Raw genomic sequence first — 144,179 nt, forward strand, 5'->3', positions numbered from 1 at the left:
AACAAGAGCGAGACAGTGCACCAACTAACCATTATACTAGATCTAACTGATCTAATCAAAAGCATGTCTGTGGGCCACTGAACAAAAAAGTCAATGTTTGGATTATGACGTTTTTTCTGAATTTTGAGGCAAACAAATTCAGTTCAATTCAATTTTATTTAAATTATGAACACTTTTCCTGACTTCAATCTCAGAATTATGACTTTTCCCCCTGGAATTAACATTTTTTGTTAGTAATCTGACTTTTTTTTTTTCTTAAAGTATGATTAGGATCAAAGGAAGAAAAAATACTGCCTTTTTTCCCCCCTCAGAGGTGTGATTAAAAAAAAAGACACAAAGAGGAGGAGAGTAGGACCTGACACTGCTATGAAGCTTTGCTCTTTTGCCTCCAGATACTATTGTATGTGTCATGCTGACATGTGTTTATAAGCAGTAGAGTGTTTTTTTGTCTTAATGGAGATGCAGATGACATTTCTTTACAAAGCAGCCTGATTTTTGGGGAGGTTGTGAAATTACAGAATTGTGTAATTATTTTTTATATACAAACATACAGAGTGTTGATTTTTCTGCTGTGGAGATGATCAATCTGGTTAATCTGGGTAAAATGTGCCTCATTTTTCAACAAGCTCTCACAGCTTCAAATATACTCTAAGAAATGGTTGAAAGGACTATTAAGGGGATAAGTCAATGCTTTAAATCTCTGGTATTTCACAGTAAATTCAGCTCAGCGCTTGTGAAAGCTTTGTCCACACAGCTGCAGACTTCTCTCCTGACCCTCGAAGAGGATAACAGAGATGGTTTGGCCTAAAGCCTGACATAAAGCCCCCCATATGTTATGGTTTACACTCAGGGCAGAACGTGCTGTCTCTCAAACTAGTTTCCATTAAGCGCATTCCTTGCAAACAGCCTGATAATGGCACTAGTAGGTCCCAGCTCTCCAGCATTGTGACTCATCACTCAGGTGTGTTTACAGCTTACTCTACCAGAGAAAGAAGCTTCTCTGGAGACAAACTACTACGCCTTGTAAAACATGTTTCGGGCTCCAAGGAAAAGTCATAGCAAGTCTACCGCTTAGGCATTCATCAACCTCAAATGTGACACAGGTGACGACATTTTCAAACACCAACTCGAACAAACACTCAGAAAGACAGGCAAAGGCAAAGAGAGTGAAGCAGAATTTCTGTATGCGAGCTAAGCCGGGGATGTCAGTAGGGTCATTTCATTTCACACAGAGCCATTAATTACATCCCACCTCTGCAATTATATTAGGTTTTCTTTTTTTTTTTGTATTTTGCTTTAGTGCGAGGAGAAATGATGGACATTGGTTGTTTTACAGCCAAAGACATAAACAGCAGCTTACGTAATATGTCTCCTTTTACTCACTAACAGGCAAATTCATTGGCCATTACTCTTGATGGATATCAGTAATGTGATGAGTGCATGGACTCAGTCCTTCTGGTTTTATAGCGATGACCTTAAAACAATAATAAATTGTTTTATTTGCTCCACATTAATCAGATAAAACCTGCGTATCTGCTTTCTAAACCACCACATGCCTCGATGCAGACAGAAGAAGAAGAAGAAACTCAAAAGTACACAGTCAGTTTTTCTGTAATGACAAGAACTGCTATCACTGCTGCTTAATGTTAAAGTCAGACTGGCATAAAGAGCAATATGAGAAAGACGCAATAAAACTAACTCGAGTAGTAAATATCTTTGTTTTATGGTGCTTATATGTCACATTGTATGATTTACTCATGAAAGCAGCTCTCGACTATGCTTAAGGCTCATTTACGTTGTATGAGAAAAATGCAAAAGGAGCCACATTCATAAGTCTCATGTTTTTTTCCTTCTTTTTTCTTTTCAAATAGAGACATGTAAGTGCTACAAGTGGGAATTATTGGAGAAGCAGAAAATAATCGTGTTTTGACTGAGTTAGCAGAGCAGCACAGCAAAGAGAGGCTGACAAAGGAGTCATTTCAAGTGGATTTGGTGAAATGGACCGGTGTCAATAGCTGTCTGTATATTTGTATGTCTTCTCCTCGTACCATGTGCCCACTCTGCTCAAGTGAACACTTGTAGAGCCACTTATTTATCACAACTAGAAAACCTAACAGACAGTAAGATTGTGACCAGAAGAAATTATTATTATTTTTATCTTGATGTTTGCTAGTACCACTTCTCATAGATGATGCTCCACTGTCAAGCGGTTTAGGATAGAATCAGCAATGGTCCCCGATCGGCCTCAACAACAAGAAAGCAAATATGTGTGTATCAAAACAGATTTGTTACACGGTAGCTGCTGAGTGTGTTATTTCTGTGGTAACTTTTTTCCTTCATGACCTTGAAAATACTACACAGAAGTGCTTTTTCATCTTGCTCCTGTATCGGCAGGATGACAAAACTGTTACAAATCACTGCTAGGAATTGATTTTTTTTTTCTTCGCAGCAGCAAAATTATGTATTTATCTTCCTGAAATTTTTGGTACTTTGTTAAGTTTAACTTAACTGTCTGTCTTTGCGATTATAAACATACGTTTATGTTTCAGTGACACGTGGGGCCAACATTTAAAAACAAATGAGACTGCCTCTGATTATTTTAGGACCTCAGTGGGTTACTCAGTGTTATGCAGCACGTGTGATTGCTTTTCTCTCTTGTGTTTTACTACTTACAGCTGTTCTTTTCCCTCCTGAGCTTCTTCTCTGCATTGTCAAACTGGAAATTATGTTTTCTTCATCTGTCTGTTTGGACAGTGATTTTAAACTCTTAGAGTCATCGTAAATGTGTCTGGGGTCATCAGTATTTACAGTCACCCAGCACACCTGGTAGATCTTGGGAATGCAGCATTCCAGCCAATAACTCCTGACCTGCTGTTCACCTTTCGTACACATTTTTTGTGTTTTCTGAACACCACACCCAGCGCATTGTGACTGTCTTCATGTCAGCACTACAGTTACCTGTTTTTTAACAGTTTTCAAACTTTATTGGTAGAGAGAGGGAGTGTTCAGAAACAAACTGACAAGCCTACAGTATGTGCAGACGTTTTGAACCGCCCCTCGTTGCTTTAGTTATGTTAATTACAAGGAGCTAGTCCTTGGATCGTCGATTTTCTGGGAAATTTTTTTTTCCTTCTGTTAAGTCATTTAGACTGACCTATGAATCATTCAAGCATAAAAAAGACACCTAACTCAAGGGATGAACCGGTGCTGTGTCTACACATAATGAGAAGACAACCTAAAGAATTATTTACATTTTAAATTGTACTTTGTTACTAAAAGCTGGTTGCAAAGACAGATGACTTGTTCTCATTTCTTTAGTTGGATATATGAAAAATGTCAAATATAACACATTTTGATGGGCATAAAATTGTATTTTTGCACAAACAAGGTGATTTCCAAAGAGCTATTAACAGAAAGCTTGGCGTATCTTAGCATGGTGTGACAGTCTGTCCTTAATTTGAGGAAAAGTGGAGAACAAAAAAGGTGTTGGCATAAACAATTTAAAAGAAACTATCAGCAGGTGAAATGTATGCCAAAGTCATGTCCTTAAGAAATATCTGGCTAAGACCTGACATAGGAAGCGAGAGATCCCTCTAGCCCTATCTATTGTGCACTGACACCTCATCTCAGTGGAAGGGTGCCTATCCAAAAGCCATTCTGGAAGAAGGGAAATGCCAAATTACACAAGAACTGGACTGAAAATTGGAGTTAACAGTTCTGATGGAGTGATGAAGCCAAATTTGAACATTTTGGTTGTAAAAGTGTAAAAGGGAGGTTAGGGGAGGTACAACGGTGAGTGTTTACAGCCATCTGTAAAATGTGCTGGAAGCTCTGTCATAGTTTGGGCCTGTATTGCAGCCAGTGGTGTTGGCGGTCTTCTCAAAACTGGTTGAGTTATGAAGACAGAAAAGTAGCGTCAGATTTTGATCTAAATGCAATACCATCTGGAAAGCTTCTGATTGGCAACAGCTTCATTTGCCAGGATGACAATGATCCCAAACACACTGCCAATGCAGTTAAAAGCATACCTGGATTGAAAAGCACACAATTGAGCACCATCAGTCATGGATTTGACATTATTAAAGTGGTGTGGGATCATCTTGACTGAGAATAAATGAAGAAACCGCCCACATCTAAAGAAGAGCTTTGAATGTCCTTCGAGAAGCCTGGAGAACTATTCCTGAAGACTACTTAAAGAAAGAAATTTAAGATAGTTCAAGCTGTGTTGAACAATAAAGGTGGCATTAGCAAATATTGACTTCCAGGCTGGTAAGTGTTTTACAAACTCTGTATTAAATAATATTAAATATTAAGTAGTTAGGAAATTTCACGACTGGACTTGTTGCACAGGTGGCATCCTATCACGGTACCAGGCTGGAATCCTCTGAGCTCCTGAGAGTGACCGCTCTTTCACAAATGTATCCGGAAAAAGTCTGCATGCTAAGGTGTTTAATTTTTTAGACCTGTGGTAGAAGTGATTGGAACATCTGAATTCAATGATTTGGATGGGTGAATGAATACTTTTAGCAACATAGTGTACTTTAAAAGATTAACTACACTATTGTTTGACTGACAGGTTGATGTCAGAAGTCATCGGACTACTTAAACAAGTAACTGTTTTTTTCATCTCTGCACTGAAAAGAAGCTGTAGACACAACATGAACTATCTTTACCTATAAGGCTATTTTCCAGCAATGATAAGGCACACTTATTCAACACTAGCACCTCATTATAGTTGTCTCTCTGTACACACACAGAATATAAGCCTGGCTTTAACTCTCTGTAAACTCTGGCTGGTCATATGTGCCGTTTGGGTTGCTTCCTTTTGTTTTAGCAACTGTAAAATGCTCTTGTCTTGTGCTATTTCTCTGTGGGTTGATCACATGCAAGTAGTCATGTGATCCACTGTAAATATCAAGTACTGACTGTAACATCTTTAAGAAGTTCTTAAACAAATCACTGCACCTGACTGAGTATACACTGACACACTGATCAATATTAAAAGTAGTCCTTATTTACAGACCTAGCAATGATGCAAAAACACACAAGAAACACACCTTCTCACCTATCTGATTTTGACAGTACTAATGCAAGAAGGCAGGAAGGAAGTATCACTATTGCGTTTGCTAAGTCAATTTCCTGCGCTCTGGTTCAGTCCATTTCCAGTGTGAGCCGTGCGATCAATCTGCAGCTCTGGACATGATATCATGTTACATTGTGATACTACGTTGAATACAACATGAAGTTGCCATATTGCTGCTGAAGTGTATATTTGGCGGGGTATTTTACAGGCCTGGAGATGCTCAGAGAAAGATTGCTCCGGACTAGAGCATCTCTCCTGTCCTCGGCCCATGATGTCTCACTGTCTTTTATCCTCTCCCTGAGCCTGTGCCACCTCTCACGGGACTCACGGGACCGCAGACCCAGGCAGGCGGCCAGCTGGTGGAGGCTCACTGGGACCACCAGCAGAGACACGAACAGCATAAGGGGCTCAAGGGGGAAGACACTCCATGTAACAACACACTGCGCCTACCATTGCACTTAGTAATCACTTCTAAGGTTTCCATACAGGCTGCTGGCATGATCACTTTTGTGTGTCTGCAGGGATTTTAGCTTTGTGAATAGTTACATCAATCTTTTTGTGCAAACGTGTGTGTGTGGGTGATAATGATGTGCAAGCATATGTCTAGATATACCCAAGATGCCTCTTCTCTCGTATTCTTCAATGTGCAAACTGTGTGTGTGTGTGTGTGTGTGTGTGTGTGTGTGTGTGTGTGTGTGCATACGAGTGTATTACAGGAAAACAGTGACTAATGTCTGCCCTCTTCTCTTCCGTAAGCTGATCTGTCCCTGAGGCGGACAAGAGGGCACCGGATTTTCTCTTCCAAGAGACGCTTTAGAAACGCTGCAAAGACAGAAGCACATGAACCCTTTATTACTGCGCAGGCACACTCAGCACTCATGAACTCAGTGACGCCCATGAGCGGCCGTTCTTGTATGCCGTAAGAGCATCCATCTCCGAGTGCCTTAAGGTCAACTTGGCCTCCATTACCTAAGCCACAGCATCCAAGAGAGATGACCCATGTAGTGCTCAGACAACACAAGCTGAAACTGGTAATGCAGCATTGCTCCCCTCCGTGTAAACATGGAAAAAGTGGCGTTGGGACAAACAAGAAAGCCTACACAGTTCAGGCTGATGATGTCTATACACATTAGGTTATGGTAGGAGTATGAGATCAAAGACACTTTAATTAAAAACTAATTGATGATGCTCTGCATATTTCTTTATTTTCAAATGCATGATTGTCCTTTTTTGTGAATAGGAGGTCAGTAGCAGTCTTTCAGTGCAGTCATATTCTCCATTCAGGGGCACGGAAGGTAACACTTAATTTACCACTATTATAATGGACACAGTATCTGCTGCATACATAATTAATCGATCACTGTTTTCCACATTGATAACACCATGACCCTGGTTCTCATCTCGTCTTTGCTGCTCACAATTACTGTGAAACATGTGACACACTCACAGAGCTTCCGAATCAGAAGTGCATCATATGTGCTTCGTGGTTAGAACCACTGCAATCGGGCCGATAACTCTCAGGATAGTTATCAAGCCAGGCAGGACTTACGCGGTTTATCACAACTCTCATGTGGATACATGAGGGTTTGCAACATGTTAATGTGGTTGTTATTCCGCTACAAGACTCCTTTGAAGAGCTGCAGCTTAGATGGGAAAGTAATTTTTGAATATTGCGCAATAAAACTTCTCAAAAGGTTCTGCAGAGCCACACTTTCCAGCAACAAGCACTCTGCTATAGCCCCTATGAGCCGTTTGGAATAATAAGAAGGCAAGCAATAGTCAAGGGTGAGACATGTTGAACTGCGCCGGCAAAGTGAAGATCTGTTTGCGCTATTTTTAACTCAGAATCTTAATGAAACAACCCCCTAGCACCCACGAGCTCCCCTCTTCTTTCCCACTCAATGAATCCATTCAGTTGAAACACGCTCAGGCAGTAAGATGAAAAATGGTGCTTAGAAATGGCTGTCCAGCTTCAGTGATTAATATTAGAGTGAGAGAAGTGATGATCTATTATTGAACTCCCAGTCTTCACAGCGCAACCAGGATAAAAGTGATAAGCAGTGGTGCCACAGTGTGTAATTACAGATTACTCTCATCATTAGAGCAACCCACTTTGGAATGTATGTTGTAATTAACTTTATTTTAGGTGCAAACTCTTTAAAAAGCCTTTATTCATATCTAACATTGAATCAATTGCTATTTAGATAGATAGATAGATAGATAGATAGATAGATAGATAGATAGATAGATAGATAGATAGATAGATAGATAGATAGATAGATAGATAGATAGATCATACCCATAATACCGAGTCCTCTGCCCCGTGAAGCGAGTGTGGGACAATTGATTTTTGAAATAGGTTAGGTCAGGGAGGTGATGTGTGCACTTTTGTCGCGCAAAGGGAGGGTCGGGGTTGTGCAGACAGATGGTAAACAAATATTTGACAGCAGCCAGCAGCAGCACTGGGCTTCCTCTGTGGTGTGTTTGCAGGGTGAGCGGGCTGAACTATACAGGAGTTGTCTCGGCTCTTCAGTGCCCAGTTCTGCGTCCTCTGAGAGGAAGAGCTGCTGTAATTGGTTTCTCAATGAAGGATCATCAGCAGCTCCCCGGAGGCTTGGTGGACTGTAGCGCAGCGCTGCTCCATCAATCGTCCGTTTCCCGGATTTGAACGCTGCTTTGCTCTTTTCTTCTGAAATAAACAAGTGCGCAGTGAAGGGGACTGTCGGAGCATCATCACCCTGCGCGCTTTAGACGGGGATCTTTTGTGATCTCTTTTTTTCCTCACCCAAACCTGCTGAACGAGTATTGGGAGTTAATCGTTCTGTCCACCTCGGGGAGAATATCGACAAAGTTTAACGCAGATTTTCGCCATGAGTGATCTGGAGGACGACTTTGCCAAGATCCTGCTGCTAAAGGAGGAGAGAATAAGGGACTTGGAGAGGCGGCTTGCCGATCGGGAAGACGAGATTCAAGAACTGAAGAGAAAATTACACAAATGTCAGTCTGTTCTGCCAAGCGCTCAACTTATTGGACCCAGGACCCGCAGGGCGCAGGGCATCTCCGCGGAACCTCAAACGCACCAGGACCTGTCAAGGCAGGCGTTTCGAAAATATGCCAAGTCCGACTGGTAAGACAGTTTACGCAGGCGGTGGTACTTTATTGCTCTGTTATTGCGCCCATGTGTCTGCTTTGTGTCCCGTCTTAAAAGATTTTCTCGGTGTTTTTCTTCTGAGTTGGTTTTTTCTGGTCATAAAAACTATTCATCAGCATTTCGTTACGAGGATGTATAACTCTGTTTCGAGAGGAGAATACATGTGGCGACAAAACCCCCCCCAAAAACTAGAGGCTCAAACACACACGGCTCACTGAGGCTCCTCTGTGCTTTGTCTCCACATAGTGTTTCTGTCTCTTTATGATCTTCTTTTTTTCTAAATGGGAGACTCAGAGTTTTGCCATGAATGGACGAGCACTTCCATTCTTGCGGGCCGGGCCGATGACGCAGCTCCAAGGCAAGCTTTAGAAAGAGCTCCTAATTGATCAGATCCATCATGGCAGCCCCACGGGACACAGACAGGAGGAAGTGCGATGCATTATTGGCTTTTAGTAGCTGGACGCTGAGGACCCGAAGTGCATGTCTGAGGATATTTAATACTCCATTAGAAAACGCTTTGTTTGGCCATATGCTTCCTTCATCACCTTCAGGTGCTCGTTTTAGGTTCACAATCCTTATTTTGAGGGTTTCATCTGAGGTATGATGTCTGTATAGATAAAAGAAACTGCCTTTTTATTTAGTCCTACTCTGCTTAGTTTGGTTTTGCTGTGTTTACTCGAAGAACCAAAAAGTTAGCCAAAGAACTTTTTCTTTTAATTTATTCTCACCTCATTTTCTATCATCAGAACCCCATCAGAATAAATTACTTATTACACTGACATCACACACGCACAAGCAGACATCAGCCTGTTGACTCGCTTAGTGCAAGAGACAATGGGGTTAATAATATTAACATGGCTAGACTATTTCCAATCTTCATTTGCATTAATAAACTGCAGGCAGGAAAGTCCTCATTTGCAGTCATCAACGGATGCTCGCTGTGCTTTCAAAGGCAAACAACCGCAGGGAGAGCTCCCAGACAAACAAACAGAAGACAGCCCAACTTTAGAGGGATGAAAAAGTTGCAAACGAGCTACATTAAAGTTAAAAATAAAGTATCTCCATCAAATTGTCAGCCTTCCAGTGGAAGCATGGCTCGGTCTCAAAGTGATCAAATTATGAGTTTATTTTCAGCTGCTGAGTAACAGTAAGTGCCACAGTAAGGCTGCAGGAGTTGGCAGACGGGAATGTGCCCATGCGCTCTGAGGATAAACCGGAAGTAAACCTAGAAAACGTGCAAAACGCCAGTGACATGACGTCTTTGTGCTCCCGGGGTCTGGAGGAAGGCGCCCATATGAGCTGCTGGGGGTCTCTGACCCCTCTGTGTGCCGCAGAGGGGTCAGAGACGGTGTAACCCCCCCCTCATCCACCACCACACACGCGCACCCCACTGAATCAGAACGTGGCACCAGGCGGCGGCCCGCCCCGCTCCTCAGATTACTGCAGCATGGAGCTCCGGATCCTATTTCTATTGATCCGCATAGGAAAGGGGCTCACTTGAATGGCTAGAGAGGTGAAATTTAAAGCGCAGAGGTGCTTTGAAGGACAGTGGGAGGGCTTTTTGTTGATGGGAAGATGCGGGGCTCCAACACTGAACCTGAAATCTCCGGACGTCTGCAGTTTCAGATGCTATGAAGCAAACTTTGCTGCTTAAGCTCTGTGGTCTGCCCCCATCCCTTAACAAAGATAATATAAACCATGATTTTTTTTAATTAGCTCAGAGAATACTGCGCTACATTGGATTATTTGTATGGTTTTCTTTTGTTGTAGTTCAATAAATGACAGAAAGTTTTGCTGGTTGTTGAGCAGGTCTTCCTCTCATGTTCAACTTTCACAGATTACCTCTGTTGTGCTTTGTAGCTTGCGGTTCAGGTAGTAGAGCAGGAAAAGCAGGGTTCACGGTTCACTCCATGACTTTTCATATCGAGCATCCAGACTATGCTTGGGTCTCGTGCTTTTACAAGGCACGAGACCCAAAGTTGCTCTCCATGGCAGGCAAGCTTAATAGCCAATGTTTAGCAATTTAAGCACAGTCTGAAGAACATTTTTCATGCTGCTATGCAGTTTCAATACATTTTCATTTGATCTGCGTAAACCCCGATTACCCATTAAAAATCACAGACCTACATGTTATTACTTTGAGTGATATTACTAATATCAATTCCTCCGATTGATCATCCCCCAAATCCTACATTTTATTTCTCTCATGATCCAGTATCACTCACTACATGCTGATTTAATGCCCACAATCATCCTCAGCCTGGAGAGCAGTGCCATGCCTCATTCTTGATTGTCTGCGTTGATCCTTTAAGCCGCCACAAGAGGGCAGCTGAGATCTTTTTATTAGACCATCTGTCTCCATTTCGGTTTGTTTACACGGTTTTTGTCGGGAAAAATATGTCTTAAACCACCGCACCAAAAACACCTATCTCTGCAGTCCGAGAAATCTCCCCGCTTTTGTCCTCACTGTCAGCTGGTGACGCTTCATCCTCTCGGCACAGTAATTGCGATTTCAACCTCAGTAAGTCCTCATCCTATCAGATTGTTCTTGGCACTTTATCCTCTTCTGAATTTGTCCAGAGAGCACGAGGCCAAATGCTGTTCGCTGTGCTTCGGATGAGTCATTGGGATAATGTGGACAGGCACCAGCGGCGCTGGGAGTGCACACAACACCAGATTAGATGAGAAACGTGGAGCTGCCGCGAAGGAGTCGTGAGCCTCATTAGCTCTGACATTTTTTGTGTCTCTGCTGCTGCTGTTTGACACTTTTTTTAAAATATGAAATTTGGCAAACTGACTCCATTTTGCAACAAAATTTAATTCAGAAAAGGGTTTGGGGAAAGTTTAATTCTTTACACCCAACACAACATGAAAAACAACATTCAGATTCAAATGAAATATTGAAAACATCTTCCTTCATATTTTTACACCGAGGTTCATTAAGTTTTCCATCACCTTCAACTTCTATTAAGGCTCCTGTGCTCATCTATTTGTTACACGCAGCCTCAGGGTGAGATGCCGAGGTATGATGACATGGTTCTTAGAGCGGTGGCTTCATGCGAGACTCTCTCTCTCTCTCTCTGGAGTGGCAGACTGCACTGTGCTTCAGATTCCTGTAGGCGCCCTTCTCGCCATGCGCTCTCACCGGGTCGCAGCCTGACGCACTCGGGGAGGACGGTCCTCCGCTGTCACAGCACCGTGGGAGGGAGGGAGTGAGCGAGAGAGAGAGGGAGAGAGTAAACTTTGCATGATTGTGGCTGAGACGCTTTCTGTGCTTACCTTGACGATCGCGTGCCACGTTCTTTTTAATCCCCAAACATCTGCTTCTGACAGACAGAATCAGCCACAGCAGAGACAGGGGTTCCTTCCTCTCAAGCTTTTCATGACGAATAAAGTTTGTGAGCCGCGTGGCAGAGCAGAAAGGATAAAGACTCGGCCGCATACCTTGCGATAAACTTCCTGGGAAGTCGCTCATTGTCGCCGATTAAAATGGGCACCTTGCGCGACCTCCAGTACGCGCTCCAGGAGAAGATTGAGGAGCTGCGCCAAAGGGATGCCCTCATCGACGAGCTGGAGCTGGAGCTCGACCAGAAAGACGAGCTTATACAGAGACTACAGAACGAGCTGGACAAATACCGCTCAGTCATCAAACCGGCGACCCAGCAGGTCCACAAGCAGAACGACTTGCAAGAGCAGCAGCGAACGAAGAGGCAGGCAATTTCGGCCGAACCCACTGCCTTCGACATCCAGGATCTTAGCCATGTCACCCTACCGTTCTACCCCAAAAGCCAGCAGTAGGTGTTCAAATTCTACCCACAGTCTTTATATTTAATATGCTCGATATTTTTGCATTCAGTGTTATGCTTCCGTCTGAATTGATTCAGTCTTTGTTACCTTTCCGATTCTTGTGCGTAATGATGCGTGTGGCGCAGCAGGTACTTCACCTGTAGCGCACACTGGGATAATGAGGCAGTGCTCAGTACTCATGCGCGCGCACCAAGAGCCCCCCCCCCCCCCCCCCCCACACACACACACACACACACACACACACACACATAGCGGATGTTCTTGCAATGACACGATATCTTCAACTGTCAAAATGAGACAAATATTAAAACCTCAAGAATCCGTGAAGCTTTCACTAGTGACGCTCATGAGCAGGATTACAAGCAGCATAACGATCAAAAGTTGACTGTACATAAACTTGATCATAGTCAAATATGAGGGAGAATTTGCATGCCGTCCAGGTTTGGGGAACTGGTTGTGGGAGCTCTGTGTAATGTACCAGTGCCTGTTTTATACAAGCTGTGATACTGTGACAGGCAGTCTTAACAGGCTCTCTGTGCATGTTTATCTTATGATTTCTGTCTTTCTCACTCCCTCTGTCTTTCCAAACTCTTACGCAAATACGTCTCTCCTTCTCGACTTGGTCTGAAACAGGAGGTCTGGATCTTAAACGTAGGCTGGCACTAAATTTGCCTTCTGTTGTGAAGTAATCCATCTCTCTGTTGGTTTAAAGGTTGAGCTATTATGAATCAACACTCCCCTGGTTGACAGGGAGAATATTTACCTAACATTGCACATATTGAATTTAATGAAAAGAAAATATTGACCTAAAATGCTTAGCGGGACACTCGAGTTCCCAAAAATAAATAAAAGGGATCATTCCTATGGAAGTGATTGGAATATTACAAGTCCTAGCATTAAGTTATCTTTTTCTATTCTCATATTGATGTTTTAAGCCTAAGAGGAAAAAAGATTACAGCCTTCAGATTTTGCAGTGAGATCAGTCACGTCAGATATGAATGTCATTATTCCACTGACACACAAACAACCTCAACAACAAAGATTTCATCAAAGAAGATTCAAAAAATGAAGGGATTTATTTATCTGAGCAGCAAAAAGCCATTAGTCTTTGTTATACCTGTCAGCTCCCTGGGTTTGTGAAAACACACAAAATGCTTTTTTCTTATGTGTATTTTTTTGTTTGTCTGAGATCCTGAACACTGGTTTGGAAGGTTAGCTGAGGAAAACACCAGAGTGACCAATTATTTTGATAACTGGCACCAGTCTGAGACATTATTTCTATTTTCATTAAGTGATTTTCTTGAGACTCTTGTCAAGACTTTTAGCACTTTACTTCAAAAAGTGGTTGATTACCCTGTGATTTAATATTGGAACAGATTAGAGAGAATCTCCAGTTAAGAAAATATCAATTATGATGGGAAAAGACTATTTCAAGATTTCAAAAGAACGAAAAGATGAGTGGCAGCGGTTTCTTAAATAATTTCTGATGATGATCCTCAAAGGAAAGCTAAAAAATTAACTCATTACAATGAGGCTGTTTGAACTTCCATCAAGCCTCTCTCAGCGACAGCTTCAATTTTCCGTTAAACGTCTGCCACACCTTTTCACACTCCTCATTTGTTAGAGAATGGCATTTTCTCTAATATTGCTCTTCTAATAAGCATAGAGATGAAAAAAATTAATTGAAAAACAGCCAGTGTTGAATGCAAATGACTGGAGTGTGTTTGTTCGCTTGTTCTCTTATTAGTTGAGCACTGTTCTTATCTTACTCAGGCAAAGATGTCCAAACTGGTTGGACATCTTTGCCTGAGTAATTTGGAGAAGTTTATATTTTTCTGTAGAAAAGCAGCTCCTTTACATTGAGTTTTTTGTTGTTGTTTTTTTGTGTATGTTAATTTATACTGTGGGCTAAAACAAGTTCACTAACTCTTTATTTTCCTCTGTTACTGAAATTTACTGATAATACCTGTTAGATCTGGCTAAGTGTTTGTGTTTTTCTTTCATTCTCCCCTCTCTTTATCTTCTTTACAAGGCCCATAGAGCGCTCTTTACTCGTATGCTATCCATTCTTTTCCCTCTTTCTGTCTTTTATTTCTCCTGGCCTCTCCTACTTTTCTGCCATGCCTTTTCTTTTTTTCCTCCTTAAAGAGCATAGTTTCTCCTTTTAAGGAAGACTGAACTTGCTCAGTCTAAACTTGTGTAGTGGATGAAAGAAAATATATCGCTCTCACAAAGGAGACGGAGGCAGATGTTTTCATAAGGGTTGGATTTGGAAGATGTTGCTCAAGAATGGCCACGATCATGTCTGCCCTAAATCTCCTGGGTGTAAATCGAACAGAAATAGGGTCAATGAGGCACATTTCCAGTGGGCTGGAGGTCAGCCTTGGAAAAAAAAAGATTTCCAGCTAGTTCCTGTTGAGCCTTTTTCACACATGTACTGCGGGCCTGGACTTTTGTAGATGGTCGATGTAACTTACATACACTCCAAGTTAAAAGTTTGGACACACCTTCTAATGGTTCTTTATTTTAATGACGATTTATGGTGTAGATTCTCACTGAAGGCATCAAAACTATGAACGAACACATATGCAATTATGTAGCAAACAAAAAAGTGTGAAATAACTCAAAACATGTTTTATATGTTAGATTCTTCAAAATAGCCACCCTTTACTTTGATTACTACTTTGCACGTTCTTGGCATTCTCTCGATGAGCTTCATGAGGTAGTCACCTGAAATGGTTTTCGAACAGTCTTGAAGGAGTTCCTTGAGATGCTGAGAACTTGTTGGCCCTTTTGCCTTTACTCTGAGGTCCATCTCATCCCTAACCATCTCGATTGGGTTTAGGTCAGGTTACTGTGGAGGCCAGGTCATCTGGCGGAGCACTCCATCACTTTCCTTCATCGTCAAATAGCCCTTACACAGCCTGGAGGTGTGTTTGGGGTCACTGTCCTGTTGAAAAATAAATGATGGTCCAACAAAAAGCAAACCGAATGGGATGGCATCTCGCTGCAGGATGCTGTGGTAACCATGCTGGTTCAGTGTGGACTCATCAAACCAAAGCTCAGATTTCCACCTGTCTAATGTCCATTCCTTGTGTTTCTTGGCCCAAACAAATCTCCTCTGCTGTTGCTTTTTCTTAGTCGTGGTTTTCTAGCAGCTATTTGACCATAAAGGCCTGATTCACGCAGTCTCCTCTGAACAGCTGATGTACAGATGTGTCTGCTACTGGAACTTTGTGTGACATTTATCTAGCCTCTCATCTGAGGTGCTGTTAACTTGGTATTTCTGAGACTGTTGACTCAATGAATTTATCCTCAGCAGCAGAGGTGACTCTTGGGCTTCCTTTCCTGGGGCGGTCCTCACATGAGTTTCATCATGGTGCATGATGGTTCTTGCGACTTGGCGACACATTGAAAGTTTTCAGATTGACTGACCTTCAGTTCTTAAAGTAATGATGAACTGTTGCCTGTCTTTACTTAGCTGATTGGTTCTTGCCATACTATGAATTCTAACAGTTGTTAGCTGTGTACTAACCTGACTTCTGCACAACACAACTGATGGTCCCAATCCCATTAAGAAGGAAGGGAATTCCAATAATGAACCCTGACAAGGCTCACCTGTGAAGTGAAAACCATTTCAGGTGACTGCACCATGAAGGTCATTGAGAGAAGGCCAAGGGTTTGCAGCGCTGTCAACAAAGCAGAGAGTGGCTACTTTGAGGAATTTAAAATATAAGACATATTTACAATTATTTCTCATTTTTTGTATGCTACATAATTCCATATACTGTATCTTGCCTCATATATTTATGTCTTCAGCATCTATCTACAATGTAGAAAGTAGTAAATGAGAAAGTGTGTCCAAACTTTTGACTGGTAAGTGCAGTTGTATGTGTGAGTGAAAATGTCAGATTCAGACCTCAAGTGGTCTCTACCAGCTCACAAAGGCCATGTAGCGTCTAATTGCTCCCAGGCGAGAATAGCTCAGGTCATAGTGAAACCACTGTCATTTGTCATATGTCCTGCCACCTGCGCACCCTACTCATGCAGCATCCTCACCTAATACAAAGGAGTGCTGCCAGCTCTGAGAAGCAGATCATCTTCTGTTGCACGCTACACGTGAGCTGGACAATATCCTGGCTCGATTCTCCTAAAATTGTTTAAGTTAGTCTGTGAAAACGCCTCGAGTTAATTATGCATAAAGTGTGCTGTCTTTTCATAAAATGAAATCTATTATGAAGTATCAGTCCAAAAAAACTGTGCTTCACACCATTACTATGCTCCTTTCAAACTAATGAGATCTTCTCTTCCTGCAGACAACTCCCCCCCCAAAAAATTACAACTCAAGGAGCAAGGAGTCAAATCTGAACATAGGTTGTGGAGTGGGAATTAAAAATAAGTGCAACACCTCAATCCTCCCTGTTTAAAATTCCCACAGCAGCATGTTTAGACTCTCAAGGGCAGAAACAACTTCTGGATAATCCAGGTTGCTCAATTAGAGCAGTTCATTTACGATTCAAGTCTATTAAAAAAAACAGTGGATTTGGAAGCTTGTTAGCCCGAAGCCTCTCGCGTTGGTTGGTTGCTCTTGTTATTCTGTAAATGATCTCAAATTTGAGAAGAGATGACACGTATAGGGATCGTGGAACATCTATAGGAATGCACATACATGATCTTTGTCTTTAAGATTATAGAAATCCAGAAGCCACATGTGAGGAAGTTCTTTTGTGTTCTTTCAAAAAACCCCAAAACGTTATTTGGGTTTTCCAGTGAAATATGACACGTAGCTAATGTTGTTCTCTGGTAATTTAGTTTCTCACGTTTATATGCGAGTGTGAAAAGCATCGCTGGTCGGGATCCACAGGCTTCAGACCCTAATTTGGTATTTATGGCCATGAATGAAAGGCACAATTTATTAGAGCCCTGCTAATAATTCAGCTGGTGTAAAAACAGTGCAATAAAATGTGCAGATGTTGGTGAAAGCTCAAATGGTAGCTGCTTCTGAGAAGAGACTGGCATCGCTCTTTTAAGTGTTTTGGCATTTAAAAAAAGAAAAGAAATTTGAAACAGCACCACTGTCTCATCCCAGACTCAATAATGTGTTTGAGGATTTATTAAAGAAGCGTTTGAGTGACCTTAAAAGTTCACCATAAAGAGAAATAAAACACTCATTGTGCAGTGAAACATTGCTTCATATACACATGAATCTGCAGAGGAGGTTTGTAGAGTTTGCTGTTCGAAAATAACAGACAGGTTGAAAAACATAAATCTGAAAGAAGTAAAAAAACAAAAAAGGGCACTGTTGATGTTGTAATTTGAAGTTTTGTTTATGCACTTTTGTTCCTTGGCGAGGACTTTGCTGCAGGCTGGCAGTGGAGAAGAGAAGCCTGCGTGTTGTGGGAGCACTGATTCATAAATGCCTTCAAGGTTATTTGCCCTTTTAGCAATGAGCTCTCCAGGTGATCAACAATGCACTAAGAAATCCGTTTCTGAAAAGGGCACTGAGCACAAAAAGGCAAGAGGCAGTTCCCCAGTGCCTTTGAATACTACTTGCGGGGCATAGTGGGCTGCTTTTAGGGATTTTTTTTATGAATTAGGATATTGGCCTCTCTTCTCAGTGTGAGGGGTCTCTTTAATGGTTTAACCCTGGTACATAACCTCATTCATTTAGCTGCCAGAGAAGCACATACACAGCGTGCAGCTGAGCAAATGGAACTGTGGCGATGCTTCGGTGAATGAGTGATCTTGACTCGTTGTTCGCGGTCAGACTTCTTTCAACGCGTCTTCCTTTCTCAGACAGTCACACTGATGCTTGCTTTCAGGTTTCAGATTTGCTATCACCTGTTGAACAATATCTCTACTCTCCTCTGGCGCTGAATCCACTGCATGCTGCTAGATTTAGAAGATAATTTATCAGGTCTCCTTTCATAATGTCGCCTGCCTCTCCGTTTGCCCTGTGTTTCCTTTCAGCCCACCTGACAAGCACTCTTGCACCTTGACAACCACGCGTTAGCTTTGCACTTTATTACCTTTTCTCCCGACAGTTGCATAGTTAATGCGAAAACTATTCACCTGCGGAATGCCCTAATGACTGCAAACTGAAAGCCGAGTTGGCTTTCAGAAGTAAACCCCTGAATGGAAACAATCTGCATCCATTAGGCATTGATTTTGCTATTTATTGACTTTCCTCAGAATTTTCAGGGGAGGGAGGCGGGTGAGATGGTTTCACCTTGACATCTTTGAATTGAGGATATGTCTTTGAAAAGGCGCTGAGCCGTTAAAGCTAGAATGAAATAGCATTGGAAATAAGAGACATGCTGAACAGTTTTTATTTGAGATGTGCGCCTGCAAAGCCTCTTATTGTGTCTCATTTTGTCATTCTGCAATGAATGAAGTCAGTGCTTGTACAGTGACTGTCTCACATTGCTTGGCTTTGCCTCCAGGTCCAAGGAACTGATAAAGGAGGCCATCTTGGACAATGACTTCATGAAGAACCTGGAGCTGTCGCAGATCCAAGAGATCGTGGACTGCATGTATCCTGTCGAGTACGGGAAGGACAGCTGCATCATTAAGGAGGGCGATGTAGGCTCGCTGGTGTACGTCATGGAAGGTAAACGCACACATGCACGCTGCTAAAACGGGTATTCTTAAAAGATGCAAATCGATCTGACTGTGAAACCACAGGTACAATAATTCTAAAAAGACCGTTATTATAAAACTTTGCCTAATCTATGAAGAAGTGTAAATCTTATAAACCATTATAGCATTCACAGAAGATAAATGAAAGGGACTTATGTTGCATGATTCACTCATGTCACATCAATGTCATTTTGTGTGCTCTGGTGTGCTTGCCGAGTCCGTTTAATTAGGTTCTTTTTAGTAGTACTGACCAGCATGTGGTTCTTTCTTTCTTTCTTTCTTTCTTTCTTTCTTTCGAAACCCGCGATGACAGCAACAGCAACACAGCGTCCACTGTGGCGCTGATGGGATTTGTGAAAGGGCAAGCGATTCAGCGGTGAAACGTTCAAGGAGCCATCATCCTTTACAATAGATTTGACCTCAGGGAAAACAGCCTCAGTTAGTGCCTGCCCAATATAATTCATCCCAATGCAGAGGTAAATCTGGACATTCAAAGGCTGAACTATAGAATGAATATATTAGTATTTAACCGCTCGACTCCTTGTAACTTCACTTTAAAACTCGGCTGAGCAGTGAGAAGCGAGGCAGTAACCAAGAGGCAGTGAGCATGAGTCTTGTGGGCTTGTGCGGAGACTGTGGCATTTAAAGGATAATATTTAACTATGAAGAATGAATCTAGAAAGTTGATTGTTTGCTCTATTGTGGGCCACTGACTTTTATAATTGTGCTAGAGAAACATTTCCCGGATCCCCATTCGGCCAAACATTGTTAAAAATAGATTTGTGGGAAAGGAGGACTAAAATAAGAAGGCGGTATTTCAAAGAAGGAATTATGGAAAAGAATTCAATTATGCCACAAATCTATAATTCTGCTCGTTTGTCTCAAAACTCAGGCAATTGGGATTTGTCATATCAGGAAGAAATACCTCAGCTTTTACAGAAATTTCTTCTGTTTCCACAAATAAAACCCTACTTACTTCGTTCAACCTAAACTAAACTGATTCTCTTTGTATATGATTCTGATAATAGCTGTGTACTGTCCAAAGTCTTATATGGTGACTGGTATTTTTTCACTGATGCCGAGCTTACATAAATGATCGGAGTACTTCCTCTATCCTAGTTCACACCCCCGTCGTGAGAAAAAAAACACACCACTTGTTGCCCTTATCTGTATCTCTGATATGTAAAGAGTCATACAAAACATATGCAAAACCGAACAGTGGACTATACACTGGTGACCAGAGATAACAGTGGTGCTGGGAAAGGGCTGGGTTGCTGTAACAACATTAGGAATTGTATTTTTTCATCTCTCTTACCTTTAATAAAAGAAACTATATGTGTGATAAACCACTGTGGCCTTGCTGAACACAGGTCTACAAAAGTCTGCGGTCACAGTCAGTAGATTTCACTCTGTCCCTGACGAATACTGTGTGCCAAAGGTGTGAGGTCACAAATGAGCAAGTGCCACACTGACTTGATGAATAGGTTCCTCTCGAGCACAACTAAAAAAAAAAAAGAAAGATACAAATCTGTAAGGGGCTTTGTGGGTTCCTCTTTGACAGCGATAGAGGCGAAAGCTGCGATGTAATTGGTAGTAGGGCTTCAGTTCAGCGGTGTCACACTAATATTACATATTATTTAATTAATTAATTCAATTGTTTTGCATTTTTGAATCCTTAGGGTAGGCTCAACATATTTATCTTTAGTGAACTCTCTCTGGCTGCCACTGACTTCTGTTCTGCTCTATGATCTTCTTTCTGTTCCCCTCTCTCGTGTCCCAGCGAGTCCTTTGCCAGCAGCTTTCACCCCGACTGTCCCCGTCCTTGATCTGTTTTGCATAAAAGCAAATGTTGAAACAATATGCTCAAGGGGGACGACTTTGTACCAAGGTCTGTAGAAGCCCGTAACGGTTGGTGACATTTTAATCCACGCTGACGGGATGTCGGTGTCTTATGTCAAACACATAGCTGCATCCACTCAGCGCTGTACGTCATTTTCCTGGAAAATGAAGTGTTCGCCGCTCAGCCAGTTGTGTCATTTATTATTGAAAGTTGGCAGGGTAGTCGTTAATGTTTTGCCACGGGGCTGATATATCCATTATGCATCATATAGGGATATGAGACACAAGTAAACAACTCTTACTCCAATAATAACAAAAATAACAGTGGTAATATGAATGATGCATTTAAACGTCACTCCTAGTTTATAGTTGCTTTAACTATGAGGGCACATAACTTGTTTCCCCTACTAGTTATAGATTGAAATTGCAGACAGTTTCACAGCTTCCCAGCTGAAACAACAACAGGACAGTTATCTATTGTTGCAGATGCACCTGATAATTTGAGATGAGACGAAAATAATAAGAGCTGCAGACACAGAATGAATCCTGGCATTGGCTTGCTGTGATGAGTCTGCCTGCTTAGCAATGGCTGCCTTCATGAATGTTTGTTGTGCTCAGCTCACATCTACTGGGCTCTAATTGACATCGGTTCTCTTTTAAAAACAGTGATTGCAACTGAGACAAAAGCTCGTGTTTCCATGGAGATGGGATAGATTTTTGATTGGCTGTGTCACCCGCAAAGACCCACACAGGTGGATTGTAATGATAATAACTCGCACAATCACGTCCAATTACTATGAAGTATTTACTTGAGAGGGGAAAAAAAGCCATTTAAGTTCTTTCATAGAATTCCTTCATCTTAATCTAATGACTATGCGTTTGCTGCAGTAGGAAGCAGTGTTAAGTAGGTTCTTGCATTGCCGTTTTGTCTGTCTTTTTATTAGGTGGAGACGTGGAAACTTTTAAACAGGTGCAGATCAAGGACTTCAAGTATCGCCTAATGCAAAATGTAACAGAGTCTAGTCTCTAGTTTCCAGAATAGAGATTGAATCATTAAAAGCATTTTATTCCCACATTATCAGATTCTGTCAGATGGTGGGCGAGGTGACGGCCCTCTTTTAAGGGACTAAGAACACTCCAGCGCATGTTTCGTAGTCTAACTTTGATTGAGACTGGGCACAAAAAAGACTTGTGTTGTTTTTGCTTTGTTGTGTAATTTTTGGGGTTAAAATGTGGTTCTGGCATACTGACAAATGATGCTTTTGTGGGGCGTGTCTAAATATAACTCCAATGGGTACTTTACAAGGATTGCTAAAAGACAAGATGAAATCTGCATCACCAAAAACTTTAAAAAAGTGACATTTTGTACAATTTCGAGAATACAATTGTTAAATTAAACAGTTGAATAGTGGGCCACAGCAAAACTAAAGCAAAGACTATTAAGATCACATGACTGGCTTACAATGTGAATATTGATTGCTTCAGCTGCCAGGTGAGGGATTCTTCAAAGTGACATAGTAAATGGTTTTGTGTTGTTCACCAAAGGTCACACATGAATCACGAGAAGTCGCAAACCTGCCAAATCTGAAGGTTACTTGTGGTTTCTAAGATTAAAGATATTTTCAGGGCTGCAAGTAATGATTTTTTTTTTCATTTATTGACTAACCTGTCAGATCTGGTCTCAATCTGTCATTTGGGCCACAAAAGGTGACATAGAGTCCAATCTCACCACTGGTCCAAAAATCTGCTTGCAAAGAATAGCTAAAACAAGACATTAATTATCAAATTTGTTGCAGATCCCTGTTGAACAGGTGCGCTAGTTTAGATATAAGTCTTAACATGGTTACATTTAATGGTTTGGTGCTCAATGGAATGGTAAAGAATTGTGTTTTTCTTCTGTGATTGCACATAATTACTATTTGAATTGAATTACAAACTAGAACAAGTTTCCTCCACTTGGCAGCTTTTATTAAGACAACAAAATATATTCAACCTCTCCTTACTACGTTTCATCTGGCAACTTTGCATTTATATTTGAATTTTACTTAACATTCCTTCTTGGTCTTGCATCTTTCACCCTGTCTGAGAAACAAGCGCATCCAAGGAAAAAAAATGAAAAAAGAGAACGAAGAAACATTGAAACATACGTGGCAAAGAATCTGAATTATGTATTTTTTTCCTCTATCTGTCATCTTTTAGGTACAACTAGATGACTGCCCTTGCTGTATATTTTATTAGTTTTACTGAGTGTTCAGGGATCGCAGACAGAAAAGTGAGGAACGTGAGGGGAGAGGTAACGTTACAGTAGACTCAGCTCCAAACCTGGAGTGCTCATGGTACGCTGACAGCTACTTTGACAAGCTAACATAGTCAAGGCAGCACTTGATGCACCGTGTGCCATTTTATTCAGGTGCACCCAGGATTTGACATTTTCTCTACACAAATACGTTACGCTCCCAATTATTTTATTTGACCTGCTGTTAGGCGAGGCAAGTAGAATATCCTGACAGATCAAGAAAAAAGAATGTGTTTAAGTTTAAGTGGCATACTTGAAAGCCTGAATAAGACAGAAATGAACAATGTGCTGTTTTGAAGCTTATACCGAACCACTTCTGACAGTCACTTCTTTTTTTTTTTCCTGCTTTTACTGAGCTATACCTCAGAATAACAATGAACAGAAATGTTTACTGCTATGGCGAGACACTAGTTTCTCTCTACAGTAGAAGCATCTGATGCTTTATCACTACTTATGACGTGACATTGGAAATCGATCTGTTTGCATGTAGCGTTAATGAAACATTAGCAGCATAGAAAAATGAGAGGCACAGGTTTCTGTCTGCATTTTAATTTTATGGCATATTTTATCCTCCCTTCAGCTTCTACTGACACCTTATCGCCTCTCTGGCACACTAGCTCACATGCTGTGTTTTTGAAACACGACGTGAAAACATATCACTCCAACATCTGTTTTATAACTCGTAAAATCATAGCATCACGTGCACCTGTTAACCTAATAATTGTCTTTATTTAACTATTTAGCTGACTAATTAACCACAAGTCAAAATGATAATAATTGATTGAAGTGCTTTGGCAGGCAAGCAGAAGAAACAGCATGACCAAATTGAAGCAAAATTGGGCTAAAGGTAAGTTAAACTTAAACAAGAGTAATAATAATGAACAACAAGAAAAAGGCCAATTTCTGTTGGACTCTCAATTAATTATTATTGCTGTCTGAAAGTTAGACAGATGTTACGGTTTAGGTGACTTTATGCTGCATGATAGCCAGCGGTCCTCAAAGAGATGCTCTCTGTTCTAACTGACCAATGAGGTAGAGATGAGGGAGATGGACTCCTCTTTCATTTTGAGCAGGGCTTAGAGACGTAATCATCAGGGGCACCTGAGTGTGACTCAGTGTCACAGGTGTGAGAGGACACAAGATCTAGGGCAAATACTTTCAGTATTTCCTCTGCTTTCAGTGCTTTCCCTACAACTGCCAATACCTTCAGTAATGACTAAAGAGGCTACTTCTGGTCTTTTTAATTATTTGCATATTAATGACGTAATGTGAAAATACCAAATGCATTTGGTCACAGAAACACAAGTGCACAAAGCCATTGCACTGCATTGTTGCCTGGCAACTTAAATAATGCAGACTTAAAATTGTTGCCGCTGTTGCTGTCAGTGCATCTTGAGGGAGGGGGGGAGGGGGGGGCAGCTCAGCCAAGTAAAATGTGGAGGCGCACAAATTTTGGTTTGATTGCCCCCTGAGAATACAGCATGAAGCCAATATTTGATGCAACAACTGCTACACTGAAAAGCAGCAAGTTGTAGGTTAATAATCAAACATAACACACTGCCGAGGCTCGTGCACAGCCTGCGTCTTTCAAAACTCAATATTCAACTATTTGTATGTGCACCCTCCTTTTGTAGCATGGCGTGCAATGCAATCACTGACAGGAAACTGAGTTGCACATATGAGCTATCAGCTCTCATGATAACTTTAATGAGGCTCTCAGTGGAGGTTTAATAAGGCATCTGGGGAAAAGGTTAGAGATTTGTACTTGCAATAATGTCCAAAAGAACTGTCAGTCCTGTAGCTTTGTACCTGCACATTTAAACCATCCCCCAAATCCCCCCATCTATCAATACAGGCATAGAAGTAAGTGTAGTCAAGTATGCTGCACGATATATGTGTAATAACAGTATTCTTTGCGACTGCTGTGTTATTATGTATTATTTTGTTTCTTCACTTCACGGATGGCATTGCTCATGCAATAGCGAGGCATGAAAAATCAAGTCCTGTGAAAGAGCTTTCAGAAAAGTATTCCTCTTCCAAACATCATTTTATTCATAATTTAAAAGCTGAGATTTTAATGGTGAATAAAGCAGATTCAAAACTTGCTATACAGCAGCGCAACACTGTAAATGAAAAGCAGTGAAAGGAGAGGGCAAAGAGGCACGAACGTGGGTTTAAAAAACTGCACAGAATTCAGATGGCTTGCTGATTTTTCAGGACGGTGTACAAACATCTATCTACTAACATACAATAGATTAATGATCTGAAATACGTCTATCAAGAAGAATATAACTCTGGCTAATGTGTAATTTATGTGCAAATAGTGCAATTGAGCGTGTTACAGACTAATAATCTCACCTACGCTGAGCTGAGCACCATCTGCCCTGAACACCAAATGAAAATACTCTTTCTCTGGCAAGTGTCTTTTCTCATTTGCCCTCCCTGCATCTAAGTGGTTCCCTTTGTCACTTTCTTTCATTCTCACGTGTTCTCACAGAGACACAGACACACTGCTAAAAGTTATCTATTCAAATGCTCCTACAAGAGACCAGACACATGCACATTTCCCTCTATCACTCCTTCTCACATTTTACCAACTTTGACCCCAATCTGTCCACTTGTCACTACGCCTCTCCCCTTGTCCACAGCTTCTTTTTCCTGTACTGTTTTTTCTCCCTGCTACCCTTCACCCCTTCTGTCCATCTTACCTTATTTTCATTCAACCATTCCCTCTATATTCTTTGTGTTTTTTGTTATCTTTCCGATTAGTCTGTAAAAGCCTTTGTTTTTTTCTCCCTACTTAGAATAGGAATTGATCCTCATTTTAACTCCGCTGAGGCCGATGAATCCAGCTCAGAGAAAGAATTAGTGAATAATTTGTGGATGATCTCTGAGCCTTTATCCCCTTTGTGGCCAACCCCGCTTCGAGTGTTCCTCATCTGGAAAGACGATGAAAGCAGAGTCTGTGTGTGACATAGGAGAAGCAGAGAAGGAACCAGGTGGTACTGACAGAGAGAGGGAGGAAAAAGGGCTTGAAAGCCTCCGATGAGATGAATATTATGCAAGTGCTTGAAATTACATTCATGTTGGGAAAAGGAAGGCAGCGTACTGTAAACTTGTTGCTGTAAAAGGATGTCCATGTTTGAGAGTGCATGGGGAGGTGGTGGTCATCAATAATGGAAGAAGCATGTGGAGCTTTGAATAAAAGTGAGAGCAGAAGTACTGCGATTTAAGCAAAAGTATTACCATCAAGTACTTCAAGTAAGACTTTAATAGTTATTTAAACTTTATTGAGATGGTTATTAACATTTATAAAGTTTGAACGTTTGCCTGCATAATCATGGTTTTCTTATAATTTTACCATCTCAGTCTAAAAGTTCCAAAATGTTGCCATAAAAAGCAAAAACCTTACTTTATTTAATAGCTGTGGCTCTCCTCCACATTGGTAGGCGACATCTGACTAGGATGGGTGCTTCCTAAATGAAGTCTTCAGGGCATGTTCTACTGTGGCAGACCAGGACATGCTGGAGAGATTTTATTTCACATGCCTTGGGTATGCCTCCCAAGGCATGTGAATTCCAGCCATTCAAATAGATAGATGGATGGATGGATGATAGATTGATTGAATAACTGCTACCCCCTTCAGGGCTGTGTCCTGTGCACCTCTGGACTGCTTCTGTCTGGATTGTTTCCTGGAAGCCCTTTTCTGACTAATTGCAGTAGCTGATTTGCCTTTTTACTACAGCTATAAAAGAGCTAACAGAGAGAAATATTAACTTATGTGTCAAACTTTCCCAGACTTGATGTGGAGGTGATAAGATCCAGGTCTCCCACACAGCAAACAGTAGATCAAACAGCATTCTTCAATATGAAAGACTGTTTCGTCCCTGCCTAAAGGAGTGAAATCTGAAGATTACTTGTAGTAGTTGTTGTTGGTGTTTTTTTTTTTGGTATTGCACATTATGAATTTGTCTCCAGGGTAAGCTTGGTGAGCTGTCCAAGGTGTATATGACCCCTCACACTGCAAAAGCGGAGACATGCTCCAGTCTTGTTGCAGCTGTGGATAAAGGTTAAGAAAATTTAATTATAAATTGACAGTGTACAATACTGCTGTAATGTTCTTCGGCTTCTCAGAAAGAATATTTGCTGCAAACCTTACTTGTGGTGCAGATTCTTATTCCATCGCATGTGCTCACTCGCAGTGAAGTTTTTTGGGCCGACAAAGCAATCATCGATTTCCACCCACTTATTCGAGTTGGCTCTCTCCGACTATCTTCACCAACACAGAATTCAGTTTGTAGGAGTTGCAAGTCCAGAGGTAAACCATAAAGAAAGCAATTTAGATTTTTAGACATTTTATGGATGAAATCAATCAACACACCTGTTTTGGATTATTGATATCAGTTCAGTGTTACTGATAGAGCTAATTTTAATCACGTTATATACTTATGGGTAGCAGGATAGGCTGTGTTTGTCGAGGTTCAGAATCAGGTTACAAAATGGGGCACCAGTAATCTGCTCTTCTACAGTGACAGAGTAATCCTTCCATCACCCCGAGACTAACGCATGCATACACATGGGTGTCTGTGTGAGTACACACAGACATCCACACTGAAGTAGTATATAGAAAAAGCACTCACTGGCTGTCAACCATATTGCCACCTGTGGATTGTATCACTCTCTAGTTTGTCATTTTTAACTCACCTACATGAAGAAGCCTGTGAGTTTAGGAAAGGCAGATTCATCAGTCAGTATTGGTGGAGTCAAGGTTTAGAGGACTTAGAGTAAAGGGTTTATTAAAACTTCGGTTCACCGCAAACTTTTTTTTATTGATTCCCCTGAGTTAAAATGTATCTCTTTGTTCTCCTTTTGATCTTTGATTGCTTTTGCCAATTACCCTCTGCCTCGACGTGGGAATTCCCAGTGGTTTTCTGCAAGGTACAAAGCAGTGTTACCAACCAGCTTTGTGTGTATTCTGTCTGTTTGTGAGCTTTAATGTTCTGTACGATAGAAGCAAATAGCAGTTTCTCAAAAAAAAGCCTAGTTTTAAACTTGAATACAAAGCATTTTTGTAGATTATCTAAGATGTTTTCAAAGTATTTTACCAGCCAAGGAGATTAGACAATTCACAGCTCACCAAACGCCATTTAATCTTTTAATAACCAGATAAAAATCTGTTCGTCCACCACTTTGGTCGAGAAAAATCTTAGTAAGTGCCACCCAACAGACAACAGGCACCGTCTAAAAGTGTAAATACAAACAGAATCCAATGATCTGCAAAATATTTTAAACCCCACAATCAACCGATTACATCAAATGCTGGCGAATATGTGGCTGTGATATCAGTAATTTGTTGAAGAAACTCTGACTGGGGTGCAAAAGCCTGTTAAAATTATGTAATAAAAACATAGAATACAAAAAAAAGCACTTTAATTTGTAACATGACTGGATATTAAGAGTAAAAATAGTCTCCTGGAGAGGCTGAGTCTTTACTAGGGACAGAATATGGAGAAATCTCTGTACACAAGGTCCAAAGCTGAAATACAGCACTGAACAGCCATGACCTTCAGGCAGCACTGCAATAAAAACAGAAATGATTTTGAAGTGAAAATCAATGCACGGGCTCTGGAACACTTCTGAAAACTATTGAACACAATCACTGAATCCACCTGATCAACATCCAGAATTCAAGCCACCTTCACTGGCCCTGATCTGCTTTGAGCTGTGGCAGTAATAAACTGGGCTTTGTTCTGCATATTTAAACTGTCTGAAAAATTAGAGAGCGCCTCCAACTTGGCTAACAAGAGGAGCACATGGGAACACAAGAACGAGTTATCCGCACATCTGCAAAGTCACCATTAATGCTGAACAATGGAGTCACATGTGCTCCATCTCCTGTTTGCACAAATTTTAACTGCATTTCTTACTGTAATAAACTGGCCACACAGCAGTCCAGACAGATAAAAGAGGTCTTCATCAGTCATGCAAAACCAAGAAAGACTAGGTTTGCATAGACTGATAAAGACCAAGATTTGCATTCCCTACAGGTTCCAGGTCAGGCAAAAATAAAAGTGGATTTATGTTGTTAACCAGTCACAGTTTAAGAACCGGACATTTAGGTTGATTTCAGAAGTGTGCTGCCAGGCAGGAGAAAAAGAGGAAGACCCTAAAGACGATTCATGGATGTAGTGAAGAAGAACATGTGGAGGTTGGTGTGACAGAGGACGATGCTAAGGATAGGGTGAGATGGAGATGATCTGCTGTGGCAAACAGCTAAAAGAAAAGAAAAGGTGTGTATTACTTATGCAGTTTTCTAACAAAAGAGTTAAACAACAGACGTAGGGAAAGCCTACGTCACAGCCAGGCAGAGTGGAGAAAACTACTTATGTTACACAGGCTGAGTTTTGATCCGACAACTTGTTAATTAACATTAAATTCTGAATAGCAGTGAGCCATGAAATTGATGCCGTTGAGTCAGTTATTTTCTTTCTCTCTCAGTAATGGTGGTCTTTGGATTTGGACATAAATTTTATAACACATAAAGACCTCCATCTGTTATCCATGGCACCAGAAAAATAGGATCACATAAAGCAGCAATGGGAAAACATTTTTTTTCAAGGCTACACTGATTGGTGTCCTCAGATTCTAAATGCTGGCAGAAATTTGTTAAAGGAAGAGACAAGCCCCATGTTCCAACTTTTTTGAAACTTCAGGTGTTTTGCAAAACAGCAAAGTTTATGTCATGGCTGGAATGGCCGGTGTGTTTGAGGAGCGTGGACCCAAAAGCAGATACACGAGGACTAAAGTTTAACAAAAAGCGAGCGGTTTATTTCGGCTGATAACTAGCCCAAAAACAAAAGCACAGACGAACAAAGGTGAAAAACTAAATGTTAACCTAAACTGGGAAAAAACTAACGCAGGATATGGAAAAGCAATGTTGATAAACCTAAACATGACCAGAACATGAGAAAACTGAGACGAGAAAAACATGAGATCCATGGAACATGAGGTGAACAGACGACCTGACACTGAACTAAGGGAGACAGAGGACTTAAATACACAGAACGGTAATGAGGGAAGTGAAAATACCTGGGGAAACAGAGCTGATACAAATAAACTTTAACGCCACAGGGGAAGTACAACTAAACACACTGAACAAGGAACGCAAGACCTTTCAAAATAAAACAGGAAGAATAATGGAAGGTAGACATGACAACACAAGTTTGACACGAGAGACAGAGAGAGGGAGGGAGAGAGGGAGAGGAACATAGAGGGGAGAGACACAAGGGGAACCTACAAAAACAAGGAGGCATAGAAGAAACATAAACCAGACTCAACAAAGACAAACTAATAATAATACCAGAACTTAACATTATCACAAAAGTAATACAAAATACAAAATAACTCAACTATGCCCTTACCTTAAGATACCACATGAATTTAACATAATATTAACATGAGAAATCAACAATACAAAATAACACAAAATGCAACCCCTGACAGTTTATCTGTGGCAAAAGACATGGGGTCTTTGTAAAATAAAACATATTTATCTTTGTACCATCACCCATGTCAGGTCTCAGGTTTTTATGCACGTGTACATGTGGTGATACAGTATGTGTAATTTGGTTAAGCATTTGTGCGTCTAACACCCAAATGAGACTTACAATGAATCCACATAAAATAGCTTGTGTCTCCTGTCTGGTGAAACGGCAAGCTACTGAAATGAGAGCATACCGTGGAAATGAAAAGGGCCCAGTATTGTAGCAGTTTGCATGCCATATTAATCTGTATTCCGCCGTCAGAGCTGTCTAATTAAGTCCAGTCTGCATAAAAGAAATGCTACAGTATATTCACACGGCAAGGATGCTAACTGCTAATTACAAGGCGGTGATTTGGTGTGTGAATATAGAATGATCATTTTCACTAACCCCTGCTTTCAATCAGCTTGTCAACATAGTTGCAATAATCTCAGTTTGATGAGTAGAAGAGTAGCAGGGATGGAACCAGGGCTTTTATGTTTTAATGAAAACACAGAAGGGGGCTCCAGACAAGTGGATTTAACTGTCATATCTGAGCTCACATTTCCCATTATTACCGCTGAATAAAAGTAACTTTCAGTGTGAGACTGCAAGATTAAGAAAGTAGACATGTGGCATTACAGTATGTTCTTGCAGAATCTCCGTCTCCAAGGTAAAATGATGTAAAAAGGGTGAAACCAACTGTCCTCCATGTCATGCTGGCAACACACTTTTTAGTGGCTTTAGGCCTCTTAGTCGAATATAAAATTACAGTGTAATTTTCAGCAAAAAATACTAAATGCACTCCAAATTATATTGTTATGTCCTGACATTTACAATGTAATTCTTCCGAATGCTTGAGGTGCAATATCCTCATGTGATTCAGTAACTATAATATACTCAAAAGCATCCAACTGGTCCTTAAATGTAGGTAACACAGAATAAGCAGGATCCTACAGGATTCAGCACTGGTGACCAGGGGATCTTTCACTTGGAGTAGAAGGTCTGAAATGTTTTGAAAACTTTTAGGTTCCTGCTCATGTTCAAAGATTTCTGTATGTTCAAAAACATACCTTATGTTTTCATATTTTTCGAGAAAAAACCCCCACCTAGTGCCAGTCTTTCTCCCCTGCCGTGCCTCTGTTTTCTCCTGCTTTCTTTGTGTTTGCCTTCTTACATTCTCAACCAACTCTCTCTGCTCCCCCCTCTCCATTTGTCATTTCCTTTTGTTCTTCTTGTTGCAAAAATTGTGTAGGTTGTACCCAAATACGATCCAAATAGCAGTGCAAAACTGTTAACTAATGCAGCATGAAGGTGATGAATAAAAATGAAGGTGAACTGAGTGCACTTCAGCCTCAACAGCTGCGAGTTAGTCAGCAGAGCTTTGATTTAACTTTACTTGGAATTTTGTTTTACCTATTTAGCTAATTTCAAGAGAATGGAGAACAAGGAAGTCTTGAAGTAAAACACCTTATGCAACTAGATTTGTGATTTTCAAAGTGTCTCGAATCAGGGCTGATTTTGGCATCACCTCCTACAACAACAGCATTAGTGGATTGCTATCTGCAATCTCCACCCTCCGCTTTCAAAGCTAAGGCTTCCAAAGCTGCAGAAGGAAACCGCAGCACGAGTTTGCTGAAAGAAGGCTGATAATAATCAACATGCGTCGTTTGTGTCGATGATGTCGTTTCCAAAGAAGGCTGTAGGATTCAGGGTAAGCTTTTCAGACGTGACAGCTGGAGGCAATGACAGAGAGAGGGCAGTTGACAGGCTGTTTAAAGGTGTTGTCAGTGTTAAATGTATTAAAGATTTACTGCACATTTCTAGCTTACAGCATGGTAGAAAGGAATTCTAGCAGTATTTAATAAGCTGTATTCCTCATGTAAGGTGTCATGCTTGACTTTAAAATTGCTTTTTGAAATCTGTAGAATAAAATTGGAGAGAAATATACATCCAAGAGTCAAAATGTTTGAAATGGTGGCACAGTGGTGTGGTGTGATGGCATGTTGGTTCTCATGTGTGGGTTTCCCGCAGATACTCAGAGTTTCTTTCACAGTTCAAACACGTGGATTTTAGATTCTTGGTGATTCTAAATTTGTCGCCAGTGTGACCGCCTCTCTATGTTAGCTCTGTGAAATACTGGTGACCTCTTCAGGGTATACCCCACCTCTCGCACTATGACAGCTGGGATAGGTTTGATCCCCACCTTGACCCTGAACAACTATCTTATATAATGCCTCTCTGACCAGCATGAGGAATGAAAGTAGACAAGTGAGCAAGCAAGAAAAAGAAAGGGAAAACCTTATCTCTAAATTGCCCGCAGTTTGTGGTTAAGAAAAAAAAAACCTTTGCCAACATGCAACCAAAAGCTGATGGTGTAGCAGGTTTGAAATACTTCCAAAGTACTGAACATTTCTTCAGCGTATAAGATATATTAACTGTCCTGATACCCTTATACTGCCAGCCATTCACAGTTTCTTCAGCTACTACCTCTTTTATTTAGCTTCAGGATGCGATTGGAGTGGATCCCAGCAGCAGCCTGCTCCTCAGGCCACATGTTAGTAAGGTCAGGTGTAAAGGTTCAGCCAAGCTGCAAAAAACAAGGCATAGAGTCTGGACCCCTATAAATACCACTGAGGATCGCTAAGTGCTTTGCAATCTTCTCTCATTACATACTTATTTTAATACGTTTCCACAGGTGGTAGATAAATCCACTCCCTGTCTGTGATGGCATTAGTATTGAGTAAATTTTCATAATTAGGTAAATATTAGGCCCTAAAGAGGGGCATATGTGGGGATGGGACTGGTCTGATTGACAAGCCTTTCTTTTTGCATTTGCCTTTGGCATGTTTTCATTAGATCAGTTGTGATATAATGACAGTTGTTATCTTTTGTGAGTGGAATAGGCAGAGAGAATTTTGATGCTTGTTAGCATGTTTAATGAACTCTCTGTTTACCAAAATTATGTGTTGGACTTTTCAAAGCTGGATTATCAACTCTTCAGACCATTCTAACATCCTTTTTTAATGTTTTTTAAATGTTTGTTTATTCTCATACTGGATTCAAACCAATTTCAGTTGAGTTATTTTCCAATTTAGATTTATTTATGTAGCACCAGATCTCAACAACAAAAAGAGAAACTATACAGTTTGACATTGTTAGCTATTTCCGAGTCCAAAACTCCTATCACTTTTCAAAATCAAACAAACTCTGAGGCACTACCTAGAAATTGTTTCACCTCCAGTACAATGACCAGTGTGGCTGTTATCTCACGTGTTACAATAAAGTTTAATGTCCAGGCATGTGTGAAAAAATGATTTACAACATTTAGCAAAGTTACAAATCAGCAGGAAATTAGCTAGTTTAGCTAAATTAGCTAAGCTAGTTTTAACTTAAGAATGATAAAACATGTTCTGACTGAAGAATTTGTAAAAAAAAAAAACAAAAGCAAAACTAAAATGTACAACTCTACTACGACTGACATAAACAAAGATAAAAGGCTAATAAACAGCAATGTTTGGAGGGCTGTTGTAGTAAGTAAATGTCTTTCTTGTGGTTAGGCTAATATAAATACATTAGCATGTAGGTTTTGATCCCAAGCTTAATGTCGAAGTGAAGTGTTCTTTTAAAAACTTTACTTAAGGATATGTCACAAATGAACAGTGCAGATAAATTCTATTATTATTTATTCTATTAAATAAAACAACACACAGAGCATTAAAAAAAGATTAAAACAGTCTCAATCAATGCAGTACATGTTTGGATCCAGAAACAGGGTTGATGTGTCATCACTTGACAAGTGGCTAGAGAAATAACAATCCACATGCCCACCATATGAGCAAGAAGGCCTAGTTGGCAATAATGGAGAGATTTAATTTTTATTATTTATTTATTTTTACCAGGGTAAAAGATAGAACCGGGCTTGAATCCCTATAGTAGAAACTCAATGTAAGAAAAGTAAAAACACCCGGAACACATACAGAAACGGTATGAAATGAAACAAATTTGAATACTGTAATTTGCAGTTAGGCTAAATGCATGAACATAATTATGAAACAGCAGAGTTTTGGACTTTTCATGTGGACTTTGCTTTGATGCATATCTGTATCACAGGCACAGATGGAAATAAATTACTGGGAAAAATAACAAAGACAATGAGGAGTCCACTAAGATTGTGGTTACTAGCTAAAAATAAGTGAAAACAGGCTTGGGTTGGGAGATATAGAACGAGCCATATTCCAGTATATCAAAGTCACAGTTGTGTCCTCTTAGAATAAGTCAACACAGTGTGCTACTTTCACATAATAGCTTTGAAAAACTGACAAGCAAGGGCTTTAGACTAGTTATCAATGGAAATGGAGTTTCTTGGATAACTCAAACAGTGTCAAGGACATGCAGAACGTCAGCTTCTATTGATGGCATCCAAGAAAAAAAAACCAAAAACCTTGCTCTTCGGCACAAAGCTGCAAAAGAACATGAAAGGAAGCAGAATGTTAAGTGGATCATTGCTTTCACATAGGTCAAACATGTTTCGCATAAACCTGGCTGAGACTACCACAGTAAATGCATCATCTTTAAAGTGAAGCAGGGAGGCTTGTGTGTGATGATACGGGGCTGCATGAGAGGGAAAGGTGCTGGGGAGATGAAATTGATAGAGGGCAGCATGAATGCTTGTGGATGTTCCAAAATACTGGCAAACAAACTGAGTCGCAGTCTCCAGAAGCCTGGCAGGAGACTAATATTGGAGCCTGATAGCGATCCAAAAACACAAGACTGCCAAAATCAAACAAGGAGAAAAAAAAGTGAAAAATAGGACCTGGCAAGTGTGCCGGCTGGCTGAATCTATTAGAGCACTCTTTGGTATTTTAAAATGAAATAGTAGAGTAACAAACCCCATCCAAAGGAAAGCAGCTGAAAAAAATGGCAGAACATCCCTCCAGAAGCCTGTGGTGTCCTCTGTGCCGAGGAGGTATGAGTCTGTCATCAGAAAAGAAAAAGCTGATCATGCACGGTGGTGAATAATAAAAAAAATACCTTTGGAGTGCTGATTTTCTACTGTGAATCATGTGTTTAATATGTCTAAGCTGTTTTAACTGATAAACAGTACTGGAATTTCATTTTTAGGATATATTGTACAGGGGTGTGCGCAGACCTCTTGTATACTGTGTATCTACAGATAAGCCACAGTGTTAAACCCACCTGCCTACCTCCTGCTGCCAAAACAGCTGGCACTGATGCAGGATATCTGAGTATGTCCTGTGGTGTCTGGCAACGAGGTGATGGCACCGGTTATTTTGGGTTCGATGGGCTGTGGGCTGAATCAGGCTTGAGCTGGTCCATTCTGCAGATTATCGGCTGGATTGGGATCTGATGAATTTGATGGATGAACAGCTGGAGCCTTTTATCGTGTTTCTCTAGTCACATTGTCCTGCCGGGTGAGGCTGCTGCCATCGGGAAATGCGTTTGGCATGAGGCTGTTCTGGTATGCAACAAGGCTGACAGGTGGATGTACCTGACAAAGTAGCATCCAAACATTTTCCAACATTGTGGAACCTGTGGTTGCAGCTTGCTCATTAATCAGAATACAGCAGTACAACATCACCAGGTGGAAGGCACCGTTAACCACTCATTTTTTGAAAAACATCTTAACATTTACAAAAACAGCATCTTTCTTTCTACCCTCTGCATTGTTGTTTTTGGCACTCGCTCTGTATCATCCCGTTGCTTGTATTCTTTCAGCGGCAGTTATACACGCAGCGATTTTCCGAAACAAAGCTTACGCTTGTTATTTCTTTTGAGCGTAAAACTAGTTTTTTTTTCTTCCTGAGCCTTCCTCTCAAATTAATAACACAGCTCTTGCCCTTCTTTTTCTCTTCGCCTCACTTTGTTTGTTTTCGCTCTTGGCTTACATCCATATTTCATTCTATTTTATTTTTTTACTGGGGGAGAAAAATAATGCATGACTTGACACGACTGCTGCAGAACAGCAAGTCAAAAATGACTGAACCTGACTGCATTATTCAGCTTGGTAATCAGGAGGAATTTACTTTTAATTAGGCCTGCTATTAATTAGCTTTTAAAGCAAACACAATAACTTTAACTTGTAGCTTTTTCTCTTGGAACAGAGCTTTCGTAATGAAGTCCATTTCTTGCATTTCTCTATTTTCCGATTAATTTTTTTGTCTTATTTTTCACAAGAAGGCATTTGGTGGGTTTTTTTTTTAGATTTCAGGATACGGGCTTAAAGTAAAATAAATAAATAAAAAAACCAAGATGAAAATAAATAACTCAGAGCTGACACACTACTAAAGGCTACCATTTCAGGCCGTTTCAGTGAACTGCAATTTATGAACTTTTTCCAAATAAAAAGCAGATGGTGATGTCTTTTAAAAACCTGGAATTTTCTAAACCTCTTTCATTCTCTGTTGAATACATCCCAAGCTTGACCAAAAAAAGAGAGCTTTTCGCTTTAGTCTTGTTTCTCCCACAGCTGTTTCTTTACCAGACCATTAAAACCGTCAGGCACATGCCCAGCTGAAGACCGAAGTGACAACTTGAGTGTTGTACCACCTGAAACTAGTCTTAGGGCTCCTCCATTGCTCTAATGGACAGGCAAGCACTGTGTAATTTGACCCATAAGCAAAGCCGGAAGAACAAGGCCCATCATGACAGGATGGTGGTTGTATGCTGTTTTCGCTGGGATTTGAACTCCCTCACATCCTGTTTCTTAATGTCCGCTCTGTGTGGCTTGAAAAAAAAAAAAGTCAAGCGGTATCCTGCGCCTGACCCCTGAAACTCAACGTTATTTTTGTCCGCGGTGTGAAAAACTCCATGTGAAAACAATCACATGTTCATTTTCTTCAGTGTCCTCGAGTAAATGCTGTAATAGAGAAGTGTGTGCGATGTGTTTTCTACAGGTGCACAGGCAAGTCAGCTTATTGCAGAAATGCATTTATCTTTCGCCAAAAGACAGATTTCCTAATATAAATGGTCTATAATTTAGTCAGATATTTTTGCAGACCACAGGGGACAATTTAAATCACTCCTGTTAGAGGATTCGTAGGAGCACATTCATGCTGTGTTTTTTTTTCTTTTTTTATCTGTGAGGTCTTCGTCACCAGAGTGAGATAAAGTCAGTCTAAAAGATGGGGCACCTTTTTAATTTGAAAAGCAGCCAGAATCCCATCTGATCTTGAGCCAGAGGGAAGTGTGCTCCTAGGTCTGTCCTCGTGCCCTGCTATGTGGAGCACACTGCTGTGTGCATTCAAATGAACAACCATTACCACAGCTACAGAGCCTTAAGGGAAGAAGACATGCTGCGATAAATCGATTGTTGTGCTCAAAGCAAGTTTAAAATGATAATCCAAATGCTAATCTGAGACAAGAAGGTAAGAAAAAAAGGGCTGAAATAAAAAATGTCCAGATTTGCCAGAAGAAAAAAGAAAAATATGCACATAAACACCCCAGACTGAATAAACATGTCCAAGCTGAACTAGTTTAGGGTTTGGAAAGCAGAGTTTTCGTAAACCGATCAAAAGAAAAATTGCACCCTGAATTTGCAGGAAGCTGATTAAACTTGTGCCAAACAGAGATCTGTTGAAGAAGACGGGCAAAGCACATATTTGCCACTTTTACGCGCTGTGCTGCTCCGATTAATTTCGTTAGCACGCGTAAATGCCAGACCGTATTAAATCAGCTCCCATGTAAACAGCCGACTCAGAGTCTTCAGCTGAATGGTTTCAGTCGCATAGTTCAAGTAAGAAAAGTCAAGCAAATGTCCAACAGATGTAAAAACAGCAAAATTAATGATAAAAAAACCTTCTGCGATGTGCAAAGGGACACGAAGAGACATGCATGGGAGGAGGCTGAAAAGCAGATTTGCTGATGTCTAACAAGGAAAAAGAAGATATAAATAAAAACACACACACAGAGAAACTGATTAACAAACTCAAACAGGAAGTTACTGTAACAGAGAGAGAGACACAACATAAACACAAATAAATGGAGATGCAGATAAGAAAGCACAGACAACAGTCGGGGGAAACCTAATGATAGTTAACTCACTCATGCCATATTTGATTGCCTTTCTACACAGCACACTGGATCAATGAATGTCAACATACTCCACATTGATATGATATTGCCAGTCTGGTGGGAGAGTGTACTTGCATGTGATGTTATTTGAATGAGCTTTGAGTAGCACTTGCATGAGAGAGGTGAATTTCAAGTGTATTTGGAGCTGCTGTGAAAGAGCAGTGTGATAAGACACGTTTTTACTACGCACAAATGCAGGAAGTTAGCTGGACAATGTGCTTGTCTGTGCACACTGGGAAGCAAGGGGCCCCTTGGAACGAAAGGTTTCTTAGAATAAATCATTTGTGTATTTCCAATAAATGAATAATTGAAATACTTAATTTCGTAGTCCCTCACAGCCTGCACTTATTGAGCTGTCCAAAATAAACGCTGTGTTTCACTGCTCATCCTTCTCAGGAATGAATTACATGGTTCTTCACAGGAAATTATTAGATTTATCCTTAGTGGAGGTTTTGCTACCTGACGTATGCTTGTCTTTGTCCTTACATGCACTCCTCAATGAAAGACGTGCACACAGACTGCCCATATTTGCACTTAATAAAGTCCTGTGTCTTACATCCTTTTATTCAGAGCACTAGTTATCTGTACAGGTGCACCTATTACATCATTTTCTCTCTATACACGTCTGCAGACACTTTCTTTGTTTGCACTCCAGCACAGAGTGTCTTCCCACTGAACTCCATTAGCCCCCTCTACTGCTGATGGATCAAAAATCAGCAGATTTTGCTTCAGGTATTGTGGTGTGGCAAGGCTCAATAGATACTTTAAAAGGTGTGTGCGGTTAATAACAGACAGATCTCTCCTTCGCTCAGAGACCAAGATAAGCTGTTTCTACATATGATAAGATAGAGGTAACAAACACAGTGTTGCCTTTGGTCTTCCTTTACATTTCTCAGATTCGAAAGACATGGCAGCTGCTGTGAAACTATTAGCAGTTTTCTTCTAAAGTATTCCTCTTCCATTTTCTTATCTGTGACACCCAGGTATAATAAGGGCTTAGGAGTTTTGTGAGGTGACAAGTCATCGTTATCTCAGCACAGTTCACTGATTAGTCTGGCACAGTTTTGTTAAGCTCAGTTGATCCTCAGTGACTTTATTCCAGACGTAACTCTTATACAGAAACAAGCACATTATTTGTGTTCTTTATAGACTTTGTAGGGCTAGATTGACACTACAAACACTTTTTCAGTCAAATTAAGTTAATAAATGTTTACTGCGAGTTTCTAAATTCTTGGGATGAATCCTCAGTTGCACAGGAAGGGATCATCTCATCATCTTTACATGTACAAAAGCAATAAACATATGATTTTTAGGAAGAAGCAGCAATAGGAGACATGCAAAGAAAGAAATATGAACCACTATGTAAAGCCTATCCTTCATTTCTTGAGTTTTGCTTCCAAGAAGCCTGACTTTCTTAAAACTAGTGCAATTCTCCAAGCTTTTTTTTTTAAAAAAGTCTTTCAAAGTTTTTCTTCGGCCATTGGCTGCTTTTGCACTCATTTTTAGCCCAGTCCCTATAAGTGACCATTTTCAGAGGAATGTTTTATGTTTTTCAAGCCACTTAACACCGACCTATGACTCATTCAGACATTAGAAAGGCACTTAAATTGAGGGTAAACTATTGCTGTGATGATGCATAACAGAAAAAAAATGTATCTTTATGCATTTTCTTTCCAGTTCTTTAGGTTAATTAAAAAAATGCCAAATATAGCACAGTATGACTGACATAAACTATTTTTGTACCATTTTTTGAGATATTAGACAAAAACTTGGCATGGTGTGCAGTATGTCCTCAACAAATGTAAGGAAATTGGACAAGTGGAGGACAAAAGAAGCAATGGGAGACCTAAACACTACAGACCTAAAACTCTACAACAAATTAAAAGTAGCTGTATTTCATGTCCTTAAGAAATCGAGGCTGGCTGTCAGAAAGATGTTTTTAAGGAAACAGAAAGAACAGGATGAGGTTTGCCCAGTTACATAAGAACTGGACTGAAATCAGTGGCAGCAGGTCTGATGGAGTGACAAATCCAAATTTGAACATTTTCAGAAGAAAGGTACAACAGTGAGTGTGTACAGCATCTGTAAAATGCAATGCTGTATGTCAGCTCTGGGCTGCATTTTGTCAAAAATTATCGAGTTGTGCAGAAAAGTACCATCAGAATTTGGATCTGCCATGCAATAGTATCTGGAAATGGCTTCATTTACACACAACACAACACTATCAGTCATGGATTGGCTTTCCCAAAGCCCAGGCCTCAGTATTATTGAAGAAGTATGGGATCATCTTTATATTGGGAACAGAATAAATGGCAGCCAACATCGAAAGAAGAGCTCTGAATGTCCTTTAAGAAGCCTTGAGTACTATTCCTGAAGACTTTGTAAGAAATTTCACTTGCCTGTGAAAAACACTTGCCCAATGGAATTCAGACTGGTTGAAGAATAAAGGTTGTGATACCAAATACTTTTCTTTCAAGCTTGTTAGAATCGCACAAACTCAGATTTTGCCAGTGTTTGAGTAAATCGCTACAGCTATTTCCTGTTTTCCTAGTAAAATATAAAGAAACGAGCGGTGGCTCTAGAGTTTTGCACAGTACTTTAGAAGCAGTCGTTTCTTTCACGTGTGCTAACTGGGGAGCACAGTTATCACTATCATTGTCACATCACAACAATCTCACAAAAAGGAGATTCTGGGGACAAAACACCTTTTTTTTCATTCTCTCTCTTGGTGCTCCAGTCCAAACACATGCATGCTAGGTTGATTGTGTGTTTCTGTATCTCACCTCTTGCCCCGTATCAGCTGGAATAGGCGCCAGCCGCTCCGTGACCCTGAATTTAGATAGGTCGCTAAGGAAATGAATAGATGTGTGATGAGAATCAGATTTCAAAAGTCTGGCAGTGAGCAACATTACTTTGACACCATTTGTACAAAACATTTTTAAGCAAATCCAAGCAATTTTTTGATCAGGCAGTCGGCTTAATATCAAACTTTGTGCCTGCTACTCTCTGTGAAATTCACAGTTTATACATTTAGGAAAATGAGGAGTACAGGAAGTAGATCATGAATTCACTCTGAAAAAGAAACTCTGCACATTTGTTTTTCAGTCAGTCTAAGAATCCTCTTATGAATTCTTAAGCTGCTGATAATGAAGCATTGCACTGTTAAAAAATATAAATGTGGCTTTAAAAGCAAGATGTCATTTTTTTCCCCCCATCTCGAGCTGTTTCTTCTTTTGAATGGAAAACGAGGGTGCTACCGCAAGCTCTGACTGAAAAAAACAAGGCTGTTAAACAGGGACACTGGAAATAGCAGGGGAGCAGGCATTAAGACGGTGACACATTTTAAGAGCTAAAGATTTTCTCTCCATGTAGTTTCATGCTGGGTGTTAATCGATAATGTATTGTTATCCATAGTGAAAATGTGTGCTATAGTACCAATAAGACAGAAATAAGTACAAAATGAAAAAAAAGAATAAGCCCTGGAATAATGAGAGGTTTTTTTTTTTTTGAGGCCTTTTGTCAAATGCGGTCATGGCCCGCTAACAAGATAACGTGTCAAATGGTTTTCTTTATGCTTGCTCTCATCGTCATGCTGTATTTCATCAGTTGCCTAGAGCAGACTTTAGATGTTTTCTCTGGGCTTTTGCTCTGTGAATCAGAGTTATGGTCCTGCTGGAATGCTGAGTTTTTTCAGGAAAACATACATCCTTGATGAGGCTTGTCTAAACACAGAAGCAGGAGCAAACCCCTCCAGTCACAGAGGCACAGAGGCTCTTACAGTGCGAAAGAAAAATGTGTTCACTTATCTGAAGCTGGTAGTTATGTCTCCTGTTGTCTAGAAATCTTTATTTGATACAGTTAACGCAATAAGGTGCTATCTATTTTAATTTTAATGTTAGTTTAAAACATGCATGTAATATACAGGATTTGGCATTTTGTGTAAGTTACTTCCTGTTTTATTTTAAAATGCATGACAATTCAGTCATTGCTCTGTGCATATATACTCCCCTGCTTCTCTTTTTTCCATGTGCAGATGAATGTTCCAGTTAGCTACAAGTTTATGAGTGTTCTTTGTGGATTCATATATATAGTTTTTTTCATATTTTCAGACTTTCTTCAAATGTGGACATACGGTTTTGCACTTTTCCCTTCCCCAACAATACTTTTTTAAATTAAGTGTCTAGAAAAATCTGAAGCTCACTGTTGTCACTCGAACTGGTCTCTTAAACAACTAAGGAGCTACTGAGTGAAGGGGTGGGTCATGGAGTAATGGTGTAGATCAGAGTGCTGACACTTAAATAGTGGTGTTTATACACCATGAAAAATGTCTTGGGCATTGGAAATGTAGTGTTCCTGGGTTTTGGACCCAATGTTTTGTGGGGTGTTTTCTTGCCTCTTAATTTTGTTTTATTATTACCATTTTATATTTTGGTTATACTCTATGAGTTAATGTTTGGAATTCCTGGTTTTTAGGGATGTCTTTTCTTTTGTATACATAATATGCCTCTATGCTTAGCCTTGTTACTTTTGTATCCTGAGTTTTGTTGTTATTTATATGTTTCTTTTTACTCAGAGTTAATCTAGCCTCCTTGTATCTTGTCACCTACACTTTGTGTAAGTGTTAGGTATAGAAAGTTTCCCTTTTATGTTACTTCCTGTGTTATTTTACCACTCTCTTGTGTCTAGTATTTAGTTTTTCTCCTCCTGTCTTGTTCTTGATTTTTTCAGCAGTGTCTTGTTACCCTGGTGATTCCACTTCCTTTGATTGCCTCATGTGTGTATTAAATAGCCCAACTTTGACTCTGTCATTCTTGTGCGAACCTGCAATTTCTCTGTTATTTTGCCTTACAATCTTTGTACTCTTTGAACTCTTTTGTACTACAATTAACCCCAATTATCTCGCCTGTTTTTGAGTGCTTGTGTTTTGGTCTTTTTGTCCTGTGAACTGTGATAGTGAAGTGACTTTGTGGGTCTTTCCATGAAGCCTGTGCCACTCATGTACAAAAGTATATGTGTTCACAAAAAACTACCAAATCCAATTTTTAAAACTGTTTTTGCAGCCAGCAAGCATTTTTCTCATTATTACTAAAACAAATCAATGCAAATAGTAGGAAGCAGAGTTACATTTAGCAAACTTTAGTGTAAACAGATCAAAAGAAATTCAGGAAACTGAAATCAATTTTTATTGCAACAGTTTAACCAAACCTCTGCATTTGAAATGAACCTGATACAATCTCAGTTATGTTCATGGTCAATCTTTAACATGCTGGAGAATGAGACAATAGTGTGATTAGCAGTAACATCATGTTTGTTGATTAATTTCCTTTGCTCTGGCAGAACACTTGTTCACAGAACACAGTACTAAGCAAAACTACAGGATGAGATACAGTATACACCTAAAATTTAATAGAAAAACAGAAAGCTTTGTAGCCAACCATGCAACCATTGTTTAATTAACCATTAATCCTACTAGATGAAAGGTCAGATTTGGACAATGATCATACCAATCCTTACATACAGGATTCTTTGTGATTTTGTTTGTGGTGGTAACATAAGCTGACAGGTTTGTAGAGTTTTTTGTTTTTGTTCATCCACAGGCTCTGGCATGAGTCCAGGAGTAGTTTGAGATGCATGCACTGCAAAATAATCATATTTTTTTCTAGCCGAGTGAGCATTCAGGCTGGTTGCCCCTAAAAAATGTGATAAAAACCCTTAGACATCTATCAGCCTCTCCATTTCATCACTGAATCGCTATTTGCAGCACATATTTAATATGTATTGGACTTACAGATTTGGGTAGTCAGGCAAGAAAATAAGTGTCAAATTTGAATAGCATTGTTACTAATGGTTTATTTCCATTTCTGTGCATGTTTCAGATGGGAAGGTGGAGGTGACGAAGGAGAGCCTGAAGCTCTGCACCATGGGGCCAGGAAAGGTGTTTGGAGAGCTGGCTATTCTGTACAACTGCACCAGGACTGCTACTGTCAAGAGTGAGTCTCCACAGACACCCGTAAAAACAGCCAAAGTGCTTGAACATGTCTGTGTTCAGTGTACACCTGTTGCCCAGGTGACAGATAATATCCCGTGTTCTCACACAAATACACAAATATCTACACACATCCACTGAAATCTGTTTGCTTGTCCTAGAGGATAAGGGGTCTTTCTGCTTCCAGCTGTCATTCCTCTGTTGAAATATAGACAGGTATCACACTGTCACGATATGAATGAATGTTTGGAACACAGCAACAGCATTGTGCCTTGTTTACAGTGAAATATCAGCAGTGGGTTTTTTTTCACAATACTCCAGTGAAGTTTCTTGTGAAGCAGGTGAAGTGAAATGTCAGGGTTTACCGAGCCTGCTCTTTCATGTGTCAAAGCTCCAGCTATGAAGGATGCACAGGGGGTGAGTAGGTGGTCTATCAGAGTGGTGATTGAAATTTCAGTTTAAAAGAGTAAAGACTGGTGTCTGAGAGAAGACAGGATAGATGGTTTAATCACATTTGAGAATTAGTGTGTTATAAAAGTGTGTCAGGATGAATTGTGTGTTTAAGTAGGGTAGGAAACAGATTATTATAGATTATTAAAATTTGATTTGAGATCTTGTTATAAGTTGTATTTGAATGATGGACGTAGCCTCCGAGGCTGAAAAATGAACCCATTCCAGGAATGCCTTAAACCTTGATTCTTTCTCATGGCCAGCAAGGGGTGTATCTTCTTGGTACAAAACAAATTCTACAGCCCTGAACTTTTCTAGGTATTTCCCAGCGTGAGTGAATGTAAATGCAAATGCAAATGTCCGACACAGTTGACTCAAACGTTAAAAAGTCTTTAATGTGCGTGCTCCATAGTACAAAGTCCCTTTGATGATGGGAGAATAGCTCAGATAACTATCCAGTGAATCACAGCACATTCAGTCCATGTTTAATAAAACCAATCTCCTTTTTTGTGCTACACGTGAAAAGGGCAACTTTGGATAGTGCCCAAACTTGATTCTCCCAACAATGTGCAGAGCTGAAGTGAAAAAGTACATTTGAGAAAACAACCCATCTGCTCACTTAGTCTATGACCTCAGTAAACAGTTTCCTAATGAGTTTCTCAGAAACAGTTTAAAGCCTAGACTAAAACAGGCAATAAAGTAGTGTATGCTGTCAGGCATGTTTTCTTAACTTTGACAAGGTGCTACTACATGAGCATGCAGTGTTCTCAGTTTCTGAGTCACTTCCTCACTTCTTACTCATGACGTCTGGTCTAAAAAACAGCCATTTACATTTAGCTGTTCCTATGCACAGTCCTCCAATTTCAGAGGCCTAAAACTAAATTGACTGGCAAGCAGTTTAATGGCCTGGTGAGACCTGTTCCCTCATTATTACAAGACAAATCAAGAAGATAAAAGATCGGGAGTTTATTCCAAGTGTTGAACTTGTATTTCATATCTGTCCCCTGGAATTCTTAATTTATATGATATGAGGTCCAATAAGATGTCAATCCAAGTGAAGGAGACTGAAAACCCCATTATAACAAACAACAAATAAGCTTTATCATTTGTCTTACCACTACTCAATCCAGCTGCTCAGATAAGCCTATCACAGTGAGAGAGTAAAATGTTAGGAGTGGCCAAATCAATATAATCTTAAAAAGAATAAATGCACCTGGCAGCACAGCTACACTAAAGTCTAGAATACCCAGAAGACAATTAAAGTGGAGGATCACAGAATTCTTTCTATGGTTAAGGAAATTCACTCAAAACATTGAGCCAAGTGAAGAATATTCTGGAGCATGTAGGTCTTTTAGTGTCAAAGACTATACCTAAAACATGCGCATGGATGGAAATACACAAGGTTTAGAAGAAGACTTTTCCAGAAAACATCTTAAAGAACCTGCATAGTTCTGGAAAAACGTTGGATAGATGAAACCATTTTTAACTTGTATCAGGCTGATGGGAAGAAAAAAGGAGAGAGAGAGAAACAACTCCTGATTTAAAGCATATCATGTTTTCTGTCAAAACTGGCGAAGACCATGTTATGGCATAAGTATGTATGGCTGCCAGTGGAAGCTGATGACTAGCATTTATTGATGATATGACTGAAGTAGCAGGGTAATTTTGAAGTGTACAGGGCTATACTCTCTTTTCAGATATAGCTGCAAAACTGATCAGACTTTGCTTCACAGCAGATATGGTTAATGACCCAAGGCACATTCTAAAAGCAACCCAAGAGTTTCTCAAGGCAAAGGAAACAGGCTGATAAAGAGCTTAATTTGTCATGGAGTAATAAGGGTACAGGCCTCACTTAGCCATGAAACTGCTTGTCAGTCAATTTTGCAATTACCTTTGAGCCTCTGAAAATACGGGACTATGCATAAAAATGTCTGTAATTCTTAAGCAGTTAACACGACAACTTTATTAAACCCCTTGAATTAAAGCTGAAGGTCTTCACTTCAATCAGATCCTGAAGGTTTGATTTAAAAGCCATAATGGTGGAAGCAAAATTACAATTTTCCAAATGAACCTAACTGTATGTACAGTTTATGTGCCTGGTAGTTAAAGTTAACGTCCACATAAAGACGGTTTAAATTTAAATAAATAAATGTAAGTGTATAGTGTATAGTTGCTTTATCTAGCAAAAAGGAATATAGTGTATTATTGCTCAGATATGGTAAATCATTTTATTTACCTTGAAAATGCAGTAATTGTAGTAATTGCAGGCTTGCTGATGTTTCCCTGTGCATTTATTTATGAATGAATGAATGAATACAAGGGTTTACTCAGGCTTGTACTTGAGAGTTCAAGTGTGAAGGAAAGAAGGTTGACGATGGTGGCTACTAGGTTGCACGCCCTGTGCTGACCCCTCTTATATCCCGTGATCCCCTATTTCTAACCAGCCAACCTGATGAAACTCCCAGCTCCTGTTGCTATGGGAACAAGTGCCCATAGCAAGATGAGCCATCTCTTACGGGTTAAAATATTCCCCTTCCTGCTGGCGACAGAGTGTCTGCTTTTTTTCCTTTTGTATATATTCTCTTGCCCACCGGCCTGGACTTCCTGCCACGATCTTAAGAGATGTACGTCAGTGCTGCTCAATAAAAACTCACACATGGAACAAATGATGTAATTGTCTACATAGACAGAAGTGTGTTTACAGTCTAACAGGGTCATTGGTACTGTCTCTGAGAGTTGCTGTCTTTGTTTTAACATATGTCGCTACGCATGAATGTACTGAGGAATTCAGCTGCCACACTGGCTATTAGAGCCGACAGACTCGACTGGAAATCATGCACCTGCTAGTGCGCATGGAGATCCCGCTTCCAATCAGCAGATTTAATTTCATCATTGCATGGAACCCAGTAGGAGGACAAATCCTTGAAGTAATTTCAGTTTACGTTGCTTGGTCTCCTAAGTCATATGCATGATTAATTACTTCTTAACAGAATTTATCTGAGGAACCTGTTAATGTTGACTCATGGGAGCTCATCCACGAACTGTCTACACCGCTTTCCTTTTACTGTTACTGCTAACTCACAAAATAATGACACCATTGCCAACTGTGATAATGAAGAGATTCTCAGAGTCTGGCACCTATTAAGAATTTCAGAAACAATTAAGAGCCATTAGGTGCAATAATTCGTTTACAGAAAATGTGTGCAATTATGACAGTTCTTTATCACAGTCAGACTTGTCAAGATAAACCCAAGGATTGCTTAAGATAGCTGACATAATAAATTATTGCACATGTTTTATTCAGGAATTTGGCTGCATTTAGTTTTGCATGAGTTTCCAATAAAACTGACACGTGTTTAAATTTCACTTGAATTTCAATTCGGAATTGAGAATAAAACTTCAAAATACCTTTTGGGCTTTTTTCTTAAGCCTATTTACACACACTCATAGGAACAAATCAGTAATACTCAGTAAAATCAATGGGGCAGGTTTTATTCATTGGCTTTTATTTAAAGAAAAAAAAAAATAAAAATATGAGGGGAAGTGACGTTAATTGGCAGCCATTTGTGCAGTTATGGATAATTATATGGATCTATTGCTAAATCTGGACAATATTGTAAGCGTGTCCAAGTAATAGCATTGTTTATTTTGTTTTTATTGCTGTATGATCATGATTACATATTCCCGGAAGGACCAATCAGGACATTTCCATCAGTCCTCCTGCATCTTTAGGTGATTTCATTTCTGATCACTCAGTGGCACTCTCACCCACCCCTGCAAAAAAATACAAAATAAAAAATGGATCCTGTAAACTGAGCATTTCAAGTAGCACTTACTCCCAGGCTGTGTAGTGCCTCAATGAACTGCTAAAATCAATATGTTATGTGTACTTTCAGGATACAGACACTTACATGTGGAGCTATGGCCACATTTGGGGTTTGGCTTTGCCAGTCAGGACAAATGAGGTGGGATTTCACATGCAGCCTGAGAGAAAAAATGTTGCCTGAGAAATTTTTTATGAAATAGTCCTCTTGCAATCAAATCTATATCACATTTTAAAAAAAAAAAAAAAATATAACAGCAGCTGGGCCAAGGCTGGCTGACAAAGAAATAGAGGAAGAAATGGTTAGGAGTGAGAGAATAGAGAGGTGATGAACGCAGGGCAGCAGTGACAGTAAAATGAGGGAACCACTTCAAGGAGGCGAGACAAAATCTCATCTTTTGTCTGCAGACAGGAGAGAGGAATTGGAAAAAAAATGTTTATAGCATAACAATGTAAGTGTTTCTTGAAGACAGCATAACAGGACACCATTCACCATGGTTTGGCATAAAACAATTGAGAGCAATTTGCAGAGCTCAACAGTACAGCACTGAAAAGAAGAGGAGGCAAACTCAGGAGGAAAATTGTTATGATTCTCAGATAAATGAAAATGCGCAATTAATCTGTGATATTCAAAACTGGATGTCTGAAAACAATGTCAAAATATTTTGATAATAAGACTGCAACTAAAAGCTATGCTTAGTATTGATTAATATGTCTCAATCTTTCTCAACCAATTGCAGAGTTCAAGGTGACATTGAATGTTTTGCTGTTTGCAATCCCAAAAATTCAATTTACGATGATATGAAACCAAAAAAAAGCTTCAGATTTTCACAGGAGTTTTTACATTCTGTTTAGCATGATTTCAGGAATAGCTTAGTTAAAGTTTATTTGTTGTGTTGTTGATTTTCAATAGAAAAAAAGTGCTCTATATTCAGGCTCTAAAAGACTATTGGGAATCTTGAAATTGATTCAGACCAGTCATCTGAAAGAGTGAGGTCACTGGCAGTCACTACTAACATAATCAGTGTGACTGATTATCTGTATGCTCCATCTTAATGACACTGGTGGAAAAGGCCATATCAGACGTCATCTCAAAGACTCAGCTGTGCTCTCCACTTACAGTTATAACACACATGAATGCTTTTGCATAACACTGGATAATATCATTCTTTTCAAATAACAGTTATATAATAACTAATTTTGAGAAGTATCAGGGTGCATAAATCATTTAAAGGGTGCAGAACAATGCATGTGTGCAAGGAACGATACGTACAGTGGTGCGTATTTGCCGCCATAGTATATGTCTTTCTAAAATACCTCATGCAAATATAATTTCATCCATCTCAAACATGGCAGTGCCATTTTTACATTGGCTCTACCTTCCTTTTTGCTTCTTCTTAATGTTTGAGAAATAATAATTTAAAGATACAACTAAATAAATTCCATCAATCCATCTTCATACACTTATCCGGGCCCGGGACGTGGGGGCAGCAGCCTAAACAGAGAAGCCCAGACGTCCCTCTCCCCAGCCACCTCCTCCAGCTTGTCCTGGGGGAACACCAAGGTGTTCCCAGGCCAGCCGAGAGATATAATTTCTTCAGCGTGTCCTGGGTCGTCCCCGGGGCCTCCTCCCGGTGGGACATGCCCGGAACACCTCAACCAGGAGGCAGCACCAATCCGTCTGTCGATCTCTCGCTTCCTTCTTCCGTCACTCATGAACTAGACCCCGAGACTTGGACTCCCCCACTTGGGGCAAAAACTTGTCCCCGACCCGGAGTGGGCACACCACCCTTTTTTGGCTGAGGACCATGGCCTCACATTTGGAGGTGCTGATTCTCATTTCCACCACTTCACCCTCGGCTGCGAGCCATTCCAGTGAGAGCTGGAGGCCATCACCTGATGAAGCCAACAGAAACACATCATCCATGAAAAGGAGAGATGAGATTCTGAGACCACTGAAGTGAAAGCCTTCTGTCACTTGGCTGTGCCTAGAAATTCTGTACATAAAAATTATGAACAGAATCGGTGACAAAGGGCACTCCTGGCAAAGCCCATCACCCACTAGGAACAAGTCCAACTATTGCTTTCACCTAGGGCTGGGCCATATCATACCGTTCACGGTAATACCGGTATAATGTCGGGCAACGATAAGAAAATGAAATATCGTGTAAATCGGTATCGGTAAAACGCGCATGCATAGGGATGGGTATTGATAAGATTTTCACGATTCCGATTCCATTTTCGATTCTGTTTAACGATTCGATTCTTTATCGATTCTCTTATCGATTCTTTTTAAAAAAGGAGAACACTAAGGTCAAATAGCTTAGAACTTTGTTTTATATCTTCTCTTTGAACAAGATAGAAATTTAGGAGTAACATGGCCTTACAAACCCAACAGTGAGCTCTTAAGAGATCCACAGCCTATGGCTCTTCAATGGGGTGTCACAGGGTCCCCAGGAAAAAAAAATTGTAAATGTAAAATAATAAAATAAATATTTTTCTGTAGCAATAACAAAGTATAACATCAATTATTCTGTAGCAATTACACAAGAATATCCAGTAATGTCCCTGCCTACAATTAAACACATTCCCTTACCGAAAATCAAGGGCATCTGCTGTGGCAAATGGGTGAAAACCTTTGACCACAAACTTAGTCACTGCTCGGTGACATTCGTCTATCCTAGCCTGAAAGGAGACGCTAACGGTAGACTGCAGTGAGAACTGCCAGCATCTGAGCCAGACTCTGTCTGTCTCTCTCATCATGGTCATCTAAATGCACAGTAATGGCAGGTTTTGTAATAAGGCAGATCGCGCTAACATAATCTGCACTGTTAGTTGATTATTTACCTGCATTAACGGGAGAGGACGTGCAAACGTTACCGCTGCTGCTGGGTTGAGATTCACGAGTCCGGAGCGGAATTAAAAACACGACATTCATTTAAGGTCATCGTGTGTTTTGTGAGCAAATGCTTTTGTATATTTGTAGTGTTTCCTCCCTTAAATGAAATATCTACTTTGCAAGTATTGCAAGTTGCCCTGTTGTCATCCGTTCTCATAAAGCAAAACCAAACTTTTGAGCGTTTGAGCCGCTTAGGCGTCGTGTTTCCTGCCAGGTAAATGACGCTCCGCAACGTGGTGACGTCATTCGGGGCGACTGGAATCGATAAGGGAATCGTTTGCAAAAATGGCAAACAATTCCAAGGGATTGAAACACTGGGAACCGGTTCTCAACAAGAACCGGTTTTCGATACCCATCCCTACGCATGCACAGTGCCTTTGTTTTCATACGCACATGGCGGAAAAAGCGTGCCAGCAACAGAGAATGAGAAGGGCGAAAGCGGATCGTTGAATGAAACAGATGAACCAGAATTGGTTTGTAAAAATGCTGCAACTTCAGTGGTGTGGAACTGGTTTAGCTTTCGTCTCTCAGATACACAACAAAGCACTATTTTTGGTAGCGCATGCTAGCGGGCCATCGTTATTACCGTGTTGTTTGGAAAATACGGCACACTTAAAATCAATCCTTCGATTTTTCTGAAAATCGACAGTGCCCCTTATAAACCCGTGTGCCTTATGTATGAATTCTGGTTGTGTTTACTGACCTTGAAACAATTTAATGTGGTACACGGCACTCGAAAATCTGTCAAATGTTTTAGTACGACTTTGCTAAGCTATGAACCCGCACCGCTTGATGGATTGTCGGAACATTACAGCTATCGTAGGCAGGCGCCTCGCGGAGTATACGTACTGTGCTTCAGCATAGTATTACGGTATTGTGTGTGTGTATAACCTCTTTTTAAGTTTTGTGGATATTATACATGGTTATGCTGAGGATATGTCGGCCAATTTCCACTGGAAATGCCTTTTGGTTAAACTGTCAGCAAGGAATTTGCATTTGCACTGTTAAATCTTTATATAACTTTAATGCACATAAAAAACAGCTGCTTGTTTAAGTGAAAATACGTTGATTTTTTTTTTTTTTTTGCACTAATAAAGTTGTGGAGTTGTAAAGTATTTTGTCTAATGTCAGTTATATCGTCAGTTATATCGTCAGTTATATCGTCAGTTATATTGTTACCGCAAATTTTCAAATGTATATCGTGATAAATGTTTTTGGTCATATCGCCCTGCTCTACTTTCGGCTATGCGGACCAAGCTCTTGCAACTGTTGTATAAGGATCGAATGGCCCGTAGCAATGGGCCAAACACCCCATACTCCCGGAGCACCTCCTTCAGGACACTCCGAGGGATACGGTCAAATGCCTTCTCCAAGTCCACAAAACACATGTGGACTGTTGGGCCATCTCCCATGCACCCTCAAGTATCCTTGAGAGGGTAAAGAGCTGGTCCAGTATTTCACGACCAGGACAAAATCTGCATTGTTCCTCCTGTATCCGAGGTTTGACTAACGGACGAACTGTCTTTTCCAACACCTTGGCATAGACTAACTAGCGGGTAACTATACCCCAGTGGATACTTTCACAGACAGTGCTTTAATGTTTAAACTAATGCTTAGAAAATTTAGATATAAACAGAGTAATGTCACTGTATATATATATCCACAATAGCAGAGTAACTAGCAGTAGTGGTGTGCGGATCGATATTGAAATATTGATTCTTCCGATACCAGCAATTTATGTTCTAGAATCGATTCTCATATTAAAATATCGATATTTTAGTACGTTGGGGTAAATTTGTAGTTTCTCATTAACAGGAACACCGTGGAAAGAAACTATATAATTTGGATCGTCTAAATTGGAAGGAACTACTTCCTCTTACGCCTTTCACAGTCATATGCGAAATATAAATGTATAAATGTGTCGCAGCCCCTGGCGTGCGCACTCACAACAATGGCTGAGCGTGAACGGAGTCATGTGTGGACAAATTTTACCTCCACAAACGGCCGAGACGTGGTTTGCGATACATGTGGCAAGACAGTGAGGTGTTGTGGCAATACCACTAACCTCGTCAAACACCTCAGAGTAAATCATGTCACAGAATATGACGAGCTTCTGTTGAGGCAAACTGAAGAGGAGGAGAGGGACAGGTGCTGCTAGGGGAGACATGAATTTCACGGAGTCCTTTAGTGCTGCAGGCAGGCAACATGCTCAAATAGTGCAAAACGTCTGGGTTTTTTTTATTTCTACATGATAATTCTACATTATTAAGCAATATGAACAAGCAGTCTGATGTCCTGTAATCATTATGAAGCTATATTATTACGATTACATAATACAATTATATATTGTATTATGAAATACAATGAAACATTAAGTTTTTGTACAGAGTATCGGTATCGGATCAGTATCGTCAATACCACTCTGAATTTTACTTGGTATCGGATCGGAAAGGAAATCAGTGGTGTCGCACATCACTAACTAGCAGCCATGATAAAGTGTCAGAGCTTTGGCCCGATACATCTACATGGTGAACTACATATTAAAATAGGCGTGCAAAAAGTTAAAAATAGACATCCATAAGAAAGAGGATACACTTTTGAAATACTCAACTGCTACCGCTTCAAGTGTTTGTAGTTTAAGCTCTAATTTGAAACAGAGCATGGACATCAGTAACTCCGGGCAGAGTTGTAGCCTGACATTTTTTATAGAGGTGACCAGGCTGAGACATCACTACCTTCAGGGATGACACATGAAACGGATGTGTTGTTATGTTTTTTTCTTTCTGTCTGACAAACCCCTGTAGGTAAAATTGCTGTCTTTTGGTGACTCAATCCTGTCGTTTCAATTGAATTAAACAGCAAGGAGTTTTATATTGTAAGTTAAAGAGCTGCAATATTAGAGCGAAAACCCCAACGATAAGACAATCCCTTATGAGCAAGCACTTAGCTAAAGTGTCTTTGAAGAGGAAGAGACCTTAGTTATTATGTGCTTATGTAGGCGTGACTGACATTTAATGTACTGATGTTGGCTATAGTTATTTAAATACTATATTAAGTGCTGTTAAAATGTGCCCACGCAGGGGCAGATCCAAAAGGGGGGCACAGGGGGGTATCAACCCTATAGAAATATAATTGTCCCTCCCGCCCACCAGGCAGAGTACCTTTAAACTTAAAACCTGAGTATTTTATTCTGGTTTAATTTATTCATACTTTAAGTATTCCAACGTTATTCCTTTGCTCATCTATATTTTACAAACACCATTACAAGAAAATCCAGCCACTTTAAAATAAGACTGCTCATTATCATTTCAAAAGAACACATAATGAAGACTTATACTGAAAGGCTCATCTGAAGCAGCTGTGGCAATAGACTAAAAGGATTAAGAACCACTGATGCACTCTGCCTTTCTAATGTATAAATGTATTACATGCATATGTGTAGATTATATGCCAGGCTTTAGATATTCATCTCAAAGTGACATTTCTTTTCACTTAATCTTCATTAGCTGATTTTTCCCTCTTCCCGGCTAATGTGGATATGAAAAAATAAAAGCACAAGTCATAAAATGATAAAAGATTTTCATTCCTCATGAATGACAGCCAAAACTGAATTTGTCCTTTAAGATTAAAGGCTCAGTTTTCACATGTCTGTGTGTTGGGTTTGTGGGTCTTTGATTTTTTTTCTCACCAATAACTTCTGAATGTAGAACTCCAGTTATCTTACTGCTAGGTGTTTAAGCCTGTTTACATGTCCTTGATCGTTTTATTTTTCAGCAACAAGTGGATGAATTATACTCTGTGGGGTTCATCTCTGTGTGCAGACCTTCTGAAAGCCACTTTAAACACATTAAAAAGCACAGAGTTGCATAACAGTGTACTCAGTGGTGTTCAAATTCTAGTCTGCATTTTGACAGGTGCTGTGTTAGAGGTCAAACTGTCTGCACACAATACAGATGAAACAAGACAGGCAGCAGGGGATTAATAATTAGCAATTTATGGGTACCCGTTTTATGTGTAGTGCTAAAAACAGCACATGATAATGGAATTACATATAACATATTAGGGAGCATTTTTCTAGAGACTTCTGAGAATCTTGTGAAAGAGTGATAGCTTAGCTGTCTAACAGCCCTTCCTTCCGCCTTGGGTGAGCAAACAGTTGTCCTTCTAATCAGTCTGCATGTGAGTGCGTGTGTTTATTAGACTGTGCCTGCACAGTCTCAGGAATCACCCACTCCAAAGTGAGTGATTCTTGTTTTTGGCAGAATGAGATAGCTTACAGTGTGTGAGTATTTTGACTTCTTCTGTAATTGTTTCCTGCGTTTTTCGTCTCGTATTTCCACACCATTTCTTCATTTGTGCACCACAGAGAAATGCCAACAATGCTTTTGCTGCATTTAAACATTTCTCACAAAACAGCCCTCCACATGGCATGGAATATTAAGCGTGGCATCACTTGTTTTCATTTCGTCTTCATTTCGTCTTCATTCAGTGGAGTTTTCGTTGTAATTAAAATCAACTGGAGGCAGGATTTAAAAGCACCCGTGCAACAGAAATCGTTACTGGTGTGCATTTTGAGAGCAAGAGTGAGAGTACTTTCACATATGGTAATTTTTCTATAAGTCCTGTTTAATTCTAAAACACTGGCACAGCTGTGATCAGTCAATTCTGCAAGAATGTTTGCATGCTAATATAGAGATTATGTTGGACCAAGTGTTATAGTTGGCTTTTCAATAATTCTTACGAATGTTAACAGCATTAGCCATATTTGGCATCTAAGTGAATAGCTTTGTCTTTCTGGGGATATATTACAAGCATAGTCATTAGTTTTTAGAAGTAGTAGCACATAGCTTCTCTCTTGTTCCCTTTCCCAAATGTTTATAAGGCAGATGTAAGTGCTACTCTGTTCTCCGTAGTGAGCTAGACAGGTTTCGATGCAGGACAAACTATAACCTCATTCATCTGTGCAGATGTTTAGACACAGCTAGCTGTTATAGTCTTTGCTATCTTGAGGCTGCCTATTTTTAGTAGTTGCTTGTATCTAGTAACCAGTGAGGTTATGATTCTGTTGTGTGAGATAAAGAAACAGTTAACTGAGAGGGCTAAGTGTTTGGGGGTTTTTTTCTCTTAAAATGTTTGTCTTATGTAGCCATGATTTGAAATTATCATTATGGTTTAAATATAATTTCCAAATATGATATTAGATTAGTTGCAATAAAGCTCAGAAGATGCAAGAAGCAGAGGAAGTGAACGTGGATGAGTTTAAATACCTGGGTCAAAACATCCAAAGCAACAGTGTGCAAGAGAGGTGAAGAAGAGAGTGCAGGCAGGGTGGAGATGAGTGTCGGGGGCGATTTGTGACAGAAGGGTCACAGCGTGAGTGAAAAGGAAGATGGTGGTGAGACCTGCCTATGATGTGTGGTTTGGGGAGGTTGGCAATAACAAAAAGACAGGAGGCAGAGCTGAAGTTTCTTTGATTTTCATTGGGATGGACAAAATTACACATGAGTGTGGCATCAGAGGGACCACTCAGGTTGAGGAGTTTGGAGCCAGAATGAAAAAGACACAAGATTGAGATGGTTTGGATGTTGAAGGAGGGATAGTGGATATATTTGTTAAAGGAAGTTGAAGATGAAGCTGCCAGGCAGGAGGGAATGATGAAGATGTTAATGGGGTTTGTGGATGTATCGCAGGAGGACAGGCATCCTCTGCATGTTTATGTGGTGGCACGCATTAGGAAACTAAACATGAAGCTTTAATCACTTCCAGCTTCACACTTTTATCCGTGGCCTCTGCTTCAACAACTTTTCATGATAAAAGTTTGAAATAATCCTTTCTCTTATGCTGGGCCTTGGTGCAACCCCTCCATTTATCCACTGTCTGAAACAAGCTGTTTTAGCTTCTCCCCCTTTAAGGACACATTTCCCTTTGAGGCAACTTTCTGAAATTGAAGGTTTGAACAGCATGTGGGATGGGTTGCATTGCTCATAGAGTAGAAAAAAATATTTGGAAGAGAGTGTTTAAAGTGTTTAGTATAAAAATTCAGCTTTTGGCTCACAGGGATTGAGCATATATAAGCTGACCTCAGTATTTTGGGCTTTGGTTATGTTTAATATAAGCACACACAATATATACACTACACCTCAGCAAGGTTAGGCGATGCTGAGACGCATAATGTGCAGAGGTCACCGACTTTCTGCAGAGTCAATCGCTACAGACCTCCAAACTTCATGTGGCCTTCAGATTTGCTCAAGAACAGTTCGTATAGAGCTTTATGGAATAGGTTTCCATGGCTGAGCAGCTGTATCCAAGCCTTACATCATCAAGTGCAATGCAGAGCGCTGAATGCAGTGATGTAAAGCATGCCGTCACTGGACTCTGGAGCAGACGTGATGGCAACCTGATGGACAAGTCGACACTGTGACAAGTGTAAAGTTTGGTGGAGGTAGGGTTATAGTGGAGGGTTGTTCTTTAGGACTTGGGCTCGGGCCCTTAGTTGCAGTGAAAGGAACTCTTAGTGCTTCAGGATACCAAGACATTTTGGACAATTTCATGGTCCTAACTTTGTGGGAACAGTTTGGGGATGGCCCCTTCCTGTTCCAGCATGACTCTGCACCGCTGCACAAAGCAATGTTCATAAAGACATGGATGAACGAATTTGGTGTGGGAAAAATTGACTGGCCTGCACAGTCCTGGCCTCAACCTAAGAAGACAACTTTGGGATGAGTTAGAGTGGAAACTGCAAGCCAGGCCTTCTCATCCAACATCAGTGTTTGACCTCACAAATGCACTTGTAGAAGAACACTGAAAAACCCCATAGACATACTCCTAAACCCCCTGGAAAGCCTTTGCAGAAGAGTTGAAGCTGTTATAACTACAAAGGGTCGGCCAACATCTTATTAAACCCTATGACTTAAGAACGCAGTGTCACTCAAGTTCAAAAGACGACTGAATACTTTTAGCAATATAATGTATTTGACAGAATATGAGGATACTGTTGAATTAGTTAAATATGACCTGTTATCTTGTTTTGAAGAGGCTCTTGGTTTTTTTTTAAATAGATTGTGATGTAAAGTTTGTTAAACTATGTTGCTCCACATTGTCTTCTGAGGCAGAGTGTCGCTTTGAGGTTATGTACCCTATAGTGCACTGAAATATGGGGTAAAATATGGACCTGGTCCACTGCCAAGTTATTTCACACTTTAGTATTTGAAATTGGAAAGTGAGGAGAGACACACATTTGCTGAAGATGCTACACGCTGCACTGAATACAGAGGTGACCTCAGAGAGCAATAGAAGCATGTTTATATGCATTCAATCTATAATGTGAAGAATTGCTACACCTCTTAAGAGGAACAACAAATGGGGATGGTGTTGAGCCTGAGCACCATCATTAGGCATGGCTGGAAAGAGAAGGATGGATAACAAGGGTCCTTTGAATCAGGAAAGTAAGTGAGCACGTTCTTAACAAGGAACGCAGAAATGCCATCTATTGTGCTGCTGTTTTTCCGGTGTTCTGGGCTTCAGAGTACTAATTAAAGGTGCATCCATTGACAAAGGCATATAAATCAAAATAAAAACGTGAAATGTAAAAAGAAATGGTAAATGACCGGTATAATTTATGCAGGCAGGTGGAAAACAATTAGACAGGCAGAAAAACGTAACACAAATAATTGTGACTGGCAATTAATAATGAAATGAAGGGGGGAGAAGACTGACATGTTCATAATAACGTCAAGCAAATTATTTTTTCTGTAAAAGTTAAGGCGCTATCATCTCATGGCAATGTATGCAGGCCACACTGTGCTGGGATAAAGCATTTCATTGGATAAATGAAAGAAAAGGAAGAAATGGGGACACTGAGAAGAAGATGGAAAGAATGGCTTTGGCAGATAAAATTCCTGTGGGACTGTGTGGGGGAAAATCTTCTCTGTTTCCATGGCAGCCATGGTAACACTGTTGCCAGAGTGCAGCAAGAAATGTGATGGTGAAATGGTGAGGCCGGCTGGGAAGTCCCCACCTACCTGTTTGAAATCACACTTGCTGCGATGGGCGCTGTGTGCAGTTTTACCCTGACGTCTGTATCCAAAATTTGACAGCGTGACTTCTTTCAGTTGAATGAAGCCATCTGAATTTTGACGTACATTGTGTTAATGGACGCCTGGAGTTTGTGGTTGTTTTCATGTGTGTTTTGATTATGGGCCCCTGCTGGTGTTGTTTTCCTGACTCTCTGTTGGAGCGCAGGTGTGAGCCCGGAGCTAGATGCTCTTCTTGGGTTCTAGATGGCTTAAAAGGTTAAAACGCCCAGAGAGGAAACCTCAGACAGCAGCATTTAGTCAGAAAGAAAACAGCTCTGCAGGTGTGACTTCAGACAGCTGCTTTTCTTGAACATTTTTATCCTAATAGTCTCCTGTGACAGTATAGGCAGGCAGCGTCAGTGTTGCTACTAGGGAATTTTGGCTGATTGAGGACAGCTTCTACTTGTTTTGCGTTATCCAGGTCACATTTGCATCACTTCTCTTTATTATACAAAGGAGTTATTTGCTGCTGAAGTTGTATGTGAGTGTAAGTTCTAAAAATGGCATTTTGAAAAGTTTCTTCAGATGGATTATCAGCACAGAAAATCACAGCACAGATCAGATGTATAAGCTGCTGCTTTTATTTATCTGCACAAAACTTAGGGAAACCTAAAAGCTAATCGTTCTCAGAGCAAACCAAAGCATATGACTCATGCCCTTGCTTATGTTATGGACTAAGTAGTTCTATGAGCATGTTGTCTATGGAAAATAAATTTTAATGGAAACGCTGCAGATAAAACAAATAAATAAATGCAGTCTACAAAATAAAAGCCGACTAGTGTGGAGCAAAAATTCTGCTTTTAAAGGTGATTTATGCAGAGAGGGAACATCATTTTGGAAATGACAAAGTGAATGACCTAAATTTGAATATATGTATCTGCCTAGATTAAACACAACCATCAAAAAGAGAGGATGCATCTGTTGCCCCCGTGTGCTGCCAACCTGTGGAGTTAAGCTATATGGGTTTCCCCTGGGTGATGCATTATCCTCCCACAGTCCAAAGACTAACTGATGATTCTTAATTGGGTGTAGGTGTGTTTCTCTCTGTGTTAACCCTGTGATGGACTGCCAGCTTGTCTGGGATGTTCCCCACCTATCGCCATCTGGGCTTACACGGGCTGTTTCTGCCCCATGATAGCAGTAAAAAAAAATGGATGGACAGTAAAAACATTATTAGGCATTTTTGAATTATTGAACCAAAGTTGAAGTTCTTTATCTATGCATGAAAATTAGTCTCTGGTTGGAAGATATTCAAAAATTTGTAGAAGACGTAGAAGAAGAGAATTAAATATTAAACTGAAAAGTATGTACCGTTTACATTTTTAAAATCAATTCATAGGTTATAATGACAAATGGAAGAAGGGTGAGCGGAGGTTTGTAGCAAATGTACTTGTCAATTATAGAGCCAAACAAATAATAATAGTAATAATAATAAAGGATATGAAGACTATACATTTCTCCACCCATAAGCTTAATTTGCTCATTAGATTTTATTCCATGTAAACAGGCATAGCCAACATGTCTTCTCCAGCAAGCTTCAATCAATTTATATTTTAAGGAATTTTATATCTTTTCTAATTAGGCAAATGATTATGTATGTTATGTAATGATTAACATTTAGTTGGAAATTTGGCTCATTTGGCCCAAATATATTTCATGTGAAAAGTGCTGCTAATAATCCATCCATACATACATCCATCCATTCTTTACTACTACAGATATCTATCTCTCTATAACAGAGCCTACTGTTTTTTTTTTTTCAATGGCAGGTAAACAAGTGCATTTAAAGAGGGCGATTAATCAGAAATACAACAAAACAGTGTAAGAACTAAAGCTGCCCTGGCTGCTACTAGCATCGCAATAAACCTAACCAGAGGGAAAATACATCTTTTGAGTTTACCAGTATGTTTGAAATAGCAGCGCAAATGGAGTGTGCAAAGGACTGAGGGCAAGATAATTACACACACAGAGTTGTAGAGAGTAAAGCTGTCATTTAAATGTTTAGATGTTATAACAGTTAAAAAGACGATAATTGCTTTTGTTTTTTCAGATAGGCTGCCCAAACAGAGAAAAACATTTATAATCTTAAGGCAGCTCATTAGTTTGGCTAATGTTTGTATGATTATACTTTTCCCCCTATAATGAACAACTTCTTCAGAGATTTTACAGGACGTAAGCGGGACTCCTGCAGAGTAAAGACTCTGCTTGTCAAAATAATTGCAGTTTCATCCAGAAAAAAAGGAGGACGAATGGTTTCACAAATACACAAGGCAGACTGCGCAAACACTTTCTGCCATTCAGGCAGTCTCTCACACACAAACACATACAAGTACTCGTCACGACATTCAGTCAAAGAAGGAGGGGTGGGTTTTAGGAGGGGTGGGGGGATTATCACTTGGTATTTTTTCAATTGATATTTTTGGGTGCAGAGTCGATGTTCCTGCCTCAGTGGGATGCAAAACATCAGGCTCGACTGACAGAAAGCCTTATGAATTCCTTGTTGTTGTCAGAGCTGAAGAAAGAAAAACTTGTGTTTGTAATAATTTTTGTGTACATTCTAAAATTGTAACTCATTCAGTGGGAAATCATACTGTGTTGTAAAATGACTAAAATAGTTATTGTTATGTCTTTCTCTCAGGATATTTTGCTGCCTGGAAAAAAAAATGATATTCCATTGTGTAGTTCAGAGAACCAGCTATATAGAGAAAAGTGTCTGATACAACCTGGATGACTGCCTAAAAATAACTTGCTGATGAATAGCAAACACACTTCATTTCCTCCATTTGATTTTCTGCAGCGGTGCCGACTGAAATTTATCAGGTTATTCAAACTGATTTCCTCTGCGGCGAATAATTTATGGTTGATTGTCTGTAATGACGAAGGCAACAAACAATTAAAATTTATCTCGCGAACCAACGACAAAGCAATTTACACAGAAAAGGTTGTTTCCTTTTATCGGAGTTCAGAGTGAGGGAATGAAAATAAATATGTTTGCAGTGACATCTGTAACTTATTTAACAGCACTTGTGTCATCATGAGAAATCTGTGTAGAAAAGAGGCGATGAAGTTATTTTAAAGAATGTGTATGAGACAGCAGACAGATCTTAAATATGATGGGGTTTTTCATCTCTTATGTGAGATACTTCATTTTTGCATTTTCTGAAGGCACTCCCTCCTCCTCACTGGAGGCTTAAGGTTACTGCATGTTTGTTCGGCCTCCACCATGCACACCTGCCACCAGTGATGTTTGTCAGCACAGCTTAAGCATATGACTCATATCATCACTTTCATCCCATAGTAAGCTCCTCTAAAATCCTCTCACTTTGTGTAGTATATGCAGGTAGCCCTTTAAGTAGTTCCAGCATCTCTCTGTTGGGTTTTCCGTCGATCTGCTTCTTGGTTGTTTGGATTCTTGAGTCTTTCCCAGTTTGGTCTAGATTGAATTGTTTTAATTATTTGCAAAAATAATTGCTGATCTTTTGACTTTGAAAGTTAAGTACCTTATCCACATAAGAACCTTGATGGTTGTTATGTGGATTGCAATAGAAAATTCAGCATAAATTCATAGGTACGAACTCACTGACAGATTCACTTTGATGACTTTTGTGATGATCTGACTTCCATCCGTCAATACATTGCCAGTCCATTGCAAGGCTTATACAGAGAGACAGACAACCATTCACATTCACTTTCACCAATTTACGGTGACCAGTTAAACTCACTTGCATGTCTTTGGACTGTGCTTCTGTAGTCACAGAGAAAGTTTCTTCATTAACTTGTTAAATATTTAGAAAATTCAAGAGTCAACCATAAGGAAAGACACAAATTCAAGTATAGCTACTAGCAGATATGTTCCAAAGCCTTCAGTGATCCCTGACCTTTTCCTTATTACAAACATTTATGCATTAATGGAAATATTATCTTGACAGCTTTGGAAGTTGTTCTGCCTTTCTTTCTGACGAGGAAGTAATAACCTTTTCTTTCAACTTTTTATCTAGAGTTATCACGTGGTTAAGGTTTATATTGGCCAATACTATGCTCTATTACCAAATACCCTCAAAATCAGTGAAACATTATAGCTGCTAGATGGGCAGAACAAAATGCCAAGTGCTCACAGAGCTCTTGGAACAGATATAGACTTCTTTTCCTCTGATTAATCTAAACATGGTTTGAAAATAGTAAGGAATGACAGTGTCATCCATCATGACTGACTGTCCACATATACAGCACAGCCCACCTAGAAGCTGTAATACTTCTTTCAAAGACTATGATGAGGTGATGAGATCACATGCTTCCAGTTTAAGATGTCAAAGTTTTTGATGTATGTACCAGAAAGTTTACTGCTTCGCTTCAGGCACGAATACCAAGAAGCCTGCAAAAAGAGAGACAACTCTCTCATTTCACTCATTTTAATTTAAATGATAAACAAACGTGATCAGTTGTGCCTGAGGATTAAAACTTGGAGGTGAGGTTTGTTATGAAGATGAAGTGGCAAATGTTTTCTCTGTAAAACAGAGAAAGATAAAGTCACGCTTTTAAGAATACTCCTCTTCAATATCATGACTCCCACATGTTTAGGTGCCAGACATACTTTTTTATCTTAATAAAAGACAGAGATAGCAGAAAATAAATGTATCGTTCTTTTAAAAAGAACAAAAAAAAAAAAAAAAAAGATTTGCTCTCCTCTGGTTTCTATACAGCATGGGGTGAGTGAACATTGTGGGTGGATGGCAGGTGGAATGAGCTCAATATTTCTCAAGCAGCTGCTGTTCCAAGTCTATAGACTCCCACATGACGCGACTATTGGCAGAATTGGCAGCTGGAGGTCGCCTCTGATTTAGCCAGTCAGTTTTCTGTGTTGAGATTCATTGAAAACACAGTGTCAACCTGCAGTACAGACACGCAGTACTCCTGCTTCTCCTGCACTGCTGTGTTCCTTTAAGCCACTGTAGTGATAACGAGGATTTTAAGCATAATTATGAGTAGAATTCCTCTAATATTTTCTTATTCCCTAGGCTCAGTGACATTGTCTTGCATAAATGACCTGTCCTGTTTTCTCACGCTCTAAAGAGCTCATCTAGATGTAATCAGACTCGGCTGATGTTATTAATGACTTGGGGGGGGGGGGGGGGGGGGGGAAGAGATTACACTCTTCCACCCTGAAGCCTTAACAGTATTACTCTCGTAAGACTTGTAGGAAGACATAAGCAGTAGACCTTACGTCATGTTGGGATTTTAACTGTGCCTGTGACTGCGTGTGAGTCAGTGAAAAGAAAATCGTTAATAATCTCATCTTTGGGTATGCAAAGACAGGGAGTTAAGGAGAAAATGTCAATGACAGAAGCATTTTTAGAGTCAACAAAAACCAATTCGATTGCCCTCAAACCCAAACATTACCACAGCATTCCTGCGTGGAAATTCTTATGGTGGATGCTCTCGCTAATTAGTTTAGAGACACCGCTTATTCTCTCAGAGCGGTATAACCCCAGGTTGATTATCTACAAGTGCTAAAATGATACATCGCAGGCGAGCACGCCCTAATATCCCACATGGAAGCAAAACCATATTATGATTATTATCTCCCAGGTTTTCCAACGCAGTTTCTTCGCAGTGTGATAATAATTTGATTACAGGTATGGTGGTGTTATAAAACTGCGAGAAGGACAGGCAAACAAATCTGTGTCTGTGTATACATGAGCGTTGTGTCAAAATACACATCATCATCATCTGTCCTGATCTTAATATGGCTAGAAAGTGTAGATTATAAATGCAGATTTAACACAAAGAAAGAAAGAAAGAAAGAAAGAAAGAAAGCTAATTTTAGCTCTTTTTCTGTCCAGTGCTGTTTACATGGCTATGTACATTGAGCAGTGCTTTCTGCAGATATATTTATTGTCACACTTCACTGCTTGAAACTCTGGTCTAATCTTTAAGTACCACTTTCTTATAGTCCTGAGGTGCTTTTGGACAGGAATGTGGATTTTCTGCAGTGCCAATAGCTAATGCTTTATACTTTATACTAAAACAATTCAAGGCTACATTCACAGAAATGGAGAATTCTGATTTTCCCAAACCCTAGACTGTCTGGCTATGGATTGGTCAGATTCATGACCAGATTTCTCATCATATGTTTATGTATAATTTAATGAGGCAAAAAAAAAAAAAAGATTACCCAAACAAACACACATGGAGCATTTGCATAATGCCCCAGGCTGAAATTCAGTTACATTGAATTATGGCTATGCCAAGTGAATGACTCTCTCCGCTGCTTATGTGCTTTCTCTTCTATCTTACTGGCGGTATCCATACATGTGTTGTTTCTCAGAGTTTTCCATTTCAAGCACAGATCCTCCTTTTTGGGATTATGCATGCCAGAGGAGGTAGTTAGCCAGTTTTGCAAATCTTCACAATCAAAACTGTTCATCTGTTATCACAAATAATTGAAGGGTGTGGGATTACAATCACTCCATCAAAGAACAGGAAGGAAAGGAGGAGCGTGACCGGATGATAACATCCTCAGCTGTGGGCCCGGAGGGGCGTAAATGGTCATCCTTTATTCTGAGGTTGGATTGCATTCAGTTTAGAAGAGCTTTGAAGGGCAAAGGGAGATATGTGTTCAGCAATATTCAACAGTATGTTATACTGAGGTTAGCAGTTTAGTTTAATAATAAAAAATAAAGAATCTAAAATCTTTTAAATCAAAAAATTATCAATAGATACAAAAGCCAGCTACTGTATAATTTTAGATACAGTGCAACACAAATCAGCTGTATATTACATATATGTGATCTGCACCAGCAAATATGTCTTTCCCCCCCTGTGTAAACCCACACACTGGCAGATTGCAGGTTTGTGCATGTTGAGAGGCCACTTCCACAGTGTTGACAGGACTCAGTTTTTCACAAAAGCAGCAATTTTACCACACTTGATCCCCACATCCGCATATCCTGGAAACTGTGCCTCCACTACCTCCACTGTCTGCATGACAGCATGTGTGCTCTGGGTATCAATTGACACACATCAAATAGTCCACAAACACTGTGGTGTATTGAAGACAATGTTTTCAGTGCTTTTTTTGGATGCTTATACACCATATTTTAAACTTCTTAGAACTATATCCACTGCAAACTAGAAGAGAACAGATGGGGATTTCACAGATGTTGATATAATCCAAGACTATGATCACAATAAGTGGGCCAGATGACATAACAGCAATGCATTGACTGTAACAACAGGCTTTTATGATGTACAGTCTAAATTTACCTATAGGCAGTCATTTTTGTCAGGTCAGAGAACTGAATTGAATTCAGCTGTCCACCTCTTGAATAAACACTGCTGAAGCTATGGTGAGCTGCAGCTAAACTCCTCTAAACAATTCCCAGATATCATCCTTGCATGTCTCCAGTACAGCCTGGGGAGCTTTGTGCATCCACAAAGCGGTGAAGCTAATGGTTGACAACCCATGAGCATTAAGACATTCATCTTCACCCTGAGTACAGGATAACTAGCTCCCTCAGTCTCACCGCAATTTAGCCAAGCCTTCAAATAATAAGTTTACCTACTGCAGTCTGCTGCGGGCCTCTTACATATCTTATTTCCCAGTGCCCTATACTCCCACTTACTGCAAAACCACTCTATTGCACAGTGGGCAATGATTTCAGACTTCCCACTCTTGCTGCTTCTTATGGGTCAGATTAGAAGGCTATTCTTATAATTTCTCTTTTGACCTATTTCCATATGCCAGATTTGACCCGTTTGCGGTCTGCTTTGGAGGCATTTGTCCCCACCTCATGAGCACATTACCATCTGGATAAGACACAGTTTCTTCCAAATATGGTTAAAATGTTATACAGTGACACCTTTCTTCTTACAAGAAGAATCGCAGTGCTGCCATCAAGGATTAAATCCACGATGCCAAAAATTTATCGAAGTGTACGTGTTTATGTGAGTGTGTTTGCATCTATGTGAACAGTACTGCATTTGTGTATGTGTATTAATAAATAGACATGTGTGTTTCTTTGAGTATATACATCGTAGGTTTAATCTGTTCTTGCACAGTATGGTTACATAATTATAGACATGTGTTTCTATATATATTTTTGTTTCACGCTGTGTGTTTAGGAGGGTTCTACTTGTAGAACAGTTTCTAAGTCCCGAAGTAAAACAGTGTCAGGCTCTGTAATGAGGGCACCTCTCCTGTGGTTTGGCCCGATTTTAAATGGCTGCTAAACTCCTGGTTTGCAGATTGGTGGTGAATGTGAGAGTTTATACATTTGTGTATATATGGTAAATAATAAATGGACTGATACTTAAATATTGACTTGCTTCTCTAGCAGAGCAGTCGAATCACTTTCCATTACACGACTTAGTCGCCCGTTGGCACACAAATGAAGACAGGCTGTTTATTCTATGCCTTTGAGAGCTTTGTGTAACATTCACACTCTGATCTGATGGATGGATCAGGGACAACCTGGGGTTCAGCATCTTGCCGAAGGACATTTTGATATGCAGGCTGGATGGGCCAGGGATCAAACCAGTGACCTCTCAATTGGTGTCTAATGTTAATGAGAGATATTAAGGTGTGAGGAGCAGGCAACTCTCTCTCTCTCGCTCTCATGCGCACACACACACGCACACACACACACACACACGCACACACACACACACACACACAGAGAGAGTCGTGTTTTAATTTCTTAGTAGGGACATCTAATCGACATAATGCTTTCCCTATCCGCTTCCCCTCAAAAATAAAAATGAATGCCTGATGCTAACCCTTGGCCTAAACCTAACCATAACCTAATTGTAAGCCTGACACTAAAACCCCATTGTGAGTCCCACAAATGCCTTTAAACTCATGGGGAGAGGCATTTTGTCCCCATAACGCTGTTGGTCCCCACAAGTATAGTAACATTCCAATTTCTGGTCCCCACAAAGATATGTAAACATGGTACACACACACACACACACACACACAAAGAGATGCCCTAACTAAAGTAACATTATTGATTATTACCCAAATTATTTTTCATCTTTCCCTAATGGTTAATCCACCAGTGAACTCTTTAATTGAAATTATATTTTTGATGCAAAAACATCATCATTATTGTTATTCATTAAAAAAAGCAGAAAAAACAGTTAATACATTATTATCTTTTGATTAATATGTAAATTTACAGTGATTTTCTTCCATTCTTGAACAGAAAAAATTATTTTAGTTAAAGGTTATGCTTTATTAATTTCTAACTTGTTAGAGAAGTCCAGTATGCTAGTTCGAATGTGGGTATAAAAATCTGAATTTGGGTCAGTAAATTCAGTAACTTACATGTTTTTAATCACTTACAGTTCAACAGCAGTGCAAAGATTGATGTTGTATTGCAAGTGCATTTGTACTGAAGTCACTTTTTTTTCATCATCCTAATAATCTCAGCCATTCTCAGCAGTTCTTGCCTAACTTGTGATGTGTACCCTAGCAATTTTCCTCACATAAAAACACTAAAATCTATAAAATATTCCCCTAAAAAAGCACACTGTTTTGTTGACACAAAACATTAGTTTCCTGTGTGTGTGTCTGTGTGTGACTGTGTGTGTGAGTGAATGCATATCACATTTATTAAGTGTCACACATGCACTGTACGTGTTAAACTACTCCTGCAGTGACACGTTGATTCTTTATTAGCTGCAGACGCGCTGTTCTGCTGCTAAGCCTGCACACCGACTTCTCTGTTAGTGCCAGCAAGTGAAAAGTATTTTGTCTCTAATCAATAAACACAACACCATTATTAACAAAACTTGATCTTATATCTTTAAATCTCTGCACAGAAGGTCACACTGCATTTTCAGGCACACACATACACACTGATAAAATACTAAGCCGACTGTTATCTGATGTATTCTTTTCTAATGTTACCACATGTCCCTGGGGCCGGAGGGCTCCCTGGAGATTTACACTATTTCTGGATGGGCCAGATTGTGGATTTCTTTCTCTGTAGTGCTCATAATCAATTGTATGGCTGCACAATTGAAGCACTGAAGTCTTTTCTTGCAGAAGATAATGATACTTGCAATCATGAGAAACCAGTTGTGAAATAATTATCAGGAACTGCTATTTACAAAATGAAGTATTGAATCCTGAGAGTCACTGCACAATGTGGCCAAGCTAGATGAAATCTGGGTATTTGGGTTTTTTTTTTTAGTTTTTGTTATTAATTTTCTGGCCCAACAATTCATTTCTTCTGTGAAACGGGTCTGAATGGTAAAATATAATGACATTCATTGGGTTAGAGGTCCATTGCTCTGATGAAATCCCTCATGGCCTAGTTTTCAACAGAGACTCCTCTTCATGACAGGGATCTGTTGAAGTAAAACATATTCAGATCAAAAATGTCTCTAAAGGACTTCAGAGAAAGAAGCGTTGAAGCTCAAAGCACTGAAAATGTCAATGACAGGAATGGTGAAAGACCCAGGCCTCAATCGATCAACGGCCAGGAATAAACATGGAAAAAGTGGAGAAAAATTCAATTTGACGCTACTTTTGCTTTTTGAATGTCTAGATATTCTGCAAAAGTTCTGTCAGGTTGCATGTATTATTCAAAAAAATGTCAAAACGCATTGCATTGTACTGCATTTGTGCCATCTCTTACACACATCAAAGTGCCCATGGAAAGATAAAACAGCTGAAACCACCGCCATCCAAAGACAAATCATTTTAGCTCACCTTATGCTAGTCTCAGAAGAGCTGGATCCTCTGATCTGCATGCCAACATGTCACCTTCACTCCATGCATTGAAGCCTCAGGGCTAGTGCATATTGCAATCATTTCGGAAACAATTAATTAAGTCTAAACTGCTTCGGTAAGAAGGGTATTGGGATAGCTGCTTGTAATTTCAAAGTTGTAACTTTTGTTTTACAGCTTGATAATTGCCCTTAACACAAAGAGCAATCAGTAACTCTTAAAGTAAAAAAAAAAAGAGGGCATTCACATTCCTGACCTTAAACCAATTAAAATCCTGCAGCATGACTTCAAGCAAGCCATGCATGTGAGGTATTCCAAAAATACCAATTAACTCCAAATTGCTGAATAAAGAGTAATTGTCCAGAATAGCTGCTATTTGCTGTTTCTAGATTAGAGGCTAGATAAAACATTTGGATGAAGATTATTTCCACTAAGGTAACTAAGCTTAACAACCGATAAATTGCTATAGGTAGTTAAAATTCACCAACACATACCTCAACACACCTACATTTCCGTCCTCATTTCAAGTGAATACAACATTTGTGATTATCATGTTGCACGCACAGAGCATGAATCTGTTGCAGGCCTTGCATTATGTGTGCTGTTTTATTATTCTAATTGCTGGAGGATGAAAACTGTCTGCCACGACATTGCTAATGTTCATTTTAATCATGTGTGTTCTTCTTTCCAGCTCTAACAAATGTGAAATTGTGGGCCATTGACCGACAATGTTTTCAGACGATCATGATGAGGACGGGTTTAATCAAGCACACAGAGTATATGGAGTTTCTGAAAAGGTAAGGAAGCAAGGTAAATTTTCTAGCAGTGGCAGAAGAGTGGAACAGGTCTTTGATCTGAAAAGCAATGAATGAATTACCAAAATGAATTCAGGAAAATGTGTGTGAGCTGTTTCGCAGATGATCCCTTACTCCTCCATTTTGCCAATAATTATATAACTCAGCAATTATTTCTAGTGCAGCATAGGAAATGTCATTCAACATACTAGAAACATATCTTGTAACTGTATCACCATCATCGTTTTCAGTACTTATCTGTATCAGAGGGCCCTGACCAATAATCACTTCTCTATTGCCAAACCTATTAACACTTAAAAGACCTGCGCATGCTTTTTCAGGGTCCTGCATGAGGTATAGGATAAAAGGAAGAGGCATCAAAAGACAGCCAATGATCAAAATGCATGAGATGCAATTGCCTTATAAACATCTCTCACTCTCTCTCTGCATTCAGCTTCTTTTTTACTGCCATCCACTTTGAGCTTCATCAACCCAGTTATTAAAATTATATCATACCTTCACTCTGCTGCGTGCACCCCACACTATTTTTTGGTTTTTTATCATGACTTTTTTGGCAGAGTCGGCATTTGATCTGTGTCCTCTCATCCATTCACTCTGCCACAATTTTGTATAAATCTTCCAAATCACGAAGGCACATGTTCTTTGCCTGACTTTTCTCCCGAGGAAACCTTGTGAATCACTGTGATCATGATTAGGTTCTGTCAGTCCTGAGAGAGATGCAGTACGAGCTATTTTTAAGTATTGGGCACAGTGCACAGGAAGGAAGCTTTTTACAAGGTATTTCTAACAAGTGCAAAGCAAGTTGTATGTCAGTATGTTCCAAAACAATCAATTCTGCTGTTGTAGAATTTACTCAACTATGGCTGTGCAACTTCACAGTGCACAGTAATGCAAGTATAGTTACTTTAAATATAATTTTTAGGTAAGGCTCAGTGTTTTGGATAAAAACAAACAACATTTTTAAAAAAAAGGTAGAAAATGTTGTCTTTAACAAATTTAATTAGATGCAAATTTTGCAATATAGAAAATATGCTGGTACAGATTCAGGTTATTTAAAGCATATTTTCCTCAGTGAATAATTATTTGAAGAAATAAATGTTTGATTTTCTATATTTCTATTGCATTTTACTCAAAAATTGAAAATCTTTTTTTAAATTTTAGTTTAAAATGTAATTTTTGAACAGGAAGTCTCTTTGATAGTTTCAGTTAAACCAAAAACATTTTGCAGCTTGACTGTAACGACTGCTTTTTTTTCCTGCTTAAAATAGGACAGTCAGTATCCTCGCAGTCACAAAAATATCGCAAGTCAGCAAAGCTTTTGAACAGCATGACTTTTTTTCTTTTTTTAAGGACAGTCTCTCGCCGGTCACCCAGAATAAATTCATTTCTGTATCTGGAGTGCATTTCATGATAAAGGCAGACTTTAAGACAAACACAACCAAGAATCTATTTTAACCACATATGGAGCCAAGCCCTATTAATATTTCATCTAAGATGTAATCTATTTTAGTGATATCGTTTACTAATAAAGACCACAAACATTTGCAGTCCCTCTGCTGAGTATATTAGCACACACTGTTCAGTATAACAGCTCTTGCCTGTCCGGAGGACTTACGTAACAGTCCGACTGATAGACTAAGTAAATATTTAATAGGTGTACGTACTGGTTGTTTTGGGATCCCTTGGTGTGTTTGGTTTGTAAAGGGATACATGGGGGGAGAAATCTGAGATTTACAACAGTGTTTGCAAACTCACAGTACACAGATAATTATGTTCCTGTTTAATTTCCTAGAAACAGATCTAATGAAAGTAATAAACACATATTGGTCCCCGTGAGTTTTCTGCCCACCGGTTTAACTGCTGTGAAATTATAGATTTATTCTGACAAACAGTGAAGAAGAAAAACGGGCAAAGAAAGCCCCACGTTGTACACGGGGTGGGAATTGAGCTCGTTAAATAATGATTCAACAACTCTGAATCTCTGGTACTTTACTGAAGGGATGACCTGCATTTTTTCAGAAGATAATTCCTTTTGATGTTTTAATAATAATGCTATAGAGAGCATTGTCTAACATATTAGTCTCCGTGGATAGTCTGGTAACTATGAAGTGCATAGTACATTAATTATATTATTTTTATTCTCATCAAACCATTTAGTGTTTTTGTATTTCTCAACCCAAGTGAGTTTGTCCTTTAATTCGTGACCTGCCTGTGTTTTAAGTATCTTATTGAGTCGCTCCAGGAAAATTCAAAGCTAATTTCAAAGCATAGCTTTTTGAAAAACTCGCCCAGCTTTAGAAAATGCACATTTCTATGAATTGATGTATTGTGGGCTTTTATTGAGATCTCTGTCCCCTTTCACTTCAGATAAAAGTCCAGCTATCAGGAAAATAGTATCTTTTTGTAGGTGTTTACAGGATTCTAATAGAAAATTGTTTAAAATTGTATGCTTTATAACTGCACAGTGCCTAAAGCATGGCAGATCCACGCTTCCCCACAGGCCTTGTGTAATTACTCAGCTGTAACATAATTAAGCTGTTGAATCAGAAATTTACTGCGACAGACGCCTTTTGTTTGTGTCAACAGCTTCTCAGCTCGGGGGATTGAAACTCTCTCTGTTGCATGTACAGTAAGTGTCATGTGTTCATTGCTGAACTGGTTAACTAGTGCCTTTGTCGGGGAAGCAGTAACACAAGGATCAGCACAGTGGCCGTGACAAGATGGTTTAGATTACTGTAATAAAGCATGGAAAATTAAGGGGGAGGGGAGATGGAGAAACAGAGAGGCAGAGCGAGAGAGTGAGACGATACGGGGAGATAAGCCCTTTGTTCACCAACGCGGGGTTATTTTCTCTCCTCCTTGATAAACATTAGGCTAGTTTTATTTAGCAGGGTTGATAGCAGGCAGCATTCATTCAGGCTGCCAGGAAGTAATGGAACAAACACTATGGGCTCATACTGGCGTATTCAACCGTAGGATGTGTTGCCCAGCTGTGTAACTACTCATGCTGCCTATTTATGCTGGAAAATAGTACTAAAATACAAGCCATACAATAGAAAAATACAGATTTTGAGTGTTCCCGCTGCCTATATCTGAATTTGTTTGTTGGTTCTCAGATCAAAGTCATGCTGTGATTGAACAAAGTATGTCTAAAAATAGGATGAAAAAAAATAATGATACCACACAGGAAGCAGTGAAAAGCAAAAACTTGACAGTCACATGATAGCATTTAGCCAATAGAATAAAACATTAAAAAATATGCTGACAACTAACAATTGTAGAGCCTTTATTTGAGTGCATGTTTTGTGTTGTGGACCAATGCAGCTGTTTTATGTTCTGCTTAAAGTGGTGGAAAAACTAGCAGAAATAAAAGCAATTCTTTCCAGGAAAACTAACATCTAGATGATGGCTTGTATAACAAGATGAATTTTTGTTTTTGTTTTTCTAGGTTAAACCGAATCAAGCCATGAGAATGAAGACATTTTGATGCTTAGTTGAAAGAGAGTGTCTCTGAGCTCTTTGATTGCTTATGTGTATCCTATCCAAAGGGCACCTCAAACAAAAACAGTCTGAATCCTGAAAGTACTCCAACTCAAATCCTCTATTTCTGGTGAACTTTTGTTGATATCCACTGTTGAAACAATATGACATATTTGGAGAACAAACATTTGAAATGGAGCCTACAGATAAAATGAAATGCTTAACACTAATAGAACATTTAGCTTTGGCAACAAGTCATATTTATAATTTGTAATACGGTGGCCAAGAAAGTACACCCTTGGCCTAAGAAGTATTACAATATTTTCTTCTTAAACAGAAATAACTCATTTAAGTAGGTGTTTTTTTTTGTGTGCATGCACCAGAATCGAGACACCCACAATTGATCTTTCACTGAGGCTCTCCATAACTCACCTCTTCTTTGGTGAATATGCTAGCGTGCTTAGGATAAGCATCCTCTTGAAAAGGGCAGTTTCAGCTTTCACTTTTGGACAGATGGCCTAGCACATTATCTTAAAGCACTCTTTCATTTGATGCAAAACTGAATCAGTGAATCAATCCCTGAAGCAGCAAAGCAAATCATAACAATTTCAACACTGTGCTTGAAAGATGATAGACAGCTTTTCTCTGTGATAATTCTAGGGCTGCATCACATGTATCCACTGTACCCAAACACCTGCACTCTTTTTCAATCCCCTTACAGCATATGAATGTGTCACCTTCATGTCTGAATGAGCACCCTGGACACTTTTCTGTAAAAGTCAGTAGAGCAGTTCAACTTTTTCACACTTCGTGTCCCTTTCAGCATGTCTGAACAGCACATAATCACCTTAAATGATGAATGTGAGTTACACAGCTCACTAAAAACGTCATTGTTCAAATTCTTTGTAGCTTGTGATAAAAGTAAGGGATTTTCAAGTCCCCAAGTGCAAGTTGTGTTTTGTACATTTAGCAAATGTGTAGGTATGTCTGAATGAGCCTGAATAAACCTTTCAGGAACATTAAGTTAAAGTGACTTTTCTCTCTAATGTTATTTATGTTAATGCAAATTTATGCAGACTCATTGTGATTATAGGCACATGCAACCAACAAACCTGCCAAATGTTTCATGAAATTTTTGAGTTCTTGCTTTTTAAAAAGACATGTAAAATATGAAAATGACAACTTTATGTTTCAGTGGGTTTTTTTTCAAAGAGGATCAAGACTTTTCAAATTTATTATTTATTTTTGCTCACAGCTTCCAAAAGGATATGCTTTCTTCCCTCAGCTTTATACTAAGCCTCCAGCTACACTGCTTCCTACATCTTTTTTATCTAGAAAATAACAGAGGGCTAATTAGTAATATTCGCTATGCGTGAAGCTGTGTATTCTCTCATATAAAAGCCCTTCTTTTTTCTTCTGCAGCGTCCCCTCATTCCACGGCCTACAGGAAGATATTCTGAGCAAGCTCGCTGATGTCCTTGAGGAGGTAAGTATCTTGTTGTGTGTGACATCTGCAGCCTACTTCTGACATGTCAAATGATTTTCATACAATCAGACTCTCTTATTGTGGTGAGGGGGGGGGGGGGGGGGGGGGTGAAAATGATTCTAGAGGATGTGCACCGTAGAGATTATTTTGGGTGCTAGGTGGGACAACCTGTACACAGCTGGGCCTTCAGAGTACTGCTGCTCTTTGGTACCTGCTCAGTGTGAGATGACTATCTAAATTTTTCACTTACTAGGGGAGGAATTTCTGGAAATCAGTCCAGTAGAAACTATTTCAGTCTTCTCACATGAAACATCTATCTATCTATCTATCTATCTATCTATCTAGATAGATAGATAGATAGATACATACAGATACATACATTCATGCATATAGATACATACATACATACAGATACATACATATAGATAGATATAGATAGATAGATACTAGTGGTGCAACGATACACAAAATTCACAGTTCGGTTCGATACTCTGGTGTCACGGTTCGATATTTTTTCGATACAAAAAAAATGTTCATGCCTTTTTAATTTGTCATTTATTAAATTTTCACGGCACATTCTGCACCACATCTCTGTGCATTCATCATTTGTTTGAAGCCAGCTCACCTCCTGCAACCACTTTTCCGAGAATACGCGCTTCTTTTGTGGTTCGGACTCCTTCTAACATTTCTTGGAGGTGGAGGAACACCAAAGTAATTGCTTAAAGGAGCTCGCTTCTTCGACATCTTTAAGAGTTCTAAACAAATGTCTGTCCTCCTCCAGAAAATCTTATGTATGCAAACACGCGTTGCAACTTCTTATCTTGTGCGCGTTTTTTATTTTGACAGCGAATACGCACCTGCGGACCACTTATGTGCAGCCCTGGTTATTTAGCTTGTCATATTGCAGCCACAGAAATTCTTTTGTCCATGAAACCATAAAGCTGCACTTTCTTTTTGCCTTATAGTCTGATTTGTCATAACTTTTCCGTTTTGTGGTAAGCTTTTCTTTGGCTGTCACTTCTTCACCCTGACCTGTCTTATTTGGCTCAGCAGAACTAAAATATATATCCTGCTGCTTTTACACAGGCACTCACATAACGCTCAGCGATTCTCTGCGCGATCAACCTCTCACATGTTTAAGCTGCGGGAGATTTCACTTGTCATGTTTGCATAGTAAGCTAACGATTGATAAGATGATGTCAGAGGGATTAGTGCGCAAATTATCATCACTCACCAATCAGTACTGTCGCTCTCTATACACAGTTTGCACGATTGCAAAGTGAAAGCAAAAAACAAGCGCAAATTCAAACGCGATTTCAATATGTCACATATTGACAGTGGCTCACCGATGCCAATGACATAATTACCCAGCTACATTTCCGAAAGAATGCAAAAGCATTGACATATATTTTTCCTTCCTACGATAGGCCGACGGGCAGGGCAGAGAGATTTTGGTAGCCTGACTGGAAAAATTGCTAGCCCCGGGACGTCGGGCTAACGATTTTGCGAGCCCTGTATCTGATTGAGGAATCACTCATCTTTGGAAAAGAGAGTTTATTACAGAGAAATGGCTCTTTCCAAAATAAAAGCTATACTATACGCTTCTTCTGGGCTATATTCTCAGCAGCATATTAAACATATCAGGTCCCCATAAGGAGAATCATGTGCTAACGGCTGTCTAAATGACTCGGGTAAAGTTTGTAGCATGCGTGCTTGTTGTTTTTGTCTGCTTCCACTTGTCTTTGCACAAGGATGATGTCGGTGTAAATGTGCAGTCATATTCGTTGTGTTCCCACTAGTGCTGTCAGCGTTAATCTGAAATGAGGTTAACGCCACAACACGGCAAATCTCCGTTAACGAGCTACCGCGGATCGCCCCGTGCGTGGGGCTGGACGGCCAACACGTTAACGAGCTAACTGCGCTAACACACTAGTTCCCACCCATGTAATTGAGCATTGCTGGCACATCCAACATACTGTTTTACTTTAGTCCATGACGCGCTTACCTTCAGGGTCATACGTCACATGAAAACCAAAATAGTTCCAAACGCCAGATCTGAATGAGGGTGGAGGAGGTTCAATTTGCCATGTTGCAAGGAGAGCTTAACTTCTGTCTCGCTAGCTTGCCCTGCGCTCAGTGAATCTGCGTTCGACTACTCCGCCTAGGCTGCACTGTCGAGCACAGATCCACTGAGCGCTCAACACAGACAGCACCGTCAGAAGGAAAGTTGATAAAATAAATTAAAAATGTTCTATTGTTCGATACATATGCGTACCGAACCGAAAGCACTGTATCGAACGGTTCAATATCGGTACGAGTATCATTGCACCCCTAATAGATACATGCATACATACATACATACATATAGATAGATACATGCATATAGATAGATACATACATATGAGAAGGATAGGAGGATCCAAGGATCGTTGAGTGAGAGAGGAGCTGACCTGAAAGATAGGATCATGGCCAAGCTTAAAACCTGGATCCCCCATAGCCGGTTACCAAGACTACGTGAAGTACCCTCAGAAGGTCTGCTAGATGATGTTAATGCAGCACTACGGACGATACCTACAGCTACCATTGCCGAGACTAACAAGTTGATTTACAATACGGCAGCAGTGATCAGTGAGATGCTTTGCTACAAGTTGAACAGCCACAAGGGGCAGTACCCTCCATGGAGAAGGAGGCTACAGGCTAAGATCAAGGTAGCATGGAGGGAGGTTCGCCAACTATTGGAGTTGCAGAAAGGTGCGATGAAGAAGGTGTATAAGAAGTACAGGAAGCTGTCCATACCTGAGGCCTTGGAAACTGCCAAGCAACGACTCATAGTCTTGGCCAGCCACTTAAAGAGGTACAACAGACAGATAGAAGGCAGGAGAATAAACCAGCTGTTCCCACAGAACCAGCCAAAGTGTACTCTCAGTGGCAGGGGAACAATATGAGAACAGCACCACCAAGGCTGGAGACGGAACAATACTGGAAGAGCATTTGGGAGAAGGATGCAACACATAACGGCAACGCTCAGTGGCTAGTGGATCTGAGGGCAGACCACAGCAACCTCCCTGAACAGGGTCCAGTAAACATCACAGTGGCAGACATCCAAGAAAGGGTCTCCAATATGAAGAGTTGGACATCACCAGGCCCCGACATGGTTCATGCCTACTGGCTGAAGAAGCTGACTGCACTCCACGAGTGTCTGGCAGCGCAAATGAAACAGCTGCTAGTTGACGAGAGACACCCAGAATGTCTAACCGAAGGCCAGACAGTCCAGATCCTCAAGGACTCCCAGAGGGGACCGGTCCCCTCCAACTACCGACCAATAACCTGCCTCAGCACCACATGGAAGCTCCTGTCAGGCATCATAGCGGCTAAGATGAACAGGCACATGGGTCAATACATGAGTGTGGCACAGAAAGGGATGGGCAAGAATTTTAGTAGAGTTTTTAGTTGGGTAGCATCCAAAAGCTGACAATTATACATTTGTTTATGAAGTCTAGAAATTAGTTCCAATCAACATGACAGACAAGGAATCATCCATGTAGCGCTGCAAACAGACTAATTTTCGTTTAAACCCGTGTTTAATTGCTGTCAAACACTGAACTACTTTTAATTTCAGTGTCAATTTATTGTTTTGTACCATTTGAAATTCACTAAAAATAACAAACATAACAAATAAACAGTGCATTGTATTTATTTTGAAGCCTCCACTTCATTTGTAATTATAGTCATTGTTGTTATTACTTAAAATGTAAATGGTTGCAAATATTATGCAGAAATGCAAAATTATCATACAGTAGACAATATGCCTTAATATATGCGACAACAAGCTAAGAATAATTAATATTTTTTTAAATATATAGCAACAATTACGATAATAAAATACAGTATATGATTGTTTGTAGGTATTTAAATGTGTGTTGATAACAGAAATATTAGTTCATACATCTCAGCTGATAGCTGTTCAATAGAAATGATATTTGTTGCTATGGCTGAAACATGAACCACATTGCCTTGCAAAGCAGTTACAAAGCAATTATTAACAGATGGGATAAAAATCATTCCAGAATTTATAACCTCTAAACCTAAAACTGACCTCTACAAGTGAGAAATGTAGGAAAATAAAGATGTAGAGACGATGAGTTGAGAATGCACCTGCGAGTTAACATTAACATCAGCGATATTTTCCTTCACTTTAATATATCTCATGAATAAAAAAACATAAAATAGATATTCATGTAATAAATAATAAGAACTTTCAGTTTCCAAAATAAAGAAACCGGTGGGATATATGACTCTGAATGGATTGTAGTCCTAACAAAACATTTCTGGAGGTTCAGAAATATGTGGAGAGTAACGGGAAAAGATTCTCCGAAACTATATCAAAAGTCGAAAGGCAGGAATAAATTAAACTCTAATAAAGAGTAAGGAGACAGTTTGTCTACGACAGCAAAGTCAATAAAAAATATTGCACGAATTTATAGTTTACAAGAAGAAAAATATGGGAAAACTCAAAATATCAAGGTCCGGTACGGTATTGAGTTTTCTCCCCTTGTGACTGCAGCTGTTGACTTTACAAATGTTTTGCTAATAAAATTTTGGGTTTGCCACTGATTTTTATACCAGACACCCCTCCTGATGCTATCCTGCACCAGCAGTCAGAGCACACTGTTTGTGAACTTGGGACCTTTTATGTGCTAGCTAAACATTCTAACCCCTAAACTATCAAAATACATTAAACTTTCACGTCTATTTATGCTGCTATATTTTTGTCTAAGGAATGCTGGATAAATAAAATGGTAGGGAAACCTGTGAAAGTTGGCAAAAACATTGTGTGCTTCCATAGTGTAAAAGGTTAGCATGTTCACCTCATAAGTAAAAGGTATGATTCACAGTTGGGAGGAAGCACAAAGCCAACTTTGTGCAGGGGGTAACAAGCTAGTGTACAACCCAGGCTGTCCCAAGCCTGGATAAATGGGAGGGTTTCATCTGGTGTAAAAATATGTGCCAAATCAAATATGCAGATCAGCCTGCTGCTGGAAATAAAAGAGCACATGAAAAGACGTTTCTGCTTGTTGATACAGAATTTTATTGCTAACCTCGCAGGAATGTTGTACTTAGGTGAACAATAAAAAAATCAGGTTCTAAAGTAAAGCTAGCAACAAGTTAAGAAAGCTCGAAAATCTATTGAATCATATCAACTTAATATTTTGTGTTTTATTTATTTATTTTTACAGTGTACAGTGTATAAACAGAGAGAAATGCTGCTAGGATTAACTCTACAGACAGCAGTCTTGATTTGATCAAGAATAACTATTTTGAAATGTAGTTATTTACACCATATTTAAATTGAAAACCAAGCCTATGTGGTGACAGGTGGCACATCTGTGGTGATCCACGCAGCCTTGTCAAACAACCTTTCCATCTCTTTGATCAAATCACAACTATGTAACAGGCACAAACTGTCTTGCTACCATTTTAAATTATGTGTCATATTTGATGTGGCCCATTTAGGCCAAAGCAAATATCATATTTCACTGGGTCACATATTGATTAAATCAATTATCCTGCCCTACCACTTAGACTATACTAGTTATGAAAGATTGTTTTGATTCATGACTGAGCTTTGGTTATTTGGATCTATTTCTTTTTTTCATCTCAACAATAATAAATAAACCTGAACTACAAACTGTTTTCAAATGACACACAGCAGACAGGAATGTCTCTTCCTTAAATAATACACAGCAGACAGGAATGTCGCTGCTTAGTGTAAGGCGTTAGGCACCTTTCCTGGGTAAAATTGCGTGAGAATGAAAATCTGGCAAATGTCAGTCCCTCTGTGGAGTCTATTTATGATCTAACAGGAACTATTGAGCTCTGTCTTTTGTCTAGACTTGTGGCCAGTTGTGCAGCATTGTGTGTATTTTGCTGGAGAAACAGTTTATTGTCCTTCTGTTATTGTTCTGGATCATACAGCAAACATCATAATTTGATATTCAATTATTTCCATGATGCCAACTGTTATATAAAGTATTTAGTATAACCTAAGAAACTGGCCTTGGAGAAGAAGCATTATCTTCCTCTAGAGGTTATTTTCAAGACAAGCCATGAATGTGAGTGTGAAAGTCCTTATCTACATGTGTGAGATGGAGCCTACTCAGTTCATGCTGCACCCATTCCAGCACCCACAACCCTGAATAGGATTACCAGGTGTAGAAAAAATGTGATTAATGGATGGATATTCTGTATTAATTTTTTTCTCAGGAAGGAAATGTGATTTCCCTTCATATTCCCTGCAGAAACATTCATTTATTCATTCATTTTCTTTACCTGCTTATTTATATTCAAGGTCACAGAGCATATCCAAGCAAGTAGTGGGTGGAAGGGAGCAAAATACCCTGGATAGTTTGCCAATCTGTGATTTTTAACAAGAAAAAGGATATCTAATTGTGATTTATATCACTGCACCCAATTCAGGGTTTTTTTGTCTCTGAAGAGTACTTTTTGTCTCTGGTGAGAGTGTTTCACTTTCAGTATAAGAAAAGAGACAAATTAATTACATTGAACCTGAACTTCTCTTCTTCTCTTCTCTTCTCTTCTCTTCTCTTCTCTTCTCTTCTGACAGACACATTATGAAGACGGAGAGTACATCATCAGACAGGGGGCCAGAGGAGACACCTTCTTCATCATCAGTAAAGGAAAGGTAAGGACAGTGCGGTCCAGACTAGCACCAAAACAATCATTAGCTGACATCACAATGCAGGGTATCGTGGTACATGGAGAATAAAACACCCCTATTTTTTGATAGAATGGGGTGGAATTTTTGGGTGGAAGTAGGTTAAAGGAGAAGTCAGAAAGTCAGAAAGAAGCGCTGCCTCTTTCATCATCTCTTTCAGCAGCGACGGGGATATCTTGGAAGGAGAATGGAGTCATTTGACTCCACTTTTCAGTAATCAGCACTGACTTTCACACTGAGCACTGTCCTGTCTGGCTTCAACACTGTTGGAGTGCTTTCACATACTTTTCGTGAACATGTTTTGATGCCAGGATGGCTGCAAGTCTCCCTCCTCATTTTCTCTCTGCTTGTTATCTTCATTTTCTCCATTCATTTCCTGTGCTTCCTTCACAGCTTGTTTCCTGTCTGTTACATCCACAAGCTCACATGCTGTTTGTTTTCAGCAGGTATGACCACAAATTGATCAATCAGTGACACCTGACAGGGTTTTATAATGCTCGTCCAACAGTTCACGTCCTCTAACCCCTCCTATCACCTTGTTTTTTGGTTTGATTAATAATTTGGTAGAATTTCTTTTATCCAATTATGTTTCCTTTGTCTGGTCCCTTACATCCACAAAATGTAGATGGTACATGGTTTGTAATCTCACCTATACATAATTTGTATCATTTATAAATTGGGTAATGCTGTAATAAGAATGTGTTAGTAATATTTTAGTGCTTTATAATCCTAGTATTTTCCAGTAGTTCACATATGTGAGATATGAGTGCTTTTGTTACGTCCTTTTTTTTTTTTTTACCTTACTTTGGCAGTAAACAAAAGCTGTAAATTTCACAAGGTCAGTAAAGTCATGTTGCACAACAGTACGGTCATGGATGTGTGGGTGCAGGAATGAACTCACATACATACATACATACACACCTGACCTTGTCAATACTTTCTGCTGAGTTATTTCCACATCTCTCACTTTGCCTCTATGTAGTCTACTTTACCTATAGGACTTTCATCCAGATTGGACGTCACCCAGCGCACACACACAATCACACTTTGTACCTCCTGTACTTCCTTTCTTTGTTTTGTGCCTGCTCCCACGTGAATAATTACACTGTCACTCAGGTGTAGACAGTGCGCCAGTGCAGGATTTGCTGCTACATCTGTGCTGACTAATGGATGAAGACAAGATCCTTCAATTGACGAAACAATCGCCTTCATTCCCTTCCTCTAAAATCTACTCAGCTGCCATCACTTTGATTTGTAAAGTCTTCCGGCCCAGCAGAGCCCCATCACTCATGTTTCTTCTGGCTCGTGGCGCTTCCCAGATTCTTCATGGTGATGACAGTTACCTGTTTGAAACAGACTTGCGTTACAGTAACGCTTCCTTTTTGTTTGTAGCAATGTGATGAACCTGACATTTTAAGACATGATTCCCTGTCTTGGAATGATGTCTTTAAATTAAATGTTATCCATCTTTTTTACTCGCTACACATCTACATGACATACATTATCACTATTCTTCTCCTTAACTTTCCTTTTTGTTTTGCTAGGTTAATGTAACCAGAGAAGACTTGCCCAACGGAGAGCCTGTCTACCTCCGCAGCCTCGGAAAAGGAGACTGGTTTGGAGAGAAAGCACTGCAAGGGTAAGAGTGTTCCTAATAACTCTGCCGCTTCCAATTTATATCTCCCGTCTTCCATTCTTTCACTGCTTTCCTTCTGATTTTCACTCCCAACCTGTCTTTTATATCTTTTGTCTTAGTGTTAACTTGGCACTTAGCCTCCAACTCCTATCAATCTCCTTTCTTTCCGCAACTCACTCTTTTGAACAGCCTTGATAACTTGGCAAATGTTTGGAATTGCTTAAAGCTAGGCCATATTATGATAATTGATTTACTCTAGCTGTTCAAGGCAAATTATTTCTCTGGACCGAATGAAGCTTGTTAAATATGATATGAGAAAGAATTTAAATCCACATGTCTTTTTTTATGCATTTCAGTCTATATTAAGGCGCGTTTTGATCCACAGTTGCTACTGTGAGCATTCTAATTTGTTTGGTTATGTAATAATTTTCCCATCTGCGTAAACAGCAACAACTATCTGCAAATGCAGCTATTTCACCTCCAGCCCCTTTTTTGAAGACCGTATAAATAAGCGCACATGCAGTGACTGTGGCACATTCATGTTTCTCAAGTTCTATTTTTGCCTAAATCGAGAAGGGGGTATGTTTAAGTGACAGCGGAGATCCCTCACAACAACACAGAGTGACAGCCCGTCTGTGCTATTTTGCACACACTGATGTCACTCCGAAAAACAACAGGGAAAAATCATTTATTGTGAGTAGAGTGGTGTTTGTCACAAAAGTGCGCACTACCAGTTCAAGTCTCATTTCATTTGAACAGTATTATCTAGCTTCTTTTCCTCTCCGTTCCGTTATCAAGGATATCTCCATGATGTCCTTGGCTGTATTAATGAATTTCTGCACTCTTTCGTGAACATTTGCTATTAGCAGCTGTGTATGTCGACTTGGAACAAACAGATATAAAATGAGATTACACACTTCTAACAATACACTACTTTATATGTTATAAGTCTGAACCAGCAGTGTGGATTCTAGCTGTGAAGATGTCCCACAGGTCAGTTTTAAGTAACTATATTTAAAAATGATCCATGTCTGTTTCTAACATTTGGTTTGCTCAAAGTGCTCAAATACTTTCACTGTAGACACTCAGATGTTATAACAGTATTTTATAAACCTGGCGTCAAGACCGTTGTGCTGAAGTGATGTTTTTACCCTGCTGTTTGCTCTTCCTTGTCAGACCTCTCCATGGACAATGGATTATTTAACGTCAGGGAGTGAAGAGATGGAAAATAGTCTGAAGTGTATTTTGTCTATGAGGGTCAGGTACAAACAGAGAAGATATGCACTCATGCATGCACATTTGAGTGTGTCCATACTTAGACAGCAGTGTTAGAAAAATAATGAAGATGTCGCCATCTTGTGGCTGCTGAATGTGAAAGCCACATAAAAATCAGCGCTCAGACATCTTCACAGCACTTGAAAACACAGACCGAATCAAAGCAGAGTGCTGTGGAAAAGAGATTTCCGTTTATGTCAAAACAATAAATATAATGTTTATTATTAAAAGAAATAATTTCAATCAGGTTTGATGAGTTTTGATGGTGTGCCAACATATAAAGAGGAGGGGGGGCTCAAAACCATGAAGTAACTGTTATGTTTTCCTGACTGCACACATTTGTCATTTGTTTCTATCGTGGCTATAACAGAGGAGTTAAAATTGAAGATGCCTTGATCCTGTGCTTTATCAAAGTATCACATGACCTGTGGATAAATTAATGTAAAGTTAAATTTAAATGAAAAGTCTTTTCTTTTAGACACATAACAACTTAACAAGGGTTGTCACTGGCCTCCAGGCTGCACTTTGAGAACACTAGCTGCTGGATGATGTTCAGACAGCAGCTTGAATTGCACAGATGGTTGGGCTTTCCCTAAATGTAAAAGCTAATGACTAAAAGATAAAAGATGACGGAGCATTAAAATGCATGTGGGACATGTTAGGCATGGAAAGCTTGATTTCTTAGGGGAGGGACACGTCTGTTGTTGTTTTGAAGTAGACATTTTTTTAATGTTTTACGCATATGTATTAAAACTAAATGTGCTGTTTGTTGAGTAAGAATCAAACACAAAGCTCTAACGCATCATGAATGTAGCAGCTATTCTGATTTTGAGGAATTCGTCGATTTCTTTTAAGTGCTGCTAAAATGATTTAATGGGAAAAAAAAGTTTAATCACCCTGATGATTTTCTCTCTTGGTGTGCTTACACACCACTTTACACACACCATTTAATAATTAGTTATTTTTAATCTCTGGGTCTCTGGCACAGTGTCTCTTTTGTCCCGTCTCCTCACCTCACCCCCAAACAGTCGCAGTCAATGGCTGCGCTCGCCTGATCCTGGTTCTGTTGGAGAGTTTTTCCTTTTAAAAGGAAGTTTTCCCTTCCCACTGTCACCAAGTGCTTGCTCATAGGGAGCTGTCTGATTGTTGGGGTTTTCTCTCTATTATTATAGGGTCTTTATTTTACAATATAAAGCACCTTGAGGTGACTGTTGATGTAACTTTAAATTAATTTAACAGGATTTAATTGAAGTGCAGCATGTGCTTAGCATTAATATTATCCATGATTCATTACTCATATCACTCATTTGTTGGGAGTGAGGGTTTTGCACATGGACTATACAGCAGGATAAATAGTCAGTGGTTATCACAATATACTTTGAAATGTGCAGTTTTAAAAGCTCTTCAAAGCATGCTTAAGAGCATCTTGTGCTTTGTTTAATCAAGAGAAACACTTTTGTTCAACAAACTGCTATCTCTGGCTCACTGTCTCTTGTTATAAACACCTTTTGTCTTAGAGTGTCTTGAGCTGGAGAAGCTAATTTGACTATACCTTTGATGGTCAAGGGTGTCTCGCAAATTGAAATGATGGAGATGCTGGCCATCTTGGAACTAGGCTTTTGATCAGAGGGCTCTTCTGCTGGGCTTTCAAATCTTTCTAATTAGGAGTTAACTGTGCATGTCCTTGCTCATGAAACTCAATAGCCTATACTCAAAGGCTACTCTGTCCATCTGACGACGTTGCCTTTGATCTGTGAGAACAACATATTTACAAATCAAAGTCAGTTCCCCTGCCTGCTATAATGGTTTGCGAGAGCTTGTGTGAGTACTGGCGTGAGATGTGTATACGTTAAGGCAGTGGAAGAAATATCCGATTACTCTCTAAGGGGCTTGCACATCTATAGGCCCTGAATGACTACAGTATATATGTACCTCTTCCCAGTGATGTATGTTCCGGGAAGAGACGCACTTCGAGGGTGATATGTTGTTTGTACTTAAGGAGAACATATCTGATATCACATTCCTCATGTCACTGTGATGTGTTAACTTTCATTGGAGGAGTTGGACCATCACCTGCATAGACAATGTGTGACCTGACCTCCAACTCCTGAGTGTATTTTGTGTGGGTATGTTTGTGGGAATGTTCCAGCTGAAGGTGCTATTTTAAAAAAAGAAGTCTGATGTAACTGAGAGAAGTTTGATTGGTATCGGTGTCAGAACACCTTCGGACCAACAATAGCGCTCTGATAATTCACTGTGAGAGTTTGTAATAGTGTGGATATGTTGCCACTATTGCACAAAATCATCACTTTCCCTTCACTCCAAGCCATACCCTCATTCTATTAATAGATTTCCCCTGAGTCACCGCTTTAGCTTCTATCATTCATTTAGTATTAACTACAATTCTGAATATTTTACATTGCTTTGTCTACATTCTCTCAAATATTTCACATTTTGGTAACTATACTATATACTTTTTTTGTAGCTGCTGCTTCAGAAGCACTTTATCAAAGCAAATCCCATGTTGCTTTTATTTCTAAATCACTATTTTAGGGGGAAAAATCCCTTTGTTGTGTAGCAGTGCAGATATGAAGAAAAAAAATCTCCTTTTGTTTTTCCCCACAGGCCACAGATTTTGTTCTGGGTGTAGGTAAGGAAGCACTCAGATGCTGCTGGAGCCCTGCACAGCACTGCACTGCACTGACAACGAAATGACTAAATATTTAAGAATGTGGCAGTCTGGCAGACTGATGTGCCAACTGTGTGTCCAAGCAGAGATTTGACAGTGTGAAATAATAAATAGAAGGCCAACCACAAAAGGTTTATTTTTCCACAGGCCTCAAAAATAAATGCTCTGTATGAGAAACACAAGCTCTGTGTGTGTTTATGGCAAGCTCAGACATCTGAGACTTCCCACATTATCTTTGATAAAATAATCAAACATGGGGTATGTGGTCCGTGTTTTTTTTTTAACAGAATACTGTAGCCCATGACTGAAATATAACTTCAGGAGACAATTCATGCGTCCTGGAATACTAGGAAAATATATTCATGAATATTAAAAAAAAAAAAGTTGTAGCATGCATTGAAAGTGGGTATAGTCTTTGTTATACAATTTGTACTTAATGGGAAGTACTGTAGCTGCACAAATACTCTGGGACTCATTTAGTGTCGAATAATGAAAATTGCTTTTGGAGTTTCATACACACTATGTTTCAAGATGCAAGTGACTTACAACTTTTTCTTAATCCAGGTTAAATTTAGCACTTTTAAGTCATCAAAAGAGACACCAGGCATACAACCAGGCATTTGTTCTGCCCAGTATTTGTTGTTGATTTGGAAGCAGACACATTCATATGTATATGTTTCGATTTATTCACAATGTTCTGTCTGACCACTTTGCGTCTCTTTTTAATTTAAATCGGTACAGACAGCTGTAGTGGTAAAGAGGGAGCTGAGCGCAAAGGAAAGGCTGACAATTTATTTATCAATCCATGTTCCTCCCCTCACTTATGGCTATGGACTGCAGGAGGTGACCAAAAGAATAAGATTTAACAATATAATTGGCAGACACCCTTTGGAACTTGCTCCAGGGTGACAAGCTTGATCTTTCGGGTAGAGACACTTATCACATCAAAAGAACCAACTGAAGTGGTTTAGGCACCTGACTGGGATGCCTCCTGGATGCCTCCAAGGTGATGTGTTTCATGCATGTCAAAGCCCCAGGACCACACCCGCCAGGGAACACCCCTGAAAAACTGGAGGTGGTGGCAGGGGAGAGGGAGGTCTAGGCATCTCTGCTTAGATTGCTCTCCCCAGATTAGAGGTATGTGGATAAATAGATGCTGTATTTAGTTAAAATGGCCTGCCACTTGTTCTGCCTGACTCTTCTGCAAAAGAAGTTGCTACTTTAATCTCAGTGACACTTTTTATTATTTGAATAAAATCTACTTTTTAACTATATACACATATATACACATATATATAGTTTAAAATATGTCGCCAAAGTGCTTGCTCATAGGGGGCCATATGATTGTTGGGTTTTTCTCTGTACCTATTATTGTAGGATCGACCGCACAATATAAAGCGCCTTGAGGCGACTGTTGTTGTGATTTGGCGCTGTATAAATAAAATAAAATTGAATTGAATTAAAATAGATATATATAAATATATCTCAAAAAATATCTCAGCCACAGAAATGAACCCTGCAAAGCCTGAACCATTAAATAACTGTCAGAAAATTCTCATTTTATGAATCTGGAGTGTTTATTGAACACTCTGACAGTGTTTTTTTTCTTTTAGAGAAGGCATTAAATTTTATTCTGCATGTATGACTTTTAATTTAAATCATTTTTACTACATGCATTTTTGTGCAATTTATTGTTTAAACATTTATTCAGGTTTTTCACTAAAAGAAACACACACACTGATGTTGTAGAGGTCTTACTTGGAACATTTGGCGTTCCAGGGTTAAGCACAAACCAGTGCCTGCATCCTCCACAGTCACCTCTAATTCTTGACCCAGTCTTAACCTGGCTTTTATTCTCCCCCACCCTGCCCATAGCTACTGCCCCACTCCCTGCCTCCAACCATAAATTATTTTCATAACCCCTTTCCCAGGACACCAGATCACTGTCCAATTACCATGTTCATTTCAACTGTCTACTGGAAATCAACACCACAGGCTCCCGTGTAAGTCTAAAGGACATTCCAGACACAGCATGCAGCTGCTTTTAGTGTGACACTACTTGTGGAAATGTGTGTGTGTGGCTGCTTTCCAGTGCATTTCTTCTTGTGCCACAATTAACAAGTACTGAGCCATCTTTGGCTTAGGCTCAGCTTAGGCTCAGCAGTGTGAATCACACTGACAGATATTGTTTAGGGATTGTGTTTCAAATAGAACATTGCCAGTATCACTGCCATGGCGCACAAAGTTGTTTTCCTCAGCTACAGTCGAGCAGCAGGGGACAGGTGTAAAATGCTTCGTCCAATATGAAACCCTTGAGGTCTCTGAAGGATGATTCATGCTTACATAAACACTTTTTTTAATATAGCCCGTGGCGTTGTTGTTTCGTTGTATCACCATGGTTAGTGAATGACGCATACATTGTACACTTCCTTTTATGAGACAAGCCTTTGTAATACATTGTGTACTGTTGCTCGTTATAACTGCTAAATTGTGTGTAATTCTAATGAGTTGACCTCATTTATCTTACCGTGACTTCATCCACTCAGGTTTCTCTTCATTTTTGCTCATGCTCTTGTTAAACTGCTTGTGATTGGCTCGTCTTCTCAAACAGAAGGTTTGAACACTAGGTGGGTGGGGCTTTTGTGTTCTAAGGTAGAGCAGTGAGCACTGAGAAAGCCATACTAAGGATACATGTTCAGAAACTGTGTTTAGACAAGTTTGAAGCTGGAGCTTGCTCACAGGGACTACTTGCACAGACGCTGACCTCATTATTTGAAACTTTGGTCATGTTTAATATTAGCATCAATCTTTGTAGCACTATGACAGAAAGATCAAATGTTTTAAAGACAAAGTTGGATATAATGGACAAAGTTTGTTGAATATGGAGGTGCCAAGCAGGAAGAAAACAGGAAATTCATGGATGTGATGAAGGAGGACAGGCAGAGGGTTGGTGTAATAGAAGAGGATGCTAGGGATAGGGTGAGGTGGCAGGTGATCCACTGTGGTGACCCCTTAAAGGGAGCAGACAGAAGAAGAAGAAGAAAATAATTACACTTTCAAGGTTTTTAAATCATTGGTGGTTTGAGTCACAGACCACTCTTCTTTTACCCATTAAACAGCTTGCTAATACTGCAAGTATGTCTATGTCAATTGTTTTGAAAAGTGTTGGGGGCAAGCAGGAGAACAGGTGGAGAAGTCTTGGCCAGGGTATTGCATTAAGAGCATGGATGGAGGTACTTGGAGCTTATCAGAGGTGAATGAAATTCTGTAACACAGCTAGCTTGAGAGCCTCAGTTCTCATCTGTTAATATATCCCTAGCCTCCCTTATCCTCTGTAGTCCTCACCTTTCAGTGTTTTTTTGTTCTTCACCAGCTGTGACCTTTATTCAGATGGGTCAGCAGCAAGAGGGAGGCAGAGTGTGTGTGAACATGTGCGTGAGCATGTGTGTTGGGCGAGGGGGGTTGTGGATGTGTGTGTTTGGATGAGGGAAGGCAGCAGAGGGAGTTCACATGGCACGAGGAGGAATTGTCACCTCACTTCATTGAAATAGGTTGCCATATGTCTTTGAGTTCAGACCAGGCACAGACAGTGTTTGTCCAAGGCTAGCTTCTGTTAGTGCCCCAGCTAAAATGAATCGATTCTTTTTACATCTAGAAAGTAGACCGTTTTAGCTTTTGATTTGCTCCCTTCTGGGATATTATAACAATCGTATAACCAAATCTTCTTTCTATTTTATTTTATTACTTTTTTTAAAGGATACAGTTTGAAATAATCTGCTTATGGGAAACCACCCGAAGAATTTTTCATCTGTTTTACATTTTTTAGTTTGTACTGAAGTGGATAACACTATCCTCAGATTGGAAACTTATACAGAATTACTACACAGGTGTCCTTTGTTAGGGGGGTGCCCTGGGCAGTGCACTGGTTCAGATTTAGAGCTAATCCCTGTGGGGCTCTGTGTGGAAAAGAATTTTCACAGTCAAGGATGGAGTCTTGGGATACGGACTCAGAGGATTCATGCGACTGGGGTGACTCATCCGAAGAAGGACTGTCATCAGAGGAAGATGAGCTTGATGTCAAATATGATAAAGAGTAATGCAAATTCTGCAGTGATGTGTTGCCTGAGAGTGAATTTAATGTATTTTTAATATGTGTCAAGTTCGCATATGAAGTGATATGACAGATTTCAATCACCTCCATGATATGGTCTTTAAAATGAATGAAAATATTATTTTATAACGGCAACACACTTTTTTATGATTTGATCAAAGTTTTAGTTTTGCAGTTGTGCCTGATTGTGTTGTGTGTTCATTTTCCCCAGGGAGGACATCAGGACGGCCAGTGTCATTGCTGCGGGCGCAGTCACCTGTCTAGTCATCGATCGAGAGTGAGTATCAATAAAATCAATCCTCAAGGGAACTAGTGACTTTTCTACACCGTCTGTACTCATTTACTCATAAAACTCATACTACTACTACTAGTACTCATAAAAAAAATGGATGTTTCAAGTTTTACATTGAATAAATGTCTTTCACAAGCAGCAATGAAACAAACCTACAAATTTTGATTTTGCTGAAACATCAATCTGAGGCCACTTCTCCTCATTTGTGAGTGACCACGGCAGACGTACGCTTGATTTAGACTTTAGATTGCAATGAATCTTTGCAGAGCCAATGACGTAACCGTAAGTGGCTGACATCGTCATCAGCATTTATGGTTGTGTTTCTGGTGCATTAGACACAAATTCAATAAATTTGAGAAAGAGGTCCTGTATTGGGTCATGACTCAAGTTAATTGGCGTATCCACCTTTACAAGTGGCCACGGCACATTTAGTTGGTGTTTGGCTCAAAACATCAAGGCTTTCCAAAATTCAACAAATTCAATAAATGTGTAAAAAGGTCCTATACTAGGTCATGATTCAGCCTAATTGGTATCTCTTTTATACTTTAGAGCTTAAAATGTGGATTTAAACGACAAACATTAAATTATACATTTACAAACTTTAATATATTCAGAGGGTGTGCTGTTGCAGCCATATTTGGTTTGGTATGACCAGTTTATGTTAGCTGGTGTTACATAATGCAAGCATTTGTATTCTGTAATACAAATGTTATTGCTTAAGATTGCTAACTTCATGAGTCTTCCTTTCTCATGTATGATTTTAGTCACTACAGGCACTGCATGTCAGCCGATGTTAAATAGTTCTGCTCTACATTAAATTTTAGAGATGATCAAAGTTACAAAAATGTAATCACGCCATCATCTAAGCCTGTTCAGTTTCTATGTTCAGGGCTCAGCTTGATTGTCATGTAAATATTTTCCACACACAGAACAAAGAAATTAACTTATTTGCATTTGCTTTGTTCAGTTATGCTGGAAAATCAGGTGTAAAGTGTCCAGAATCCAAGAATTTAAATATATGCTAGATGCAGGAATGACTAACAGCTGCTATTTTCTCCACTGATTTTTACCACATCACCCCAGAGCACAACTATGTTTGTCTGAGCTCAAACATTTGCTATTTCCCCCCAGTTGCAATAATGCAATTTGACATTTAATTACTGTGTTTATAATGTTTAATAGTAACATTAAGCTGTTGTATATCTGAAAAAGTTCATACCCGCTTACTTTGTAAGGAAACAGCCTGTCTAGTAGCATCGCTGTCTCTTGCATTAAAAAGAGACAGGCTGTGTGGGGAGAGGAAATGGTATCAGCTTTCCAAGGGGCTCCCTGTTGCCTTAGGGAACACAGCAGGCACAAATGGGCCATCCTCAAAGCTAGCAGAGGGGATAGTGAGTGAGTCATCCAGTGCAGGTGATTACTGCTGCTTTTCATGCAAGCAGCTAATGCTGCCTCAGCCCACAAAAGTGGTTCAGTGTGTGTGTTTGTGTCCCTCAATCAGGCTGGTTTTGGTGCAGAATATTTGTTTTTGAATCTTTTGGTATTCTGTGCCCTTCTGTTTATTTTGTTGATAGCCGTGCATGTGTGACGCTTAAAAAACAAACAGTGTGCACGCTAAGAGGTAAAATAAGGATAATTACAGGAGCCGTGGGAAAGCGAGAGAGAATAAAAAAAGAAGCAGCAGGGATTTACTGGCTCAGTCCAATAGACACTGTAAGCAGCAAAAAATTTAGAGAAAAGCTCAGCTCAGAAACAGCCCTAGCTAGCAGGCATTATGGTCTCAACAGGAGAAAACACCAGATGCAGTGCATCTTCTAGCTGACAGCTTGATGAGCCCTGCTTGAAAAGTGTCAGCTAGTCGTTCTTCCAGGATGTTTGGAATCTTTATTTTGCATAGAAACCCATACTTCAGGGAGAAATGAGCCGAGACATGGGAGTTATTTTTCATGTTCCAAATCTCTCAAGAAATTTGGAGGATTTTATTTCAGCAAGTTATTATGCTGTGAAGCTTATTGTTCTGTAGATCCATCTAATATACTCTAACTTATTCTTTTACTTTCAGAATTTCCACTTTTCTTCTTATCATAAGTAGAAATACAGAGGAATAAAAATATGTTGTTGCTCTGCTTCTATCACCTAAATCACTTAACGGATTTATTTAGTACTGAAAAAGATATAAAATATTGTCATGGGAGGAGTTTTACCTTGCATAATATCCAATGATTTCTTTATCACTCAACACAGTGGGTTTTAAATTTTTAATTTATTCGCTAAATAGTCATGCAAAGCGTCTACTTTTGTCTCAAAAATCTCTCTCACCCACCATCTGCTATCACACTGTTTTACACCTCTTTGGGGTAGCTGTGTCTTCTCATCTGTCTCCTCGTCTGCGATTTTTAGAGGCTTGTCTCTAAAAGCAGACTGATGAATATTTAATACTAACTGGGAGTGTGTATGGCAGATTGGTCATACTGTGTGCCAGCTTCTTATACAGATATAAGGTGCTTTGTTCCCTGTAACATAAGCTAACAGTAACAGATTCGTATATATTCTCATAGAATGAATCCGAATATATGTATCTTTGTTCCTTACACTTATGCTCTGTTACTTAGACCTGCATTGTCTGTAGATTTTCAAGCAAAACAGTGTCAAAAATTCTTCACCAGGTGCTGTTTTAACTGTTACTGTCTGTGTTTCAGTTCATTCAAGCACCTGATTGGGAGTTTGGAGGATGTATCCAGCAAAGGCCATGAGGATGCTGATGCCAAAGCCAAGTAAGACAAAGAAAAAATCATTTATACTCAATGTGACTGCCTAGCGCCTGCAGTGTTTTGCAAAGAGACATGCAGGCCAGCTGTTAATGCTTCATGCTGTTACTTCTGTTATATAATAATGCAACACTCTGTGGGAAACAGAAAGCATGCGCTATAACCTTCACCTCTATTTCTGGAGGAATTAATATGCACTTTATCTTCACTATGGGAATAAGAGCTCTATAGAAGCTCTATAGAAGGCACTTTGGCATTGAGGTGGGAATTTAGAGGTTCTTTTAGCCATCTCTTGGCATAATCTGATACCCCACTGATTCAGCGCTATGTTGAGAGTCAAGGTGAGTAGAAACAAGAACCCAGTAATGACAGTTTACAGGGAGCCAGGGAGCAGGAACAGCTTATCCCATATGTAGATAGATTTAGAGAGACAGAGAGAACAAGAGGGTGACAAAACAGACTAGACGTCTGCCCGGTGCTGTGGATTTCTAGCTGAGAGTGCCAGTGATCATTTGCAAGTCAGTGGCATGTCGTCAGCAGAGCAGTCAAGAGCAAAACATACCACCAGGGTTGGAAAGAGGCAACACGAAACCGATGGGTATAACCAGTGTTGGGGAGTAACGGAATACATGTACCGCCGTTACGTATTTAAAATACAAAATATGAGTAACTGTATTCCGTTACAGTTACCGTTTAAAAAGGTGGTATTTAGAATACAGTTACTTTGTTGAAATAAATGGATTACACGGCGGTACTTCCCTGTTTCATATTGTGGCGGGTCAGGACTGTTTGGGTTTTGTTTGACAGCTACGTTCTGTTGTTCCAGGCGGCAGCGTTACGGTTGCCATGGTTACAGGGTGACGCTCTCTCTCTGCGTGTTTCCTGGGTAAGAGAGCGCCTGTTGTTGTTGTGCCAAGCTAATAGGCAGAATGCTACAGGTATAGCTCTAAAGAATGTAGCATCATAGGCAGTGTAGTCCGTGCTGCAGGGAGAATGGACTGCCATACACGTTATGTGTCTGTGAGCGAGGAGAAAAAGGAAAAGTACGAGCTGTCATCAAGCAAAAGCGGGAGCTGGAAGCATGTAAATATAATAATAACCACTGCAGCCAAGAAGAGTGCCTGACGAGCCCAGTTGTAAGTAAGACTCGACTGTACGCTGTGTTCGTGTTTTCCTCCAAAAACAATAAGTTCCGTTGGAGCAGCCTTTCAACGCCTCTCTCTGTCTCTCGCTGGCAAAGTTGACCCAGACAACAAAGTAAAGCTAGTTTTCAGCTACTAGCCCGACACAGAACCCACCGTATTAGCCAGAGGTCCCTTTACTACGGTTCGGAGCCGCGGACCTTCAGTAACAGTAATAAATCACAGCAATAGTACATTCATGTAGTTGTAAACAGCATGATAATATATTAAGTAATCCAAAGTATTCAGAATACGTTACTCTCATTGAGTAACGTAACGGAATACGTTACAGAATACATTTTGGGGCATGTATTCTGTATTCTGTAATGGAATACATTTTGAAAGTAACCTTCCCAACACTGGGTATAACAGGGGGCGTATAGTGCCTTACCTCTGGCTTTCGGTCCTGGCCAGATCTACTTTATGGCTCCACTGATGATTGTTTGGCCTGCCGGTAGATCTATGATAATATGATAGCGTAATATCCAGTGGCTGTCAGCATGAAATGATGATCAACAAAATATTGTTGTGTTGTATTAGCAGAAGCCTTGGTTTTACAATCCAAGCCTTTACAATGACCCACCATGAAGGGTTCCAGCATCTTGTGTGGCAAAATAAAAAGATAGGACAGAATTACAGTGTTCTACATTATCATTCTACATCCATCCATCCACCTAGATAAGGTACCGAGTTAATTAGGTCTGTGTCACACAGTGCGACATGCAGACAGCTTAAAAGATTCCTTAAGCAAGTTAGATTTTATGCAAATGAGTAACAAGTTGTACTTTTGCATGACAAATGTTTATAACTTTATCATCGAGCCAGAACTTTACCTCAAATTAGACCCACTCACCTTCTCTGCTCTCTCAAATCTGTCTCATCACCCTGATTAAGGCAGCTTTCCCTGCTGCGTGCGGTGTAGTCTCTTGCTGGCACTCCCCACTCAGCAGAGCACGTTTGCTTCTTGTTGAGGAAAGCCTGAGTCAGGATCCCTCTGAGATGGAAACTGTCTCTAATTGGTCACAGTGGATAAGCATATTTCAGTAGTGCTGTTGCTGTACAGGAAATTATAGCTGGTCTCTGCGGGGGTTGACAGGTCTTTTCTTCAAAGACTAGCTCCCTGTCACATGCTACTGTATATGCACAAATTGTTTTTGATCAAGGCCTTGCTTCTCTGAGAAGGAGATGCTACATTCTGCACACTGCTACTGCATTCATAAAAACTTTTATGTATTCTGCGGCGAGGGGAGAATTTAAAGATAAGACAAAGTAAAAGAAAAAAGCTGATTTTCTCCAGCGATGCAGACTTAACAGAAAATGTCTTATAGAGAAATCTGAAATTATGTTACCTGTATATCCCGAAGCTTTATGTTTACCCTTTATTTTTAAAGGAATAAAATCATCTAAAATAATCTTCTGCTTCTTGTTGTTAAAATTATATTCGTCATTTAGATGGCACCAGTTTTATTCATCACTCTTTGTGCCTCTAACTGCCCTTTCAAGCAGCTATTTCCACTTAACTTTAATCAGCAATTTGGGACCTTCTGGTGAAAAAACCCTGAATAACTAAAAATTTATGTGAAAATATGACCCACTATGACTCAGTGGGTCCTGTGTCTTTTGGGAGTGTAGATGTTCAATAAACAGGAATCACCCATAAATAAAAGTGACATTTAAGTCTGGTTTAAGGTCAGAAGTGCTTTCTTCTCCTCTTTCTGCTCCCCTGAGTCAGTCTGATGAAGAAGAACTGGGGCAAAGTAAATGAGGATAATCGTACACACACTCCCACACAAATACTGACACACACTTTAGACACACGGGGATTGCATCATTTTTATGACCTCATTCGTTCAGTGATACAGATTATCGCCCACTGGGGTGCTACTTGACCTGCATATAGGAACACTTTGTAATGCTGAGCTTGTGATGGATTTTCATGTTAGCAGTTATAAGTAACATCTTATTGCAACCTCATAATGCATATGCTGTCCAGGAAACTGTGTCAGATGTTGCTAAGCTCTCTGTGTTCACTTTTATTCAAGGTCATGGTTTAGACATCTATTTAAGGTGGATGTATGGTTTCAGTCTCACTGGATCTTCTCTCTGGTATCATATTCCAGTTCCCGGCTTATCATGGCTCAGTTATAGCGATAGACGAGTGTAGTTTTCTGCTTATCTGAAAAAACTGTATTGTGTGTCGCTGCCTTAGTGAATATCTCCACCATTCATTGATTCCTACAGAGACTGTATGTCCTTGATTGAGACATTGTGTTTTGCCTGTGACAAAATCATTCATTACATTGCAAAGTAGCTTAATGGTTTTCTATTGTTACCCGCTTGAAGAAATGTTCGTCATCTGTAGAGAATAGAAGACAAATTTATTCTTTCATTGCTTATCTAATAGAAAATGGGCTCGTTTTGTGCTTCGGCTGTGAATAGCACAGAGTTTTTGTTCGTCAGCGCTTTGATACTGACTCCTTATAATGAAGCAACGCTGCCATCTGCTGGTTGTATGTTGCTATTACTAGTCAATCGTTTTAGCAAGTGTAAAATTCTAAAGTGTAAAATTATATCCTTTTATTCCTTCGATATCTTGACAGAATTTGCAAAACGCTCCTTAATTAACTGAACCCAGACACATCCTAGTGTGCCATATTTGATGCGTGCAGTTTTTTGTGGGTTTTTGAGACGTCTATATCATCAGAGTGATCCCCCCACCTGAAAAATCTAAATAAATTGCACATTTTTAAGCAATTTTTCAAAAAGCCAGATAAAAAAGCAACTACAATACAAATTAAAATTCATATACTGAAATTAAAATGTAATAATTTTTTTAACAAATTTGTCAGATGGTTCAATAAACTCTTTAATTTTGAAAAAATTGTAATTTTACTGCAATTATTTTCTATTTCAGGCTTTAAAGGGTTAACAATACTGCACCACACACACTAAACATGTAATCTCGGTAACTTATCTCCTTTTCTTAAGCAGCGCTTATTTTAGGATTTGGAGTGTTTTCTGGGCCTGCATCCAGGTCAGGGTCGGGGAGAAAAGATGAAAGGATAACCTGCAAATCTCCCATGATAGTAATAGTGTATACATATACACAAATAAACCATGAGTGTCCTGGTAACCTGATGTGTTTCTGAGAAACATCGTGCTCAGTAACCTGCCAACACGTGCCACCAAAGTGTCCACTGCTGCGTAGCTTAGGGAAAAGGTTTCCAGTGTAACTGATCTGAAACAAGTACAGTTAGGTTGGTTTTTGTAACACTTGGAATAGCCAGATAAGCTAGAATGGCGTAAAGCAAACATAATTTGACATTTTATGGATTACATTCAAACCTGGAACAGTTTTTTCTGAAAGTGTTTAACCTACATTTTTGTAAATAATCTTAATCCCTGCAGCTCTGCGAAAGAAGGCTGCTGACTTATCTAAACACGTCTTCTGTGGAGGTGTTTTTTGATAAGTCGCTGTCTATATAAACATACAGCTGAAATATTTTTGAGAGAGAAGAGGCCTGACGTCGAGGCGATAGTCTGTTATGAGTGACCCAGAAAGGCCTATCCAGGCTTGGATCTGTCCTAAGCCCACTGATCCAGAAACTGAGCTGATGAAACTCTGTCTGGATCAAACAATAACCAAAGAAGACACGGGGCATCTGGGGATAAGGGGTGGACACGTGGAAACAATCTCTACTGCCAGCATACCGGTATGTTGTGGAGTTCAGTGGCAGAGCCAAGGCATGTCTTCTGAGCCAACTGAGTAGCGAGTAGCCTGTGTGACGGATGTCCCATCTTTGTTCTTTCCTATAAAGAATGGGGACAAGCTGGGGACAGTTAGTCTGTGATCAAAGAGAGGTCAAAGTAATTTGCCAGAAGACTAAACTCAAAAACATCCTGTTCATGTGCTCATATTTATACTCTCCACATCCTCAACAACATCCTTGATAGATTACTATGAGTTAAATCCTCTAAGATTTGCAAACAAATGAGCTCAAGGAGAGACGGATATTTTGTCTCAGGTTGTTGAAAGTGGATTATGTTTTCTTTCATCCTTCATCTCATCTCTAATCCTGTTCCCCTTCGTTCTTTCCTCCCCTTTTCCCCGGCCCCACAGGTATGAAGCAGAGAATGCGTTTTTCTTCAATCTGAACCTAGCTGACTTTAACATCATCGACACTCTGGGGGTTGGTGGCTTTGGACGCGTTGAGCTGGTATGAAGCGCTGCAGTGTGACATTAACATCAATATTCTGGACTTGTCTGACAAGCTGCACACGTTGCTATTTGAATCTCTCTCTTTCCCTATCACTGCAGGTTCAGCTCAAGAGTGATGAGAACAAAACATTTGCCATGAAAATCCTCAAGAAGCGGCACATCGTCGACACGAGACAGCAAGAGCACATTCGCTCAGAAAAGCTCATCATGCAAGAGGCCCACTCTGACTTCATTGTTAGGTAGCTTCTTAACATTAGCTTCCTTAAAATGCTCAATAAAGTTTGCTTATCTTACTAAATGTTTAATTCTGGTGATCAAAGTAAGAGTTATTAAAAATGACATTCCCTATTAAGACTTATATAATGAACGTGGCAACAAAAAGAGCCTGTCAGCATCACAGCTTTCTCATTTTGGCTTGGTTTGTATGTAATATGGCGTGGCTTAACAATAATAAAGAACTGCCTGAACAAGAATAAAGATGGGTGATACAAGCATCAGCAGGCTAACAAAACACAGCTGCAGCAGTAGTTAGGAGGTTTAGGGAAACTGTGCTACCAATAACAGATGGTTCAATAGTCACCCTTGAATAATGAGGGCACGCACAATTTGCTTTCTATTAAGTACTTCTGACTTGGCACAGAGATTATCTGTGGAAAACAGTGTTTCAGAAGTCATTTTTCTGATGATGTAGCACAAGACTGCACAGTTAAAACATGAAAAGAAGCATGACAAACACTGGCAGGGCAATCTTTAGTTGGATGAAATACATTTATTTATGCCAATTGCGGTCCAGCTTCATTGGTGTGCTTGTGGCCAGGAGCACCCTGGTACTGACTATAAAACATGAAGGTGGGAGAGCGCTGATAAGGCGATGCAAACAGTTCACGAAAGTTTTAATAGAGATGAATGCTAATTTGTGTGCTGGAATACTGAATGACAAGATAACTCGCAGGCTTGAGATGCGTGGCCCGAGAGACGTTTAGCAACATGACAATTTAAAAAACACTTGGTTTGGAGAGGTTTGTCCCCTCACTTGAATCCAATTAAACACTTTGGGAGTGTTTTGCTGTACACTGTTTATTGTGGTTTACTAAAATTATTTATGTATATTTTAACAAACGGTTTAAATACTGAATTATATCAAAGGAAATCCCTGGCTGCTTTATTTCAGTATTATCATGTGTAAAAATAGATTATAGGATTTTTGGTTAAGAAGATGAATTCATTGCTTTTTTTCTGCCAAATAATAGTTGTGTGGTTATGAATTTTACAGCAGTTTGTCATAACAAACACTTCTGTGTGTTTTCAGACTGTACAGAACCTTCAAGGACAGCAAATACCTCTACATGTTGATGGAAGCATGTTTAGGCGGAGAACTGTGGACCATTCTTAGAGACCGGTAAACTCATAAAGGATTAATGTCACACACACACACACAATTATATGGCAAAGAAAGGTGTGGCAGTTCAGTTAATTCTGGTAAAATGATATTTGAGTCCCGCTTTGACCAACATATCTAGTGATTTTATAGCTACATTATAGGAAGTGTATCACATTTTACTATTTGATGTAAGTTACAATTTTCATCTTCTTTTGTCCTGCTGTGTTTACAGGGGTTCATTTGAGGACTCGACCACCAGGTTTTACACAGCCTGTGTAGTTGAGGCTTTTGCTTACCTGCATTCCAAAGGCATTATCTACAGAGACCTTAAACCAGAGAACCTTATATTGGACCACAGGGGTTATGCCAAACTGGTAAGAGATCAACATGGAAACACAGAAACCTCTAACTTGGATGTTTGTGTGTTTTTGAGAGATGATGCAAGAAAAGACAAATGCCATCTTTCTCTGATGTATGTGAAATGTCAAAAATCATTTTGAATACTGCCACACAATGGCTTTAAATACAAGAGTAATCACAGTGTGAAGAGAAGTATAACTAAGGCTATGCTAGGTTTTGTTTTTTGAGGTACGCCAACATTCCCTTTTCTCATCATGGAGAAACCAGCTTGTCTCTTTTGGCAGAGCAGCCAGCAGCTACTCAGCTCAGCTGCAAACCCACCAACACCACTATTTCCACCATTTTCATTCCACCATTAGTATGCATAAGAGTGAACATGATCTGATAGGAACCAAAGTACCACGAGAAGGATTTTAAGTCAAATTTTTCTTTGCCTGATTACTACAATCTGACAACAAAATCGTTGTTTTCTTTAGGTGGACTTTGGCTTCGCCAAGAAGATTGGGTTTGGGAAGAAAACGTGGACCTTCTGTGGGACACCAGAGTATGTAGCACCAGAGATCATTCTGAACAAGGGCCACGACATCTCAGCTGACTACTGGTCTCTAGGAATCCTTATGTTTGAGCTCCTAACTGGCAGGTACTCACAGGCCCGGGCTTGTCCTTAACAAACTTGTTTATGAAGTTTTTGCGGTAATGCTATATACGTGCAAAACTTTTTGGAAATGTTGAGTCACCTGGTGAAAATTAAAATGTGTCAGCTCATTGCACAATTTATACAGAACAGTTTGATGGTAGCTGATTACATAATTGTCCACACTTAAGCACGTTTTACTTCAAAGTAATGTGTTGGTCTCTGCTGTGTAGTCCTCCATTCTCTGGCCCTGATCCTATGAAAACCTACAACATCATCTTGAGAGGAATCGACATGATTGAGTTTCCAAAGAAAATTACCAAAAATGCTGCCAACCTAATCAAAAAGCTATGCAGGTAAGTGTTTGTGCCTGTAGACATTTATACATAGCAATTCGTTTAAGTGGTCTGCGTGCTGAATCATATATTATTTTTTCTACTTCAGGGATAATCCTTCTGAAAGACTGGGAAACTTGAAAAACGGTGTCAAAGACATCCAAAAGCACAAGTGAGAAAACGCATTAATCAGTCCAGACATTTGTATTAATTTGCTCGCTGCACAATGATGAAGTAATGCTATTTTTTCTTTTAGATGGTTTGAGGGCTTTAACTGGGAAGGTTTGAAGAAGGGGACACTGACACCACCTATTATCCCTAATGTAAGTGCACGCTGTGCCCGTTTTGTTTTGTTTTATAGCCACTCAGTTGTTGCTTATTCTTTATGTGAAAGATTATTTTGTGTTTCTACCAGGTCACATCAGCAGTTGACACAAGTAATTTTGACAGCTTCCCAGAGGACAATGAAGACCCACCTCCTGATGACAACTCCGGCTGGGACGTTGATTTTTGAAGTCCTCTTCTCTTGAAACCAGAAGAAACTCTTCTTTTGCTGGCTTTTAATGGTTTGGAGGTCATTAATGGAGGACATGGCTGTGTTGTAAAAAACAAAACTGCATTAAAAATGAAAGAGAAGATATGGAAAAGAAGATAAATAGTTGGATGGCAAACCCTCTGGGTCACCGATATGCCTTTATTTCACTGTGGCTCTGGATCAAGCATTTATAATGGGACTGCTGTAGCACTTCTCCGGTGTTGTTTTACACTTGGGTCTAAAAGGCAAAGAAAGTGCAGGGATACAAACACACACATACACACACAAATACAACAGAGGCTGATAACGGAGCCAGGTTTTCCCATGTATCATGAAGAGATGCTTAGTGGATGGATGAATGTTTTAAAGTTTGTCGAAGTTTTGCTTCTACGACTAGAAAAAGGAACTATATGTTGACAACCGCTCAAAAGAGGAAGGGGATGGTTATTGGTTTTTCTTTTTTTATAGATTCATTTTTCCGCAATATTTAGTGAAATATTTGGTGGACTCTGGGAGGGGATAGGATGATACTGCAGTTGGTCCCTGGTTATCAACATGCAGCTGCTTTCTGCCATCTGTAATGATTTGTAGACATCTACACACTACAGATGGCAAGTACAACTGGTACCAAGTGCTCACGACTAATCTGAATGTCACAGATTTTTCTTCTTATTGAAAACACAATATGAATGGTACGTAGTATTTGAATTTACGAGATCTATTGTCACACATGAACGTTACCGGGCTGAAATCAAATACTTAGTACAATTTATGTGAGATTAATCTACCTTGAAAAGCACAAACACAGTGCATTCAGTGGAAAGAGATGTGACTCTTAAAGTGCCCTCCTTAAAATTTTAATGAATCACACACCGGCACACGTGAAATGTCAGCTAGTATTTCCATGAAGCAATGTGTCCTTATGCACTTAAGACCATTAACTGAGAAAATCCACAGTTATAGCTCATTTTAAGCTTAAGTAGAGGTCACACTTTTCTGTTCTATAATAGGCTTTAAAAAAAAAATCATGCATACGAATGCTTCTCTGCCTACATCCGTCTTCAGTTTGTTTTTCAGTCACTTCTTGAATCCACCCAAACCGGATGTCCTCTCCTGTATTGTACTGACATAACTGTGAACATGGTTTTGATGTCTTTGGTGCTGTTGATAAATTATAATAAGCGATGTTGAGATGACAGTACTGGTTCTTTGTTTTTGTATTGTGATTTCTTTTGTGCTTGATTACTTTGTAACGTACTTGACAGCATTCTTTAGAGAAAATTGGAGACTTGTATAAATTTGTGAACTTGATCGATGATTTATCACTTGTGGTATTGTCGAGGTTTTTAAACAGGTTTCACCAGTTTGAGTTCAGCCATGAAAAAAAAAAAAAATCATCCTTCTGTTTATTTGGAACTCAGATTTACCACATTTGCATTATCATAAGACTATCTTGACTTAACATAATCGTGTGGAAATCTTGACGTGTCTCCTAGAGGCAAAAGGAAGCTAAATAAATAAGGTTATATTTTGTGAAATCTCAACTTTGATCACCATGATCTCTCGCCCAGCTCGTCACCTCTTGCGTCCAAAAATCAGAACATGAAGTCAAAAGGAATGTAAGTGCCTTAAGTCAATGGCATACAAAATTTACATCACAAGACCTTTTCGATGCTGCATGAACACATATACACCTCAAAAACGTATGTGTCCTCTTAGATGGCTGCTTTTCATCCTTTCTTATATCTAATAAATACATTAATCACCACAAAGAATTTCTAGTCATTTGATGGCTGACAAAATATATGAAATAAATTTCCTGCTTACGCCTTTGATTTATGTAACGGGAGCATTTAAAATGATTAAAAGCTATCCTACCTGATATAGCTGCAATGACATGCTTTTCTCCACATATCTAATGTGATCTTTTGTCAATCACTACTGGCCTGATACAAAACACCAGTGAGCATTAATCATGGCTCAGAAAGACCATCCATCACTTGTTTCAGTCAGTAAATTTGAGCTTTTAGAGACGGCAAGAATGATTTGCAGTTATGAACATTTTGCCAATACAAATATGGAAATATTTTTATCACTGTTGACAGTCTTTGACAGAATGTCAGCATTAATCATATCTCATCACGATTCAAATTCTCTTTTCACTGTTTGGCTCAAAAGCTCAAGTCACATTTAACCCCACTAGCAGGAGAAGTTTGCCTTTCAAAAGCTTTCTTATCCGTTGTAGTTTACGGTCATTGTTTGCTCGTGTCTAGGCAGCAAATCTATGTGGTAAAGCTTGAAGAAACAGTTAAAATTCATCCTTTTGACGATATTAAACATGTATTGCAAAGCCTTTCTAGGCAGAAAGTTCTGAAGGCAAAATTCTCCTATGTGCATTCACCCCAGGAAGCCAAACATACATATTATACATCTATCATGGAGAACTAAACACAAGAAGAAATCTTAATTCTAAACCATAAGTGTTTTACTGTGTCGGGGGAGGGTGGGGGGTATGTTTTCACAAAGCCTTATGTATGTCATATCTTACCAAACCACTGGTTTTCAGTTTTTATTGACTGCCTTCTGCAAAGTTACCTGATATTTGCCTTGTGTTGTTCTTTTTCTGCTGTAAGTTATTTTGCAGAGTGCCACGTGTACGATTTTTAAAATTATAGAGTAAAAACAATACTTTTGAGTCGTGTGTGCTGTGTTCTTTCAAACTTGTGCTGTGCAGAGTTCGCTGTAGTTGCCACAAGGGGGAGCTAATGGTAAGACTAAAACGTCCCTTCACGCAAGTGCATCAGCCTCATGTGAACCGCTTAAAGTTCCCAGATATCTAATAATCACTCCAAGAGTTTAATGTCATCCACTTAGTGGTAAGTGCGGATGATTCAGCTTTTCTGGCCTCCGTGTTGTTCGCACAACAAATCTGTTTGGGGCACAGGGAAATGGCTTCAGCCATAACAACAGGGTGACACTTCTGTGAGATCAAAGGGGATCAAAGTGCATCAAAGGAGCTCACCTTACCAGTACTGACATTCAGTAAAGTGGAGATAAAAGCTCTACTTCAAAAGATATGCAGCAATTCAAATGCGCAAAGTGCTAGTGTGTTTGTCAGGTGTCTATGGCGCATCGCTTATTCTTCTACATACGCAGACACGTTCTCACACTCAAACTTCGGATAAAGGCTCCGTGACCAGCAGATGACGTCCAAGTGCTAACATATCTACAAGGAGAAGCTTAAGTTCTTGTTTTTTATCACGCACTTCAGCATCTGAAGGGAGCTCTTCTTGCACAGCGAAAACTGACTGTTCACACACACAGTGCAAAAAGTTTTGAAATCAGTGTCACTAAAGGTTTAAGGTGAATACATAAATCAGAAGAGCTCATGTCTCTCAGGAAAGGGACGAGAGATAATAACTTAAAGACAAACACGGAGACAAGTCTACTGCGACGTGGGGTTATCAGCAGATTCACGTGGAAAAACAACATTGAGACTTAATTTGAATATTCTCAAATACATTTCTCCTTCTAGAAGTGGTGGAGCCTAAAGGGTCAAAGAGCAGGGTAGATCAGAGTCCCCTTTAATCTCAAAGTGCCAGTCAACCCTGAAAGGCCTCTCCACGGAAGTCCATTAATTCGGCAGAGTTTTCACACCCCTTAATGGTCTGCATATCCTACACATTGATGTCCACAACTGGTGTAATCAAGCACACGTTGGGGGATAATTGCCACCTTTGCAATCAGAGGGATCAAATGAAGTAGTTAATCGACTTAAGTAACTTCAATCGCTGTATTCACACAGCCAAAGGGCAGCCAAAGGATGTCATAGAAACTGGAATAAGCAAACGGCTTCTACAAAGATGCGCAGGTAAGTTGTCAGCAGAAATACAGTCCTATCAGAGATATAAATCAAAATCAGTCAGCAAATCAAATGTGCTACACATTTAGAAAAACGTCATTGTTTTTATTTTCTAAAATTATACCTATAATAGTTTGAAAAATATACTACCCGCCTAGTTTGATAACTTCACAGTAATTGCGAAAATTAAAATAAGTGATCAATAAAATAGAGAAAAAAAACTCTTTCCGATGTGTGATTTATGTGTTTAAAATATAAAATTCTTGTTCATAAGAGATCTATCAAAGGAGGAGGGACTCGAGGCAAGAGTGATGAATTTATGAGTAATATTTTTAAAACACATCGAAAAAAAATATTAAAGAAAACATTATTTGTCATCTGTATTTTTTTTATGTTTTTATTTATTTATTTTATACTGACTGGATAGAGTAAGTACTGACTGGTGGTGGTGGAGTTATTTCCCGTGTACGACACTGTGTGATGGGTATTCAGACAGACTTTGCAGGTCATTATCATCACAAACACTGAAACGTTGTCCTGTGCAGGGAGCAGAGATGGCCATTTCCGTACAGTGGGTCTCTGTTTGAAATTCCACCCCTCCGCCTTTGTAGTGCACAGCGAGGGGCGGGAAGACAAACAGGTCCACATGTATAAAGAGAGATCATCCCAGGACTGCGAGTCAGGAGACTTCCAAACATCGTTCCGAAACTCTCTGGAAACTTTAGGATTCCTATATTCAAGGCCGTTTTGGACTTTGTCACTCTTCTTCTCAAAACAAAAGGAACATTCTTATCGTGTGTTTGCCGGAGAATTTAAGAAAGGAATCATGAAGATGCCTTCAGTCCGCGGCTTCTTGGCTGTGTATCTCACGCTGTTTGGATACCTTGGGGACGTTTACGCGGGCACAGTCCTGACGAACTCCAACGCGATCAAAAACCTGCCTGGCGCCCCGATTGTTAAAGATACCGATAGTGTCAGTCCGAGTCCTCGAACATCACCTTCTGGTAGCATGGGACACAAATTACCGGCAGACACCTTGCAGGTAATTACCTCAGCCGTGCGTAAAAGTCAAGTCTGTGCACCACAATAGTGATTCGCTTATATACGTTGTCACAGAAATCATAGCAATATACTTCCTGAAATAATATTTTTGTTTTTAATTATATATAGACCTCAAATGTTTGCACGGATGATGAAGAGTGCGGAGGTGAGGAATTCTGCAACGATGCTCGAGGCGTCTGCCTACCCTGCCGTAAGAACCGAAAGCGTTGCGCAAGGGACTCGATGTGCTGTGCAGGAAACCGCTGCAGCAACGGTGAGCTCATTTCAAATCAGTAATGACTTTTGGTTTTCTTATAGTCATCTTGTATCTGTATTTTTTTTTTAAATTTAACTTTTTACTTATTATTTATATCTTAATTAACTAAGGGCTTTTTTCTGTAGTGTTAATTGCAAACCCTAAATACAGTTATTTATTTTCCTCTTTTACCTTTTCAGGTGTTTGCCAGGCAAATGACTTAGATGTTGCAGATGTAGCCCTTACCACTGGCTGGCACACACACAACAGTACCATGGAGCATCGAGCCAAGAAGCCTCCCACTGCCCATAGCAACCAGCCTCATGCTGTCAAAGGTAAGTGTGCTGTTAAAAATCACTGCTCTTATCTGTTGGGTTCAAGTAACAGCAGTAGGAAGTTTTCAGGGAGGTCTGTTCCATGTAACATATTTTCACTTTGTTCTCTCTCCCCCCCCCCCATCTCCAGGCCAAGAGGGGGATGCCTGCCTGAGATCTGCAGACTGCTCCGAGGGTCTTTGCTGTGCCAGACACTTCTGGTCTCGCATTTGTAAGCCTGTTCTGACAGAGGGCCAGGTGTGTACGCGCCACCGCAGGAAAGGCAACCATGGCTTGGAGCTGTTCCAGCGTTGTGACTGCGGCGAAGGGCTGGCCTGCCGACCAGAGAAAGGAGAGCGAGATCACACTGTCAGCAGGACTGCAGCCCGGAACCTACACACCTGTCAGAGACGCTGACATGAACGAGTGGACGCACACAGAAAGAGAAACCTGCACACTCACACGCCCAGCAAAACCCACAACTCAGTCACAGACACTGACAAACACTTGCATACACAAGAGATGCTGACACACACGCACACACACATGCACACAGACACCTAAGACATTTCCTGCCAAAGTTGTTGACACAAACACATCAGCCGAAAGGGTAGACATGATTCCTGGAAAAGTGATACACCCAGAGGGATACAAGAGTGCAAGATGGACTGAATCAATTCCCTTTCAGCAGACGAGGAGTCGGAAGTTAGGAAGTGACATTTCAGAAGTATTAGGAAGATCAATGCATGTCATTGGTAATGGCAGAGCTGTTTTGTTTCTCTTTTTATGGAACTTCGTGCCACGGTTATTGCAGTAAATTACTGTATTGTACATATTTCCCTGGATGTGGCACTTAAATGAGCTATTACATTCTGTCAACACCAGTATTATAAAGACATGGTGCTGCATGCATTGTAAATGTGTTATATATAAAGTTTTATAAGAAATGTTATCTATTGAAAATTTGAATATATTTGTTTTATTAAATGTCACGTGATAATCTTAACGCAGTCTTTATATTCCTCTTTTTTTTTAATCTACTGCAGCAAAAAAAAAAAAAAGGTGGGGGGAGGCTTTACGTAGGATTTGTAGAGGTTTCTTGCAAAAGTTAAAAACTAAATGATTTAGTCTTCATATAGTAGCTGGTACACCGAAAAGCAACAACTGTCCCCTTCTGAAAAGCAAAAGTTGTTTGAAGGATGTCTGCGGTGCTTAACCTGGCCCAGAATCACTAAACACAGTTGTTACAGGAAGAAATACACAGACCCAAAAAGACTTACAACAAACATACAACTGTAATGAGTTACTACTGGAGCCTCAACACGTCAGGTCCTGCTGTGAAAGCAGAGAATGGTCAATCAAGGCTATATCATCAGATGAAGGCAACCCACCATATCAAATGATGCCTACAAAGAGGTAATAACTAAGTATCTGTGTCCTGACGAATGTGTTTGCCACCTACACCTTTGGTGTTGGCTAGTTTCTAATTATGATGCTCCTGCCTTCATGTGCAGCAGAGCAGATAGCTGGCTATCCAAGTTAAAGCCTTTAATTATTTCATCTTACTCAATCTACACAAGGCTTCATGAAATGAGGTGCACCACAGCACGTATTCTGTGATGCAACAACAACAAAAAAAGTTCTCAGTCTCTCCAATTGCACAGCACACCCCATTTCCTGGCTGTTGTGCAATAGATGTGCTCTAATATGTAGGCTATGAATCCACTCAAATACACCTTGGTACCTGTAATTAGACATGTTTAGATTAGAAGATGGTGAGGAAATTACTATACTTTTTGTTTGATTCTCTTGTCAGATCAAAAGTCGCACAAGACACTCTTGATATCTGACCGAGCCAGATAACCTCTTCATCTGTTTACATCCACAGACATTAGCTTGAAGTTTTTCCAAAGAAGACAAGGTGAGGTTTACTCTGGCTGTCATTGAAGATTAGTGGTGGAAAAACAAAACCATGGGCTCAAATCTTGCGCTAAGGTATTTGTGTGGCTCGCTCTAGTTATTTACTTTAATTTTATTTTAGATTTACCTCAACCTTTTGGAAAACAGTTTTTTATGTATTTAAAAAAAACATCAGAAAACACAAGAAATCTCTCATTTTGATGGAAATTAATAATAGTAAAATAGTATAACAGAGCCAGAAGCCACTTTCCCAGCATAATGAGAACAGTGTTTATAATCCTACCTACTAACTACACTACTCACATTTTCTATGATTAGGGTATAGTAACTTTGTGGTGCTGCCATTTTGCTGAAGTAAAGGATCTGGGTATTTGTTCCACCACTGCTGAGGATAGGCACATTGACCAAGAGGCAGCCAGACTTTCAGAGAGACGCACTCCATTTAAATAATTTAGCGTCCATTCTTGAGAGTAATTAAGAATAATGGTAGCATTGTCAGCAGCACAATATACCATGCAGGCTCAGCCAAGTCATGTTTGTGGGGGTCCTGGAATCTGTGAGTATGTGTGTGAGCCTGTCATCATTACACCAACCACAGACTTACACAGGCCACAGGCATGTGCCCTAACTCAAGGAAGGCCAGGTTGTGTGTGTTTGTTTGTGTGTGTGTGTTCACTTTACACAGGCAGCTAAGGAACATTTAGTGGAGTCCGGAGAAACAAACTCAACGTCAGCAGCGCTGAGACACTGTCACACACAAACACACACGCACATACAGTCATGTCCCCACATGCAGCTGAACAGTTTGTACACATTTACAGCAGCGCACATGTACACACAGACTCGCAAATCCTTGTAGGGGTGAAATTTCGGGTGTGAGACGTTTGGCGTAGCAGCACACTCGCCCACGCCGCGGCATCCTAACCAACAACATTTGCTGTTGTCATACCACAAGAATGAATCAGCACGTCCACTGGCATGCGTTTTCATGCTACTGTATGCTTCCAAAAACTGGAAACAAGTAACTACAGTAAACATTTATCTTAACAGAACAAATCCAGGCTGCAATTCATGAAAATACTGATTAACACTTTTCATTTCTGTTTACACGTTCCTGTGTGTTTGCACAACCCAAACATAAAGCGAACTCGAGCCTGATCTAGGCGGATAGACATTCTTCAAGTCTTTTAATAAAACTTCATGGGCAATAAAAACAGAAATGATTTGCTTATCTACCGTCACAATCTAAAAAGTATGAAAAGCTTTTATCTGCCTGAGTATTTGGTATATCAACCATTGTTATTCTAGCTCTGCTGCCAAACACCGTCGACAGACATCCCCGAGTTAACAAACTCATGAGTGAACCGTCAAGAGATGAAAGGGTAAAGAAATGAAGCAGAGTACACAGACGGAATGCATGTTATTTTGTCAGATGAAAGAGATGGCATACTTCTGGAATGAGCATTCGGATCAAACCCAAGCTCTTATGTAAACAACATTTCACAGGGAGGTGTCAAACTTCTGGGTGCTGGCACTGATCACTTCATAGGAGAGAAGCACAATGCTCACTATTCATCTTTGTGGGATGACAATCAGCCTAGTTGAGCAATAAGTGGAAATCTCCCTGTCCTTGGGAAATAATAATTAAACAAAAGACAACTCATTCAGCACAATGTGGTGAGTGTGTGAATGCAGGTGGAGAGCAGGTTTGTTCCACTTATTTAACTCCTAGTTGATGTCAACACAGCAGGGGAAACAAGGGTTTTCACAGAGTGAGTTGATGACATGCTGTTCTTTGATTGGGTTTCATGTTACGTTCCAGGTAACTTACCGTAGACAATTGTTCTCGCTCACTTATTTATATATTGCGTTTCACTTCTCTTAGCCGATCTTCCCCGTGGCATGGGTTTGAACCTAATTTAAAAGCATAAGCATTGTTTCCGAGAGTGAGATGAAAAGGTCAACATTACTCACGTTGCTATGTTAATGTTGAGTGAGGATCTGATTTGCTCAGTCTGTATAATGGCTCAGTCCGGCTGGAGTAAAAGTAAGACACCAACTATTTTACAACTAGGAAAAATCGGTGGTTGCTGCACTTTTTGTTTTTCTGTTGAAGACCAAATGCAGATTCCCAGGACGTTGCAGTCAATCCTAATCCTAATCCATGAGCCTCTCTTTGCAGCAGAAGACAACAACTCAACTGGTTCCTAATTAGTTATATTACTATACAAAAGCAAGGTTGCAGTGTGCCTATGTCTTTTTAGGTTAAATTGACATCCTGCAGCATGTATGTCCCTATTTTTCAATTCAATTCATTTCAATTCAGTATTAATTGTACTGAAGTTTTCTGTGTTTGGAGTTGTGATTTGCAATTTTTTGCAGATTTATTACAAATATTAACATTATTATACAAGCAGATTTACTTTTGTTTATTATTTTAATTCAGTTCAATTCCCCATTCAATTGCAAACTCAAAGCAGATTCATCACAAACTTAATCCATCTTATTCCCATTATATTGGTGTTTTGATCCACTAAAATTGTTGTGAAGGCTGACTGTACTGCAGACCTTATCCATGTCTTCAAAGCAAACCTTTCAAAGACACCAAGATCATACGTTCTTTGCACACGGTCACAAGACTTTTGGTCGTGCTGCCGTTTCCAACTACTCTTTTCCCTAGAGTGACTGTAGCATGCGTGGATGCAAGGGAACCAGTTAGCCTGTGTCTGTCTACAGAGCAGTAAGGGTTTTTTTTTATACATATATATAAATGTAGGAACAGTTATTTGTTCATCCAAATTTTAATTGCTTATTCATTCAGCTATTCTTGGCAGTGTTAAAGACTATAGTGTAATTTTCCAGATAGAACACAGATTTTTTTTCTGGTCTTTGAACAAGCACTGTGGGCCTAAATTTGGTATTGTGGTGATTTCGTAAAGTTCTGCACAGTTGGCATATAGCAGTGAGAAAAACAAAGCAGAACACAGGATTTCAAACAGCTGTTTTGTTAAATATAAAAAGTTAAGTACTCAAGTATCAAGGTTTTTGAGCCATTTTTAAACTCACCCTAGCCTTTCAGGCCTTCAGTCTTTATGCTAAGCTAGGCTAAATCCTAGCTCTACACTAAAAGTCATAATTTCACATTTTTTGAAGTATATTCATTAGCTATCTTCCGATGATGCAGATGAGAAGATCAACTTCACTGCCATGATGTAGCCTACTTTTAGATACCTGCCTACTAGCTGCTTCCCTATGCTGGTCTTACATACGCTAACCAGTTAGTTGCAGCCTTTTAGAAAGAAACATTGGTTTGAAACAAAGTTCTCTTAGGGTAGGGACATATTTTTAGCTGAATTATTCATTTGTAATATCTTTGTCATGCTTATTTTTACTTATTCAGAGATCTGCGTAGGCAAGTGTATGTGGTGACACCAAAGTGCCTGTTCCTTGCTGCTGTGAGAGACAGCGTACTCACCAGGGAGGCTAATGGATGACTAGTTTGATCCATCTTGGTGTTCCTTCCATCTGCTACTGCTGCTGTGGTCTCAGGTCCTTCTGTGATGAAGTCATACTACTTTTGAGTCCGTCATTTACCACATGAAGGTAACCTCTCTCCTTTGACTTCAGCTATAAAGGCCTAAAATCTGTAAGTGTGTTGGGCTGAACCAGAAACAAGTGGCTGTGTTACATTGCTGTCTGTAACTGTAACACTACACGAAAGAATCAAAGCAAGAAGAGACATACCTGACCACAATACCCAGTGTTTTTGCTTGGCTCTGCTGCCTTCTGGACCTACGCACATGTTTATTTTCCCCTTGCTACTGGCTGTTTAATAAAGAACAGTGGTTCCTCGACCACCTGTCTCTTTCAGATGTATTCTCTCACTCTCCATTCTCCCTATGCGCAGCATATCCACAGCTTGCGCAGCTGTGACCACTTCAGTGTAAACAAATAATCTGCCCATTGTTTTTACAAATTATATCCCAATATAATATCTACCCACTTTGCCAGACAAGCAGGCGGTGAACAGATGCACCAAGAGGGGGGTAGAATTGCAGCTGGGGATAAAAATGCCTACTCTTCATTATGGTTGGTCCAGAGGCTTGCTGCTTGCTGGCGGCCTGGGGCTGGGACTAGGACAAGGGCCAGGGCCAGAGCTGGCTCAGCTCCTGGCTGCTGTGTACAGTCTGCCTCAGTCACAACCACACTGTGCAAAGCTGCTTCACACATATAATTTACTCATTATTTACAAAGTTTTTAAAGAATTCAGAAAAAAAGTATTGCAGTTGAGTGAGCTGGTGGAAAATTAATGCAGACTGAGTTGCTATTCAGTGAAGAATAAAATTATATCTAGTTATATAACGCTGAAATATGGCAGGCTTATGGAGTCACAGTCAATTAGCACAGCTGATTGAATGAAGGTAACCACAGAAACCCTATACTTTGAAAAATGAATTACAGTACTGAGGAGAGACAGTTTAACCAGTGACTGGCATACCGAAGTACTAGGGTAACTGTAGGTACTGCTGGTGACCGTGTCTAATCCAGTATGCGCACAGCAGACAGACATTCATGAGGGGCAGGAAATAGATGTCTCTCATCCCTCAGTTCATTCCATAAAGAATCTTCAACTAGGGAACAGTAGGCATTTATGAGTCCTGAAAAAAATATCTCTGTACCCAAGCAGGAGCATCAAAAGCCTCGGTTGTTTTGTAATGGCATGCTTTTGCTCAACAGGGAAGCATCTTATCAGACAAAGGCACAATAATGACCCCAGTGGTTCAACCATTGTCCCTTTAACAGTCGCTCAGAGCTTTTTGCCACTCGCCACCTCCTTTCATACCACCCTGGCTCCCCCAGTCAATCTCATTTGCTTCAACACCCAAAGTCTTTAACGTCCCTGCTTGTTCTCCATCCTTTCAAAAAACTCTGCCTTCAACCCCACCAAAGACAAAGGCTGATGCACAATTTAATTTGTGTAGAGACTTCTCAAAGGTGGAGTCCCTGGTAATAGATAAAGATGTGGAGGAGGCACAGACTTTGATCTCTCTAGGGGGCAAATGGATTGGATTGTCTTGCCTCTCTGTTGGTGGGGCTAAGCTGGTGACACAGTGAATGGCAGGGGGCCATATCAAAGGTAGTTATCTTCAGACACTCTTCTCAGCAGCACATTAGTACGCTATCTAAATGTTGATTTGTTTACACCAACATCTAAGGACACCTAAATGGGCTAACAAAAGGAAACACCAAACAAATGTAAATGAGCAAACTAGTTAAGTACATTTTACTCTGTAGATGTGACAACCTTTCCCTTCCACATTGCAAGGTTTTACTATTAAAACTGTCCAGAGTGGAGAAGTTAAAAAGACCCAGTGTTAATTTGAAACATTAAAATTTCCATAAATTACACCCTGCCTCAAATATGCTTTATTTTGTTATTTACTGCCTGGTTCCTCCATTCATAGAACCAAATCTTAAGAGTACAGCATGCTCATTGTCTATGTTGTGGGCAAGGAAATGATTGGGAACACCCTATAGATATAGCAAACAACCATGTTGAGGTTGCTGACTGTGTGTGTTCCTCCGTTGTGGGTGGGAAACATCATATTACTGTCACTCTCACAGCTGACTTTAAGAGAAAGGTATAAATCATAGACATACAAACACCCTAGCACCCACTCCCAGCCGCAGCTAAAGACGAAGAGTTAAATTTAGCATGTGTGACATCTTTTTCCCTAATTTGATGAACGGGGAATATTTAAGAAAAAAATAAAGATCTAATAACCTGGTATTTTACTCACAGTATAACACAGAAAACATAAAATGCTTAAACTGAGAAAATGCACCATTTAAGAAATAAATGGAGCTGGAAATGTAAGTGGTACTAAAAAGAAACAGCTGGATGAACATTTAGTAACTAATTAGGTTAATTGGTAACAGGTCAGTAACATGATTGGGTATAAAAAGAGCATTTTGGAAAGGCAGAGAAGTAAGGGTTACTATTCAGCAAAAAAAAACAAAAACAAAAAAACAGTTCTACAAATTGTGAATAAATTCAGAATAATGTATCCTAACATAAAATGTGACTATCTCATAATGTCATTATAAGATGTGCACAAAGGACAAGACCTGGCTCTCTGATAGTATGAGGATGTATTAGTGCTTATGCAAATGAGAGCTTGCACATGAGAGTACAGGAGTCTGGGTGGTGAGCTGACCCGCCTGCAGTCCAGACCCTTCACCAACATTTGGCACATCATGAAGCAAAAATACAACAAAGAAGAACCGGGATGTCTGAGCAGCTAGAATCAAGAACAAGGGATGTTACACAGGGGTAAACATGCTTGTGTCTTAACTTTTTTGAGACGTGTTGCTGCCATCAACTCAAAATGTTAGTTAAAAATTAGTTTAAACACTTCATATGTTTGTGGTCTACTATGAATAAAATATGGGTTTATGAGATTTACATCTCATTGCATTCTGTTTTTATATGTAAAAAAAAAACAAAACTGTGGCAAACTGTGCCTGGTGTCACAGTTTGCCACTCTCTGTACACATGGCCCACGTGCGGTATTGCAAATAAGCATCTCTATTTTTAGGGACTTTAAGACCAGTGGCACCCTTTTGGGTCATTCCATATCCTTAGAAAGAGCTCCAGAGATTAACAAATTCTCCTGGCACTCAGATGTGATCCCATTTCTCAAGTCTGTAGTACTGTGAAATCAAAACCAAGCGTAAAACCTCCCTCTATCCTTGGTGTTATTTTTGAAACTCTACTAAAATTCGGGTTGACATGTTGATTAAAAATGCCCACTATTTTGGTTATCTTGCGCATCAAAGGTCCAACTCAGCACATTCCCAAGGGGCTTGAATTGTGCTCAGAAGCCTCAGTCTAGCCTCCTGTTTCTGAAATGTACATTTCAGCCCTTCTCTATGCTCATTTCCCATTCTAGCTGTCTCTTTGGCTTGTTTTTCCGCTTGTCATTGGGTGTTGGTAAATATTTGGTGGACAGATATTGCATTCTGAATTGGTACCCCTTTGCATAATAGAAGGCATCTCATTGTGTCTCATTTAAGCTGACCACGGTGTATTTTGGTGACGTCGGCGAGGGTTGGTTCTCCACCACTCTAATTAGCATTCCTTCCAGATTAAACAATGATCACTTGACTATGAGTAAGCTAAGGTTGCAGGAAGTGATTTAAAGAGCTGATAGGAACCCATGATTACGAAGCCAATCCTCCATGCATAATGTTTTAATTCAGCATAAACCCCACCACCCCATTTTGTCCCATCACTAATCTTGTCTTAGGTTATCTTCAAACTACCACTTTGCCCTGCAGCTACAGACCTTATCAATTATTGATTATGTCTCTTAGATTAAAGGACCTGCTTTCATTTCCACAAGAATGTGCCCCGCTCTTTGTGTCCACATGGAAGCATTTGCTGGACAGATGGGGTATTTTTCCTCTCTAGACAAGGTCCCACTGGTCAGAAAGGGATTCACAGGGACACGGTAAGTAATGGTGTTGTTGATATCCAATTGTTGCTCTCTTTGAAGTCCAACTACCAGGTGATCTGTATTTGACCATTGATGAGAGATAGAGCGACAGATGGGTAGAGAGGAAGAGAGAGCAGTGAAACACACACACGTGCACGCACACACACACGCAAAGAAAAACATGAAAAAGTCATTGCAGTAACCCAGCTGGAACTTCTAACATTAATCACAGAAGCATGTTTTACAACAAGTCATCTTAATTCCTCCAGACAATCCAGGGCTGTCAAATGGCTGCATAATACTACCTCACCCCTCCCCTCCAAGCCTCCCAGACTTAATTCCATGTGCTGAGAAGCTGAATTGCCTGAATGTGGGTTACACACAAATGACGGACATTTTGTCTTGGGGTAATTACTAATATGCCACTGTTGTTGCCCAGGCTGCCTGTATCTGGGTTTTGGTTTAAATGTTGGGTTTACTCTCCCTGGGCTGTGTGGTTTGCAGCAGCTTAATCAAAAAGCCACAAGCATCTCAACCATTTTGATAGGAGCCAAACTGGGAATGGCTTCATATGCAACGCTGTTTTTGTTCGTCCTACATATAGCAGCATTTTCTGCAGCATCAGCAGGGCAGCTAAATTGACATATTTCATGTTGACAAGCTGAAAATGTGCAAATAAAATGAAAATAAACTCAATTCAGTTGTGGACTTTAAAGTATTAGAAAAAGTAATTCTACTTAACAAGTTTTATTTTTCTTGTGCAAGAAAAGGGGGGAAAAAAAGCTCTTTTTTTTAATCTGCTTGAAGAGACTATAATAGATTTGTTGTTTTCATATTTGTCATCATTATCATACAGTTTCCTGTAGTTTTCTGGCTTTCACTGACAATAGCTGAGGGCATCTGGAGAGAGTTTCCAGACCAGTTTCAAGTTTGGATGAGAGGATGAGTAAGAAACCAAAGCCTTGCAAAAAAAGATGAAAGAGTATTAAGTGATGAAAGATCTTCAAATGGACATTAAGAACCACAAGCTTGTGTGAGATAACACAGATCACCAGTCTGTGAGCAAACACATGGGCAGCATTACTCTTATCAGCCAAGGACAGACTCTTCAGCATCAAGTGTCCTGATCCCATACAATATTTCCCAGCACACAGGTGTTAACAATCGTTTTCAAACGGCCTTGTTTACAAAAACACCAGCATTTTAAAAAAAAGGATTCAGAGTTACAAGCGACGAGGCAATTAACGCCTGTGTACTGCGTTGAGCGCCTCAGCTCACTGCTAATGGTTTGAGGCCAAGTACCAAGCCTGCTTTTTATTGAGCCTTCTGCTTGTGAAGCGTCCAAATTTTGCCTCAAGGGAGGTGTGGAAACTTTGGCTTGCTGGAGACAAGAGGCATTTTTGTTGTGCTGTATGTGTTATTTACAATCAAGCTGATATACGAAGAAAACTTGCTACTGTTGACTCCTGCAGTGCAATCACATAAAGTTTCCTTCTCATTTCATTTCCTTTCTCACGTTTTACTTTGCATCAAGTCCTCTGATCTGAATGAGGTGACCTACGAGTTCACATCACATATTTTTACAAAGAAAGTTTTTCTAGTTTGGCTTCTTTACATCACCACAGCTGATTTTAATCAAACAATGAAGGTGTGATTGAAGTGCAAAGTTTCAGCTTTAATTATAAGGGATTTAACAAAAGTATTAACTTAACTCTTTAAGAATTACATACATTTTATATCCATTTTATATATGAACGTCACCAAAAGCTGAGGTTCCTCCCTTGAGATGCTCTGCAAGGCTGTTACTGCAGCTGCCTTCAGTTGTTGCTTGTATGTGGCTCTGTTTGCCTTCAGTTTAGTCTCCAGTAACTGAAAAGCATGCTGTCTTTGACTGAGATCAGGTGATTGACTTGGCCGTTGAAGACTACCCTATATCTGTGCCTTTAGAGACTCTTGAGTTGCTTTAGTAGTATGCTTTGGGTTATTGCACTGTGAAGACTGATCTTCATGTTTTGCAGCATTTGTCTGAATCTGAACACAGAGTATAGCTTTGTGCACTTCAGAATTCATCCTGCTGCTTCTATTTGCAGTCACGTTATCAATAAACACTAGTGACCTGGTTCCGCTTGCAGCCATATTTGGTCATGCTACAGCATTGCCTCCATGTTTGACAGACAATGTGGTGTGCTTAAAGTCATGTTTTCCTTTTCACTTCATTCAGGTATAAGTTAAACTTTGTTTAATCTGGCCAACGATGAATCCAAGCCTGAAGTATGCAGGCTCTCTTAGATTCTTTCATTCTAATCTGACCTTCCTACTCCTGGATCTAACCAGTGGTTTTGTGCCTTGTTGTAAACCCTTGGTATTTAAATTCATGAAGGTGTTGATTGCAGACTTTGACAATAACATACCCACCTCCTCACCAGTATTCTTGATTTAGTTTGGTGTTGTGTTGTAAAGGTATTTTTTTTATTTTTTATTTTTTTGGCCAAGGAAAGAATTCTGTCGTTATCCACTTTAATTGTCTTACACGTTCCTCTGGGACTTCCGGTGTTGCTAAGTTGGAGTTGCAGTGCATTCCTTCTTTTTAAGAATGTTTCAGATTGTTGATTTGATTAGAGAGCTTTAGCTATCTCTCTAATAGGATTATTTTGGTCTTTTAGCCTAATGATGAACTTCACTTGCATCAGCAGCTCTTTGGATCCCATACTGAGAGCTTCAGCAAACAGCTACAAACCAGTTCACAAAAATGACTGCAATTCTTAAACAAATACTGCAATACCTTTGTTAAACTGTTGAATTGAAGCTAAGTCTCCACTTCTGTCATATCTTGATTGACTGATTGATTGATTGATTGATTTAAAATCAAAGGGTGCACAGAGGCCAAAAGTGTTTCAATAATATGTTAAGATGAGTTGCAAATGGAGCAGAGTGTATTTTTGTGAAAATAGTCTCTTGTGTTAAAGTCAGTGTTTTGCCAGCCCATCAGTCCACACTGACCTCCCCCATACAAGCATGTAATCTTCCTAGTTTGCTTCAGTCAAACTTACTTTCTTATTAAGGGAGGGCAGTCTCTTATATTTATACAAGTCTGTCCTCAGAAACCTATATTTCAAGTTTCTGTCCCTCATTTTACCACTTGTATTTTGCGGTTCAGTCCTTAAAAAAAGAAGAAAAAAGAAAAAGTTGAGTTGTTCCTCTCATCATCCCATGCCTTTTCCTTTTCTTCTTCCGCTTCACTTTCCCTCTGATCTGTCACAGAAATTGCAAGGAAGTGAACCCCAGCTCCTCAGAGATCCTTGAGGACATTGTCAGGAATGTGTGTCCTTCCTGACATTACAACACTCTTTATCAACTAACAAGAGGAGTAGGAAGAGAGCACGGAGGAAGAGAGAAGGATGTCAAGATGTTAGGAGCAGTTAGAAGTCGGGGGAAAAAAAGGGAGCTCTTTGTGGTCGCTTATCTGACAGGATATGAAGCAACCCAATGGCTTTGGCATTTGACAAAATAGCTTCCTTCAATGGGCATTCAGTAGAAGAAGCATCCCTTGACATGAGGCCACATAAGTCTGAGCAGCTGACGGAGGGACAAAGAAAGAACAGGAGAGTTTCAGGAAGAGAAAAGACAGCCGGAGGGTGTTTTAGAAGTTCCGTATTTTGTTAATTGCCCAGATAAGATGCAGCAATTTGCCAGTAGTTGTGATGATTATCAATGGCAGCAATTTAACAGATGTTAGTGCACATTTAGAGCTTTTAAACACATCAGTCTTTCCAGCACAGACTATAGGGCACTTCTAACAAATTTATAAATCCAGGAGCAGAAGATCAACTCTCCAAGGGATACTTAAAGTTCGTACATGCACGAATGCACACAGAGCATCAGACACTTGCACGCACATGCACAACTGCTTGAATATTATTTTTGTTAATGGGATCTAAGGGGACATCATTCTCCTGATGTGGTGTAATTGAAGCTGCTGTATTAAAGGGTTGTGTTCCTCTCCTGCTGCTGAGACACAAAGTACTGCAAACCTCATCCCAGTTATTAACCCAGGAAGTCCGCACGGTGCCTGCACTCTAATGAAAGAGGTCAGAACGCATTATATTTATTTATTTCATTTAGACGTTGCCCTTTTGACCGAAGCGAAGCTATCCGGTCCTCTGTGTTCAAATCTCCGATGGTTCTGTTCTGTTATCATAATTTGTGATTATTTTCTCTCTAATCATACCAGTGGATAAAAACAGGAAAATTACACTGGCAGTTTGTCGTGCATTCATGCATGCTGTAGTAAATCTACCCTTTTTTTCCTACTTTTGGGAGAGTAAATAAAGTAATGGAAAGAAAATAAAAGAGAGATTTCAGCGCAGGCTTCCGAGGGAACTATCACCTGATCGGGAGCATTACCTTTTGAACTTCATGAGAAAGATACACAATAGATTTGCTGTCATTAGGATTAGCCATGTCTTCCTCAAAGAAACATTTAAACCATCTCATTATGTGGTTAAACCATGCATTTGTATCACAGGCTGTCCCCATTCTGTCGTCTAGTTACTCTTTAATATAGAAATTGTACATATTTCTTTGCTTTCCTTCTCTTTAGCCACAGCATTTTTAATCAATTCTGTCTGTGTGTTTGCTTTTTTTTTTTTTTTTAATCAACTGCGCACGGATATTTTCCATTCATTATGAACTGATGTTTTCATCTGCCAACATTTGCAGATAAATCTAATTTGCCCTGTCCACACCCCATTCTTAACACAATAGGCCTTCTTCTCACAATACAACAGCTCCTTGTCTTTAAACAAATTAACAGTAATGCATCTTAATGGGGTTGAAATTACAACCCCTTGTTGCCAGAGGGCAATTTCTGACAGGGACTTGTTATTCTGGATCTAACCAAACATCTGGAGTTTCCCATAATGCACTTTTTATTGGTCCTCCAGCTCTATTTTTCACCTGATTGGACGTGTTTCTTAAGTGTATCTCCCGAGGAATGCCATCACTGTTGTGTATCCAAAGATGAGATTAAGTCTTCAGCTCTCAAAACACTCCTGATTTTCTCACACAGGCCAAAAACCAGTCACAATTGCATTGTTTCCTTTCCTTTGATGTAGGATTTGAGCCCTGACGGACGTTTAATATCATTAACAGTCAAAATCAGGGGTGGTCTTTCCTGATGTTAACAGCTCACCCTGCTTTTTGTCTCGCTGATTCCAAAAGACCAGATTTTTCCCAGGCTGTTGAACATTCACTGAATGGTTTAATTGCAAGCAGATTTAAAGAGATGGATATTTGAATCATGCTGAATAAAATATGGCTCCATCTGGATTCAATAAGTCCATAGATGAACACCATCTGATGCTTTACACTTCAAACAATTACATTAATTCCAGGGCACCTACTATACTTTAAGGCGCTAATCATAGAGCAGACACTTGGTTAGAAAATATGCAGTTTCATGTTATGAATACTTCACGTTGCATCAGCCCAGAGGAGGGAAAAAAAAACACAATGTACTTGTTAAGAATAGCAAAATACATGAAACAAATTGGCCTCTTGATGAGTGAGAACTATTAGATTTTATCGCATGCATGGATAGTCTCCTCTGAGACAAGGGATTGAAGGGTTTCCACTTTTTAATACCAAAACAGTTTTTAAGAATGTTTGGAAACAACACAAACATTTGCCAAAAGATCTGCCGCAATCCCTGACTCAATAACATTTACACACCAATAGCTCTGATCACAAGAGTTCACAAAATATGTGTCAAAACAGGTCGCAGAGGAAGCATGAATCTATAATTATATAGATGGTATAATTATGAATCAAGCGCATATACAATTCATGGTATAATTATGAACCTCTGCAGCTATAAGCCACTAATGGGAACTGGGAGTGTGGAGTTATTCAACATGCAGACAGCTAATTACTGTGTAGGCCTCGTTAATTGGTTATGCCCCCTGTTTAGAACGGGAGTGTGATCAGGTTGGCAGATTTATGGAGCGGCACGACACAACACTGATGTTTTGAAGAAGCATTTTTTTGGGCCACCTTTCAACTGCATTTACCAGAATATGTGTGAGTAGTGTGTATTACAGGGGCTGAACAGATAGATTTGTTTGCACTGAGGACATGTGATCTTGCCTTTAAAACAAATGGGGATGTGACATCTGCCACTGTTTGTGTGATACTGAGACTTTCACACGTGATAAAGATGAAAAGAAAAAAAAAACAGGCTTGCAGAAGCATCCAAACGATTAGCTTTGTGGTAGTAAAAAAGAGAGAGAAAGCATTTGGATCACCAAAGCAGCTTGGTTTTGTATGGAAACAACTGTGGCTGGATGTTTGGTTCTCATGGAAGCCACATGACAGGGAGGTCATGAGAAAGACAGCAGGCCCGGCGCTGTGTGTGATCCCACCACACTCGTTCTCCACCACACTTTTGATGTTTCTCTCCTCAACTTTTGTCATTGCTCCATGAGAGACCCTTACTCTCACTGTCAGTGAGAGCAGACACTCACGCACACACACTCCCTCTGCTCCTTCTCCATCTAAGCAGAAGCTTGGCTACTGCCGCCCATTTCCAGCTTCACACAACTATTTTAACAAGCACAGAAATCATTTAGCGGACATTTTCCTGGATCATAAAACACCAAATGATGGCTTTGGGATCCTTAGCTTTTATTGATCTGTGATCTCCGATCAAATGTATATAACCTGGGCCAAGTCTAGTCAGCTTTGAGGAGAGGAAATGGGGGGTGTAGGACGAGGATAAGGGAAATGAAGAAGGGGGGCTGTTCATGTGAGGCTGAAATGTGATATGGAGCCTGTGTCGCATTAGCCTTAACGGGCCGTGTGGCAGACGCACTGGCACCACGGAGTGGAGAAGACGGGTGGAGGAGGAGGACTCAGAGGAAGATGAGGGAGGCCAACCGGCCGACGGTCTGACGCAGGAGGACTATATGGAGCTTATGCAGCAGGAAGGAATGTCATCATCCCCACTGGATTTTCTGGCACCTCCCCAAACAAAGACACAAGAGAGAGGGAGCATGATGCTTATCCCTGGATCTAAGTCACCTTTGTACCCACAGCACACACATCATCACACATCTCCTGTCAGCCTGTCATCCCGCAGGGTCACGGTCAAGCTGGCGCTCCATCTCTGTGTGTCATGTTGTCTCTCTCCTGCTCTGTAATTTCCTCTTTTTTTTCCTCTCCTCTTTCCCGGAAAGAATGTGCCTCCTGTTCCTCTACCAGTTAGTGTCGGGGGGCAAAACAACCCATTTCAGTGTCTGACTCAGTTACAGACTCTTAGAGGTGCCTGAAGGATTCCAAGAATTCCAGCTTTTGCACCCACAACTGTGACGCTACCTGAGGGAATGCCATACAGATCATACCAGACACTTCCTGTGCATACTCATGGCTTATCTTCCCGCAGTTTCATCTTCAGATGTCAAAATTTAAGATCAGGGGTGAAAAGAAAGTAATTGCACTTGAAGCTGAGTGGATTATTGCACAAAACATTCTTTCTGTGCACATTGCATGACAATGAATGGAAGGAAGAGTGATGATGACAGAGAGGATAAAGGAGAAACAGAGGCAAAGAGAGCAACAGAGAAAAGGAGAGACAGAGCCAGAGTGAGATGAGTGGAGGGGTAATGACTAGGTCTGCTCAGGACAGAGGAGGCGGCAGAGGGGGAAGCGTCTCCGATCGTCTCCTCGTGGCTCCTCTTTGGCGTCTGTGATCCTCGGACCCTTCATGCAATCTCCCTTATTACAAGGCTTCCCCTCTCCACACGGGCACCACTACAAAATGGAGCAATTACATTTAATTAGGCTGCAGAGGGTAGCTAGCCTGCCCCATCCCAAAACCTCAGAGAAGTGCAGACTTCAGGTAACACAACGGTCGGGGAGGACTTCAAAGAGATGCAAAATTACAGCGCCATTAGTGGAGCCACCACAGAACTGCTGTGAAGCCAGGGAATCATTTGACCCAGCGAGGTAGATTCAAAGGAGTTAAACTGAAAAGCAGGCCAGTGGAAAAAAAAACATCTCAACAGCAAAGATTAAGGGACAGACCAAGCACTTTTTTAAACATTGTTTGTCTTGCATGAGAGACTTTAAAAATAAAGAGTCTTTACAACAACTATTAGTTTCCCTCATACCTACAAAGGTGTCTTTGTAGCCTCTCTGGAAGGATGCTCATTTGGGCCATGTCAAACATTTTGTGGTTTAAAAAAAAAAGAAAATCCATTTTGTTCCAAAACAAACAAATCAAAAGTAAGTGACCCATTCTAGGCTCTCCTGGAAAGATGATATTCAAAGCTATGCCACTTTATCTGGCTTCTGCTTGTAGCCCTGGGGTTCGGTTCACACAGGGCATGATTACCCTAAAAATGTTATTGATGCTGACTCACATGGTCTCCAACCAGAATGGAAAATTCTGACTTGAATGCTATTAGGCATGCTTTGGAAACAGGAAGACTGCTGTTTAAAGACACAACAGCCACACAGGTGAGGTAAGAAACAAAAATGACTCATCCAGCATTTTTCCAATTTTTCTTGTTGCTTGTAGTGCAATTAAGTGGACTTAGTCTAGTAATGGATTGTGGTTTTTTGCAGCAAATTAAAGGACAGCTTATGTTCCACTATAAATGAGTGGTGGAACATAACAAATGGTGCTGGTTAGATGTCTGAAAAAAAAAAGAATCACTTCACTACACCTTTCAGTGTCTCATGTTGTCTTCACTTCCAACAGTCTTTTCTAGTAGGGATGCAAATGCACAAGAAAGTCCAAACAACATTCATGTCATATTTCTGCATCTTTTAAAGCTCTAACACATAGCTGCACTATTTGTGCAGGCAATTGGGATTTTTTTGTGCCTCCACTGGATAGATGATAATGAAAAGACAGGACACAATCAGAGATAAAGGAGGGTATATGTAGCAAAGGTCCCAAACTGGGCTAAACCACAGTGGTCACCAGCACCAGACAGGGGATACAACCTTAAAGCAATTACTCATCCAGATTTAAATAAGGTGAGACAATGCCTTTTAGAAGACTAATTTGTCTTTTAGGAATTATAGAAGCTGAAGCTAATTTTGCATCTTAAACTACCACACTACCCAATGGAGTCACCGCATGGAGCTGCTTGTCTTAATCTGTTGCCCATATTTCATAAACACAAACAATAGTAAATTTTTATTTTCATTTTCATGCCTTGCCTTGGTGCTTACTAAACCGTTCTTTTGCACATGTTAATGTGTCTTTTGTAGTTGACTGCGACTCCATAAAGGACGGCCAGTTCTCTCTTTTTTTTTTCCCCACCACAAATTAGTTTCATGCTGCGTCATGATTTACTGTCTCCGTTATAGTAATCACAACCAGATCTGCGCTCACCGTAGACTTCTGCAAACTGCTGGAAACGTTGACAGCCAGCCAGTCATACCGTTGTCGCCTGAGCCGACAGTGCTCTGAGCGTGCAAGGAACACTAGACACACTTCAGGGACTGGGCTGATGGTGGACTGTAGTGTTCGAGTGTATCCACCCACTGGATTTTCTTTTGTTGTTGTTTTCTTTAGTATACTATGTGGTTAGCAATTATAATACTATCTCCTATAAAATGCAGATACAAAAATAAATTCTGCTGAAGAAAAAAACGGAGATATACAAGCAGTATGCTAGAACATTCGACTGAATGTTGAATGCATGTCATAGGAAAAATGCCTTGATTATATCCATGAAATGCACGACATTTTAAATGCATACGTAACTCACATACTGGATCAGGAACCAGGAAACAAACAGGAGTCTACATCCAATTACAAAAGAAAAAAGACTTAGTTGTTCTCACAAGGGCTTCTTGCATGTGATAAAGTGTTTATATATGCAGCACGACTTCACATACAGTAAAGTATTGAAGAAGACATTGTGTCTCGCTCCTACATCCTGAACTTGGTCTGCTGTGGTTGGATCTTGATGACAACATGATAAGACCAAAAGCATTCCAGCGTTCATCAGCTGCTATCTGAACAAAGCCTGTCTCTACTTTAGACAGCATGCATCTCTTTAAAGGGACGTCGAACTTAAATGCAGCGTCTGATGATGGTCGCAGCCTGGAGATACAGATACTAATGTCAGTCTCTGGATAAGAGTGAGCAGCACTAATACTGTCTAGCTAAAAGCACTTCACTTGTTCAACATTTTATGAAAAAGCACATTCCAATAAAAAAGAATGGCACATTAAAGTGTCATCGTATTTTCACCAGCAGAAGCGTTGTGTCTTTCATGACAGAAAGATACGGCACCAAGCTTTCACCGCAGCCGCATGTGGAATCACTCTCTCTTCATCTGGTTTTCAGCGAGTCCTAGGGTAAGGTGACTGACTTAACCTGTCAAAAATATTTTCATCTAGTTACTTTCCTGTTTTATCATTGTCCTGCTGGTCATTGAAGTGTCCTGTGTCTTTTTGACAAAACTGACTGAATCTCTGCACACGCTCACATCTCTCCATTCATTGTGTTGCTTCTGTCCGCAATGAGGTCTTCATTAAATGCCAGCGTTCCACACACATAAGCATCACCACTATATTTGACAGCTGAGGTGGTGCTCAGGGTCTCAAACTGCAGTCCTTTCCACATATTTTGTTCTTTCCATCATTTCTATTTTCATAAGTTAGTTGCAGAACCCCACCTGCTTCTTTTATGTTTGTTTGTTTTTTGGGGTTTTTTGCAAACTGCTGTGTGGCCTTTCTGTTTTTTTGGGCTTATCACTGGTTTGCAGCTTGTTCTGAATAATCCAAGGTTCTGTTAAGTCTGTTTTTCTTCTTCTTCTTCTTCTTCTTCTTAACAGTGCCAGTTAATTCATTTTGGTTCGGTCATCTATATGACTAATTTTCTTCAATCTATAAAGTGGTTTGCCCTTTCCAAGCTGTGTTTTACTATGAACCTCATTATTATCTTGTTCTCTTACATGGTCACCTTTTACCTCATCATAATGACAGCCAGGCACAGTTAAATCTAAACAGAAACTCACACTACATGGCGAGCCACATGTGAGCTCTTTTTGAACAAAATCAGTAACCTGGCATATTTTAATTTGCAATTTGACCACTGTGTGTAAAAATGCTAATATGTTCGAAGCAATTCTATCAGTACTGATAACAACTTACTCCTATTAAAGCATTTTAAACTGAATTTACTGAAGCACATGCCCAAAACAACAAAAAGTTAAATAAATAAATAAATAAAAAAGTGCAAATATCCAAACACTTGCAGTCTGGACTGGACTGCTCAGTGAAGTGAAATTAAGTGGGAAGCAATATCTTGTCTCTGAATGGTTCAGAGAACGCGGATATGAGGCATGTGGTGCACAGCTGTGTTTAGCCTGAAGCAAGTCCAAACTTTCCTAGAAATATATATTACTGCAACAAAGGTGTTCCTCGAGCTCCTCTATCAGGATGAACTCACATTCAGCTGTATAAATTTAGCAAAATCTACACAACAGACGCTTAAGATGAATATAGCTACTGCATGATATGTAAGATTTAAAGAAAAGAAACAACTTTGTCAGAGATTCAAATGCAAGATAAACTAAAACATTTTGTAAACACATTCTATATTTTATAGAAAAATTGCTGCTCCAAGCTTCCATATGTCATGCTTTATTCCCAAGCCCACACATCCAAACAATGTCTGGCACGAGTCTTGCACATTACTGGCTCAGACAGTGCGCTTGTCCTTACTTATCTATGCAAGCATGTCATTGATCACATGTGCATGGCATTAACAAAGACATAAACAAGGCAGGGGTGCACCACAGCCCTATGATTAAGCTGATTTATGAAGATGTCAAAATGCACTCCGCAAAAATTTGATCCACTTTCCCTAAAAAGCAGAATGGATGAGCATTTAATGTAGCGGCCTTTCTTGGTGACATCAAATTGCAAAATGCTCTGAATTATGGCCGCCACAACATTCTTTAATAAGTAGGAAAGCTTAAATTTGAGAGGAACTCATATTTAAATATACATTTTACAAACAACAAATCACAAAGGCCACTGAGGTTGTAAAACTTTGCGAATCGTCATCACCGCTGGAGTTCCCTAACAATGACATCCCAGCTCTGAAAAACAGGCCTGACTACAGCATCTTCGTCTCAGGAGCAATCAGTGAATTCTGAACAGACGCTGTACAAAATGCACTGTGGGCAACATTTCTGCAACGTCCTACTGTATCATAAATTACTTGTTAGACCACCATGCTACCAAACCATAAGCAACTTCTAACGGGATCAAACTTATGTTCAAACGTCTTTAACTGATAAAGCCATGAGTGACATTATACTTGTTTCTACCCCACTGTCACTGATTTCTTGTAAAATTACTTTCTCGAAGACGTCCAGAATAAATTTTTACCTGCCCAACACTTTGAAATCTCACTTTTATTTCCAGAAAAACTACAGCTCAGAGATGTACAGTTTGGTTTCCTATCATTAACCATAATTTCAAGATAATATTTATAATATAAATCCTAGTCCTACTGTTCCTGCCTGTACACTTGGAGAGGGTGATTGGTCAAATTTAGCTGCTGTGCTCCACAGGAAAATGGACCATACAGCTTGCAAAACTCTCCCTCTTGAGAGGTCTCTCTCCATTTCTTTTTCTCCCTTGTCCTCCTTTCAGTAAACACCTCTACTTTGAGACGAGTGGCAATTTTCATCTCACTGATTGAAGAGTAAAGCTGCTGCTGGTCCGCCACACAGACTCCTGTCCTGCCCTGCCTTGCTCGCTCTCTCTGTGCTATCACTCATTTGAAGTACCTCCCCCATAATCTTAATCCTTCAAGTCTCAAGGCCCCTTAGGGACCGAGTCTGAGCCCTCGGTGTCTGGTTTGTTTTCATTTGCTCTTCGGACACTAAGCTGCAAAAGTGACAAAATTTTAACTTTGGAAAATAATTTATTTATTTATTTTTTTTCAGTATTGTGGCTTTGTGCATACATTTACACGTGCAAGCTTTTAAGTATGTTAAGACGCACGGACAACAAACAAAACTTCCCTAACTCCCAGTCATTAATGAGTCAACTGCTTATAATAACACAAAAAGCCACTTCATTTCTCCTGCCTTAATCTGCCAGTAGCCTGTCCCATTAATAGCGCTGCTTAATTGTAATGACTGTGTTTGTCTTGGGATGAACGAAGCTCTTGGATGGAAGGGAGGCGGCAGCCCTAGACCACATCAGCAAGGCTGGGCAGTGGTGACGACTAACAGCTCATCAGTATTGGAGACGGAGGCCACCTCATCAAAGACTAAATCAACTAAAGTGTCCCCCCACAGATTAGAACCACGAGCAGCTGAAGCCTCAAAGCAATAAGATAATCTGAACCTCAACTAATAAGAAGAGAAAACACTAAACTAACCACAGATTGTGTCTAGACAGAGCCTTAATCAACTCTGATGACTTATTCTAAGGACTTGCAAACGAGTGTACTGACATCACTGGGTGTAGTTTCATAAGTATATAATGCCGAGAGGCACACATATGTTTGAATGGGGAAAAAAACTGTTTATTTGTATTGCAAAGTAAAAAAATATTAGAAGAGTAGGGAAAAAAAAACACTATCTGACAACAAAAACAAATGTTGACAATAAAAATGAACAGTTTTCAGAAGAAAACGGTTGTTTGTTTTTTTTACACACGTTCAGCTTTGAGCTCTGCAAGCAGTTAATTTAAAAGACGTGCAGCAGAGATTATATGTTGTTTTAAATCTAGTGGCTATTAAAGGTGTGCCTCAGGACCCTCAAGCTTTTTGATATGGCATGTGTCAGAACTACACAGACCTCAAAGCTGATTCTCAAGTTCTCAACTGAGCCGACTGTGCAGTGATTTTCCATAAATGACATCTGCTTTCAAACAATTACAAATTTCTAGGTCATGCTGGATAATTAATTCTTTTTTTCTTCTTTTATTAAAACAATTTGTACCTCAAAATCAGCAAGGGCCTTCATCAAAGTGGTTAAATTTAATAAGTCACAAAAGTATAGAAGATATTACTATTAATTATTATTATTAAAATATATTATTAATAATATAAGATATTGTTATTAACTCATTTGACTTCAATTCGTTACTTAAATAATTAATCTAGGCAAAAGTAAATTGTTAATAGACTGATATATGGTAAGGGTTATAAAAACTGTAATGAAAAAACAAACTAAAAAACTACTCAGCATTTCTCCACCCCTGCACGCTGGAATCCCACATAATATTAGAAGTTATGTACAAACTTCAGTGAGGCCCGATTATTGAGATTATAATATTATTCCAGTATTTCACATTGAGTTGCTATAATACCATCTATTAGATGTACATATACTGGCCCTTGAGTCATATGTTGTGTGCAATATTTGCAATATTGAAGAAGTGGAATGAAAACCGCTTTCCTTTAAATACTGTACTTGTTTAGATGGACAGGAGAGCACCTGCAAAATAATAATTAGCTCCGAGGATAACTCCAGACTGCAGCATGTGATGATAACACTATGCTTGACGAGAGGCACAAAACAACATGCCTTCTTTGCATTTCTCTCACTGCCTCAGTTGATGTTCCTGCATGATGAAAGCGTCCCATAATCCCGCTGGAATGGCAGTGGACAAAACACGGATAAGAGCAGGGAGGAAATTGCAGTACAAACAGCCTGATGAGTGCCAGAGACACGGCCCAATGAGTATGGTCTGGTCTATGTTTGCACAGGACCGAAACATGCAGATTGAAGCTCAAAGCCTCTCTCTCCCCCCTCTCTTTCTCTTTCCCTATGTGTGTGTATGTATTGAGCAACACACTGAGGTTGGTGTACTAACAGAGAGCCAGGGCAACAGGTGATTCAGTAGACACTTCTGCAGAAGTGGATTCCCATGGGATTTATGGCCAACTTTTTTCCACTCTGCCTGTTTCCTCTCCCAGATCCCAGAGGTGTGATCAGAATGACTTTAGCTAAGATCTGTTGTGGATTATTGACAGGCAAAATCTGACTCACAATAAACATCTCTCCCTTTTTCACATGAATTGAGCAAGGCACAAGGTTTTGGATGATAATCTTTTCTTCCTCTCAGAAAGCATCTAATTGCATTGGCTGGTAAGCCCACACAGAATGGTATGCAGTTATGAATGGTGTGTTTACCCAGGTCGTTTTCATGTGAAGTGTATGTTTGCTCTCATATTGCATATAATTTGCCCAATAACACTCACATCTGCTATTAACTTACCACAGAGTTACTTCAGGCAAAAACACAAGGGCTTGATGCTTTGTGTTCTAGTCTGGACAGCAAAAACAACAACAACAACAACAGCAACACAATGCTGCAGTTTTTGTGCCCGAAAATTTCAATTGTAGGTTTAGAATTATAAAATTCAGCTCCCGTGGAACGCAGACATCCAAAACATCATATTAAATAGTTGTTTTCGTTAACTCTATATATAACCAACCGCGCAGTGGCGACATATGCAGATATTAAAAAGACATCAACATCCAAAATCATTGTTAGAGCAGCATGAAATAGGGGGATAGTGCCATATTCGCATTGTCCCTCCACACACAACCATAGCTAAATCAGTGGCGCCACAGCTACAGAAGCAGGTAGTAATAAGGCTCTGGATAGTGGCCCATAGATGTGTTAGCTGATGTGTTACTCAGAGGGCCCCTATGAAAAGACCCCAGGCGCCTATCCCAGTGCCTGTCTCCACAGCACTAAGCGACCATTAGGCTGGATTTAAAGGGCAAGACATTTAGGCTGCTGTCATCTTGTGTCAGTCCACCACAGGGACCGCGCCGTGGTTAAACGGGCTCGTAAATAAACACCACAGGCATACAGGCAGGGAGCTGAGCTGTGGTGCTGCTGCTGCTAGTAGTGGGGGAGTTGACCGCAGGTTTGGACCAGAACTCTTTTCAACGCCCCTCTCCCCCACCCCCGCCAGCATCTCCATGATTGCCAGACGTAACCTTCAACTTCATAAGTCATCGACTAGACTGACAGCTCCCCACACAGTCGCTTTGTCCCCGTCTTGCTTTCTCTTCTCCATCTTTCTTTCTCCTCTTCTCCCACGCACACATTTTGCATCTGCCTCACACTGTCCCCGGGCTCTGCTCAGAGACAACACCACCGCCATGGTGGTGGCGACAGCAGTGATGGAAAAACTGAGGGCTTCTTTCAGAACAGCCCTGGGGTCCCACAACCCCTCCCCATCTCCTCTTCCTCTCCCTCTGTCTCTCCCCTGTCTGTCTTCTTCTGGAGTGAGGACCACACAGATGTTCCAAACCACATCCAAGCAGTCTGGCTGTGATGAGCACATTTGCACACATAGTGTAAGCTAACAATCTGCCAACAGCTAAAATGTGTCTGAATATGTCCTAGCACTAATCTTTGTCTAAGACAACGGCCACTGGAACTAAAATTGAAGCTGCTTACGTAATTCTGGTAGACTTACTGGGAGACACACACTTATAATGGCAAATTATCACATGGAATACAGGATGAGCTGTTGCTTTGGAAACAGGGCGAACAACTTAATACCTCATGGATGCCTGCTGAAGACTCTCAGCAGTAATGTTTTGATCATCAGAAATAAGACCAAGTATAACAATGTTTGCAGAAAGGCTTGTGGCTGAAATCACTCAAGAAATGAGTGTACTGAGCAAGAAAGCCATGGATTAAGAATGTATTACTGTCAGGAACAGCTTAAATGATGCGATTCAGTCAAACTCCACTGAATAAAAAGGAATATAACAAGAGTTACTGAATGCCACGTCCTCTTTGAGTAATCAGCCATCTTTACCAGCCTTGCAGACATCAATGCAAGTATGTCTCAGCCCCTGTCATTTAAGACAGCTACTGTTTTAATGCACCAAAAACTATTCAAACCCCTCAATTACTCTTCATGTGAATACTCGGTGTGTGTGTGTGTGTGTGTGTCTGTGTGTGTGCTGATCTGAAGTCTGTGGTTTGGTATGGTTTGGCGGGTGTGGGAAAGTGTGGTTAGAGCTACACTCACACAAATAGCGGTTTTCTGTGTGAGCAGACAGTGAAATTCTCATTTTAAGACAACAACACAGTGTGTACCTCGAGGCTCGCCAGTGGCCAAACCACACAATGTTTAAATCATTTTGGCTTAATTGCTTTTTAACAAGGCTCCCTCCTGCGTTGACATTATACATTAACACTGTGGGTGCTGAAAGCTCGCAGTCTGACAAGTTTAGCCACGTTCAAATACGTCTGATTCACAATAACAAAAGGGAGACTTTTTTGTGAAAACTCCATTATGTGCCTTTTCCAGAAATACCAACAATAAAAGCAGAAAAAGCCTCCAAACTGTATTAGAATCCACTCCTGTGTCTCAAGATCTATCAAAAACACATTTAAATCGTTACTTTGTGTCCACGAATGATGTCCAAGTGTGGCATAAACATTGATCAGAGGTTGGCATATATAAGATAGGATGTGATCTGACCTTGTATCCAGTGATAGAGCAGCGCATGATACATGGTACAAACACAGGACTGCCACTCATAAACCCCTTCATTAGTAGAGCCAGACAGTGTGGAGCATGTATTTTACTACACACCCAACATTTCAGAGAGAATATAACCTTTGGGCGGGATGTCATAGGACCGGACTCACTGAGCTGCACTGTGTATATGTGTGTGTGTGACCTGTCTGTCAGTTAAACCTTACTTTGGGTTTTGAGTACATTTCCAAAATAACAATGTGCAGCACAGAAATTATAAAGCACTCAAGATGTACAATATATAGTTACGGAAACCAAAAAGCATTCGAGATGACTTCTGAAATGGCATTAAATCAGATGGCACACGCTTTGCGCACACAACGGCCGACCAAGGTATAGAAAAGTCAAAACAAAACGGAGACATCCTAATATCCTTGAATTATTTTGAAAGCACATCCCCAGATAGCTCTGACTGCGGTCATTGGGCATCTATTTTGGAGAGGCACAGTCTTAAATAGCTTCAGGAAATGAGGAGATGATGATGGACTTCTACTCTCTGCCTAAGCGCTGCTCGCTGAAAATAGGAGTGATGTGTTGTTTTCTACATGTCAGAAAGAAGGGAGCAGAAAATGATCAGTATAAAAGAAATGTTTACCAATTAGGTAGGCGCTGAAAGCAAAAAGCCACTGATCCACACAATAATAATATACCATATTTATACAGAGCAAAGCTAAAAAAAACCCTTAATTTTAATATATTTAATAGGACACCAAAATGCAAGGACATTAAAAAAAACCATCAAAAGATGAGAAAAGATGTGACTTTGTCAAGTTAAACAACAACTTTCATTTCTATTTTGGTCAAATTTGCAGCACTTGTTCACTTAGTAAAATACTACCCCACACAAGATAAATAACCAGTCATGCTGCAGGGCCTCTAATGTCCAGAGACCATAACAGTGAATTGCATTATGTATAATTTCCACCCCATCAGCCACATTGGAAATATTTTTTATCACTTCATTTGCCTTGTCATTTCAAAGGCAGATGTCAAGCCCCAGCTGTGAGTTTCAGGCGCCATCTTGTGGCTATTTGCATACAACATCTGTGATCACAATGAATTAAACACTTTCAGAGTTATTTAACGTTACAACAAAGAGCCAATCTTTCTTATGGTTTTATAAAATATGAGGTTCAATAAAGGCTTAATATTTATGTGCATGTATGCATCGTCCCATGACTTCTAAATGCATAGCTTTCATCCAAAATGAATTCTAGTTCATGAGATAATGACTAAGGTGTAAGGAAGTAAAAGGCATCATATTTATAAGTCATTACAATGTCACGTCTTTGTCTTGCTTCCATTTTTAATATAATATTTTACAGTATTTGATTTATTGTGAAAATCAAATATTATGTGTGTATGAGCGTCAACAAAAATTCACATTTAATAATGTTGGCATGTATTAAAATTTAATAACTTGCACAATCCAAAAGAAGAGAAATGATGAAAGCGCTGAACTCTGGCAGATTAACTTCGAGTACATTCAGAAAAATTATCAGACACTTACCAGCTTTCCATACCTTTTATCCATCAGACTGATAATAAAGTTATTTATTTATTTTGATCCCTTGTCAGAGACACTTACAGCTCTGACTACTTCTATGACTGCTACTTGTCTACTTGTATAACCTGCCTCTGTATTTCACGAGTTTACAAACATGATATATTTTGCGCAGTTGCACCACTATGACTGATAAAAATCTATTCATAGGTAGGCAGAGAGACACATAAACACCTGCCAAACTACTCAAAACTGCCTCAGTGGTAATTCCCAAGTCTCAGACATAGAAGTTAATTATTAATTTTCAGTAGTTTTGTAAACTTTGATGGGTCACAGATGGATTCCAAAAGTTATTATCAGCTGAGTTCTTTTAAAATCTCTCCAATCAGTTTGGACTTTATTCCACTCCACAGGAAATATAAACAGTAAGCAGTAATGTGCTGAAATGTGAAGAGGTCAGTGTAATCTTAACAGGCAGATGAGCTGCAGGGCAAAACTGAAAAGGTGAGAGCCAATTTGATCAGCAGGAAAATGACCGGCTTCTGTGTTGCCCTGGAGGGAGTTTACAGGATGTTTATGAATTGCGCTTAAGTGCTGTTAATCAAGTTATAGCCGATGGGGAAGCTTTGATGAATTTAGCATTGATCAGGAAAGGCCAGAGCTTCTACAATACCATCACTTGTCAGCTGGAGTAATGAAAGCAATGAGAGCTGCACCAACATCAGAACTCGATAAGTGTCTCAGCTGTGTAAGCAATATAGAAAAGGGCAGGAGAAAAACGTGGCGGAATAACTTCAACTGCTACAAAAGAAGCAAATGGAAATATAGTGAGATACATTTCCGTTCCTGCTGTGTGCAACTAGTTTAATGTTTCTTTTCAAATAAAAAGGTACACCAACAGGAGCAGCTGCCTCTGAATTCTTGTTGGCATAGGAAATCTAGATGTTAGGTTTTGCATTTTGAATGCACCAAAGTAAACCTGTTAGCAATCAACACCTGCTGCATGCTGTATATGTATTCATCGCTAGCACCAAGACTTATGTACATTACTTTGCAAAAGTCTTGAGCCATTCTTTATTTCTTCATGTTTTGCTTCCAAGGAGCCAGACTTGTAATATTTTAAAGTGGTTTGAGCAACAGTGCTCCAAGGATTTTCAAGGTGTGTCAATGTTTCTCTTTGGACATTGGCTACTTTTTCACTCATTTTTAGTACCTGACCATTTTTAGAGGGGTATTTTCTGTTTTTTAAGCTGCTTAACTCTAACCTATGACTCATCGAAGCATAGAAAAACACGAAACTCAAGGGATAAACCAGTGTTATTTATAGACATAACTGATAACTTTGCAAAGCACCAATGTCTTTAGTTGAATGTTTGAAAAATGCCAACAATAACACAATGTGACAGAAGTTTGGTAGTTTGGCACCAAGGTTATGTACCAAGGCTTTATACAGAGCTATTGTGTCCTTAAACAACTGAGGAAACTGGGCAGGAGAAGGACAAAATAAGAAGTGACAGACCTAGAAAACTATCTACAGCAGATGAAGAGTATCTGAAAGTAATTTCCTTAAAAAATAGGAAAAAATCCAGCAAGGCCCAACACAGGATCTGAGAGAGGCATCTGGACCTTCAGATGATGAATCTACTGTTAACTAAAGCCTCGTCAAAAATGATCTTAGGGGAGGGATGGCTGTTAAAAAGCCATTCATAAAGAAGGAAAACAGAGAGGAAAGGCTGAGGTATGCCAAATTACTGGAACTGGACTGAAAATCAGTAGCAAGAGTGTGGTGTGATGTGAGTGATGAGTCTAGATTTGAAAAAATCTGGTTCAAATCATTCACGCACACTATACTTAAGGATGAGGTTAGCAGAGAGGCATGACAGTGAATATTTACAGCCATCTATAAAACACAGTGGAAGCTCTGTCATGTTTTGGTGCTGAATTTCAGCCACTGGTGTTGGGATCTGGTCAAAATTGACGGAATTATGTTTTCCAGATGTAACACCATCTGGACAGCATCTGATTGGAAATGGCTTTAATTTTCCAGCATGGCAGTGATGCCAAAAACACACACATACTTGCCTCCACAGAGCCCAGACCCCAGTGTTAAGCAGTTTATGATCATCTTAAAACAAAGGGCAACTGACATTGAACAAAAGAGCTTTGAAGGTCCTTCAAGAAGCCTGAAGAATTATTACTGACTAAATTACTAAAATTTTACCTAAGAGAGTTCAGGCTGTGTTGAAAAATAAAGGTGGTAATACAGAATATTAACTTTTAAGCTTATAAACTTATGAATTTAGATTTTGCCATATATATTGTATTTTTATGTATGTTTCCACATTAATTGCTAATTTCCATTTTTTCCAGCAAAAATATAAAGAAATTAGCGTTAGTTCAAGACCTTTGCACAATACCATATATAAAAAGTGAAGACTGGAAAAAAGTCTAAAATATTATTTTGTGTGATATTTTCATTCCTTATCCTCTTAAACCCTTAGATAACACTTTAAAATGACTTTTTAAGCTCCTTTGGAGAGAGCCTGGGATAATTCTTATATAACCAATGATGGTTGTTGTGCTATCTATATTTTAAATATAATCAATTCAGTCATTATTGTTCTATATAAAAATAATTTAGGGCACTATGAATAGCCAAGCATTTGCAAATTATAACTGATGGCAGCACTGGGTGAGCTAGAATCTCCAGGAACACCACGCCATCAAACTTGTTTACCCGAGTAAAAGACGAATTCAAGCTATAAACCAAAACAAACAAAAACAGCAGCAATAACAAAAAAGAGAGCTTCCTCTCACAGTTTCGGTGTTTATCAAAGAAATGACCCTTACACCAGATGGTGTATGCTTGGTATAAACACCATTGCACAGCACCATCTAATGTGACTTCACTGAACCAACATTCAACCAGCCCCAATCTGCCCTGCAGCTTGCAACAGGGACAGATGGGAATAGTTTAGTGCTGCAGGGCAGACATGATCTAGTTTAATGAGTAAAAAAGCCAGAGTTCACAGAATAACAAAAATAATGACAACGGATTCTTGGAATAGGATGTAATTGCACCAGTACCTGTGATATGTGGTCACCGCCTCTGCATTTTGTTTCGGGATTACAGAATATGTGGTAACGGGACCCTTTTGTTGTAACATTAGTCATGAAATAAATCATTATATTTTGGCGTCAGGATCTGGAGGAAATGCAGAGTCCCACCCTCCAGGTCTGAGCATGCAATAAGCAATGGTGACGGATAGGTATTATGAGGAGTTTCCTCCTGCCTCCGTTAGGGATTTGCAATAATCTCCTTTAAAATGAGTCACTGGTAGATTACCATATTGCCTGCTGTAGGCCAGGATATCCTATATAGGCTATGCTAATAGGTGAAACAGGAGGTTCACTGGTGGACTTAGAATAGCTACAGTGCTAACCTGTGCCTGGGAAGCACTTTCCTCTGCACTATTAATGTATTAGATACTCCTGCTGTGCACACAGAAAGTCATACCTGCATGCTTATGAAATGGCTGCTGTTAAAAAAAAGGAAAGAAAATCTCTTTATGCATTTATGACAAGCAGTATTTACTGTGACGATCAGGATGATCTTTTTCACACACACTTGGGAGCAAAGATCAGCAAATATACCCATAGAGATTTATACAGCAATTTGAATACCATGTCTTCTCTGTGCACAGACCATGAATTCTTTATGGGGACCATTGTTTCATATTGTACAATTATCAGTGCGTGTTTCACTATACATAGATAGCGTTAGTTTGGAAGCTTTTTTGATCATCTGTGTTTTTGAAATTGAAGCCTCGTTATAACTGGTGTGCTGATTCTATTTTTCCAGAGCAGGTTGTCTGTGCAGCAAATAAAATGATCCACAACCCCGAGAGCGTCTTAGTTCCTCATGTGGATTAGGTTATTATACATTAGTCATAATAATATATGTTATAGTCATTATCATGATTGTGTAAGGGTTCGTTTTTAATTACGCTTATATATCTCAATCATTTGTAAACAAGATTGGCTAGTGAAACATGCACTGTGGGAAAAATCAAAATCCAATTTATGAATTATAAATATAGAGTTTCTACTCCTATTTTTCCATTTAATATGGATATTTGATTACAGGGTAATTTCAAAAAGAATCTTTTCTGTGAAGTTTCCTCCGCTTCTTTCAGTAAGACTGAATGCGAAGAAAATCTGCAGCTATGTGGCACTACCTACTCTGCAGTGACACTACATTCTCAGCAAGCTAATGCATTTACTACACTTGCTTAAGAGGCGTCAGGAGTGTCTGAAGCTCTTTGCACTGATTAAACTAAAGGCCAGAAACAAGGCCTCAAAAGGGCAATTAGAATAAGCATGCTGCCACGAGCTAGCATACAGACAGAGCATGACCCTGTACATTTGTTTGGCGCATACATAGCACTTCTAGCTTTGCAGACTCCCTGGTGTATGAATAATTACCATGCATAAAACCTTTAAAGATTTATGAATCTCTGTGAAGCACAGCAGTATTTCTGTATCATGATTCACATCCGCAGGTCTATTACAGAATTACTGCTGCAGAAAATGACTTCACATAAACACAGACTTTGGCAGAACCTGTTTTGGAGGATATATAAATACATTTAAATGAACCCCGAGGTTAAGATTATACGATGCAAGGCTATAGAAATACTGCTTGCAACTTCTGTGATCCGTTCTGTAACTGAATTTCTACATATCTGGCTTACTGAGAAGGCAGTAACATTTACAGAAATAAACATTTAGGAAATTGTAAATTATAGTACAATTGTGCATTGTAGTACTGCAACCTTAAATGTTCATGAAAGGTCACAAGAACATGAATTAAAACAAGACTGAAAGCCTACAGGCATGATGGTTTAAGTTAAACCTGAGGTACACTCACCAGATGGTTTATTAACACCTGTTGTGTCAGGAACTGATTGTCTGTCAAAAAGCGATTAAATATGGCCTGTATTTGTATAGCGCTTTACTAGTCCCTAAGGACCCCAAAGCGCTTTACACAACTAGTCATCCACCCATTCACACACTGGTGATGGCAAGCTACATTGTAGCCACAGCCACCCTGGGGCGCACTGACAGAGGCGAGGCTGCCGGACACTGGCGCCACCTGGCCCTCTGACCACCACCAGTAGGCAACGGGTGAAGTGTCTCGCCCAAGGACACAACGACTGAGACTGTCCAAGCCAGGGCTCGAACCGGCAACCTTCCAATTACAAGGCAAACCCCCAACTCTTGAGCCACAATCGCCACAATAACATTAAGATTCATGATCTATTGGCCTGTAATATGTGAAACATATGCCAAATGTATCCATCATGGATGATATCAAGCCATCTACAGCAGCAAACAATATTCCTGTGACAAGGTAGAAGCTGTTTAATATATCCAATATTTATCCAGTTAAAGAGTATCAGTGACATTAAAAATGTCTTCTTTAAGAAGGATTTTGTCAAGAGGGTAGGAGAAATTGGAATAAATATAACATAACAGTTCTATAGAGGTTTTTAAAGTCTGGTTGGTTATAGTGTTGGTCCTGTATTACAGAGTCATAAAGATACTAGCAAAACATGTAATTTATTTGTAATTTTATATATAACCCCTTTGTAAATCCAGCTGACTACAGTCTATTTACCAATATCAACAAAGACATTACACATAAAAAAAACACTAGATGCACATCTATGATGCGACTCTCCCGGCAACTCAAAGTTTGGGATGATCTCAAAGAGTGTTGCTATATGGTGCGTCCTGATCTTTTGATACAAGGAAAGGTGGATCAATGATCAGGCAACATTTTTCCAATATTCTGTTGTCTAGTGAGCTGGTGTGAAATATAGCCTCA

The 144,179-nt window shown here is 39.8% G+C and overlaps 2 protein-coding genes across 3 annotated transcripts; both read left to right on the forward strand.

The window, feature by feature from the left end:
* Window positions 1-7,684: 7,684 nt before the first annotated feature.
* Window positions 7,685-106,997, forward strand: LOC102794295 (cGMP-dependent protein kinase 1). Of its 2 annotated transcripts, none has more exons than XM_006783766.3 (18): window positions 7,685-8,210; window positions 18,485-18,651; window positions 44,306-44,419; window positions 71,089-71,194; window positions 76,115-76,178; window positions 82,804-82,881; window positions 84,459-84,553; window positions 92,837-92,902; window positions 95,617-95,691; window positions 100,987-101,083; window positions 101,185-101,324; window positions 102,395-102,484; window positions 102,699-102,840; window positions 103,303-103,466; window positions 103,694-103,816; window positions 103,905-103,967; window positions 104,052-104,118; window positions 104,211-106,997. In XM_006783766.3, exons 1-18 carry the CDS (start codon window positions 7,954-7,956, stop codon window positions 104,307-104,309), a joined length of 2,007 nt encoding a protein of 668 aa, XP_006783829.1. In that variant the 5' UTR covers window positions 7,685-7,953; the 3' UTR covers window positions 104,310-106,997. The 2 variants fall into 2 exon arrangements, with proteins under 2 accessions (XP_006783829.1, XP_006783828.1); XM_006783765.3 differs by lacking the exon at window positions 7,685-8,210 and adding an exon at window positions 11,360-12,028.
* Window positions 106,998-108,838: 1,841 nt separating this feature from the next.
* LOC102794748 (dickkopf-related protein 1-like) lies at window positions 108,839-110,648 on the forward strand. Its single transcript, XM_006783767.3, has 4 exons — window positions 108,839-109,234; window positions 109,363-109,507; window positions 109,690-109,824; window positions 109,955-110,648. Exons 1-4 carry the CDS (start codon window positions 108,839-108,841, stop codon window positions 110,218-110,220), a joined length of 942 nt encoding a protein of 313 aa, XP_006783830.2. The 3' UTR covers window positions 110,221-110,648.
* Window positions 110,649-144,179: the final 33,531 nt, after the last annotated feature.

The sequence above is a fragment of the Neolamprologus brichardi genome, chromosome 13, assembly GCF_056152115.1.
Source record: "Neolamprologus brichardi isolate AB-2024 chromosome 13, ASM5615211v1, whole genome shotgun sequence".
Lineage (NCBI taxonomy): Eukaryota > Metazoa > Chordata > Actinopteri > Cichliformes > Cichlidae > Neolamprologus > Neolamprologus brichardi.

Excerpts from the sequence above, each read along its gene's own strand:
- LOC102794295 (XM_006783765.3), top strand. The coding sequence starts at position 11,724 with ATGGGCACCTTGCGCGACCTCCAGTACGCGCTCCAGGAGAAGATTGAG. Across the intron at positions 101,084-101,184 it reads GCTTTGGACGCGTTGAGCTG|GTTCAGCTCAAGAGTGATGA; the intron begins GTATGAAGCGCT and ends CTATCACTGCAG. Across the intron at positions 101,325-102,394 it reads CACTCTGACTTCATTGTTAG|ACTGTACAGAACCTTCAAGG; the intron begins GTAGCTTCTTAA and ends GTGTGTTTTCAG.
- LOC102794748 (XM_006783767.3), top strand. The coding sequence starts at position 108,839 with ATGTATAAAGAGAGATCATCCCAGGACTGCGAGTCAGGAGACTTCCAA. Across the intron at positions 109,508-109,689 it reads AGGAAACCGCTGCAGCAACG|GTGTTTGCCAGGCAAATGAC; the intron begins GTGAGCTCATTT and ends TTACCTTTTCAG. Across the intron at positions 109,825-109,954 it reads CCAGCCTCATGCTGTCAAAG|GCCAAGAGGGGGATGCCTGC; the intron begins GTAAGTGTGCTG and ends CCCCATCTCCAG.